Consider the following 144,179-nt stretch of genomic DNA (forward strand, 5'->3'; position numbering starts at 1 on the left):
TTTAGGTACATTAGGGGCTCTCCAAAGGCAACATGACACCCGCAGACCATTCCATCAAAGTCTGCATTCCAAAACGTCACTACTTCCCTTCCGAGCCCTGACGTGTGCCCATACAGTAGTTTTCTCCCACATATGGGGTAGCAGCGTACTCAGGACAAATTGGAAAACAACTTTTGGGGTCCAATTTCTCCTGGTACCCTTGGGAAAATAAAAAAAATGGTGACTAAAAGATCATGTTTGTGGAAAAAATACGAATTTTTTATTTTCACGCCCGGGCGTTGTAAACTTCTGTGAAGCACTGGGGGGGTCAAAGTGCTCACCACACATCTAGATAAGTTCCTTGGGGGGTCTAGTTTACAAAATGGTGTCATTTGTGGGGGGTTTCCACTGTTTAGGTACATTAGGGGCTCTCCAAAGGCAACATGACACCCGCAGACCATTCCATCAAAGTCTGCATTCCAAAACGTCACTACTTCCCTTCCGAGCCCTGACGTGTGCCCATACAGTAGTTTTCTCCCACATATGGGGTAGCAGCGTACTCAGGACAAATTGGAAAACAACTTTTGGGGTCCAATTTCTCCTGGTACCCTTGGGAAAATAAAAAAATGGTGACTAAAAGATCATGTTTGTGGAAAAAATACGAATTTTTTATTTTCACGCCCGGGCGTTGTAAACTTCTGTGAAGCACTGGGGGGGTCAAAGTGCTCACCACACATCTAGATAAGTTCCTTGGGGGGTCTAGTTTACAAAATGGTGTCATTTGTGGGGGGTTTCCACTGTTTAGGTACATTAGGGGCTCTCCAAAGGCAATATCACACCCGCAGACCATTCCATCAAAGTCTGCATTCCAAAACGTCACTACTTCCCTTCCGAGCCCCGACGTGTGCCCATACAGTAGTTTTCTCCCACATATGGGGTATCAGCATACTCAGGACAAATTGGACAACAACTTTTGGGGTCCAATTTCTCCTGGTACCCTTGGGAAAATAAAAAAATGGTGACTAAAAGATCATGTTTGTGGAAAAAATACGAATTTTTTATTTTCACGCCCGGGCGTTGTAAACTTCTGTGAAGCACTGGGGGGGTCAAAGTGCTCACCACACATCTAGATAAGTTCCATGGGGGGTCTAGTTTCCAAAATGGTGTCATTTGTGGGGGGTTCCACTGTTTTGGTACATCAGGAGTTTTCCAAACGCGACATGGTGTCCGATCTCAATTCCAGCCAAAAACGTCAAATGGCGCTGCTTCCCTTCCGAGCTCTGCCATGCCCCCAAATAGTGGTTTACCCCCACATGTGGGGTATCAGCGTACTCAGGACAAATTGCACAATAACTTTTAGGGTCCTGTTACCCTTGGAAAAATAAGAATTGAGGGTGAAAAGATCATTTTTGTGGAAAAAATATGATTTTTTAATTGTATGGCTTTATGTTATAAACTTCTGTGAAGCCCATGGGGGTTCAAAGTTCTCACCACACATCTAGATAAGTTCCTTAGGGTGTCTAGTTTCCAAAATGGTGTCATTTGTGGGGGTTTCCACTGTTTTGGTACATCAGGGGTTTTCCAAACGCGACATGGTGTCCGATCTCAATTCCAGCCAAAAACGTCAAATGGCGCTGCTTCCCTTCCGAGCTCTGCCATGCGCCCAAATAGTGGTTTACCCCCACATGTGGGGTATCAGCGTACTCAGGACAAATTGCACAATAACTTTTAGGGTCCTGTTACCCTTGGAAAAATAAGAATTGAGGGTGAAAAGATCATTTTTGTTTAAAAAATATGATTTTTTAATTGTATGGCTTTATGTTATAAACTTCTGTGAAGCCCATGGGGGTTCAAAGTTCTCACCACACATCTAGATAAGTTCCTTAGGGGGTCTAGTTTCCAAAATGGTGTCATTTGTGGGGGGTTTCCACTGTTTTGGTACATCAGGGGTTTTCCAAACGCGACATGGTGTCCGATCTCAATTCCAGCCAAAAACGTCAAATGGCGCTGCTTCCCTTCCGAGCTCTGCCATGCGCCCAAATAGTGGTTTACCCCCACATGTGGGGTATCAGCGTACTCAGGACAAATTGCACAATAACTTTTAGGGTCCTGTTACCCTTGGGAAAATAAAAATTGGGGTGAAAAGATCATTTTTGTGGAAAAAATATGATTTTTTAATTGTACCGCTGTACGTTATAAACTTCTGTAAAGCCCTTGTGGGTTCAAAGTTCTCACCACATATCTAGATAAGTTCCTTGGGGGGTCTAGTTTCCAAAATGGGGTCACTTGTAGGGGGTTTCCACTGTTTAGGTACATCAGGGACTCTCCAAACGTGACATGGCGTCCAATCTGAATTCCAGCCAATTTTGCATTGAAAAAGTCAAACGGCGCTCCTTCCATTCTGAGCTCTGCCATGCGCCGAAACAGTCGTTCCCCCCCACATATCAGGTATCTGCGTACTCAGGACAAATTGCACAATAACTTTTGCAGTTCAATTTCTCCTGTTACCCTTGGTAAAATAAAAAAAATTGAACCTGAAGTATTTTTTTTATGAAAAAAAGTTAGATGTTCATTTTTTTTTAAATATTCAAAAAAATTCCTGTGACGCACCTAAAGGGTTAATAAACTTCTTGAATGTGGTTTTGAGCACCTTAAGGGGTGCAGTTTTTAGAATGGTGTCACTTTTGTGTATTTTCTATCATATAGACCCCTCAAAGTGGCTTCAAATGTGATGTGGTCCTAAAAATAAAATGGTGTTGTAAAAATGAGAAATCGCTGGTCAACTTTTAACCCTTATAACTTCCTAACAAAAAAAAATTTTGGTTCCAAAATTGTGCTGATGTAAAGTAAACATGTGGGAAATGTTAGTTATCAAGTTTTTTGTGTGCCTTATCTCTGTGATTTAAGGGCATAAAAATTCAAAGTTGGAAAATTGCGAAATTTTCAAAATTTTCGCCAAATTTCCGTTTTTCTCACAAATAAACGCAAGTTATTTGAATGAAATTTTACCACTAACATGAAGTACAATATGTCACGAGAAAACAATGTCAGAATCACCGGGATCCATGGAAGCGTTCGAGAGTTATGACCTCATAAAGGTACAGTGGTCAGAATTGTAAAAATTGGCCCGGTCATGAACGTGCAAACCACCCTTGGGGGTGAAGGGGTTAATATAAAACAATGTTAATATTGATCAGAATTACTATCAGCCTATTGGTTTGGCCCTGCACAACAGTCACAGTCTCTCATGTGGCTCCTCGAGAAAATGAATTGCCCACACCTGGTCTAGAAGATCCAGTGACATTTTCCATAGGCAAAGCATGAACTGGATAATTAGGTATTTTACCTGTCTAATCCTATTGTTTTGCCCATATATATGTGGTGCCAGAAGTCATACAGACACATTTTTCTCTTCACTATTGAAAAAATAACTGAAATGCACATGTGAATGGGGGTAAGTCAGGAATGCTATGAAATCTATGGGCCATTTGCATATGACTACTATCATTTCTATGTTATCATAGCCCCAATTTTCCTATAAAACTGCTTTGCCACAAGTAAATGCACCAAGCTCAGAATATCATAAACCCCTTTCACAGATACAACAAAGTACAGAAAGGGAAGTGTTAAGACAAGGAATTTAGCCGACTCGGGAAGTACTTGAGAGTTTCTATTGTACTCGCTTCCCCAAGCTGCAGACATTAAAGTCTGTTTAACTTTCCTGGTTTTGTGATGCGAGTTATGTGACTGCTAATGATAGAGCTGCCGTGTTGCGTGACTGCGACTCTTTGCAGTATGTCATCATTGGAATCTATTGAGTGTTACGAAGGTCTTAGAAAACTTAGGGGAGCACATAAAGAAAACCTAACATACCAGGCTCAAATAATACTGTCATACTGGCCTCCAGAACCCAAATATTGTAACCGCTGATATTTTTTGAGCATCTTTAGCTTTCGGAATCATGAACTAGAAGTGTAAATTCAGTAAAAATATTGTAGATGAGATTTTACGATTTCTTACCCACTAGCTGCAGAAAAAAATTGCAGCATTGATTGACACCATGTGATTACATTCTGCAACATGTCAATTTATGCTACAGATTTCTTTTATATATGGTGCACTTACTTATCCTGCCCATTATATTCCACTAAATAAGTCAATATAAGTCTGCAGTCATGGAACCTGAGCTGTGATCTACTACATTATAAACGTAATGAGAGGAGCTGTGCAATCATCATCAGTAACTTTAATAGCAGCTCCTGTCTTCTTCCCTGTGGAAAAGTTAAGTAAACCAATCCATGCAATTTCATTATATATGAAGTTCTGGTGACTGAGATGGAAATCCCTTTCAGAGAACATAAAGTCGTGCAATTTACAGGGGAAGTCGGGGGTATGGACAGATCCTGTGAAGTGAAGGAAGCAATTATGTAGACACTAAACTGGAAAGGGAATGGAGGTGGTCACAGAGGGTACCCACCAGAGAAGATTCACTGCAACAACATTATGAAGACTTGGAGCTGGTGCACTAATTGACACAATAGGAGCAAAAAACCAAAAAGGGTCTTCAAAAGTCATGGAACCTGAGCTGTGGTCTCCTACATTACAATTGTGTGACAGGAGCTATGCAGTCATCATCTAAAACTGCGATAGCAGCTCCTGTCTGCTTCCTTGTGGAAAAGTTAAGTAAAATAGTTAACTCAGTTTCATCATACAGGAAGTTCTGGTGACTTGAGACGGTAACCCCATTCAGAGAACGTAAAGCTGTGTAATTTACAAGGTGGGTCACCATAAGACATAACTGAAGAGAAGTATATCATGAATTTATTAAAAGGAAGGAACAACTACATAAAGTAACAGTAGCTGAACGATAAAATATATATATATATATATATATATATATAAAATCGGGGGACTAGTGACCGGTTTAATGATAAAAAAACAACACGAAAAACACCCAGAATGCTACTTTAAATGTAATTTTATGCAATTTTTATATTTAACAAAAAAAAAAAAAAAAGAAAAAAAAGAGGTGAGAGAAAACATTCTCTAGAGATCATACAGAATCACTGTGATCACGTTCTACCGAGCTCTGGCCATTTTGTGTGTCGGCGTATGGTGCGTTATGCTGTGTTACCTTCATAATACAGCCCATAGACATCCTTAAAGTGGTTGCCCCTTTCAGGAAAAGTATGTCAATTTATCACAGGAGGAGAATTAAATTGCTCACCTCCAACAATGATGGGATTTATTGTAGAAGTTATAAGTGAAACTGGTGAAACATTGAATTCTAGTAAAGTGAAATCCTCTGGCCGGGCATGTAATGAGGTGTCCATCATGAATCAGAGCCTTGGAGACATACAGTCTGTTCAATACAGTCAGCAAGCATTACCTAAGCTGGTTGAGGTCATGTCTTGTCAGCTCAGGTGTAACAATGAAGTGTCCTATCACATAAATCACATAAATGTGCTTACTTGTTTGAAGTAATGTGACCAGTCATGGGTTGGGCAAGTGGATATTCCAGCACATAGAGAGCTGACACAAGGGAGCGTTCTTCTGAAAATAAACAGAGAACATATTCTGTGCCGATATCTTTCCACTAGGAAGTTTCCCAAATTGCTCATGGAGTAATGACATCAGTAATAAGGAAAGCTTCCAAGCAAATTTCATTTTTACTCATTTTCTACAGCTATTGACAACCAAAGCTGAACCTAAGGTTTCTGATGCATTAACTTTTGGAGATTAGCCTAAAACTTGAGGGATGAACCCTAGGTAACCAGAAGAGCTACAAATATGGATGTTTTAGAAGGGGTTCCACACTTGGACCCCAACCATGAGAGCAGATTTGGGAGGACTGCCCCATACATGCACTGCGGCCATGATCCGGAAGCACTAGAAGTGCAGAGCTTTGATTTCCAGATGCAAAAGGAGGTAGGACCAAAAGTTAGTTAATAGATGAGCTACTCCAGGAAAGGGTGGCCTAGAAATTGTGTGTGTAGATAGTAGGTATGGACAGATTCATGTGAAGTGAAGGAAGCAGTCAAGAAGGCAAATGGAGACGGCCAGTGGTGGTACCCACCAGAGAACATTCACTGCAACAAACACCATGAAAGCTGGGAATGGGTACATTCTTCAACACCATAGGAGCAAAGAACTGAAAATGGCCTTCATAGTCATGGAACCTGTGCTGTGATCTCCTACTTTATTATTGTGTGACAGGAGCTGTGCAGACATCATCAGTAACAGTGATAGCAGCTCGTTTTCTTCCCTGTTAAATAGAACAGTCCATGCAATTTAATGATACAGGAAGCTCTGGTGACAGAGAGTAAACCATGCAAGTCACAATTAACTGAAGTATAACTATGAATTTATAAATAGAAACTAAATAAGGTAATACTATAAGAATTTTATATATTGGGGGACAGGTGACCAGATGAGTAAAAAAAAAACAACACAGAAGTACTACTTTGAATACAAAGGGAGAGAGGATGGGAAGTGTTTTGAGGACATTTGGTGTACCGAAAGCATGATGGACATTATCTGTAGACACGACATCATCAGCCAAGATTACCTTCCAATGTGGAAGTGAGAGACAAACTTTTCAGAATGTGGCCCCATTCCTGCCAATCATCTGATTTTGCCAAGGGCAGCTGTAGGGAAGCAGACATTTCCCCTGAAGCGGCTGAAGATGAAGTACCATCCATGTAAAGGTGTGAGTCGGCCAAAACAACAGCCGCTTTCACACAAGTTCTCCTTTTCGGCTCATAGAGAGGGTTCTTCTGCAGTTGGACCATCTTTGACATCTATATAAACTAGGATACATGGACAGAGGTTGATATTATTACAATCCTTATTATTCCAATCTCCTACACATGAGGACGGGAATACTCTGGACCTGGTTTTCTCCCGTCCCGGCTCACTGCACGACTTTACTAACTCGCCTCTCCCGCTCTCGGACCACAACCTTCTTTCCTTCTCAGTCAAGAATTGTCTCCTCACCCGGGACACCCCCACTTACCACACTTATCGGAATACACGTACCATTAATACCCAACAGCTTATGGACAATCTCCACACATCTTTAGCCCCCATCTCCACCCTCTCCTGTCCAGACATAGCATTGTCACACTTCAATAATACACTGAAGAATGCCCTAGATGAAGCAGCACCTTCTATACGCAGAAAGCCCCGACACAGACAACGGCAGCCCTGGTACACAACGCAAACACGCTTTCTTCAGTGCTGCTCAAGGTGTGCAGAGCAGCAGTGGAGAAAATCTCTCTTAGCAGAAGACTTCACCCACTATAAGTTCATGCTCAAAACCTATAACTCTGCCCTTCATCTGGCCAAACAATCCTACTTCACCACCCTCATCACCTCACTATCCAACAACCCAAGACGACTTTTTGAAACCTTAAACTCCCTCCTGAAACCTAAAGTACAGGCCCCCATCACCAACCTCAGCGGTGAGGATCTGGCCACTTATTTCCTAGAAAAAAATCAACCACATCCATCAGGATATCTCAGCCCAATCTCCTCAGTACCTGGATCCCCTTCCCGGCCGCACCTCAAGCTCACTAGACATCTTTGAGCCGGTTTCAGAAGAAGAAGTTTCCAAGCTCCTCGCTTCTGCTCGGCCTACAACCTGCAACAGTGACCCCATTCCTTCACAGCTCCTGCAGTCTCTCTCACCAGTGGTCACCACTCACCTGACTAAAATATTTAACCTCTTTCTTCAGGTATATTTCCCTCCTCATTTAAACATGCCATCATAACCCCTTCTTAAAAAGCCATCCCTGGACCAGAACTGCACTGCTAACTACAGACCTGTCTCTAACCTTTCCTTCATCTCTAAACTCCTGGAACGCTTGGTCCTCTCCCGTCTAATCCGCTATCTCTCGGATAACTCTCTTCTCGACCCCTTACAATCTGGTTTCCGCTCTTTACACTCTACTGAAACTGCCCTCACTAAAGTCTCTAATGATCTAATAACAGCTAAATCGAAAGGTCATTGCTCCCTGCTGATTCTCCTGGATCTCTCTGCCGCATTTGACACTGTGGATCACCAGCTCCTCCTCACTATGCTCCGCTCTATAGGCCTCAAGGACACAGCCCTCTCCTGGTTCTCCTCCCTCTCTGACCGCTCCTTCACTGTATCTTTTTCCGGCTCCTCTTCCTCTCCTCGTCCCCTTACTATTGGGGTCCCGCAGGGCTCAGTCCTAGGCCCCCTCCTCTTCTCTTTATACACTGCCCCTATTGGACAAACAATCAGCAGATTTGGGTTCCAGTATCATCTCTATGCCGATGACACCCAATTATACACTTCTTCCCCTGACATCACCCCTACCCTAATTCAAAATACCAAGGATTGTCTGTCTGCTGTCTCTAGCATCATGTCCTCCCTCTATCTGAAACTAAATCTCTCCAAAACTGAACTTCTTGTGTTTCTCCCCTCTACTAACCTCACTCTAACATCGAAATAACCCTGGAGGGTTCAACCATAACTCCCAAGCAGCATGCCCGCTGTCTTGGGGTCATATTCGACACTGAACTTTCCTTTACTCCCTAAATCAGATCACTCAGTCGCTCTAGTCACCTGCATCTTAAAAACATCTCCAGAATCCGACCTTTTCTCACCTTTGAAACTGCCAAGACTCTTACTGTCACTCTTATTCATTCTCGTCTGGACTACTGCAACTCTCTTCTGATCGGTCTCCCTCTTACCAAACTTTCTCCTCTCCAATCCATCTTGAACGTGGCAGCCAGGGTCATATTTCTGTCCAGCCGCTTCACCGATGCCTCCATCTTGTGCCAGTCATTACACTGGCTACCTATTCGCTACAGGGTCCAGTATAAACTCATCTCTCTCACCCACAAAGCTCTCCACTGTTCTGCACCACCTTATATCTCCTCTCTCATCGCTATCGCCCTACACGTGCCCTCCGTTCTACAAATGACCTAAGACTAACATCCCCCGTAATCCGAACCTCGCACCTCCGTCTCCAAGACTTCTCTCGTGCTGCTCCAGCTCTCTGGAATACACTTCCCCAGACGATCAGACTGATACCTAGCCCTGACCTATTCAAGCGCGCTTTGAAAACCCATCTCTTCAAACAAGCCTACCACATCAACTACTGAGCAAACTAACTTTGCCCTGTTCCCTCCTTCCAAATATTATTCTGAATCTGCACCCTACTATTCATCTGTCTCCACACCCTCCATGCACACGATAACTGCACTTGATACTTGTCTATTGCACTTAAACACACGGGCTGATGACCGGATCATGCAGCTTTATATGACAATCCCTATTTATTATAATTGCCAGACCTGAATTAACAAGCACTTCTTACCTACTGTGTCCCCCCATTTCCTTGTAGATTGTAAGCTTGCGAGCAGGGACCTCACTCCTAATGTCACTGTTTGAATTGTCTTAACTTGTATTTAACTTGTATTGAATTTATTGTCTGTACATGTCCCCGCTTAATTGTAAAGTGCTGCGGAATATGTTGGCGCTATATAAATAAAAATTATTAATTATTATTATTATTATAATCCTTTGATTTTAAGGGGTCAGTATTGACTTTTAGGATTGCCACATCCAATAGGTAGCGCACATGTCCTAATTATATTCCCAGAGGAGCACTACATGGCCTAGGATTCTCCTTGGCGAACTCCACAACGTTCCTCCTTAGAATCATTCTTATGAAGTATCCAAGATACAGCCGTAACATAACGGAGTAATGAATCCGCATTTAGAAAGTTAGTATTTCCGGAAATTCCATGACAAACCCCGTCTAAATCGGTCGCCCCGAAAGGGTGGGGTTGTGAAACTTACCGACAGTTGTCAGACAAGTGGTCATAGTTGGCAAAATGCCCCCCTCACCATGTAAGGAATATCCTCATTAATTTCCTTATCACTTACACAAACATCAGTTCTCCTCTCCTATTGTATACAGAGCACAAACCAGTTTTACTCACCCTCCCTGGGTCCAGCACTGAGTCTATATTGATTGGCTGCAGCGGTGAAATCATGTCGACATCTCTGCTGCCAAACACTGAGCTCTACAACTTGTGCCGTTCACTGAGCTCAGCTTTTAGCTGCAGAGATGTGGACATGGCAACAGACTGAGTGATGAACCCGGGGAGGGTAAGGCTTTTTTTTTTTTTTTTTTTTTTAACAGTGCATATAGGGAACAGTTTAGTTAAAGAGGATGCCTCATAATTAACATTTCACCAATCCAAAGAATAGGTGATAAATGTTTGTTTTCAGGGTGTCCGACAGCAGGGACTAGTTCCTGCTAACATGAGAAAAGACCTGTTTGAATAGAGGTAGTGAGCATGTGCGAAAACATGTCATATAGGAGTGGTGGTCACACATGCTCAGTAGGGTTACATTCACAAAGGAGACTTTGGGCCCACATTCTTGGGTTTGGAATAAATTTCAGAAGTTGCCCCCTTAAGTGATTATACATTTATTAGCTATCCAGTGGACGTTGTTTAATGGACAACCCTTTTAAATCAGGCATTCCCATCTTATAAAGAGTCAATATTAAAATATGGGGTGGAAGTGATAATTCGGCACCGTTGTCCTTTTACCGTGGCGCACCGACGCTTCCTGCACCATCACCTAGTGCAAGGATATCACCTAGTCCTACTTGCACAACTGATGCTCTGTTACAATGTATCAGTCCAGGCAATCCTTACTAATCACGGATACATTTAGCAGAACTGCTGCTGTGGTAGCAGGACTAGGTCATCATGGGTTTCTATTCACTTCCAGCTAATGGAATAAATGTATTCGAATTATCTGATTTTTGTGCTACAATGTATCCTCTGCTTGTGCGATAAAAGGAGCAGCTGCAGTGATGCCTTATGTAAAGAATTCTCAACAATGATTATTTTTTTTCAGTGTTTTGGTGTAAGAAACAAACGCCTTTTTTATTTTTTATTACAGACAGCGCCATTGTGTTTCCCTGTCTGTAAGGTGCATACATAACAGATTTGGGTCTTGTTCTACAAAATATATACAGCGCAAAATGAGGAAATATTGGCCGGCTGAGAATCATAGAAGAAGTAGGTCAGCAACAGCTGGATCCTCGTCCTCTGCTCGGCCCGAGGCGCAGATGCTGCCGTCATTCTTCCTGCCCTGTATTTTCATTCTCTAAATGAGAGTGAACATATCATTGCTGCCCATTAACCCTTTCCGAAAAAGCCAACCCCATGCCCGTGTATTCAGTAATGCTTCCTGCCTGGTGCTGTCACTCAGGACCAGTGATGACAATGACTTTAGCAGTTCGTTATTCCTTGCAGTCATAGTTCATCCTGGGCTCACAGGACACAGTGTTACAGGCAGGGACATTCTTAGGACGGTTTTAATATCCCGGCAGTCTTCATGCATGCTTAGAATATAGGTTTCACTGTTAGTAAAGAGAGACAAAATCCAGCCAGAAAGGGGAAGGGTTTATGCTGGGGGGTTATGGTGGTACTAGATGACCCCAAAGTGCTTTATGAGCACCCTGTCCTAACTATGTGGGTGTTAGCATAGCGATTGGTGAAAAAGATGCAAATGGCGGTGGTCTGAGTACACAAAAAAAGGGGCTTAAAGGGACTACTCTGGAAATGCCTGAACCATGGTAGCAAGAATCAGGCACCGGCTGCATTACTAAATCTGCATCTGTGTAAGGCGGCAAAAAATACTTAGAAAAGTTGTTTGTGAAACTTAGGATTAGTACAATTCAGGACCCCCTTGGCTTGTGTATATAAGGGAAAACCTATCAGTATACGGGAGCGTGTCGGGGACAAGCTGCCAAGCTCTGCTCATCTGAAACACATACGCTCGACGGCTTTTCAAAGCGTTTTTCTCTCGGAACCGTTGCAGTTTCTTGCTACCCGAAACATGACTTCCATATTTTTTTGCACTACACAATCATTTAGATACTTCTTTAAAGGGAACACAGCTGATAAGAGTCCCTTTAAAGGGATGGGGGGACCTGACCTCTGAAAATCTGAGAATATTTTTTTTTTCTCTGCATAGGGGTATTTCCACCTGGATGGGTCCCCAGTAAGAGGTTTCACACACACATACAGTGCCCCAATTCATGAAAGCTCTACAGTAAAAGCCTTGAAAATATGCAATTTTTTTTGCACAACGTGAGGTTGCGAAAAATATTTTGCCGCTTTTAGGCTGTGTGCACACGTAGCGATTTTTAAGCGTTTTTGCAGCGATTTTCGGCGCGAAAACGCTTAAAAATCGTGTACAGAACGCACCCCATGCATTCCTATGGCATTTCGCACATGCTGTGCTAATGCTGCACTTTTTTTGCGGCGGAATCGCATCGCGGAAAAAATCGCAGCATGCTCATTCTTTGTGCGGAATCGCAAAGAATTGCCGCGATTCCGCACCCATAGGAATGCATGAGAATCGCTTACTTCCCGCATGTGGCTATGCCCACCATGCGGGAAGTTAAGCGTCTCATGTGCGGTTGGTACCCACGGTGTGGAGAAGAGGAGACTGTCCTCCAGGCCCTGGGTACCATCCCCCTGTAAAAAAAGAATAAAAAATAAAAAAATCGGGGTATATTTACCTTCCGGCGTCCCGCGATGCATTCCCGGGCCACAGCGTTCCCAGTAATGCCTTGCGGCAAGGTCCTGTGATGACGTGGTCTCGCGAGATCGCTATAGCAACGCGAGACTACCTCATCACAGGTCTCGCAAGGCATTACTGGGAACGCTGTGGCCCGGGAATGCAGCGCGGGACGCCGGAAGGTAAATATACCCCGATTTTTTATTTTTTTTTAGCATTTCAACATTCTATCTTTTACTATTGATGCCGCATAGGCGGCCTCAATAGTAAAAACCTCGTCACACTTGTCAAACACTATGTTTGACAAGTGTGACCAACCTGTCAATCACTTTCCAAGCGATGCTTCAAATCGCTTGGAAAGTGCTTGAATATCGCACGCGAAAATCGCGGCAAAATCGCGATCATAATCGCGGTGAAATCGCGCGGAAAAAAACGCGCGATTTCTGGGAAGGAGTCCGGTTTTTAGTAAGCGTTTGTTTTTCGCACCCATTTCGATCACTACACCACAAATCTTACTTTAGCAGGGACAGGAGTAAGATTTGAGGAAGGGTGAAGATCACTTTGTGCCTTGCCTAAGCCTGAAGCTAGCGGACATCTAGCCAGACTCCCAGGAACAAGATTAATCAGGATGTGTGAGGATGGGGATCTGACTGCCGAGAACCCCACTGATCATGAGAACAGGGTCTCACTGTAAAAGGAAGGATTGTGCACATGTAAGGCCGCAGCTCCCATAGACCTGATCATATACGGACACTTCTACTCCATTTACAGGGCACTCCACTCTTTGGGGGTCCTGGCGATCAGACAAGATCATATATCACCAATCCGGTTTGTTCTTCTAATATCCCATTTAAGGGAATTGCAGGAGATGCATACGGCCCCCCTCCCTCTATCCCCGTAGCCAAAACCCAGTCTTCTTGATATTCCTGAGGCCGGCACATTGTGTGTTCCATTAGGAATCTGTGAAGAATTCAATGTTTTTCATCAGCCGAGAAAATGTTCCAGCATTTAAGTGCCTGCATTTAGGGGGACATATTTGAGCAATCTCAAAAGCTTGTGCGCACGCCAAGGAATGAAATCACTGGCACGGGTGCAATGTCAAGAAGACAAAAGGTGTCATTCAGTCCTGTAATTGAGGGTCAGTCCCGGTAATGGCTACAATCACTTCCATATTCATAATGACCACAATTATTTTTGGATTGGTCTGTTATATTTATTTATCAATAAGAACAATCAGCATTAGAAAAAAAAAAAAAAAAGTGACATCAAATTCTACAAATCAATGGCGCCACCAAATGGTAACAGAGTGCAATGATGTGGCCCTGACAGCAAATAAAGGTGCTTGCTTACATGTAAACTAAAAAAAAAAAATGATGACCACTCCCGTATTGTGGAAGATGAATCTCAGCCCTCAGAGAATTGCTGATACAGCGCTTTTAGATCCGGATCCTTGAAATTTGGCACAAAATTGATTTTGAGAATTTCACTGAAACCTTCGGTCAGAGAGGGAGCCACAAATTTACTTCTGCACGGACATTAAAGAAAAACAAAAAAAGAAACGTAGTAAATAAAAAGTACAATTTTTACATGGCTTATTTAACGTGCGCGTCCATTGAAAACGGAAAGTGAAAGTCAACGTTTAAAGTAGTTGTTCGGTGCAACAAGTTATCACATACTTTGCTGATCAGTAGGGATCCGACTGCTGGGTAGATAGGGGCACTTTTATCCACCGCTGCTCGCGGTGTCTGTGGTGCGGACCATGATTGAGCTCTGCGACTCTGCCGTAAACTGCTGAGCTCACTGATTGGCTGCAGTGATTTCAGTGTGACATCAACACTGCAGACAATAACAGACACCGGCACAGCGGCGGAGACTCCACTTTGGACCTGGGGGTGATGAGTAAGGCACAGCTGTTGTGCTTTTTGTTTTACTACTACAACTTTTCTGATAAGGGACAACCCTTTGTTTTCTCATGCATTTATTGCATATTCCTAGGATATAAAATAAATATATAACATATGTGGGATCTGATTCTGTCTCCCACCACCTCTCCAGTAAAAACAGCATCACTTACAATGCTGTACGTTTAAGGGAAATACAATGGATATGCCATAAATACATGAGACGGGAATACCCCACAAAGTATGAGCCCCATGACGATATCATAAAATAAGGAAATTATTGCCTCAGTTACTAGTGCTATTAACTTACTTGTAGCTATTCATGACCATGTCGTTTACTGACACGTGTCCTTTACTGGTCATCTCCCGAAACTGTCAAGAAGTGAAAGAATTGTTATGTCGAGCCTTAAAAACAACTTATCGCCAGGTCAAAAGTGGACAGTTTTTTTGCTTTTATTTTATTCCCACTGTTCCTCTGAGTAATCCACTATTTTCTTTTTTAAAATCCATCATATGGTTCCTGAGATATGGCTTTTATTTAGCGCTACCAGGGGGCGGTACTCACCAGCAGGTACTGAATAAAAGGCTCATATCTCTGGAACTGTATGACGGATTTCATAAAAGCAAAAAATGGAATAATCAGGGGAGCAGTGGAAATAAAATAGCATTAAATACTTGTCACTTAAGACCAGGTGACAGGTCCTCTTTAGAGATATCTGCTAGACTAAGTACTCACACCTACCCGATTGTTGTGCTTAGCCAACTCGATAGGTGCTACGAAAAAGAAGCAACGGACCGGAACACCTGCTTTCTTTGCACAGTCAATGTACCTGAGGGATTATAGGGGTAGATCACATTACCAATCGGCATGCAGGCAATTTAATCTTGAATGCTTGTAACTTAAAAAAAAAAAAAAAATCACAGCTTTTATTCTTATGGTAAAACAATGCTGAAGCATCTCTTCTCCTGGAAATATAAGCATAATGTTGAAGCATCTCTTCTCCTGGAAATATAAGCATATAATCCCTTATCAATATGAAGTGTCCACACGAGGTCTGACAGTGTCGGCAAGGATTGTACAGTATGGGTACCGTTACACCTAGCGACTCACCAGCGATCCCGACTAGCGATATGACGCGGTCAGGATCGCTGGTGCATCGCTAGGTGGTCGCTAGTGAGCTGCCACTCAGGCAGATCTCACCAGCGACATCGCAGGGGACGGGGGTCGTTACTTACCTGTCAGACGCGGCGATCCTGCGTCCTCCCGCACGCGTCCACGCATCGCTCGTCGTCACAGCAGGAAGCCCAGCAGGAAATGACCGACAAGGAATAGTCCAGGAGCTTCTAGCGCGATCAGCGATAACCAGCGGGGGAGCCGGTCGGAGGTAAGGATCAGATGCAGCGATATCGCTAGTAATATCGCTGCAACGTCACAAAATCGGTGACTTTACAGCGATATTGCTAGTGATATCGCAGTGTGTAACGGGGGCTTATCTGAGCGTGCCTCGTCAACAAGGGTTGTCCCTCATTTCCAGTAGGAATAACAGAGGGATAACGTAATGCAAAGTTTATGAGGATGAGGAATAAATGTATTTATTAAAACTGTGGAAATGCATTACTAACCGGCCACGAGATTCCACGTCAGGGTTGGTATTATCTATTACTATACTCTTTTTGTTTTTCAGAGCTTCTTCACAGGCCGCGACACATTTCTGCCACGTTCCTAGGGTGTCCTAAAACAGAGAAAAGCGTCAGGAAAACCCGTAAATACATTTCTACTCTCTCCTACAACAAAGCATGGGATAATACTCATTACTATGCAATTTCCCATCTACTCACCCTGTTGGCATAGACATAACCTTTGGGCACAAGGTTTTCTTTAATAAAAGTTGATTTTCCAGCTAGGAATAAAATAAAAAAAAAGTTTCTTGACTTGTCTTGTTCATCCAAACAGTATTGAAGCAAACCTTAATCTAAGTCATTTTCGGGATCCAAAATTCTGTGTTGATGATGCACCACGAAAATAGGACAACTCCTACACTACATGGATAATCAGGAGCCCAATATATTTTAGCCCCTTAACACCTTCATCATCTTGGGATTTTCAGTTTGTTGCTTCTCTCATCAAGATAGCCACGTGAACTTGTTTCTTGTGGAATGAGTTGTACTTTTGAACGACACCATTGGTTTTCCATATCAAAATTCCAAGAGCAAGAAAAAAAAAGTGCTATTCTACTTATTTTTTTTTTTACTACATTCACTAAACATTAAAAGTGACCTGCCATTATGATTCTCCAGGTCATTACGAATTCAGACACCAAACATGTCTAGGTTCTTTTTTATTAAGTGGTGAAAAAGAAATCCAAAGCGTGCATTAAAAAAAAAAACAAAACAAAAAAACAAACACCATTTTCTGAGATCTCCATTTTTCGGGACCTGGAGCCATGTGAGCGCTTTTTGCGCGGCAAGATGACGTTTTAATTGATACCATTTTGGGGTGTATTTGATTTTTTGATTGTCTCTTATTGAATTTTATTTCAATGTTGCGGTAACCAAAGAAAAAGGCAATTCTGGCGTTTTGATTTTTTTTTTTTTTTTTTTAGTTACGGCGGTTTATCAGATTCTTTTTATATTTTGATAGATCGGGCAATATAAAAGGAGTATTTTGGAATTTTTTTTTCTTGTTTTATTTTGAATGGAGCAACCCATTGGTGTCCCACGCTCATGTGACAGGGGCACCAATGGGTATGGTTAGGGATGCACTTTGGCATGTTAAAGTGTTGCTGTCATAGATTGATTGCGATTACACCAGTGGCTGTTAGGGGCACATGTCAGCTGATCAGATCAGCTATCACATGCCTGAAAACATGCGGGCTCAAAGTCAGAGCCCGCATCAAATGCCAGGACACAACCTATGACGTACCTATATGTCGTAAAGGGGTTGTCCAGTTTTTTGGTTTTTTTTTAACTTAAATACATGTGTTTGTAGCTACAAATCGCTTTTGCAATTGGGTTTCATTAGATATTTTGCAGAGTTTTTGCTCTTACAATCTCTTTGTTTTGCTGCAGATTCAACTTTAATGTGGTCTGTGGTCATAAATTAGCTGTGAGGCACTTAGAAAAAGAATTACAAACACTACCATGGAACTGTCAGATTGAGTTCACAGATGGATCCTCAGTTAACTCATTACGCAGCCAGCAATATACAGGGTATGCAACATTTTAAACTTAGTCCAATTACAAAAAATGATTTTTAGTGAAAATACACAATACTTTAAAAAAAAAAAAAAAAAAAAAAGTCCCCAAAAGGTGGACAGCTCCTCCAATAACCGCTCCTGAAAAGGTCTCAATGGCAGGTGTGGGTTTTTTTTTTTTTTTTATAGTTTTTGCCTCTTCACTTTTCAGTGCCCATAACTTTTTAAATCTTTCACTGCTGTAGCTGTATAAGAATTTGCTTTATGCAGGAGAAATTTTTCTCATTGCTTTTTCAGTCCAGAAATTTTTCAAGTTTTAAATACTTTTTGAAGCTGCAGATAAACCATGTATAGAAAGGCTCAGATAGCCAGAAAAAAAATCATTTAAAGGGGTGGTCCAGCACTTAGAAAATACTTTCTAACTATCTAGAAACATGGATTTTTGTGATTAACTCACCGTAAAATCCTTTTCTCTGAGACACTCATTGGGGGACACAGGTACTGTGGGGTGTATGGTACTGCCGCCTGGAGGCTGACATTAAGTGAAAAAAGAGGATAGCTCCTCCGCCGTATACACCCTCGCCCCGATTGGGGGCGGAAACCAGTTTGGTGCAAAAGCAGTAGGAGAACAAAAATAAAACAAAATCAACCTTAATGCAGGTAACATGTCTAGAAAAAACACCACCCTATTATCAAAAAGAAAATGCATATTAATTAAACAAACAAGAGCCAATTGGCCACCAGAGTGGGTGCTGTGTCCCCCAATGAGCGTCTCGGAGAAAAGGATTTTACGGTGCGTTTATCACAAAAATCCATGTTTCTCCTTCGCCTCATTGGGGGACACAGGTACTGTGGGACGTTCTAAAGCAGTCCTTGGGTGGGAAGTTGACTCACCGATCCAAGCTACATGCACCTCCTGTCTAAAAGGTGCGCCACTGCTGCTTGGAGAATCCTTCTACCCAGGCTCGCATCCGCTGAAGCTTGAGTATGGATATTGTAATGTTTGGCAAATGTGTGCAGGCTGGACCAGGTTGCTGCCTTGCAAACCTGTTCTGCCGATGCCTGGTGCCAAAGAGCCCAAGAGGCGCCCACCGTCCGAGTAGAGTGTGCTCTGATCCCTGCTGGAACTGGGGCGCCTCTGATGCGGTAAGACTCTTAAAAAGTCAACCGAATCCACCTGGCTATGGTCGATTTTGAGGCAGCGAGTCCCTTCCTGAGACCTTCAGGGAGCACGAACAGCACGTCTGACTGACGAAAAGGTGCCGTCCGTGACACGTACCTCCTGAGTGCTCTCACCAGATCCAACCTATGAAGGGCCTTTTCCACACGGTGTACCGGTGCTGGACAAAAAGAGGGCAAGACAATATCCTCGCTAATGTGAAACGAGGAAACGACCTTTGGCAGAAAAGGAGGAGCTGGTCTGAGAACCACCTTATCCTTGCGGAAAGTGAGAAACGCGGCTCGACAAGATAGGGCTGCCAGCTCCGAGACCCGCCTGAAAGAAGTTATAGCTACGAGGAATGCCAACTTCCAGGAAAGGTACGACAGAGACATCCTGTAGCGGTTCAAATGGAGCTTCCTGCAGAACGCCTAAGACCAGGTTAAGGTCCCAGGCGTCCATAGGCGCCCTATAGGGAGGTACCAAGTGGGATACTACCTGGATGAAAGTTTTTACCTGAAAATTGGTAGCAATCCTGCGCTGGAAAAGGACGGATAAGGCCGATATCTGTCTCCTGAGGGAACTTGGGCCAAGCCTGAGTCTAAGCCAGACTGGAGAAAGGCCAAGATGTTAGGGATATTGAACCTCAGTGAAGAACAACCGCGGCCTCGACACCATGAGAAGAAAACCTTCCAGGTGTGATGGTAAATTCGTGCCGAGGTAGGCTTCCGGGCGCTAACCATTGTAGCAACCACTTCGCTCCCAAACCCCGCCTGGGTCAGAATCCAAGATTCAACGGCCAAGCCGTCAAACGCTGGGCCCCCGAGTTTGGATGGCAGATCGGGCCCTGGGAAAGTAAATCTGGGTGCTCTGGCAGTCGCCAGGGAAAGTCGGTGAGCAGTTGCACTAGCTCTGTGTACCATGCCCGACGGAGCCAGTCTGGGGCCAGCAGAATAGCTGGAATCCCTTCTGCCTTGATCTTCTTGATGACTCTCGGAAGCAGTGGCAGGGGGAGAAATAGGTATGGGAGGTGAAACTGGTTCCATGGCAGAACAAATGTATCCACGGCGATTGCCTGGGGGTCCCGGGACAGAGCGACAAATGTGGGCACCTTGTTTTTCATCCTGGAGGCCATGAGGTCCACATCCGGTGTTCCCAACCGTTGGCAAATCTGCTGGAAGACCTCGGGGTGTAATGACCATTCCCCGGACACAAGATCCTGCTGGCTGAGGAAGTCTGCCGCCCAGTTCTCTACGCCCGGGATGTGGACCGCCGATATCACCGAATGATTCCTGTCGGCCCAGAGAAGAACATGCCCTACCTCGCGCATGGTTGCTCTGCTCCGGGTGCCCCCTTGATGATTTATGTAAGCCACCGCCGTGGCGTTGTCCGATTGAATCCGGATGGGGCGGCCTGCTAGAAGGTGATGAAAATGTTGCAGAGCCAGCCGGATCGCTCGTATCTCCAACATGTTGATCGGGAAGCGTGCCTCCTGCGGCAACTACCGTCCCTGGGTCGTGTGGTGGTGACAAACCGCTCCCCAGCCGAGGAGGCTGGTGTCGGTTGTGACCACCAACCAATGGTCTGGGGGAAAAGGGAAGACCTGATTGTCCACCACTCGAGTGACTGTCTGACCTGCGAGGACAACCGGCACCGGTGATCGAGCGTGAAAGGGTTCTTGTCCCAGGATGACAAGAGGGCGAGTTGCAGGGGGCAAAGATGGAACTGGGCGAACGGGATCGCTTCCATTGCTGCCACAATCTTCCCTAGAATCCTCATCCCGAACCGGATGGTGTGAGAGACTGGTTGGCTAAGTGTCCGGACTCCCTGACGGACAGCTAGTGCCTTGTCTCGACGGAGAATTAGCAACCCTCGTAAGGTGTCGAAGATCATCCCTAAAAAGGAAATTTCCGAGTGGCTTTTTTCCCCATGCAAAAAATGTGGTCCGTGCAAAAAAATTGGGCACGAAAAAACAAATGGCAATTACCAATAAATGCATTGAGTTTAATATCACAAACTTTATTACCTGTGATACCAAAGGAGTCATTTATGGGATCACATGTCCATGTGGGAAAATGTACATTGTTAGAACTATATGTCCAATGTGCATAAGGATTGCTGAACACCTGCGAAACATTACCAAGAAGTTTACTGGCCATCCTTTGTCTAATCATCATTTCTCTACACATCATGGAGGCTCTATTAGAGACATTAAGGTAACTGGAATTAAAATAGCTAAAAAAAAAAAGCTGGAGAAAGGGGAATTACATTAATCAGATGTCGAAAGAAGAAAGTGAATGGATATTTAAAATGAACTAAATAGCGAAACAGAATTATTTGCTTTTAATATTTAATTTTCCTCTGAATGTGGGTCAGGTATTTAAGCGCTATCTTCGTAACAAGGACCATCCCTGATGAAGGAAGCAGCAGTCTTCCGAAACGCGTAGGAAATTGGGTCCTTCTAGCGCTCCTTAGCCGATCACGTGACTTATCACGTGATTGTGACGTCACGCAAGGTCCTGCACCTTGCCGGCTTTCAGCTTCTACACGGCGTGCCCGCCGCTCTGCCGTGGTGGGAGCACGCCAACCAGCAGGACGATTGTCACTGGCCGGACATGGTCCTTTACCTGTCACCACATCAGGGGAGCATCATCTCCTAACCTTTAATACTAATTCTGGTTACTTCCACTTTTGTTTGGATTGAGATTGGACACATTTCCAGTACAAGGACCATTGGCATCTAGTGAATACTGCGGGAGCAGTCACCCTGTGAACTCAGCTCTGAATTGGGACTAGAGAATATCGTCTGAACACGGCTTTAGCTGCTAAAAGGTATTTGTTTGGTTGATATGGATTTAGTAGGTTCAAATTTTAGAATCATCATTAGTTTGTTTTATCAGGCATAACATTGTTTCGTATCTCAGAGTGCTTATTCATTTTTTATTGGCAGCGTCACATGGTTTTTAGGGTCTTCTACAAAAAAAAAAAAAAATTATACAAAATTTCCTTTTTTTTGGACAACAGGACATATTTTTAGCGCAAATATTTATATATTTATAATTATTATTTTACGGTTTGGACAAATAGGTGGTATTGTCTTTTTATTTGTTGCTTTTGTGTCCTGCACGCAGCGCCCCAAGCTGCTGATTATTATTCTAAAAAGGAAATCCTCTGAGCTGGCACAAGGGATGATTTTTTCACACTGACCAACCACCCTAAGCGGGAAAGAGTATCTAGCGTGATGCTGACATTTTCCTCGCATGCCCAAACTGAAGGGCCCTTGACCAAGAGGTCGTCTAAGTAAGTCAAGACGATTATGCCCCGGGAGTGCAGGATGGTCATGACAACTGCCATGACCTTTGTGAACACTCTGGGGGCGGTGGCTAGCCCGAAGGAAATGTACACCGTTAATGGCGAAGCGTAGAAATCTTTGATGCGGAGGGAAAATGGGGATATGTAGGTAGGCGTCCTGGATATCGATAGAGGCCAAATATTCTCCCTGGCCCATATGACTGAATGGAGAGGCTCCATCCGGAAAAGTCTGATCCTGATAAAGTTCCTGAACAAATTTAGGTCCAAAACGGCCCTGACAATCCCATCCTTTTTGGGGACTGCAAACAGGTTGGAATAGAAGCCTTGAGCCTTCTCGTTTTCCGGTACAGGAAGAATGACTCCGTTGAGCTGAAGCAATTCGATGGCCCCTAGTTAAGCTTTTGCCCGAGCATCCACCCTGAGAACACGTGAAAGAAAAAAAACAAAAAACGCCTTGGGGGTACCTGACAAATTCTATCTTGTACCTTGAGGACACCAGCTCTCTTACCGATGTGTGTGACGGTGAGCCAGACGTGGCGAAACCAGAGTAGGCGGCCGCCTACCTTGCTGGTGTCGCCTGGAAAATGCCTCGAGTCATTTGGCTGAAGATCTTTGGGACCTGGATCCACTTGACCTGGGCTGGTGATTACGCATCCTCCCCAACGGGTTGGCCCTCTATGAGACCCGTCGGTCCCTATCCTGTTTGAGGCGACCTGAAGTGGCGGTATTGGCCGCCGTAGTCCACCCGGGGTTGCGAAAGGCCCGAAACCATGCCTGAAACTGGTGACGAAACGGTGGTTTGACCCTTTGTTGAGGGAGAAAAGCGCTCTTCCCTCCTGTGGAGTCAGAGATGAGCTGATCTAACCTCTCTCCGAATAGGCAGCCGCATTGATATGGTAGGGAAGTCAAGGACTTCTTCGACGCTGAATCGGCCCGCCATGTCCCTTACCACAGAGCTCTCCTAATGGAAATTGCATTTGCGGCAGCGAGTGCCGCGCAGTTGGCTGCATCTAAAGATGCATTAATTAAGTAGTCCCCAGCCACAGCAATCTGATTTGCCATCTCTGACACTTCTGCTGGTAGGTCAATATCTTGCAAGGCTCTGTTCAATGATTCTGACCAAGAAACCATGGCCTTGGCTACCCACGTTGCCGCGAACGAGGGACAGAGAGTGCTGATTCTGACGCCTCAAACACAGAGAGCCAAGCTCTCTATTAAACGATCAGTGGGATCCTTAATAGAAGACCCACTAGGTATGGATAGCAGGGTTTTATAAGCCAAGCGTGACACAGGTGGATCCACCGTTGGGGATTCCGTCCATTTTTTACGGAGATCCGGGGCAAACGGATATCTCGCCTCAAGTGCCTTCTGGCCCGAGAAGCACCTGTCCGGCCGTTCCTTGTGTCGTTGTACTATGTCCTCAAACTCTGGGTGAGTGCAAAATACTCTATGGGGACACTTGACTCGCTTAAATAACACCTTGTGACCTGAGGCCAAGGTGGAATCATCCTCAATCCCCAGTCTGGTTGACAGCTTCAATGAGGCTGTCAACTGTTTCCAGACACCCCAGTTTATCTAGGTCAAGGGGTTCGTCCGAGTCGTAGTCTGAGCCTTGCTCCCTATTGACTGCTGGTGAAGGAGAGCTAGAAGCAGAACTCATGGATGCCGAGGCACTGGATGGACCGGGAGACGCCGTGTGGGTTTGTTTCCCCCGCGTCTGCCTGGAGTGAGAGCGGCCCCTGCAGGCCGGAGGCTCCTGTGGGACTGTTGGGGGCGGACCCGCCAGCCCACGGAGGCCAAGGCCGGGGAAAAGGTGACAGACGCCGGGACGTGCTTATTTCGTAGCGGACGCTGTCGCTCTGACCCCCAGAAAGAGGATTAGGGCTCCTGCCCTGTGGAACGTCGCTGCAGGAGCCCTCCCAGGCAACCCTCCTCCGTGATGCTTCAGCTCCAGCTCAGGTAGAGGTGAGGGGGCACATAAAGGACGGTTCAGGCACCCTAGCTCATTCTTACCCTTCAAGGGGTGAGGAGAGGGACCGTCTTCCGCCTTGCAGCACCACAGTCTAGCATTGGTGGAGCAGTGGGGGCCGCACAGACTACACTTGGCCTCTGTACAGCCTAGGTTTTTAATACCTTAGGGTGATCAGGGCTAAGTCCGGCATCATGTCCCACGTCGCGGAAGAGGATACGTGGAGGCGACACTCGCACGTGCTCGCCCGTTGGTTTGGGGAGATCGGACCCTTTCAATAAGGTCCGTTGCCCCGTCTCATCTTCATAGAGGGAAAAAAAAAAAGAAAGTCTGGAAACGTGTGCTTCCAACAGACAATAAGCTAAAAATTGTTTTCCGCCCGCAATCGGGGAGAGGGTTTATACGGCGGAGGAGGAGCTAACCTCTTTTTTTCACTTAGTGTCAGCTTCTAGGCGGCAGTAGCATACACCCCACAGTACCTGTGTCCCCCAATGAGGCGAAGGAGAAAGTATTTTCTAAGTGCTGGACCACCCCTTTAAATTAGGTCCTGCTTTCACTCATCCCTGCTTCCATCACCTGCTCTGATGACATCTTCTTTAACAGAAGTAGAGTGCTGGCGCTGCACTCACCTCTCAAATGGCATCCACAACCCAGCACCCAGGATGTCTTTAGAGGGGATTTTAGAGGTGAATAACTGCTTTGCTGCAACCGGCAATGTCATTTTCCAGGCAAAGGATGCTGCGGAGAGTGACTGCAGCCCCAGCCTCCTGTGACGTCAGGTTTGAGAAATGTCACAGAAAGAACAGTAAAAAATTTTTTTTTGAAATTAGATAGATATGGAAAAGTGTAGGGTGTTATGAAATAAAAGAAATGACAAAAGTGGTTAAGGACAGTTGATAGTTCATTTTAGATGCTGGATCATCCCTTTAACTCTGTCTTCGCAGGGAATTTGGAGCACTGTCTGCTGAAAAGATATCATTCCTGTTCCAAGATCCCCGCTAGTTGCTTCTTAGCCAGACCCCAGCAGATGACCCTTGTCCTGCCCTGTCATACAGCTGTATTAGTGTACGCACTACTACTTGCACCCTACAGTCTTGTGAAAATATAGAAAATGAATAAATCACATATTGCAGAAAGTAATATTGTGCTGCCAGATGGAATTTCATCATTACCACTTCAATTAAAGCTGCCAGTATTTTTTGAAGTCTAATTTGCTCATACTATACCTCATCGCTGGCCAGTGGCCAAGAACATGTCTCCATGTTTAAAATGGAATTACTTCACAGGTCAGTCCTGCGGGATCATGGCCCCTGATGTCCCATTATCTCATTACTTACACACACATGATAGCCACTATTAGCCAACTCTACACACCCCTACCAGTCCTCCAAAAGAATAGTGTGCTCAAAAGTTTACATACCCCAGCAGAATTTTTGCTTTTTTGCTTTCTTGGCCTTTTTTCAGACAATATGAATGATAACATCAAAAATTTTTCTCCACTCATGGTTAGTGGTTGGGTGAAGCCATTTATTGTCAATGATCGGGGGGTCATCGGCATGACAACCAGAGGTCTTGTGGAGCCCTCTATGGTTTTCAGTGCCGGATTGCTATGAGCGCCACCCAGTGGTCGTCGCTCATATGAAGTGTGTAATTCAGCTATAGAGGCGATCTGCCTCTATGTAGCTGAGCTGATTGAGTTGTGTCAGCTTCTAGTCTCCTATGGAGACTATTGAAGCATGGCAAAAGTTAAAGAAAGAGGTTTTTACAAATATAAAATAAAAAAAATGTAAAAGTTCAAATCACCTCCCTCCCAATAAAGAAAAACAGAAAAACAAACACACACATATTTGGTATTGCCGCGTTCAGAATCGCCCGATCAAAAAAAGGATTAACCTGATCGCTAAATGGCGTAGCAATAAAATGTCAAATCGCCAGAATTACGTTTTTTTGGTTGCCACGACATTGCATTAAAATGCAATAACGGGCGAGCAAAAGATAGTATCTGCACCAAAATGGTATCATTAAAAATGTCAGTGTGCAAAAAATGAGCCCTCATCCAACCCAAGATCACGAAAAATGGAGACGCTACGGGTATCGGAAAATGGTGCAATTTATTTTATTTTAGCAAAGTTTGAATTTTTTTTTTCACCACATAAAAAAGAACCTAGACATGTTTGGTCTCCATGAACTCGTAATGACCTGCAGATTCATAATGGTAGGTCAGTTTTAGCATTTAGTGAACCTAGTAAAAAAGCAAAACAAAAAACAAATGTGGGATTGCACTTTTTTGCAATTTCACGGCACTTAGAATTTTTTTCCCCGTTTTCTAGTACATGACACGATAAAACCTATGCTGTCGTTTAAAAGTACAAGTTGTCCTGCAAAAAAACAGGATTTTTGGTTGCTTACCGTAAAGTCTGCTTCTCGGAGCCTTCATTGGGGGACACAGGAACCATGGGTGTATGCTGCAGCCACTAGGAGGCTGACACTATGCACAGAAAAAGGTTAGCTCCTCCTCCGCAGTATACACCCCACCGACTGGCACTAATCTCTTCAGTTAGTGAGAAAGCAGTAGGAGAAGTAACAAAATAGAGTGAAACAGAACAGACAACTCAACTGTAACCAACTCACAAAACAAGAACAGGAGTTGCAGAACATGGGAGGGTACTGTGTCCCCCAATGAAGGCTCCGAGAAACAGATTTTACGGTAAGCAACCAAAAATCCTGTTTTCTCTATCGCCTCATTGGGGGACACAGGAACCATGGGACATCCCAAAGCAGTCCCTGGGGAGGGAGAAGCAAACTTCCATTAGGTCTGAGAACTCACCACCGCAACCTGCAAGATCCTTCTGCCTAGGCTGGCATCTGCCGAAGCGTAGGTGTGAACCTTGTAAAATTTGGCAAACGAGTGGATCGAAGACCAGGTTGCAGCTTTGCAAAGCTGCAGCGCGGAAGCTCTGTGGCGCACCGCCCAGGAGGCACCCACTGCCCGGGTAGAGTGAGCTCTAATTCCAGGAGGGGGCACTCCTTGCTTGACCCGGTAGGCTTCCAAAATTGCCGATCTGATCCAGCGAGCAATAGTAGCCTTGGAGGCCGGCTGACCTTTCCGCGCACCATCTGGAACGACAAGTGAGTCTGTCTTCCGCAAGGGAGCCGTCCTAGCCAGGTAGACCTTCATCGCCCTGACCAGGTCTAGCTTGTTTAAGGAGCGCTCAAGAGGGTGGATTGGACCTGGACGGAAGAACAATGTCCTCATTTAGGTGGAAAGTGGACACCACCTTAGGAAGGAAGGAAGGCGGGGGCCGCAGGACCACCTTATCCTGGTGGAGCACCAAGAAAGGAGGGCGACAAGGGCCGCCAATTCAGATACGCGCCGAATGGAGGTGATGGCCACTTGAAAGGCTACTTTCCAGGAGAGAAGGGATAGGGAAACTTCCCTGAGAGGTTCAACGGGCGAACCTTGTAGAGCCTCCAGGACCAGATTGAGATCCCATGGATCCACGGGAGCGCGATACGGAGGTGCTGCATTAGCCACCCCCTGAAGAAAAGTCTTGACCTGCAGTCGGGAGGATAACGTCTTCTGGAAAAGAATGGAAAGTGCCGAGACTTGACCCTTTAGAGAGCTGAGGACAAGGCCCGCGTCTAGGCCTGCCTGGAGGAACACCAGGATAGAAGGAAGTGAAAAGGACATGGGCGGAATGACTCGAAATAGGCCTTCCACGTACGATAATAAATTCTGGAAGACGATGGCTTTCTAGCCCGGATCAGGGTGTGAATAACCCGATCCGAAAAACCTGACCGTTTCAGAACCGCGAGACCCTCGCGGCTGAGAAAGTCGGCGGCCCAGTTGTCCACGCCGGGAATGTGCACAGCGGGAGAATACTGGACACTTCGGCTAGTGCCGAGGGACTCAGTGTCCCCCCTTGGTGGTTGACGTATGCCACCGCTGTGGCATTGTCCGTCTGAATCCGGATCGGCAGACCCCTGAGAAGCCTTTCTCAGTGAATAAGACAGATAAATCGCCCGTATCTCGAGGACGTTGATCGGCAGAGATGTCTCGTGTCGACCACCGACCCTGAACAGTTCGATCGCGAAACACCGCACCCCAGCTGAGAAGGCTGGCGTCCGTTATCACAATCTGCCAGAGAATTGGAAGGAATGACCGGCCTAGGGAAATGAGAGGTTACGTCAGCCACCAATTGAGGGACTGTTTGACCCGGGACGAGAGGCGAATTGGACAATCCAGGTAAAAGACAGACCTGTTCCACCGAGACAGGATGGCCTGTTGAAGCGGTCTCAAGTGGAATTGAACAAAGAGAATCGCTTCGGCCGTCGCCACCATCTTTCCTAAGACTCTCATGGCTGACCGGAAAGATGGAAGCTGGGGGCTCTGCAGCGATCGTACATCCCGTCATAGAGAGGTCATCTTCTCTTCGTGGAGAAAGAACCTCGATCGACGGGTGTCGAACAATAAGCCTAGAAACACAAGACGTTGTGTCGGAACAAGGCAGGACTTCCTTTTGTTGACGAGCCACCCGAATCTGGACAGTGTGTCGAGAATGATGGTCAGACTTTCGAGAGCCTGGGGAAAAGACGGAGCTTTGATTAGAATGTCGTCGAGGAACGGAAAGAGGATGAGACCTCTGATCCTCAAAAGGGCCATCAACGCCGCCATGATCTTTGTAAATACTCTGGGCGCGGTGGCGAGACCGAACAGCAGGGCGACAAACTGGAAGTGGTCCTGATGAATTGCGAAACGCAGGAACTTCTGATGCCAAAGAAAGATGGGGACATGCAGATAGGCGTCTTGAATGTCTATTGAGCACATGAATTCCTGCGCCTCCATGGAAGCGTTTATTGAACGAAGGGACTCCATCCTGAAAAGTCGCAGGCGGACCCTTTTGTTCAGTAATTTGAGATCCAGAATGGGCCGAACCGCGCCGTCTTTTTTCGGCACTACAAACAGGTTTGAGTAAAACCCTGTGAACCGTTCTGTTACGGGAACGGGCACAATCACCCTTGAACTGAGAAGAGAGGCGATGGATGCAAAGAAAGCCGGAACTAAGGCGGGGTCTTTTGGAGGACGGGACTCGAAGAAGTGATCCCAGGGCCGAGAAGCGAACGCTATCTTGTATCCTGAGGATACAACTTCCCTGACCCAAGCGTCTTCCAACGAGCCAAGCCAGACATCTCTGAAGAAAAGGAGTCGGCCGCCCAGTTGGGAAGGCGCCTTAGGACTTTGTTGATAGTCATGCCTATGTGGACCGTCCACGTCTGGACCTGGAGGATCTGCCTTGGGAGGAGTGAGATCGCCAGGAGGGAGTGGGCCTAAAGGAAACCTTCTTCCTATCTTGGCGGGCTTGCGGCCTTTGTTGGTTGGAAAAAGGTTCTGTCGTTGCGACTGAAATATCGAAAGGACCGAAACTGACGGCTTGGAGGGGGTCTGCGAGGTTTGGACTGAGGGAGAAGAGAGCTTGTGCCCCCAGTAGTTTCTTTAATAATCTGGTCCAGCTAGGATCTGAAGAGACGCGCTCCCTGAAAATGCAGACTGGTAAGGGACTTTTTTGATGACAAATCCGCCTGCCAAGCCTTAAGCCAAATTGTACGCCGGATTGCAACTACGTTGCTGGACGCTTGAGCTGCACAAGACGCGGCATCTAAGGAGGCAGAGACCAAATATTCACCTGCATGGGAGATCTGGTTGGCTAGCTCAACCAGCCGCTCTGGCTGGGCTCTATCCAGAATGCCTTGGCGGAGATCCTCCGCCCAAGTAGCTATGGCCTTTGCTACCCAAGTGGAAGCAAAAACCGGACTTGGCACCGTCGCAGCCGCTTCGAATGCTGACTTTGCTAAAGATTCTATGATCCTGTCGTTAGAATCCTTCAGAGATGCCACACCTGAGATCGGAAGGACCGTGTTGTTAGACAGCCTGGAAACAGGAGCGTCCACAGAGGGGGAAGCCGACCAGTTGTGGGTGAGCTCTTGAGAAAATGGATACAGCACGCCGAAAAGCTTCCCTCTTTGAAAGCGCCCGATCGGATTTTCTCTTTCCCTGGTAAGGAGCTTCTCAAACTCAGAGTGAGAAGCGAAGACTTTGGAAGGTGCTCCTGCCCGTCTGAACGAAACCTCCTGATCTGAGGGTTTCGCAGGGGAGTCTGTGATCTCGAAAGTGTAGTTGATCGCTGCAATGAGATTCTGTACTGTAACCTTCATGTCCGCGATCTGGTCCGAATCCAGCTCTAAAATCCCATCGGATGGCGCATCAGAGAACGCTTCACCTGACTCGGGGGAGGAGGCACGGGAAGGAGACTGCTTGGAAGGACTATGTGGTGAGATGGGGTGAGGAGAGGATTCTGGCTGGAGATCCTGCCTGGGCCTTTTGCGGCTAATGTTGGCTGGCTCAGATGGAGCCTCTTGTGACCTGCTAGATCCTGCAGAAGTGTCCAGGGGCAACTTATCAAGTCCGGCCACTAGGGACTGAGACACCCTGGTGAGATCCGCCACTGATTGTGATAGAGAAGAAGCCCACCCAGGAATGGGGGATTCACTCTCACGTGGAGCAATAGGGGGCTCATGGGCGGCGGGCTCAATGGGATTGCTGCAGTCGAGGCAGAAGGGAGTGGACTGACCTGAGGGAAGTTTGCGTTTGCAAGATGAACATGCAAAGTACTTGACTAAAGTGCAAGTGGAGGAAGCAGGAGGACGAGCACGATCAGGCTTAGAGTTAGACATGATGAAGGAAAGTCACTGAAGCAGTGCTCGAAGGTTGGGGGAACAGGAAGCAGAGGAGGGTGTCAGTCTGCAGTGCAGAGCTACTCACGGATCAGGTGTCCTGTAGATACTTCCAGCAAGAGATGCTGCACAGCTCGTCTGGACCAGCAGGGCCGCAAGCAGAGGAAACGGAGTCCGGCTGACAGGCTGAGAAAATGGAGGCAGCCTGAGAGGAGCAGGATAGAAAAGCGCACGCTTTCCTGATGAGGCTGAGGAGGGATGGGCGGAGCTAACCGCACTGTCAAGGCCGAAGATGGCGCTGCCCGCAGACAATAGGCAGGTTAGGAGTGGGCGGCCCGAGCGCCGCCTCAGGGGCGCATAATATGGAGAGAACGGTGGGCGGGCCCAAAACGGGCGGGAGGGAAGCCCGCCTAAGGATGAAGGCGGGGGGCGTGGCCGCGACGCAGAACAAGGCCCAATTGAAGCCGAGGCCTTGAGTAAATGCGGCGGCCGCTGGGAAACGCGGGGCGGCGCGGAGACATCGCTGCACTGCCGCGGCGACCGCTCCCGACTGGATCCCTGCATGAAGCCCGGCTGCAGAAGGCAGGGAGAGAAAAGAGGCTGTCACGGAGCTACATGCTGAAAGGAGCCGTGATGCCTAGCCATGCCACTCAGGGGCCCCATACTTACCCTCTCTCTGTTCCGCCTTCTGAGAGGAAAACCTGGGGAAATAAGAGGTACCTTCATCGTCTAGATGGCGTCCATGAATCTTGTAGAAGGATGTCCGCGCCTCTTCCAAACAGACAGGCTCTGGTGGGTGAGTGGGTGGGAGACGGGGGACCAGGACCAGTCTGGATCGCCTGACACTCATCCGTGTTAGGGGGCTCTTGGTCCTGCTGTGGAGAGCTATGAGGATACGGGGTGGCAGTACACGCCGTGCTCAGTCTCTTTGTGGGACTACAGATGTGACCATTCACTCTGTATCCCTCCGGAAACCTGAAAAGAAATGCCGCACACTGAGTTAGATATGGGTCTAATGAAAGACCCGTGTCCACCTCCTACTGACACTAAGTTAAACTGACGAGATTAGTGCCGGTTGGTGGGTGTATACTGCGGAGGAGGCGCTAACCTTTTTCTGTGCATAGTGTCAGCCTCCTAGTGGCAGCAGCATACACCCATGGTTCCTGGGTCCCCCAACGTGGCGATAGAGAAATAAGCCCTCACATGGCCATATTGACAGAAAAAAAAAAAAAAGTTATGGCTCTGGGAAGAAGGGGATCTAAAAACTTAAACATAAAACCGATAAAAGCTCCGGTCATGAAGGGGTTAAAGGGTCGACATTAACTTTTAGGATTTTTACTTCCAATAGGAGAGTAAAAGTCCTCTTCTTCTCTGAAGAGGCAATTTGCATTTTTAATTTCCCAACGGAGCATTGTATGGCCTACAAGTCTCCTCTCACAGGCATGGCGGAGTAGTGCTGGGGTGACCGAGAATGGCTGTGTGATCTTATTCCACTAAAACATCACTAAAAACTAACAGTCCTACAAACTTCATGTAGCCATGACATAATTACCTGCAGGAAAGCCAACCGATACTACAACTTCTACAGAGGACGACACCAGCGAGGAAGACGCAGGCTCGTAGGGCGGACCATTAGGATCCAGAGCTTTCTGAATGCAAAACAGGAGACGATTAACATATGTCGTACATAATCCCGGCTGTGCTGTCCATACAGTCTCATCACCATATATATCCAGCTCGTTTTCAAGGAAGGTATAGAGGGGAGGGAGCACATTTCCATTAAAAACTTGGAGCCATCTCATTTTTGAATGTGTAACGCTCCCTTACGGATTGGATTGATCAACTGGCGACTTTACCTTCTCTTAATGGGACATCTATATCTTGTCGAGTGGCTGATCACTAATCAAAATCCTGACATTTTATCAGGCCATACATTTTTAATTCATCTGGAAATATAGAATGTTTCCTGCTGTCAATCCAAATGAATACCTGACCCTGCAAATCATGGATGGTCTAGGTCTGCCAGACAGAAATGTTTTACTTACTGTATTTTTATGGACTATAAGACGCACCTTACCATAAGACACACCCCAGGTTTACACAGCAGAAAACAGGAAAAACATTTTTTTTTTCCCCTTTTCATTAAAACTTCCCTGGCGGTGCAAAGGGCATTATCACTCATTTTAATGTACTGTGTAGAATAGGGAGGTAATAAATCTATTATTAGTGTCTCTCTGCAGTGTTATACACACACATAGCTCTGCTACATGCCCATATAGACATACACAGCTCTGCTACATACACATACATTCAAACATAGCTCTGCTACATATGCACATATACATACAAAGCTCTGCTACATGCACATAGACACATAGATCTGGTATATGCACACACAACACATGCCTATATAGACAAAGCTCTGATACATATGCACAGATACATGCAACTCTGCACATAGACATGCACAGCTCTGCTACCTGCACATATAGACACACACAGCTTTGTTACATGCACATACAGAGTTCTCTTTGATTGGGAAGGATGCAATGTCTGCGTTCTCCTCCATCACAGGACACTGCCTCCGAACTATAAGATGCACACTTTTTATCAAGCGTTTTTCTTGTTGTCTAAACAATACAGTATGTCTCTTCGACTATAGGGGGCTCCTTACCAGCCATATGCCCCAATAAGGAACATGTACAGAGGTTGGATCCTGCTAAAAAGTATGATGTATGATCACTAGTAAACTGACCCAGTGATTTCCTAGGCCAGATGAGGTGAAATTGCTGAGGATTTGCAGTACGGATTATGCATGACAAATCCTCTGCTATTCACAGTACATTATAAGTAGATAAGGCTTGCAAAGCAATGTCTATACCCATTGAAAAAAAAACAAAACAAAAAAACAAAACAGAGGCATGTTGGCTATTTTGACCACAGATTTCAGTCTTGGCAGTGCGAAGGGTGAAATCCACATATAGTTTTAGATGGGCACTTACGAAGATTTGCAGTGAACTCAGGGGCGGACAATGACACTACATGTAGACTTGCCCTCATTTCCCTACAAACTACCTCTACAGATCATAAACGCATATCTTCTGACTTCTCCTGGATCACAGCAAGAAATAATACGTCTACATGACATATGAACGCGCCAGGTGCATGATGTCTCCTCATAGGTATCACGCTACAATGTGGTTCCAGCTGGTGCACTGAAATGAAAACTGAATTATATATATTTTCTCCTCCCACTTACAGGATCAAAGGTCGGTAGTTGAAATGCAGCTTTTTTCCAACCAAGGAAAAATTCTTCTGGAGTGTAGAAGTTTATGCCGATGTTCACTGCGAACTATAAAAAAACACAACACGTCAGCTTACATGTGATATTTATGTCATTAATCGCTAGGTATTGAAACGCAGATCTATTAGACAACATTAAAAGGGGATATCCGGTGCCGATGACGTTACGCCCCCACACACCTACCGAGATACGTTAAGCATCAAGCACGCATGTATCATCCTATCCTTATGAACAGGACACAAACAAGCATCTCGGTCAATGTGTTTGGTCGCAACGCCATCAGCCCCGCTCAGCAGTAATGAGGAAGTGAGCAGCACTAGATACGAAGAATTTTGGTACTCACAGTGACCTTCATCGGAGGACACAAAAACCAAGGGTTAATATGCTGAAACCTAGAGGCCGATACGGACACTGCAACCTTGAGATTGCACAAAACCAAGCCCCCCCCCAAAAAACGAGGAAGGCTGCTGTATCCCCCAATAAAGGGATAGATTTTACGGCGAGTACCAAAAATCTTTATTTCTCGGTTGCTGCATTGGAGGCCACAGAAACTATGAAACGTCCTAAAGCTGTCTCTGGGGTGTGAAAACTAAGAAGGGAGAATAGCCATCACTCTGAGAAGAGAGAAGGTTCGCGACTAACTAAGGCTATGACAAGTCTGAGACTCAGACCTATTTCTGCCTCCGAATTACACCAATCTAAATGGAATAACCAGGTGTAGTCTGGTGGAGAACAGTCAGCTTTTTTTTCTAAGATGCATTTTTAGTGGCAGCATATTAATCTCTCTGGTTTCTATGTCTCCTGATAAAGCAACTGAGAAAAATAGATAACTAGTACTAGATGTGGTTGTCCTGAGGAAGGAGCCAGATGGACTCTGAAACATGTTGACATTAAACCACTTTTTCCTGAGATCGTTTGGAACGTGTTTAAATCAGCAGCGCATATCAAAAATCCACCCTACCCTGGAATAATTATTACTGACACACCCATGGACTACTCACTCTGGGTACCTTAAAAAAAAAAAAAAAAAAAAAAATGGAGTATTCGCTGGTCATCGTCCCTTACCAATCCAGCCCTACCACTTTGGTGTTCAGTGTTTAATGGAGGCAGATGTCTGGCTGCTGCGGTCATGTAAGAAGAGTGTTAGGCCTCTTTCACACATCAGGTTTTCGCCGTCAGGCGCGATCCGGCGCTTTTGACAGAAACCGGATCCGGCGAAGTGCAATGCCGGATCCGGTTTCCCCCCCATTGACTTGCATTAGAGCCGGATCAAGCCGGATGGCCATGCGTTTCATCCGATTTTCGCCGTATCCGGCAATGTGACGCGATCCGGCGTCTGGAAAAAACGGCTACTGTAACGTTTTTTGTCTCCGGCGAAAAAGCCGGACACGCCGGATCCGGCGTGTCCGGCTTTTTCATACAATGAAAGCCTATGAGCGCCGCAATGCGCCTGATCCGGCGATAGCCGGATCCGGTGGCCGGATCCGGTTTTTTGGTCTGAGCATGCTCAGTAGCTCTGCCCACAAGACATATATAAAAGCAAGACAGTGGGACCCTCAGCCACACCCAACATGCCACCCAAGCCAAGAACCAGGAGCAGGAGAAGGCAGGAGACATCTGCAGCACCATCAGCACCACCACCACCCCAAATGGAGCAGCAAATGGAACATGCTGAGGAGGGGAGTCCAGCAGCAGATGAGAGACGGTAATTATCCAATCCCCCATTCCTCCAAACTAGGGCTATGGAATATCAAGATATTCATTGGCCCTTTGTTTCTCTTTATTAAACAGCCGCCCAATAAATGCAGCAGCAGCAGCAATGGCAGCAGCAGGAACACCACCCACAGCCATGGAGTCTGGCCATCAGGAAGACAGCACATCTTCTTCTGGGAGCCCTCCCTCGCATCGTCAGCGTTTGACGGTAAGTTTTTATTTCCAAAATCCATCATCTCTGTAATATATGTCTATTCATTGCCTTTTATTTCAAAACAGGAATCACAAGATGAAGAGGAGCTCCCAGAAGAAGAAGGAAGGGGTGGACAGACACTTGGAGTGGGCTCACAATTGGTAAGTTTTTTGCATCAAACGCAGAAACACAACATCACACTACACATAACACATAGAAAACAATGTTCTGCAGACCACACACAGCAAACAAATGCCTACATCCAAAGACATAACATTTTTTGTTTTCTTCTCTAGTCTTCCCAATCTGGTGCTCGGCCAAGAGGTCCTCGCAGTGCCTCCCAGGGTCGTCGGCGACAGCAACGCGGCGGTCACCAGCGTGTAAGTATAAATATTTTTGCTTTGTTTTTTTGCACTTTTTATTTCATTTCTTTTGTGGAGGCTAATTATGTTATTTTTGTCTTTTTCTTTAACAGACTTCACAGCGTGCTCCCGACTCTGACGGTGAGGATGGAGGAATCGATGTGGACCACCTCATCGATCTCGTCAGAGAAAGGGAGCCGCTCTGGAATATGGCTGACCGCCGCCACGCTGACCTTATCGTTACCCGACGACTCTGGGAGGAAATCTGTTCGCTCCTTGTGGGCCGCTGGGAGGACCTCGAAGCTCGGGCCCAGATTAAAGAGCGTAAGTATATACAGTACCGGTTGCTTGATTTAAACCAGTGTTTCCCGAACTCCAGTCCTCGTGGTCCCCACGGATCATGTGTTCAGGATTTCTATTTACTTTGGAAATCCTGAAAACATGACCCCTGGGGACCATGAGGACTGGAGTTTGGGAAACACTGATGTTGTATACTAACCACTTTGTCCTTTCTCGTTTCAGGGGAGAGAATTGTGAAGCGGTGGCGGTCTGTGAGGGATCGTTTCAAGAAGGAGTTCAATAAAGAGATGCGGGCCCCGAGTGGATCTGGAGGACGCAGGAGCAAGTACAAGTACGCACGAGCCCTGTCGTTCCTCCGGGAAACAATGCTCACCAGAAGGTAAATATTACACACCACATGTGACAAAAAAATGTTTAGATGTAACTTTTTTTTTTCAGCCAGGGCCATACCATGTCACTATTTTAATTGTTTTTTTTTCTCTTTATTCTACAGCACGGTGAGCAGCACTCGGGAGCCTGCACGATTGGACCCTTCTGAGGCGATCCCTGAGGAGACCGGCACCGAGGGACACTTCGACCGCCCCGGTACATCTGCACCTTCCCAGCCTTCCCACACATTCGACCCATCTGTCCCATCCACCAGCACAGGAGCATCGTGGCCGCCTACATTACATGAAGCTGCTGGTGAGGAGATCGCTTTCCCTTTACCCCACCCTTCTGCCCCTGCCACCTCTAGTACACCTGCGGGTACTGGGCGGCAGCGGCAGAGGGGTCAGGAAAAGACTTATGCGCCAGAGTTCTTGCATCTGAATGCATCTTTCCAGAACTGTCTAAAAGTCTTGTCAGAGCAAATCTCCGCAGGCTTTCAGCAGATCAACTCCAGCATTCTGTAGGTGAAGACACTTCTGCAAACCATGCATTCAGAAGCAAGATCTTCGCCAAACCACACCTTTTTCAGGTCTGTTGTGGAGCGCATGGAAACGCTATCTCCTACCCAGCAGATGCATGTAATGCATTCGTGCCACGGTGCTCTACAGCAGGTTACCTCCCAACCTCCACCTCCCACCACTGTAGTTCCTCCACCTGCACCCCCTCCAGCCACTTTCCATCCTCCCCCTCCTATTACATACCAGCAACCTCCCCAGTACCAGACATCTCCCCACTTCCAGCAACCTGCCCCGTACCAAACTCCTTCCCCGTACCAAACTCCTTCCCCGTACCAAACTCCTTCCCCATACAACTTTCCATCAACATCATCTGCTCCTACAGTCTCTGCCCAACCCTCCACTCCACCGCCCACCACCTCTTCTGCCTCTCACATGTCCACCCATTCTGTAGCTTTTTCCACACCATCACCTCTAACTGTTCCTTCCCCACCACGATCCCAGTCCTCTCTCCACACTCCCATTGTCGAAGTATCCCGCAGCCCCTCCAGCAGTATTTCCACCCCACACTACACAGATTTATGATGTGTTTTGTAATAAAAATGCCCAGTTGGTTTCAAACCTTTATTAAAAAAGTTTTTTTAACTTTAAAAACAGTTTACAAAAAAAAAATATTTTAACCCCTTACCTACAATTGACGTAATATTCCGTCCATGTGACCATGGACCTAATTACCATGGACGGAATATTACGTCATCGCGATCAGCGGCGCCCACGTGGTGAGCACCGCTGATCGTGGCCGAGTGTCAGCTAATTATCATAGCTGACACCCGGCACAATGTGTCAGGGGCGGTCACGGACCGCCCCCGACACGTTAACCCCTTGCACACCGCGATCAAACGCGATCGCGGTGTACCGGGGGTTAAAGGGAAGCATCGGCAGGGAGGGGGCTCCCTCCGTGCTTCCCTGAGCCCCCCACGGCAGCGCAATGTGCAGCGCTGCTGCGGGGGGCTCTTTCCCTACAGGCCCCCGGATCCAAGATGGCGACGGGGGCCTGCAGGGAGCTGACTTCCTCACTGCCTGCAAAGCGCAGGCATGAGGAAGTCTGCAGCAGTGCCTGTGACAGATCGCTGATCTGTCACAGTGATCTGTGATGTGACAGATCAGCGATCTGTCACAGGACAGTGATGTCCCACCTGGGACAAGGTAATAAAGTAAAAAAAAAAAAAAAAAAAAGGGTTAAAAATAATTTAAAAAAAATCGCTAAATAAATCAGTAAAAAAAAAAAAAATATTCCCCAATAAATCCATTTTTTCAAAATAAAAAAAACCAAAAACAATAAAAGTACACATATTTGGTATCGCCGCGTCCGTAATGACCTGCCCTATAAAACTGTCCCATTAGTTAACCCCTTTAGCGAACCCCTTAAAAAATAAAAATAAAAAACGAAGCAAAAAATAATGATTTATTTTCATACCACCGAACAAAAAGTGCAATAACGCGCGATCAAAAAGACGCATATAAATATGCATGGTACCGCTGAAAACGTCATCTTGTCCCGCAAAAAACGATCCACCATACAGCATCATCCGCAAAAAAATAAAAAAGTTATAGCTCGCAGAATAAAGCGATACAAAAATAATTTTTTTATATAAAATAGTTTTCATTGCAAAAAACCGACAAAACATAAAAAAACGACCTAAATGAGGTATCGCTGTAACCGTACTGACCCGAAGAATAAAACCGCTTTATCAATTTTACCGCACGCGGAACGGTGTAAACGCACCCCCCCAAAAGAAATTCATGAAACGCTGGTTTTTGTTCATTCTGCGTCCCAAAAATCGGAATAAAAAGCGATCAAAAAATGTCACGTGCCCGAAAATGGTACCAATAAAAACGTCAACTTGTCCCGCAAAAAATAAGACCTCACATGACTCGGTGGGTCAAAATACGGAAAAATTATAGCTCACAATATGTGGTGATGCAAAAACTATTTTTACAATAAAAAGCGTCTTTTAGCGTGCGACAGCCGCCAAACATAAAAACCGCCATAAATCGTAAATCAAACCCCCCGTTATCACCCCCTTAGTTAGGGAAAAATAATAAAACTAAAAGAAAATGTATTTATTTCCATTTTCCCGCTAGGGTTAGGGTTAGGGTAGGGGTAGGGTTAGGGCTAGGGTTAGGGTTAGGGCTAGGGTTAGGGCTAGGGCTCAGATTAGGGTTAGGGGTGTGTTGAGGTTCGGGTTGGAGTTATAATTGGGGGTTTCCACTGTTTGGGCACATCAGGTGCTCTCCAAAGGCAACATGGCGTCTGATCTCAATTCCAGCCAATTCTGCGTTGAAAAAGTCAAATGGTGCTCCTTCCCTTCCAAGCTCTGCCATGTGCCCAAACAGTGTTTTACCCCCACATGTAGGGTATCAGCCTACTCAGGACAAATTACAAAACAACTTTTGGGGTCCAATTTCTCCTGTTACCCTTAGGAAAATAAAAAATTGGGGGCAAAAATATAATTTTGCGGAAAAAAATGTTTTTTTTATTTTCACGCCCAGGCGTTATAAACTTCTGTGAAGCACTTGGGGGTTCAAAGTGCTCTCCACACATCTAGATAAGCTCGGTGGGGGGTCTAGTTTCCAAAATGGGGTCACTTGTGGGGAGTTTCAATAGTTTAGGTACATTAGGGGCTCTCCAAACGCATATGACACCCGCATACCAATCCATCAAAGTCTGCATTCCAAAACGTCACTACTTCCCTTCCGAGCCCCGACGTGTGCCCATACAGTAGTTTTCTCCCACATATGAGGTATCAGCGTACTCAGGACAAATTGGACAACAACTTTTGGGGTCCAATTTCTCCTGTTACCCTTGGGAAAATAAAAAAATGGGGACTAAAAGATGATGTTTGTTGAAAAAATACGATATTTTTATTTTCACGCCCGGTCGTTATAAACTTCTGTGAAGCACTGGGGGGTTCAAAGTGCTCACCACACATCTAGATAAGTTCATTAGGGGGTCTAGGTTCCAAAATGGGGTCACTTGTGGGGGGTTTCCACTATTTAGGTACATCAGGGGCTCTCCAAACGCAACATGACACCCGCAGACCATTCCATCAAAGTCTGCATTCCAAAACGTCACTACTTCCCTTCCGAGCCCCGACGTGTGCCCATACAGTAGTTTTCTCCCACATATGAGGTATCAGCGTACTCAGGACAAATTGGACAACAACTTTTGGGGTCCAATTTCTCCTGTTACCCTTGGGAAAATAAAAAAATGGGGACTAAAAGATCATGTTTGTGGAAAAAATACGATTTTTTTATTTTCACGCCCGGACGTTATAAACTTCAGTGAAGCACTGGGGGGTTCAAAGTGCTCACCACACATCTAGATAAGTTCCTTGGGGGGTCTAGTTTCCAAAATGGTGTCATTTGTGGGGGGTTTCTACTGTTTTGGTACATCAGGGGCTTTCCTAACGCGACATGGTGTCCGATCTCAATTCCAGCCAAAAACGTCAAATGGCGCTGCTTCCCTTCCGAGCTCTGCCATACGCCCAAATAGTGGTTTACCCCCACATGTGGGGTATCAGCGTACTCAGGATAAATTGCACAATATCTTTTAGGGTCCTGTTACTTTTGGAAAAATAAGAATTGAGGGTGAAAAGATCATTTTTGTGGAAAAAATATGATTTTTTAATTGTACTGCTGTACGTTATAAACTTCTGTGAAGCCCTTGGGGGTTCAAAGTTCTCACCACACATCTAGATAAGTTCCTTGGGGGGTCTAGATTCCAAAATGGTGTCATTTGTGGGGGGTTTCCACTGTTTTGGTACATCAGGGGTTTTCCAATCGCGACATGGTGTCCGATCTCAATTCTAGCCAAAAACGTCAAATGGCGCTGCTTCCCTTCCGAGCTCTGCTATGCGCCCAAATAGTCATTTACACCCACATATGGGGTATCAGCGTACTCAGGACAAATTGCACAATAACTTTTAGGGTCCTGTTACCCTTGGAAAATTAAAAATTGGGGGTGAAAAGATCATTTTTGTGGAAAAAATATGATTTTTTAATTGTACCGCTGTACGTTATAAACTTCTGTGAAGCCCTTGTGGGTTCAAAGTTCTCACCACATATCTAGATAAGTTCCTTGGGGGGTCTAGTTTCCAAAATGGGGTCACTTGGGGGGGTTTCCACTGTTTAGGTACATCAGGGGCTCGCCAAACGTGACATGGCGTCCGATCTGAATTCCAGCCAATTTTGCATTGAAAAAGTCAAACGGCGCTCCTTCCATTCTGAGCTCTGCCATGCGCCGAAACAGTGGTTCCCCCCCACATATCAGGTATCAGCGTACTCAGGACAAATTGCACAATAAGTCTTGCAGTCCAATTTCTCCTGTTACCCTTGGTAAAATAAAGAAAATTGAACCTGAAGTATTTTTTTTGTGAAAAAAAGTTAAATGTTCATTTTTTTTTTAATATTCAAAAAATTCCTGTGACGCACCTAAAGGGTTAATAAACTTCTTGAATGTGGTTTTAAGCACCTTAAGGGGTGCAGTTTTTAGAATGGTGTCACTTTTGGGTATTTTCTATCATATAGACCCCTCAAAGTGGCTTCAAATGTGAAGTGGTCCCTAAAAATAAAATGGTGTTGCAAAAATGAGAAATCGCTGGTCAATTTTTAACCCTTATAACTTCCTAACAAAAAAAAATTTTGGTTCCAAAACTGTGCTGATGTAAAGTAAACATGTGGGAAATGTTATGTATTAAGTTTTTTGTGTGCCGTATCGCTGTGATTTAAGGGCATAAAAATTCAAATTTGGAAAATTGCGAAATTTTCAAAATTTTCGCCAAATTTCCGTTTTTTTCACAAATAAACGCAAGTTATTTGAATGCAATTTTACCACTAACATGAAGTACAATATGTCACGAGAAAACAATGTCAGAATAACCGGGATCCATAGAAGCGTTCCAGAGTTATGACCTCATAAAGGTACAGTGGTCAGAATTGTAAAAATTGGCCCGGTAGTTAACGTGCAAACCACCCTTGGTAGTGAAGGGGTTAAATAAAAGTTAAATTATTGTTTACACTGGTTGTCTGTCATTTCTTTCTGCGGCGAAATATGTTTAAAAAAAAGGTTAAATACAGGGTATTTAAAAGGTAAAAAGGTATTCAAAACCAGGTATATAACTGTGGGTAAATTTTAGCTTTTTGCCACAGTTGTGTTCCTGGTTGTGTTTGAAGCAAAGTATTTCACCTAAAAAAGGAGATTTTTGTGTACTCACCGTAAAATCTCTCTTAGCCTTTAATTGGGGGACACAGAACCGTAGGGTGTTATGCTGCTGTCCACTAGGAGGCGACACTATGCATAATCTGAAAAAGATTAACTATGGCTCCTCCTCTGCAGTATACACCCCTGGACGGCGTCAGCCTTCTCCAGTTTTGTGCCAAAGCATAAGGAGGAACGTAACCAAATAACATAACCATGCCTGTAAGAAGGCTACTATGTACGAGCTCAAAGAACAATATGAGAACTCAACAGTAAACAACAGCCCGTAAGGGCAACAGGGTGGGAGCTGTGTCCCCCAATTAAAGGCTAAGAGAAAGAGATTTTATGGTGAGTACACAAAAATCTCCTTTACTCTGTCGCCTAATTGGGGGACACAGAACCGTGGGACGTCCCAAAGCAGTCCCTGGGTGGGAAGCAGTGGACGAATATTGTTTTGACAGTTCCCTAGACTTGGGGTACTGCCGCCTGCAGAACCAGTCTACCCAGGCTCGCATTCGCTGAGGACTGGGTATGAACACTGTAGTGTTTCGGAAACGTGTGTAGGCTAGTCCAAGTGGCCGCCTTACACACTTGTTGTGCCGAAGCCTGATGCCGAATGGCCCAGGAGGCCCCTACTGCCCGTGTAGAGTGTGCCGTGATACCGGCCGGAAGAGGGGAACTGTTAAGTCGGTAGGCCTCATGTATGGTGGACTTGATCCACCTGGCAAGGGTAGCCTTGGAAGCCGGCAACCCCTTGTGACTACCTTCCGGAAGAATGAAGAGGGAATCAGATTTCCGGAAAGGTGCAGTCCTGGACACGTAAATCCGCAATGCTCTGACGAGGTCAAGCGTATGCAGAGCCTTCTCCACTCTATGAACCGGAACCGGGCAAAGGGAAGGCAGTGAAATCTCCTCATTGAGGTGAAAGTTGGACACAACCTTCGGAAGGAAGGATGGTACCGTGCGGAGAACCACCTTGTCCTGGTGAAAGGCTAGGAAAGGCCGTCTGCAGGAAAGTGCTGACAATTCCGACACTCTGCGTAACGAGGTGATCGCCACTAGAAAAAACACTTTCTGAGACAGAATGGAGAGTGGAACTCCTCTAAGAGGTTCGAAGGGTGAAGCTTGCAATGCTGTCAGGACCAGATTGAGGTCCCACGTATCCAGCGGACGTTTGTAGGGAGGAACCAATCGGGAAACTCCCTGGATGAAAGTCCTTACTTGCGGTTTAATAGCAATGCGCTTTTGAAAAAGGACTGAAAGCACCGACACCTGACTCTTAAGCGAACTTAAGGATAGCTTGGCATCTAGGCCCGATTGAAGAAAACCTAGTACCTTCGGGAGGGAATAAGGAAGTGGGACTTGTCCATGAGATTCGCACCAAGAAAAGAAAGCTCTCCAGGTGCGATAATAGAGCTTGGCGGAGGCAGGCTTCCTTGCCCTGATCATAGTTGCAATGACTGCCGGTGAAAAACCTGCCTGGGTTAGAATCCAGGTTTCAAGGGCCATGCCGTCAAATTGAGAGCCCCTGAATTCTGGTGGAAGAACGGACCTTGAGACAGAAGGTCGTGACGGTCGGGTAGACGCCAGGGGGCGTCTGCTGTAAGTTGGACGATGTCGGCGTACCATGTACGTCTGGGCCAGTCTGGCGCAATGAGGATGGTCAGAACTCCCTCTTGCTTGATCTTCCTCACGACCCTGGCGATTAGGGGGAGGGGTGGAAAAATGTAGAGGAGTCGGAACTGGGACCAGTCCTGGACCAGGGCATCCGCTCCGAGCGACCGCGGGTCGTGTGTCCTGGCCATGAAATTGGGGACCTTGGTATTGAGATGGGATGCCATTAGGTCCACCTCCGGGGTTCCCCAGCGTTGACAGATCTGGTAAAAAATCTCGGGAAGGAGAGACCACTCCCCCGAGTCCATTCCTTGCCTGCTGAGGAAGTCGGCTTCCGAGTTTTCTACACCCGGAATGTGTACCGCAGAAAGTACCGACCTCGTGTCTTCCGCCCAGCGGAGGATATGAGCCACTTCTCTCATCGCCTGGGCGCTGCGGGTCCCGCCTTGGTGGTTCACGTATGCCACAGCCGTGGCATTGTCCGACTGTATCCGTATGTGCGAGGCTGCAAGCAAGTGATTAAAGGCTCTCAGTGCCAAGAGGATGGCCCTGATTTCCAGAGCATTGATGGGTAATGTCACTTCCCTCGGTGACCACTTGCCCTGTGCCCTGTGATGTAGGTGCACCGCCCCCCAGCCTGTCAGGCTTGCATCGGTAGTCAGGATCTTCCATTGTCCTGAGAGGAATGGCTTCCCTCGTGTAAGCGAGGTTGGTTTGAGCCACCAATGCAGGGACCTCCTGGTTGATGACGTCAACCTGAACTCCCTGTCGAGGGAGAAGGGGTTCCTGTCTCAAGACCTGAGTATGGCTAGTTGAAGGACCCTGAGGTGAAACTGGGCAAATGGCACTGCCTCTATTGCTGCTGCCATCCGGCCTAGGACTCTCATGGCAAACCGGAGAGATCGAGGAGGACTGCAAAGGAGTGTGCGAACTCCCAGACGGATGGCCAGTGTCTTGTCCTTGGGAAGGAGTACCAGGCCCCTGGCGGTGTCGAATACCATTCCCAGGAATGTTAGAGTCCGAGTTGGGACAGTCGATGATTTCTGTAGGTTGACTAGCCATCCCAGGCGACTCAGAGTGTCTAGTGTGATTGAGACACTGACCTCGCAGTCCTTGAAAGTGGGAGACTTGATGAGGAGGTCGTCCAGGTACGGGACGACTAGAATGCCTCTTGAGTGCAGTGAGTGGCTGCCATGACTTTGGTGAACGTTCTTGGAGCCGTGGCAAGCCCGAACGGAAGGGCGACAAACTGGTAGTGATTTTGGTTGACCGCGAACCTGAGAAACCTTTGGTGGGCGGAAGCAATTGGTATGTGGAGGTACGCATCCTGTATGTCTATGGAGGCGAGGTATTCTCCCTGGTCCATGGATGCAATGATGGACCGGAGGGACTCCATGCGGAAATGACGGACCCGTACGTAATTGTTGAGCTGTTTTAGGTCCAGAATGGGTCGGACGCCGCCTCCTTTCTTGGGGACTACGAACAAATTTGAGTAGAATCCTCGGAATCTCTCGTTCACGGGAACCGGCACCACAACTCCTGATTGAAGGAGAGAGGAAACCGCTTGGTGGAAAGCACGAGCCTTTTCTGGTGGTGTTGGAGGAATAGAAAGAAAGAACCGGTTTGGTGGAACGGAAGTGAACTCTATCTTGTATCCGGAAGACACTATTTCCCTGACCCACCTGTCTTCTGTAATAGGTAGCCAGACTTGCTGAAAGAGTAAAAGTCGGCCGCCTACTGGTGGGGTGTCTTCCGGAGGTCGCGAGTCATGATGAAGCGAAGTTCTGAGGTTTTCCTCCCTTGGGTTTCGCTTGGCCTGCTTTCGACTGCCAAGCCCTGTCCGGTCGCTGCTGCGTCCGTGGGTTGTCCCTGCGTGGAGAACGGTTACGGTTTTGCACTGGGCACGAAACGGACCAGCCCGAGGAATTCCGAAAGGATCGGAATCGCGTCTGGTTTCTTCGTTTAAACGTGCGTTTCGGTTTTAGTTGAGGGAGAGAGGTACTCTTACCCCCAGTGGCATTGGCAATCATGGTGTCCAACTTTTCGCAGAAAAGTCTCCCAGTAAAATACAGAAGTCGCGTGAGGGACTTCTTTGAGGCCGCATCCGCTTTCCATTCTCGCAGCCAGAGGATGCGTCGGATCGTGATGGCGTTTGATGCTATTCCCGCTACACCTCTGGCGGAATCCAGGGCTGCATGAATCATGTAGTCTGCTACCACTGCTATCTGGACCGCTTGGTCCGAGAGCTCAGGATTTGAAGCCTGAAGACCCTCCTGTAGTTTTTTGGCCCAAGCCAGGATGGCCTTGGCTGCCCAAACTGAAGCAAACGCAGGGCCCAGAGAGGCGCCTGCCGCTTCGAAAATAGAACGAGCCATGCGTTCTACTTGCCGGTCTGCTGCGTCCCTGAGGGTTGAGCTATCCGGCAGAGAGAGTAAAGTCTGCGCTGCTAGCCTAGAAACCGGAGGGTCCACTTCAGGTGGATCTGTCCATTGTTTGGTGTCTTTCTGTGGGAAGGGGTACTTCGCTTCCAAATATTTGCGATTAGCGAATTTTTTGTCAGGCTGCGCAAACTGTTTGGTAAGTATTTTCTCAAACTCATCGTGATTAGGGAAGACCTTAGGTGGTTTCTGAACACTTTCGAAGCAAATCCTATGTTCTGGGACTTCCGGGGCCGACTCTGGAATTTTTAGCACCCGATGAATGGCAGAAATTATGTCCTCAACTAGCGCTGTATTGCTAGGGGGAGAAGGTACCACGGACCTGACCGTTTCGTTATCTGAGTCGGAGTCACAGATGCCCTCCGAATCCTGTGCCTCGCTAAGGAGATCCCTGGAGGGCGACCTGGGGCGGGGGTCTTCTGTGGTGGGGGATCCCTGTGGTAAATTGCGCTGTCTGTCTGTGGCAGGGGACTGCCCATTGGACCTGGAATGACGCTGTCTCTCCCTGGAGGGGGACGACCTTGTGCTATAGTGCGACTCAGATGATCGAGACCTGTGGGTCCGCTTACGTCTGTGAGAGTCGGAAGCAGCATGTTCCTGAGACAAGCTGTCCGTTTGCTGTGTACCGTCCATAGCCGGGGCCCGACTCTGCAGAGCTTGCAGCAATGTGGCAGTTAGGTTGTCTATGGACTGTGACATAGACTGAGACATCTGAGTTGCCCATTCCGGCGTGGCCTGTGACACTGAAGCGTCAGTAGGGACTCCCTGGGGTTCTGACCCAGAGTTCTGGATGCAGTCCCGGCAGTGCGGATACGTGCTGCCACTAGGGAGCGTGGCTTTGCAGGCTGTGCAGAATGCATAGAAACATTCCTGCCTGGTTCTCTTCCTTGAGCCCGGCATAGTGCACAGAGGCTGGCTATAAGGGATCGTACAGGGGTGGCTACGCAGAGGGAACCCACAGAGAGCCTTATAGGAAGTATAGATTCACAGCTGAGTATGAGAACCCAGATGTGAGCTTACCCCACCGGTGTGCCCCTAGGTCCAGCGCCGACAGATCCCAGTTCTGTGCCCCCCGGAGACCGCTGTGATGCTCCTCTCCTGGATCTCATCCATAAAAAATGGCCACCGGGACTCTGAGGAGAGGGAGGAGGGGGCGGAGAGCTGAAAAGGGCGCGCTGGGCTGTGTAAAAACGCCCCCTTTCTGCCTCAATCCGCCCCTTCTATGACACTCCAGTGTGTCATTTTGGTCATCTGGGGGGCGGGCCGGGGGCGGGGAAAAGGCGGCGGCTTCGGCTAGGCTGAAGCCGCGGTCTAAATTAGAGGCCTGATGCCCAGGAGGGCTCCAGAGCGGCGCGGTAGTCCGGGGGGGGGGGGGCGGATTTGTACCGGACCCCCCCAGAATGGTCGACTGGATAGCGGTGGGGGTAGCAGGGGTAGCGGTTTCTATATGGGGGGCCCCTGAAGCGCTATGGAGCCGCTGCTGTTGCAGAGACAGGGATGCAGAAAAACCCTGTCTCTGCTGTGCCATCCAGTCCGCACCCTCCCCCGGCCCCAACAGGATCCCTCAGCCGGCCTGGGGTCCCTGGAAGCTGCGGAATGCTGCCTGATCTCCGACCCTACCTGAGACGTCTCAACCTAATGCCCCCTGCGGGGGATTAGGGAGGGTGCGTCTGTCACCGTTAGGGGGTCTTCATCCTCGCCTCAACCTCAACCCAGACCCCTTAAAGGGGTTGGGGAAGGAGGGGGGTCTCGACCTCGAACCAGGACCCGAGGGACTGGGGAGGGAGCGACATGGGGAATAGCCACCTCGACCTCAACCGGGTACCCCTGATAGGGGACCGAGGAGGGAGCCATGCCGGGAGTCTCGCTGGAGACCCACTTTTCTTCATCTGTATTTCCGGACGAAAGAAGGAAAAAACGGAAGAAAAAAAGGTGTGCCTCCTTGCGACACTAAGCAAAAACTGGAGAAGGCTGACGCCGTCCAGGGGTGTATACTGCAGAGGAGGAGCCAAAGTTAATCTTTTTCAGATTATGCATAGTGTCGCCTCCTAGTGGACAGCAGCATAACACCCTACGGTTCTGTGTCCCCCAATTAGGCGACAGAGTAAGTTGTGTTTATTGTTGGTGATTTCCTAACAATGTACACAACTTTTGTTAAAAGGTGAAATACTTTGCATAAAACACAACCAGGTACACACCTGTGGCCTAAAGCTAAAAATAGAGACCATGACAAGATAGCCAACTTTGGTTGGCAAAGGTATATACTGTTGGTACAGAAGGTACACAAGTTTGGTTAGGGCACAAATCTTTCACACTCTGTCATCCTGCCAGTGTACTCTGCCTTGAGGTGACAAAGTATAGTGCAAAATTGTCCCTCATTACTGAAACCGTCACAGAACTTCTAGTGGTAATGTCATGGTAATCTTGCAAGGTGGTTTCTTCAGAGGTGTCCTCAATGGAAATGGGTTCCTTGCAGATAACAAAATTGTGGAGTACCACGCAAGCTTTGATCACCTCGTCAACAGTTTCTGTCTTGAGGTTGATCGCAGTCAATAGGACCCGCCATTTGGCTGTCAGAATACCAAAGGTACATTCAACCATTCTTCTTGCTCTTGTGAGGCGGTAATTAAAAATGCGTTTTGTTCTTGTCAATCCTCTGCTAGAGTACGGTTTCAAAAGGTGTTCTGACAGCTGGAAGGCTTCATCCCCTACACAGACAAATGGCATAGGTGGACCAGATGTTTGCGGCAGCGGTCTAGGTGGTGGGAAATGGAAGGTGTTTCCATACAGTTTACGCCCCATGGCAGACAGTTTGAAAACTTGAGAGTCATTGGAGCGGCCATAGGCCCCAATATCAACAGCAATAAATTTGTATTCCGCGTCAGCGATGGCCATGAGGACAATTGAAAAATATTTCTTGTAATTGAAATATTCCGATCCCGATCCGGCTGGCTTTACAATGCGGATATGTTTCCCGTCCACAGCGCCCAAGCAGTTGGGAAACTGACATATCTGTTGAAACTTTTCTGAAATTTCAATCCACCTCTCTGTTGTGGGCTCTGGTAAAAACTCTTCAGCTAAGGAGTCCCACAGTGCACGGCATGTGTACTTCACTATTCCAGATATGGTGGAAATCCTGAGTCTGTACTGGAAATGCAGTGACGAAAGGGATTCTCCAGTTGCAAGAAATCTGTGGGGAATTAAAAAACAACAAATTAGTTTTAAATCACAGCATTACATACCAAAACTCAGCTATAACACTTGGAGATACAAACTACCACCAACAAGATTGCAGTGAAAGTGTGCTCTGATGCGATCACATCCAATAAATGTGGCTTACCTTAAAGTCACCATCAGACGCTCTGCGGGTGAAACAGAGAAGCGGCAATAGGTGTCCGCTTTTCTTATGAGGTGTGCAATGCGCTCCACCAAGTAATCAAAATTCTCCACTTTCATCCGAACATATCCAAAAAATGTATCCGGGTTTCGTCGAAGGTCCATGCAGAGTGTAGAATAGACCCCACGCGTCATTCTCTTGGCTGTGATGGGGTGGATCCACAAACGTCGTCTACGATGCCTGATGCGCTGCTGTCTCGCTCTCTCCTTCTCCAGAACAATCACCCTCAAACGATTCGCCTCCGCTATAAAATCCGCCAAATTCTTCAAAATATTTCCAATGACAACATCCATCTTCGCCAGTAACTTGCTCTTCTCTCCAATCTGCACTTTCTCCTCTACAACCTGTCAAAGAAGGGCTGTAGGAACACGCTATATATAGTTTTCCAGTAGCCAATCCCGTTCGGAAGGCCACAAGGGTCAATTTTAAAAACCGGATCCGGCGTAATCCGTCGAAAAACGGATAGAAAAACGGATGAACCGGATGAGACGGATCCGGTTTTGTCTGTCAAGAACAAGACGGATCCGGCAGAAAACCGGATCCGGCACATCAGGTTTTACAAAACATTTGCCGGATCCGGCGTTCCGGCACGACGCCGGATCGCGCCTGACGCCGAAAACCTGATGTGTGAAAGTAGCCTTATTGCTGAGCCATACTGACGAGACGACCAGAGTCAGAGCTGATGGAACTGCAGGTTAATTAAAGAGTGCCCATGTTCTTTTTATTGCTTTTTTCAAATTGCATTTATTTTTTGTCAGAAATTATAGAAAAATATAGTCAAATGCCGGTTGGATAAAAAAAAAAAAAAAAACACCACAAGATTTTGGGTACTCACCGTAAAATCTATTTCTCGAAGCCTTCATTGGGGGACACAGGAAACCATGGGTGTATGTTGCTGCTACTAGGAGGCTGACACTATGCAAAAAAGAGTTAGCTCCTCTCCAGCAGTATATACACCCAACTGGCAGAAGGCTACTCAGTTATTGAGAAAACAGTAGGAGAAGCAGAGAACATAACACGAATTTAACAGAAAACAAGGGCGGGTGCTGTGTCCCCCAATGAAGGCTCCGAGAAACAGATTGTACGGTGAGTACCCAAAATCTTGTTTTCTCTCTCGCTTCATTGGGGGACACAGGAAACCATAGGAGGTCTCAAAGCAGTATCATATCCTCAAGGCCAATCTCAGGTCACTGTGGGTTGCAGTACCATTCTACCAAGGATCGCGTCTAATGAAGCATGAGTGTGAACATTGTAGAACTTGGTAAATGAATGAGTGGAATCCCATGTAGCAGCTTTGCAGAGCTGCAAGGCCTATGCCTGATGGCGAACTGCCCAAGAGGCCCTCACCAAACACGTGGAGTGTGCCGTGATCCCCCGTGGGTGTGCTTAACATCTGAGACGGTAAGCTCCCAGAACAGTGGAAAGGATTCATCAACTAATGGTAGAACTGGACACAGGGAGACCTTCCCTTAGACCCTCTGATCATGAACAGAGAGTCTGACTGACGGAAAGGCTCAGTCCTGAACAGGTAAGTACGTAGGGCTCACAAGGTAAAATTTGTTAGCGACTGCTCTCGGTGAGAGTGAGACGGACAAAAGGATGCAAGTACGATGTCCCTGAAAACGGGAAACCACCTTAGGAAGGAAAAATGGAATCGGATGTAGGACACCCTTGTCCTGGTGAAAAAGGAGAGCCACAGGAAAGCGCTGCTAGTTACGGAACCAGACTATTGAGGTAAAACAGAGACCAAGAAGACGAACTTTCAGGAGAGTAACATGAAAAGCTCACACGGAGACGCTTGTAGGACCTCGAGCACTAGATTAATATTCCAGGAGGGTCGGTAGGGGGGAAATGGAGTGAGCAACTCCTTGGTGAAAGTCTTAAGCTGTCGGCGAACAGCCAGATTCACTTGAAAAAGAATAGAAAGGGCAGAAACTTGTCTCCTAATAGAAGCAAGGGACAGGACGAAATTCAGACCCGACTGTAGAAAAGGACAAAATGGATGTGAAGTGAAAAAAAAACAAAAACCATCGGAGCCACCTGATGAGTCTCACACCAGCAAAAAAAAAAAAAATGCTTTCTATGTATGGTACTATGGTACATGTGAAAGGATGAAGGCTTCCTTGCTTTGATCATGGTCTGCGGTTCAATAGCCATGCCCATTAAATTGAGCAACAGAGAAAACTGGTGAAGTAGGGGTCCCTGCATCAGAAGGTTCGGGAGATCCGGAAGTCTCCACTAGAAGGTTGATCAACTTTGTGCACCAGGGACTTCGTGGTCGATCTGTAGCGTTGAGTATGACGGATAATCCTTCCGCCTTTATCCTTATGATTACTTTGGGAATCATCGATAGGGGTGGAAACAGTTATGGAAAGGAGAGCCGTGTCCAGGGTATTGCTAGTGCATCGGATCCGAACGCTAGAAGGTCGCGAGACTGGGAAGAAACTGAGGAACCTTGTGGTTGAATCTGGACACCATGATGTCGCCATCCGTGGTGCCCCATCTGAGACAGATCCTGTGAAAAACTGAAGGATTCAGTGACCATTCGGCTGCGGTGAGACCCCCACGGCTGAGAAGTCTGCCACTCAATTTTCGACTCCTAGGATGTGCATCGCGGAAATTGCTGGGACATTCTGTCCAGCCCAAGACAGGATACAAGCGACTTCTGACATCACTGCCTGACTGAAAGTTTCCCCTTGATGATAGCCATAGGCCACAACAGTGGCATTGTCGAACTGTACACGAGTCGGATATCCGTGGAAAAGTGCCAGGATTTCTCCTGAGCCGACCATCGACCCTGGACCGTCCAATTTTGGAACACTGCTCCCCAGCCGAGAAGATTGGCGTCCATCGTTACTATCTTCCAACTAATGGGCAGAAAGGTATGATTGTGTGCAGACCTCAGGGCCACTGGACATCACCGGTAGCCGTGGGGTATGATTCCGTCTTCTTTCCCTGAGCGACCGGCTATGGAGGGCGGGCGTCGTAGGGGGGTAGTGGCAAGGACCAGTCTGCATCTTCGGTGTTAGGAGGCATGGGGTCCTGCCTGCCTGACACGAGAGGGTACAGTGGTGACGCATTCCCACACTGTGCTCCTGGTCTCTAAGGGGGAGATTGCAGTGACCACTTACACTCCGTCACCCAAATCACAAGCTGAATCTGAAAACGAGAGATCATTAATAAAAAAACAACAAAACCTAAAAGGTAGATACGTGGCTGAGAGCATCCTGCGTCCATCTTCTACTGACACTAAGCTAAATCTGAATAGCTTTCTGCCAGTAGGTGGGTATATACTGCTGGGGAGGAGATAACCCTTTTTTTTTGCATAGTGTCAACCTCCTAGTGGCAGCAGCATACACCCATGGTTTCCTGTGTCCCCCAATGAAGCGAGATAGAAAAGGCAAATTGACCTCAGATGACTTACCAGGCGGTCGCTGCAGGAGAAATCTTTCTTCTTGCGATCTGGAGCCCAGTTTGCAGGTCTTCCAGCAGCATCTGTGCAGAAGTTATAAAGTGATTAATAAAAACAGGATTAACGGTCTCTTAATTGTGGGGACAACTCAGTATGGGCTTAATTTATCTCCATGAACTCACTAATACACTGGTATAAAAGAATATGTTCCCAGTCCTGACATCCAGTATTGCCGCATATTTACCAAAATAATTGCAATTATTAAAATGATTAATAATTTGCAAGCATAATTAAAAAAATAGTTGTAATTAACATTTTTACATTGGTTACATTTGCAACCAACCATGAGTCTCATTACAAAACAGCTACCCAAGAAAAGTTCTCTCTCTCCTCAGCCCTTGCTTCTATATAACTTTAGTGAATGTTTGAGATCTTGCCGTTATTTGAGTAAAATAGCGCTGATCATTACCTCCGACGTAGACACAATCTTCTTTCTTAACTTCAATGCCATCATTACCCTATTATAAAGAAAAAAAAAAAAAGCATTCAAACAAGTCGACATTATAAAACACATAAGTATTTTTTGCAACCCCCTCTATGGACTGGATATAAACCACATAGACCTGTCTCACCTTTTCACAGAGGTAATCCCACATTCCTGTAGCAGGTTTGCGGTAGATGCCCATACCGGTCGCCACAAAAATCTGCAATAAAATACAATACAATACAAGAGCCTTTATAATTAGGAAGGAGGGTTAAGAAAGACTTAAGGAAGACTAGTAAACCTGCTGCCAGGTAGTCCAGCCACATCTCCCACCACTGATTGACAGTTTATGTACAGTATATGCAGAAAGTAGCCAATCAGTGAAGTAGGCTGGGTTATACATGGCTTGGCATTTAGAGTATAGCTAGATCTGCAGCAGATAAAACAGGGATTTTATTAAAACTGCAACAAGCAGCCTGGTAAGTGACACATCGCTGGAATCAGGGTCACTACCTCTACAATATGCTGCTCTGCACAGCGAGCTTGGAATTAACAGCAGACCTTAGCTGTTTGAAGACAGATGAGTGATATAGTGCTGCTCTATTGATGCATATGACAAAGGATTGTCCTCGTCGACTGCAGATAGAGTCACACATCCTAGAAGAAAAACTTGCTGTTCCTGGATCTAGCAGATTTGCCTGCATTGGTGCAAGGAAGGAGTTGGCGTAAAAGTTTATTTTCTTGAGGGGCAAGTGCACTGTTTAGGCATGTTGAAGAGAACTGAATTGGTGCATCCTGTGTTTTGTGGAAGGACCTTTTAGGTTTGACTTTTAGGAAGCAACTTGCTTTTGCCACCGATGGCTCCGGAAATAATTTGTTCGGATTTACTCCCAAAATTGAGATTTTTTTGGAGGTTATGTCCATGTTCTAAATTTTAAGCCAAAAGGACTCTGTAGATTGGGACAATATTCCTTGAGGTCTGAGCAATACGTGGCCTCAAATGATGAAGAACAAGGATATTTATCCACATGTGTGATCTGATGAGCGAGGCGTGCACCTCTTAATTAATCAGGACTATCATGCTTCCTCATCAAGACCGGCTTGAACAAACTAAATGTTTTGTCCCTTTGCATAAGCTTATTAGGGTACATGGATATTATAGAGAGAAGGCCCCTATAGACTTCCCCGTATGCGCCAGAGCAGCTCTTCCTTTTGAGGTTCGATCTGCTCTCTAGATCATAGCTCAGTAAACACTTGCTGTTCAACTTCCCCAGCTAATCCTCAGAGAACCAGAACTGGCCAAAGCAGACAATACCTTTAAAGCACTAACCTGAACTGGTATTCCCAACTCATCCAATATGGCTTCCGCTTTGGCTTTGAACACTTCAGGCCTGAGTTTGCCACGGCTAATTCCCATCTGATTTGTGAAGAAGATGATCTGACCAAAGAAAAAACAAAATTACAAAAAAAAAAACCAAAAAAAAAACCTCCCACCTTCACATTAATACACGCTGCTGAAAATTATCCGTTTTCATTTTTATTCTTCACCATGTTCACCTTTTCTGTTAACTCCATATCCAACCCATATAGGTATCAATGCTAACCGAGGGTCTTTGGTGTGCTCAAAAAAATAGGGATTTTTGTGTACTCACCGTAAGATCCTTTTCTCCGAGCCAAACATTGGGGGGACACAAACTGTGGGTGTTAATCTGCTTGCCACTAGGTGGACACTAAGTGAACACAGAAAAAAGTTAACTCCTCCCCTGCAGTATACACCCTCTCGCTGGCTGGGAATTCCCCAGTTCGGTGAAAAAGCAGTAGGAGCATGAGGGGTCCCATGTAACTTACCCGGTGGCTTGTTTATCCTCAGAAACCAGGTGATATCATGCTAGGGAAAGGGGTCTGCTAATATATTTTTTGATTTTTGTGTGTTGGCAACATTATGAGTACTTAGTTTCTATTTATGGTATATTTAGTATCTCTATGTAACCAAAGTAGTTATTTATAATATGGCAGTTTAGTACTTTGATCTAAGGTCATGATTGTCATTACAATTGGTTTGATAGACCCCAGGCTATGAGAACCAGCAGATATCCGGCATTTGATTGAATGGTTAGCCTTGGGACCCATAGTATTTAACTATTTATTAATATGACCCATTGCCTTTGTTTTGCTATCAGTGTCTGTTTGTTTAAAAACAATTAAAAAGTCTGAACAAAGTGTTTGTCTGTTGTGTCCATAAATAAAATTGATATTTTTTTGACTACCTCATTTTTGTGGTGATCCCTATTTGTGTGCATATACTTTCTTCTCTTCATGTGTTTCCATGTCAATTTATTTATATGCACAAGGTGATCCCACCTAAATTGACATTGAGGATGGTGCCCGTTTATTTCTTTCTTTGTCAGGAGCATGAAACAAATAACAATAACCATAATTGTCAAAACCTAAGAATGCTACAGTGAGTAAATAGGCTAAACAGGGTGGGTGCTGTGTCCCTCAATGATTGGCTCGGAGAAAAGTATTTTACGGTGAGTACACAAAAATCCCTATTTCTCCTACGCCTCACACGGACACAAACCGTGGGACGTCCTAAAGCAGTCCCTGGGTGGGGAGCATACAACTGATAATACCCCATGTACCACTGACTCAACACTGTGGTACTGACGATTGCAGCATGCGTCTGCCAAGATCTGCATCTGCAGAGGCCTGAGAATGAATTTGGTAATGTTTTGTAAAGGTATGCAGACTGGACCAAGTCGCAGCCTTGCAGACCTGCTCTGCCGACGCCTGGTGCCGAATGGTCCAAGAGGCGCCCACTGAGTAGGTAGAATGCGCCTTAATCCCTGCTGGGACAGGTGTGTCCCTGACACGGTAGGATTCCTGAATAACTAAGTGAATCCACCTGGCTAGCGTGGCTTTGAAGCGGCTAGACCCTTCCTATGCCCCTCTGGAAGTACGAACAGGGCATCTGACTTGCGGAAGGGAGCCGTCCGCGAGATATACCGTCTCAGAGCCCTAACCACATCCAGGGTGTGGTGGGCCTTCTCAATGTGATGGACTGGTGCTGGACAGAAGGAAAGCAAAACAATTTGCTCATTAAGATGAAAGGAAGACATGACTTTGGGCAGGAAAGATGGGGACATCCTGAGATGGCCTTGGCGACTGAGAAAATCCACTGCCCAATTGTCTACCCCTGGGAAGTGGATTGCTGAGATGGGCGAATGGTTGGTCTCGGCCCATTGGAGGATGTGACTCACTTCGTGCATGGCCATCCTGCTCCGAGTACTCCCCTGACGGTTGATATACGCCATAGCTGTGGTGTTGTCGGATTGGATCCTGATGGGGTGACCTGCGAGGAGATGGTGGAAACGCAGTAGGGCTAATCTGATCACTCGTATCTCCAAGATGTTGATGGGGAAACGTGACTCTCGAATTGTCCAACGACCCTGTGCCGTGTGGTGACGAAAAAAAACGCACCCCAGCCCAGAAGACTGGCGTCGATGGTCACCACCGACCATCGTACTGGGAAAAAGGACTTCCCTTGATTCAGGGAGGATTTCAGTGTCCACCACTTGAGGCTTGTGTGACCCGCAGGGACAGAAGGAACCGACGGTCCAGGGAGAACGGGTTCTTGTCCCAAGTTAACAGCAACGCATGTTGTAAAGGACGGAAATGGAACTGTGCGAATGGGACCCCTTCCATCGCTGCCACCATCTGTCCGAGAAATCTCATGCTGAAACGTATGGAGCGAGAAACCGGTCGGGAAAGGCTCGGGCCTTTTCTAGAGGGAGAATGACCAACCCGTGGGAAGTGTCCAAGATCATTTCTAAAAAGGAAATCTGCTGGGCCGGTGTTGGGGAAGACTTTTCGAAGTTTATCTTCCAACCCAGGCGAGAAGGTGTATTTACTGTGATATCCACGTATTCCTCGCAGGCTGGAAGGGACGGACCCTTGGTCAGCAGGTCGTCCAGATACGGCAATATCACCACTCCCCGAGCGTGAAGAATGGCCATGACTGCCGCCATGACCTTGGTAAAGACCCTGGGGGCGGTGACAAGTCCGAAGGGCAAGGCAACGAGCTGAAAGTGTTCCTATCGAATTGCAAAACGCAGGAACTGCTGGTGGGACGGGCAAATTGAGATGTGAAGGTAAGCATCTTTGATATCGATGGATGCTAGGAACTCTCCTTTCATGGAGGCGACAACTGATTGGAGGGATTCCATTCGGAATCGCCGTACCTTGACAAACTTATTTAACAGCTTGAGGTCCAGTATGGGCTGCATTGTTCCATCCTTCTTTGGAATCACAAAAAGGTTTGAATAAAAACCACTGAACCATTCGTCTTGAGGGACCGGAATGATGACTCCGTAGCTTTGCGGCGCATGAACGGCCCGAAGGAAGGCTGTGACTGAATGAAAGCAGATGGCCTCCTAATTTGTCGGTGTCCGCTGGATACCGCAACAAGTCATTGCGTAGAGGATCTATGGGATCGGGCTCCCCTAGATTCAGATGCTCTTGGCCTGGGTTTCAGAAATGAGATGGTCCAGTTTCTCTCCAAATAGGCGACCAGTTTGATAGGGCAGAGAAGTCATCGATCTTTTGGAGGTGGAATCTGCCCGCCAGTGGCGTAGCCATAGGGCTCTTCTAATGGAGACTGCATTAGCGGCTGCCTGAGCAGCGCAATTAGTGGCATCTAAAGAGGCGTCCACTACAAAATCCCCTGCGTGAATTATCTGCCTGGCGACACTGGTTGCCTCCTGAGGAAGATTGCTACCCTGGAAGGCAGTATTTAAGACTTCTGCCCAAGCGGCCATTGCCTTAGCCACCCAAGTTGCTGCGAAAGATGAGAAAAGTGCTGCTCCTGAAGTTCCAAAAACTGAGCGAGCGAGGTAGTCAATTTGACGATCGGAGGAGTTTCTGACTGAAGAGCCCTCAGAAACAGATAGAAACAAGACGCGATACAGGAAGATCCACCGAGGAGGACTGTAACCAATCCTTCATTAGATCTGGACCAAAGGGGTATTTAGCCTCGATAGGCTTTTGCCCTGTGAACCGTTTATGTGGCCGGTCCCTATGTTTCTGGACAATGTCCTTAAACTCCGGATGGCTGGCAAATACCCTGCGTACACGTTTAGTCTTTTTAAAGGGGACAACATGTTCCGGGAATATTTTCCTCGTCCAACGTCAGAAACTTGTTGACTGACTATAAGAGAATCAAGCGACTCTTGGTCATTTGGGGGATTCTGAGGGATTGACGTGTCAGACTCGAATTCAGAGTCATGTTCGCTGCGAACATTGGGAGAGGGAGAGCGAGAGACAGAACTCACCGATGCTGAAGCGCGAGCGTGACTAGGGGACGCGTCATGGGTCTGCTTTCTAGAGACCTGAGGATCCCTTGAACGAGTACAGCCCCTGCTGGTGGGCGGTTCCCAGCCGTCGCCATAGCTCTCCTCGGGCGGTAAAGACGCGTTCTGACTTAAAGAGGATTCCCGGAGGGAGTCTATAGCCATGGTCAGTGACTCCACAGACCGTGACAGGGACGTAGCCCACTCAGGGGGACTAAACGCAGGGAGCACCGTTGCAGCGGCGGATGGCGTTTGAGCACAAGCTGGGTCGCAATCCGTGCATAACGGATTAGTATGGGCACTGGGCAAGGCAGTCTTGCAAGTGGTACAAGCGGTAAAGAACGCAGTGTGCTTCTTAGTAGTCCCCTTTTTTGCTTCCTTAGATTGACACATAGTGCCCCTGAAAGGGTTACAAGCAGAACCTGGGCTGCAGCTGCAGGAAATGTGCAGAGAAGAGGTTAAGCTTTGCTCTGAGAGCAGATGCAGCTTACCCACGGTCCTGATACTGTGTCCCCGGGAGGAATAGCGGTGGCCCTGTAGCGTCACCAGGTGCTGTCCATCAGTGACCGCGCCCTCGCAGCCTTCACATGGCCCCCGAGACTAGCAGGGCACTTCTCGTACAGAGCGAGAAGCGCAAAAGACGTGGACGGTCCTATGTAAAAGCCGGGGACTAAAGAACGGGGGGCCGCTGAGACTAGGTCAGCACTTCTCCCAGGGACCAGGACCCGACCCCATACCTTCAATCCGGTGCTTGCGCCGGCTGCGCTGTCCAGGAGCCTGCAGATGTCATCCTCCCGGGTGATATAGCAGAGCTGGAGGAGTTCTTAAAGGGGTATACCTCAATCGATCCTCCCTATGGGCAGAGGGATGGAGAGGCCATGGGGCTGATTCAGGGCATCCGAAAGCGCTCCTAAAGTCTTCTCCCTACACGCCGTGTGCTCCTTGCGCTTGCCCTCGCATCCATGTGGGGAGACCGGGACCGTAAAGGAACCGTCACCCTGAAGAATCAGGTATGCCCCAGTCATCGCAGGAAAGGGTACTCGGAGATATACTTCGTGTTCTCGCCTGTTGTTGGTTAGGGGGATAGCGGGCCCTTGAAAGGAACCGTCGCCCCCATTCACTCCGTTAATTAAAAAATAAAAAATTTACATCAAATTAAAAAATGAAAATAAAAACGGTGGGGACTGAAGCCAGACCCAAGTGCCTCCTACAGACACTAAGCAAGAACTGGGGAATTCCCAGCCAGCTTGAGGTTGTATACTGCAGGGGAGGAGTTAACTTTTTTCTGTGTTCACTTAGTGTCCTCCTAGTGGCACGCAGCATAACACCCACAGTTTGTGTCCCCCGATGAGGCGTAGGAGAATATATTTTAGAGTCCTTGTACCTGCATGTCTCGTGGTTGTTCAACAGCTGCAACATATGCAGGGATAAGAAACAGGCAATCCCTGCATGTGTTGCTGCTGTCGAACAGCCACGAGACATGCAGCCTCGGGGACTCCAAACATATTGTAGCACGCCGAAGATACTCGGTTAGTACCTGAGCATACTCAGATAACACCATGCACGTTCGCTCATCACTGTTATCAACACCATTTTGCAGGAAGTCAGCAGCGTAAACTGTGATTCACCCACTGGTCAGCGTAAGACTAACAGCTTAACTTACCTTATATCCATCTGACAAAAGCGCTTTCAATTTTTTTGGTATTTCAGGATATAATATTCTGCAGGAGAGAAGGGGGGGGGAATTTTTAGGCAAGAAAAGTATAATTTCTTTGGTAATATAAATATGTATAAAGCGCACTGAGAAGTTTAAACCGATCTCAATAATTCACTTTATTATAGAATTGTATTTTTCGCTTTATAAGACGCACCTGATTATAAGACACACCTAGATTTTAGAGAGGAAAATAAGGAAAAAAATATTTTGAGCCAAATAGTGTGCAAATACCTCTAATAAAATAAAAAACATGGATTTTTGTGATAACTCACCGTAAAATCCTTTTCTCCGAGACGCTCATTGGGGGACAGAGATACGGTGGGGTGTATGCTTCTGCCGCTAGGAGGCTGACACTAAATGAAAAAAATAGGTTAGCTCCTCCTCCGTCGTATACACCCTCGCCCCTATTGCGGGCGGAACTCAGTTTGGTGCCAAAGCAGTAGGAGGACAACAAAATCAGCCTTAATACAGGTACAACATGTCCAGAAAAGGACCACCCTTATATCACATAAATAAATGCGTATTAACTAAACAAAAACAGAGCCAACTGGCTAATAGGGTGGGTGCTGTGTCCCCCAATGAGCGTCTCGGAGAAAAGGGTTTTATGGTGAATTATCACAAAAATCCATGTTTCTCCTTCGCCTCATTGGGGGACACAGATACTGTGGGACGTCCTAAAGCAGTCCCAGGGTGAGAGAATTGACTCACCGATCCAAGCTACATGCACCTCTTGTTTAAAAGGTGCGCCACCGCTGCTTGGAGAATCCTTCTACCCATGCTCGCATCCACCGAAAGCGGAGCATGGATATTATAATGTTTGGCAAATGTGTGCAGGCTGGACCAGGTTGCTGCCTTGCAAACCTGTTCTGTCGAAGCCTGGTGCCGAAGCGTCCAAGAGGCGCCCACTGCTCGGGTAGAGTGCGCTCTGATCCCTGCTGGAATCGGCGTGCCTCTAATGCGGTAGGACTCCTGAATAGTCAAACAAATCCATCTGGCTATGGTCGATTTTGAGGCAGTGAGTCCCTTCCTGCGCCCTTCGGGGAGCACGAACAGCGTGTCCGTCTGACAAAAGGGTGCCGTCCGCGACACATACCTCCGGAGGGCTCTTACCAGGTCTAACGTGTGAAGGGCCTTTTCCACACGGTGCACCGGTGCTGGACAAAATGCAGGCAAAGCAACATCTTCATTAATGTGAAAAGAGGACACGACTTTCGGCAGAAAAGGAGGGGCTGGTCTGAGGACCACCTTATCCTTATGGAAAGTGAGGAACGGAGCTCGGCAGGATAGGGCCGCCAGCTCTGAAGCCCGCCTGATGGAAGTGATGGCCACTAGGAACTCCACTTTCATGGAAAGGTACTTCAAAGAGATATCCTGAAGCGGTTCAAATGGAGCTTTCTGCAGAACACTTAGGACCATGTTAAGGTCCCAGGCGTCCATAGGCGCCTTATAGAGAGGTACCAAGTGGGAGACTCTCTGAATGAAAAGTCTTCACCTGCAAATGGGTAGCAATTCTGCGCTGGAACAGGATGGATAAGGCCGATATTTGTCTCCTGAGGGAACTTGGGGCAAAGCCCGAGTGTAATGCTCTACCGACTGAGCTATCCGGGCTCTCTAAGCCCGACTGGAGAAAAGCCAAGATGTTGGGGATCGAGAATCTCAGCGGAGAAACACCGCGGCCTCGATACCAAGCAAACATCTTCCAGGTGTTGTGGTAAATTCGTGCTGAAGCAGGCTTCCGGGCGCTAATCATTGTAGCGACCACCTCGCTCCCGAACCCTGCCTGGGTTAGAATCCAAGATTCAACGGCCATGCCATCAAATACAGGGACCCCGAGTTCGGGTGGCAAATCGGCCCTTGAGACAGTAGATCTGGGCGCTCTGGCAGGCGCCAAGGAACATCGGTGAGCAGCTGCATTATATCTGCATCCCACGCTTGACGGGGCCAGTCTGGGGGGCCAGCAGAATCGCCGGCACCCCATCCGTCTTGATCTTTTTGATGACTCTCGGAAGTAGTGGCAGTGGGGGTAATAGATATGGGAGGCGAAACTGGTTCCGTGGCAGAACCAACGCGTCCACCGCAAATGCCTGTGGGTCCCTGGCCTGAGCGACATATGTGGGCACCTTGGCATTCACACTGGTCCACATTCGGAGCTCCCCACAGTTGACAAATCTGCTGAAAAACTTCGGGATGTAGAGACCACTCTCCGGATGCAAGACCCTGCCGGCTGAGAAAGTCTGCCGCCCAATTTTCCACGCCCCGGAATGTGGACAGCCAAAATCACCGAGTGGTTTGCTTCGGCCCACTGAAGAACGAGCCCCACCTCGCACATGGTTGCTCTGCTGCGGGTGCCCCCTTGATGATTTATGTAAGCCACTGCCGTGGCGTTGTCCGATTGAATCCGGATGGGGCGGCCTGCTAGAAAGTGATGAAACTTCTGCAGAGCCAGCCGAATTGCTTGTATCTCCAATAAGTTGATCGGGAGGCGTGCCTCCTGTGGCGACCACCGTTCCTGGGTTGTGTGGTGGCGAAACACCGCTCCCCCACCGAGTAGACTGGCGTCGGTTGTCATTACCAGCCAATGACCTGGGGGGAAAGGTTTCCCCTGGGCCAGAGAGGAACTGGTTATCCAACATCCGAGCGACTGCCTGACTTGAGAGGACAGTCGGCACCGCCGATGGAGCGTGAAAGGATTCTTGTCCCAGGCTGACAAGAGGGCGTGCTACAGGGGGTGAAGGTGGAACTGGGCGACAGGTATCGCTTCCATTGCTTCAACCATTTTCCCTAGAATCCTCATCCCGGATCGGATGGTATGAGGGACTGGTTGGCGAAGTGTCCGGACACCCTGCCGGAGAGCTAGCGCCCTTTCCTGAGGGAGAATTACCAACCCTCGGCAAGTGTCGAAGATCATTCCTAGGAAGGAGATCCTCTGACTGGCACAAGGCATGACTTTTTGCATTGCCAACCATCCTAAGCGGGCAAGAGTATCTAGCGTGATGTTGACCTTTTCCTCGCATGCCCGTATGACGGGCCCTTGACCAAGAGGTCGTCCAGATAAGGCAAGACGACTAAGCCTCGAGAATGCAGTGTAGCCATGACAACTGCCATAATCTTTGTGAACACTCTGGGAGCCGTGGCTAGCCCGAAGGGTAGCGCTACGAACTGAAAATGTTGATCGCCGATGGTGAAGCGTAGAAACCTCTGATGAGGAGGAAAAATGGGAATATGCAGATATGCGTCCTGGCTGTCTATTGAGGCCAAGTATTCTCACTGCTCCATAGCCAATATGACTGAACGGGGAGACTCCATCCAGAAATATCTGATCCTGATGAATTTGTTCAGAAGCTTCAGGTCCAAAACAGGCCTGACAGACCCATCCTTTTTGGGAACTGCAAAAAGGTTGGAATAGAACCCCTGAGCTCTTTCGTGTTCCGGCACTGGAACAATGACTCCGTTGTGCTGGAGCGAATTGATGGCTCCCAATAGAGCCCTTGCCTGGGTATCCACCCTGGGAAGCCGGGAAATAAAAAACCGTCTTGGAGGATATCTGACAAATTCTATTTTGTAACCTGAGGCCACCAATTCCTTTCCCCATGCGTCGTGAGCGACATTGACCCAGACGTGGTGAAACCAGAGTAGGCGGCCGCCCACCTTGCCGGTGTCGTCTGGTAAAGGCTTCGAGTCATTTGGCCGACGATCTTTGGGATCTGGATCCCCTCGATCTGGGCTGCTGAGTATGCATTCTCCCCAATGGGTTGGCTCTATATGAGACCCGCCGCTCCCTATCCTGGTTGGGGCGGCCTGAGGCGGTGGAATTGGCCGCTGTAGTCCACTCGGGGTTGTGAAAGGCCTGAAAACGGGTGACAAAAAAGCGTTTTGACCTTTTGTTGAGGGAGAAACCCGCTCTTTCCTCCTGTGGAGTTGGAGATAAGTTGATCCAACTTCTCGCCAAATAGGTAGCCGCACTGATAAGGCAGGGAAGTCAAGGACTTCTTAGAAGTAGAATCGGCTCGCCATGTCCTTAACCATAGGGCTCTTCTGATAGAAATTGTATTAGCGGCAGCAAGTGCCGAGCAATTGTCCACATCCAAAGACGCATTGATTACATAGTTTCCAGCCATCGCCATCTGACCTGCGACCTCCGAAATCTCTGCAGGTAGATCCTGCTCCTGCACGACCTTGTTTAATGTTTCTGACCATGATATCATAGCCTTGGCTACCCAAGTTGCTGCAAATGAGAGAGCGAGCGCTGACCCTGACACCTCATATACTGAGCGAGCTAAGCTCTCTATAAGGCGATCCGTGGGATCCTTAATTGAGGAAACACTAGGGGCGGATAGCAGGGTCTTAGTGGCTCGGTGCGAAACCGGAGGATCCATCATCGGGGATTCCATCCATTCCGGAGCAAACGGATACCTTGTTTCGAGTGCCTTTTGACCCGAGAAACGCCTGTCTGGACGTTCTCTGTGCCGCTGCACTATGTCCTCAAACACCGGGTGAGAGGAAAAAATTCTGTGCGGGTGCTTCACTTGCTTACATGCCACTTCATGCCCCGTAGCCGCTGCGGGATCATCCTCAATCCCCAAGGTCTGATTGACGGCTTCTATGAGGCTGTCCACTGTTTCACGTGACGCTGAGTCGAATTCTGAGGTCTGCTCGCTATCAACCACTGGTGACGGGGAGCGAGAAGCAGAACTTATGGATGCCAAGGCACCAGATGGACTGGGTGACACCGTGTGGATTCGTTTCCCTCGGGTCTGTCTGGAGTGAGAGCGGCCCCTGCAGGCGAGAGGCTCTTGTGAGGTGGAGGTCCCCTCTAAGGCCGGCGAGCCACTGTCCCTGCCCCCATCTGAGGCCTGAAGGGACTCAATTGCAAGAACTGTGACAGTGATAGGGCCCACTCAGGGGGGCTTGGCACATTGGTCGCGGTCGCAGGGGAGGACGGACACTGAGGTTCTGTTAGGCGTCAGGTTCCGGACGCTGCACAGCAGGAATCCCGAGCCTTGTCCTCTGTGGTCTGCCCACACCAGCATTGTGGGTTCGGTCACAGGGGAGGGCTCCTGGGCACGTTTGGAGTCGCCAGCTTTGAATAATCGCTTGCTCTGCGCCCGCGGAAACGCAGCCCGACAAGAGATGCATGCTGCTTCTTCGGACATGCTGTATCTGTCCGCTGCTGGGGATAGGGGGAAGGAGGTAGCACTTCGTTTTCCCTGTGGTCTCCACGACAGCACTTACCCCAGTCCTGTGCAAACCCCCACCCCCCGGCTCCTGGACGTCTCCGCACAAAAATCGCGCGCCACCAGCTGAGGGGAGGACCGCCAGCATATAAACCGGTCCAGGGGCGGTACTTCCGGGTCTGCGCCTAGCCGCGCTCCGAAGCCAGGGGACTAAACTTATCCCCCGCTGCCCAGGCCTGGGGGGCGGGCCGCCGGAAGTGACGCGCGGCCCGTAGGCGGAACTTCCGGTCGCGGCCTAGCTTCGGCTAAAGCCGCGGTCTCAATTTATCCCCTGCCCACGATGGGGGGGCGACTCCATGGCGGCACAAAAAAAATGGCGCTACTTACTGGCTCAGGCTTCTCCGCACCGCTGTGCAGCCACTGGCCGGTGGCATCTGACAGCTAAGGGGTTCAGCCCCGGATCTTCGCCGTAGGAGCCCTCCCAGGCCCTCTCCTCACTGACGATCCTCTTCAGCTTCCCAGCTCAGGTATGTGAGGGGGCCTTGACAAAATAGGACGATGCAGCCACCCTAGCTCCATCTAACCCTTTAGGGGGTGAGGAGAGGGCCGTCCGCCGCCTTGCAGCACCGCAGTCTAAGCATTGGTGGAGCAGTGGCGGCCGCATGAACTAGTCTTGTGCCTATGTACAGCCCATGGTTTCAATACCTAGGAGTGGTCAGTGCTAAGTCCGGCATTGTGTCCCACGTCGCGGGAGAGGATACGTGGAGGGACACTTGCACGTGCTCGCCTGTTGATGGTTTGGGGAAATCGGACCCTTTCAATAGGATCCGTTGCCCCTGTCTCATCTTCATAGATGGTAAAATTAAAATAAAAAAAGGCCCAGATATGTCCCACAGTGCGGGAGAGGATACGTGGAGACGATACTCAACACGTGCTCGCCCGTTGATGGTTTGGGGAGATCGGACCCTTTCAATAGGGTCCGTCGCCCCCGTCTCATCTTCATGGGAAAAGAAAAAAAGAAAAAAAAAAGTCTGGAGCAAAACCAGACGTGTGTGCGTCCATGGACACTAAGCAAAAAACTGAGTTCCGCCCGCAATAGGGGCGAAAGTGTATACGACGGAGGAGGAGCTAACCTCTTTTTTTCACTTAGTGTCAGCCTCCTAGCGGCAGAAGCATACACCCCACAGTATCTGTGTCCCCCAATGAGACGAAGGAGAATATTATCTGTGGATAACGCTCTGTTATGGGGATCTGCGAATTACAGTATAGTGCCTTCAGTACCGTATATTGTGACTACCACCCCCCCTCATCCTCAGGAATACACTCACTTACTGTATACATGGATGTACTCTGAAAGATGAGGGAGGTGGTAGTTATATTTGCAATGAACACTTTGGACACTACATTACAATGTATATTTACACTAAATATGGCTAGAACCCCCATCATTCTTCAGAATATACCCATTAATACAGTATATTCTGAAGGATGATGGGGGCTGTTTGCTCACCTTTCCTAAAAGGATCTCGTACTTGTGAGTACCGTAGTTCCAACATTAAATAATGTGCAGGGACAGATATGTGATTGATGGAGGGAACTGTTGCTGAGCTGCCTCCACCAATCACGATAAATCCCTACAGAGGAGGAGGAGAATCGCTCTTCTCTCCCTCCTCAGCTTTAGTCCTCTTTCACACATCCATGTCTCCGGTACGTGTGGTGACCCTGTTCACATGTACCGGAGACACTAACGCACGTAGACCCATTCAAATGAATGAATCTGTGCACATTTCAGTGTTTCCAAGGACCATGTGTCCGCTTTTTATCATCAGCATAAACGTTGCGCACACGGAGAACACACATTGATGTCAGCCATGTGACATGCATCGGCGCCGGGGATAAAGCGCTACAGTAAGCGCTGTTCCCCGGCGCCGGGTGCTAAAGACAGCTCTCAATCTCCCCTGCTCTACTGGCGATCGCGCGAGCAGAGGAGAACGATGAGAGTAAGGCCGGGATCACACATGCGAGAAACACGGCCGAGTCTCGCATGTCAATACCGGCACTGCCGCTGGTACTCGGGAGCGGAGCGTGCCGCTCCATGTATAGCTATGCGGCCACACACTCCGATCCGAGTGCCAGATATTAACATGCGAGACTTGTCCATGTTTTTTCACATGTATGATCCCGGCCTTACAGTCATATGTTAAAGTTTGGGCACCCCTATTAATGTTAAGAATTGTTATAAAGAAAAAAGGTTGTTTTTGCAACAGCTATTTCAGTTTCATATATCTAATAACTGATGGACTCAGTTATATTTCTGGATTCAAATGAGGTTTATTGTACTAACAGAAAATGTGCAATCTGCATTTTAACAAAATTTGACCAGTGCAAAAGTATGGGCACTGCAACATAAAAGTGACATTAATATTTCGTAGATCCTCCTTTTGCAAAAATAACAGCCTCTAGTCGCTTCCTGTAGCTATTAATGAGTTCCTGGATGAAGGTATTTGTGACCATTCCTGTTTACAAAACAATTCCAGTTCAGTTAAGTTTGATGGTCGCCTAGCATGGACAGCCCGCTTCAAATCAACCCACAGATGTTCAATGATATTCAGGTCTGGGGACTGGGATGGCCATTCCAGAACATTGTAATTGTTCCTCTGCATGAATGCCTGAGTAGATTTGGAGCGGTGTTTTGGATCATTGTCTTGCTGAAATATCCATCCCCTGCGTAACTTCAACTTCGTCACTGATTCTTGCACATTATTGTCAAGAATCTGCTGATACTGTTTTGAATCCATGCGACCCTCAACTTTAACAAGATTCCCGGTGGCGGCATTGGCCACACAGCCCCAAAGCATGATGGAACCTCCACCAAATTTTACTGTGGGTAGCAAGTGTTTTTCTTGGAATGCTGTGTTTTTTAGCCTCCATGCATAACGTTTTTTTGTATGACCAAACAACTCAATCTTTGTTTCATCAATCCACAGGACCTTCTTCCAAAATGTAACTGGCTTGTCCAAATGTGCTTTTGCATCCCTCAGGCGACTCTGTTTGTGGCGTGCTTGCAGAAACGGCTTCTTTTGCATCACTCTCCCATACAGCTTCTCCTTGTGTAAAGTGCGCTGTATTGTTGACCGATGCACAGTGACACCAACTGCAGCAAGATGATGCTGCAGGTCTTTGGAGGTGGTCTGTGGATTGTCCTTGACTGTTCTCACCATTCTTCTTCTCTGCCTTTCTGATATTTTTCTGGGCCTGCCACTTCTGGGCTTAACAAGAACTGTACCTGTGTTCTTCCATTTCCTTACTATGTTCCTCACAGTGGAAACTGACAGGTTAAATCTCTGAGACAACTTTTTGTATCCTTCCCCTGAAAAGCTATGTTGAATAATCTTTGTTTTCAGATCATTTAAGAGTTGTTTTGAGGAGCCCATGATGCCACTCTTCATAGGAGAATCAAATAGGAGAACTACTTGCAAGTGGCCACCTTAAATACCTTTTCTCATGATTTGATACACCTGGCTATGAAGTTCAAAGCTCAATGAGGTTACAAAACCAATTTAGTGCTTCAGGAAGTCAGTAAAAAGTAGTTAGGAGTGTTCAAATCAAGAAAATGATAAGGGTGCCCATACTTTTGCACCGGTCAAATTTTGTTAAAATGCAGATTGCACATTTTCTGTTAGTACAATAAACCTCATTTGAATCCAGAAATATAACTGAGGCTGGTTTCACATTTGCGTTTTTTAGCGCTGGAAAAAAACGCATACCTGCGCATGCATTTTTTCCCCTATATTTAACATGGGTGCGCATACCTGCGCGCTGGTAAGCGCATGTATGCGATTTTCATGCGCTGCGTTTTTTTGGGGTGTGCGTTTGGATTTTCCAGACGCAGCATGTTGCATTTTTTGGCCCTGCAAAAAAGCGCATGCGCACATATGCGCACGTTTTGCGCTAAAAATGGCCATTATAGCCTATGGATGCGCATACATGCGCACTGGCATGCTCATGTATGCGTTTTTTTGCACATGCGATTTTTTTTTTAAACATGGAATTTAGGGGTTTGGGTTAGAGTTAGGGTTAGTTAAGGGGGTTTAGGGTTAGGGTCAGGGTTAGGGTTAAGTATGGTTTGGTTAAGGGTCAGGGTCAGGGTTAGGGTTAGGGTTAAGTATGGTTTGGTTAAGGGTTAGGGTCAGGGTTAGTTAGGGTTTAGGGTTTGGGTTAGGGTTAAGTATGGTTTGGTTAAGGGTTAGGGTCAGGGTTAAGTATGGTTTGGTTAAGGGTTAGGGTCAGGGTTAGGGTTTAGGGTTAAGTATGGTTTGGTTAAGGGTTAGGGTCAGGGTTAGGGTTAAGTATGGTTTGGTTAAGGGTTAGGGTTAGTTAGGGTTTAGGATTTGGGTTAGGGTTAAGTATGGTTTGGTTAAGGGTTAGGGTCAGGGTTAGGGTTAAGTATGGTTTGGTTAAGGGTTAGGGTCAGGGTTAGGGTCAGGGTTAGGGTCAGTTAGGGTTTAGGGTTAAGTATGGCTTGGTTAAGGGTTAGGGTCAGGGTTAGGGTTAAGTATGGTTTGGTTAAGGGTTAGGGTTAGGGTCAGGGTTAGGGTTAGTTAGGGTTTAGGGTTTGGGTTAAGTATGGTTTGGTTAAGGGTTAGGGTCAGGGTTAGGGTTAGTAAAGTCAAGGTTTGGGTTAGTGTGAGGGGCCACCTAATGTTGGAAAAAAACGCAAACGCGGTAAAAACGCACTAAAAACGCTGCGTTTTTTTCATGCATGCTCATAAAAATGCTTGAAAAAAACGCAGCAGTTGTATGCTTTTGTATGCGTTTTTTCAATGCGTTTTTTTGCGGGAAAAACGCGCTGCAAAAAAAAGCAAGTGTGAAACTAGCCTGAGTCCATCAGTTATTAGATACATGAAACTGAAATAGCTGTTGCAAAAACCAAAATTGTTATAAAGAAAAAAGGTTAACATTAATAGGGCTGCCCAAACTTTAACATATTCTTAATGCAAGGCACGTCACTCCGAGTGTGAAGACGGGGTGCACAGAAAAAGGGTACCAATCCCAATATAATATATAAAAAAAATATGAAATCTGGCACTCCCAATTGCAGAGAAAAGAATTTTCGTTTTATTCACAGCTTTAGTTTTCCACAAGACATTTATTGTGTAACGTTTCGGTCCTTAAAATGGACCTTCTTCAGACCTGGGAATAATCTTGTCAATGCTCACAAAAGACCTCGTGGGCCAGAGTAGCAGGGAGCAAATGTGAAAGAGCCGATCAAGTGGAGCTGTGAAGAGACATCAAATGAAAGTCGGCGCTATCCGGTGTATGTCATATCAAAAGGAAAAGGAGCGCTCCAGAAAAGGCATGTCTATTAGATGCTCCAAATCTGGCTCTTTGATCGGCTCTTCCCACTTGACCTGTAGCAGGGCAAGTGGGGTTCATATTTGTGGGGTTGATGTCACCTTTGTATTGTCAGCTGACATCAAGCCCACGGCTTAGTAATGGAATGGCATCTATAAGACACATATCCATTATTAATCCTATAGTTGAATTATAAATAAAGACACAGCCAGAATAAAGTCCTTTAATTGAAAAAAAATGACAGACTCGTTTAATAATCTCAATTAAACCATACTTACGGCATCGCCTATTTCCACCAAAGCCCTCGATGTCCTGTAAAAAAAAGTAAAATAAAAAAACAACAATATACCATACCTGTCTGTCGTGGTGTCACACACCGTAATCCATGTCTGGGGGAGAAACAGTTTTCAAGTTTTCAGCCTGGATAGTGCCAAGATGCGACCGTCCAGGCTGAAAACCACTAGTGAATGAGCTGCTGTGAGTGCAGCATCATTCACCAATGGTGACATCATTGAGGCCGGGCTGAGAGCTCCATTTGCGACCTGCGCCGCATCAACGGCCATTTTCCTGGAAAAATCGCGTAGAGGCAGGCGCGGATGGAGATCTTAGCTTTCCTCCATTTGCACCGACTGAGAAGCTGGATGAAGAATGGCGGCCGCCATATATCACCACCACAGGGCCACCGCTCACTGCCGTACCACCACCACCGCAACACCCCCAGCGCCGGATCCCCAACATCGGTAAGAACAGTGTTCGATTTATAAGACGCACCCCCATTTTCCCCCTAATTTTGGGGATCATAAAAGTGCATCTTATCTGAAAAACAGAGTATAGTCTTAAAAATATATTATATAATATATATATAAAAAAAATAAATAAATTTATAGGGAAATGAATGCTATATGGCTACATAATATAGCAGACTTCGGAGAATTTATAGGACGGGGTTTAACTTGCTGATCGTTGGGATCCCCATTGCTCTAGATTGGGGCTTTGCAGGAGTTAGAGGGGGCACATGCTTGGCTTCAGCTCCATTCACTGTCGAAGGGACTGCCAGAAAAAAATGAGAGCGCTGTTCTCTACATTATACTTATTTGGACATCCCTCCCTTCAGAGTGCAGGGACACTGACTTTTTGGTGGTATTACATATCAGCCATTAAAATAAATGCTTCATTGATGGATATCATTGGATAGGGCTTGTAAAAACAAACAATTTTGCAATTTACCGCTTATTAAAATTTTCAGTATGGCACTCCAGAGACCGGTTGCTATGGTGACATTGCCTCCCTCTAAGTGGTGATGTCATGCCTGGAGGCGGGGTCCCCATGCCAGGTAACACAGTGTACATGTCAATTCCTACTCCAGGCCAGAAAGGGGAGCTTCCTTATAAATTCTGGTCAGCAGGTGGGGTTAGTGAGTCAGAAAGTCAGCTGAGAGAGTAAACAGGAGAGTTGTAATAGAAACGGGAGCCAGCTGGAGCTCGTGACAGGACAGTGAGAGAGGAGAGTTGGCAGTTGGTCTGTGGAGAGGGAAGGGACAGGAGCCGAGACAAGGGCTCTGGGGAACTAAAATTGCGTATAGCTGACCCCAGAGTGGAGCGCTGATAAAAAGGGACACCAGAGTCTTTGGCTGGGCGGGTGCTGTCTGCCCTGACAGCCGAATCCTGAGGGCATGGGACTGCAAGCTCCCTGGACAAACTGAACACCTGAAGGCTCGGCAGCAGACCAAGAGCCCAGAGCTGACAGTGAAAAGGAAAGGCCCGTGATATAGGCTTACGCTGTCTGCCATACAGGTTAGAAACCATAACACAGGAGAGGGCCGCAGCTTAGCTACAAGCAGCAGGGTCCCGAAAAGAGAGCACAGAAGGAAGGTCCCCAACCCCATCTGGCAGGGTGGATCCCCTGAATGCCTCCAGGCAAGCCGAAATCAATCCACCATCTGTAATTGGTACCAAAGATTGCATCTACTTTCAAGTAAAAGGTAAAGAAAACTGCACCTCTCTGTGCCATTCACTTATTCTCTGCACCCCAAGGTTCACCACCATCTGAACAATCAAATATACTAGCCCTGGGGCCCCGCTCTACCCGTGGGGAGCTGAACAATCACCATCAACGGTCACCATCCGCTCCAGTGGACCAAAACTGCAGCATTGGCCACCCATTGCCGAACACCACGGGTGGCGTCACGATTAAACACCACTTGACTATCCTCTATTTTATGACACGGCCAGGGCCATGGAAACGGATCACTGCCCCTTGACCTCCCCCATAGAACTGTCCGTTCCGATTCCGGGTACCCCACGGCCCTGGTGGGCGCATCAGCAGCTGTTCTTGAGATATTAACACTTTCTTTGGTTTACAGTTTGTTACCTAGGAGAAAGACCACCTTTCTTGCCTAGCTTGTAAACCGGGGATTAGGAGGTAACATCGATCCTGGCCAGGTTTAAAACAGTGTTTACTGGCCTAAAACAAAACAAGAGCTTGTAAGCACTGCATATGTCCTGCTTATAATTATTGGCTGCGGTGGTCGGTCTCCAGGGCAACGAGATAAACAGAAGAAAAAAAAAAAAGCGATAATATCTCAGGAATGGCTGAAAATTTTAAGAATCAGTAAGCTACAAAATTTCAAGCATTTACAAGCACTATCTGATGATACACATTTGTGAAGATGGAAATAACCCCTCTTTAAGATACAGAGGATATGCCTTAGCATAAAAATAAAAAGCAGTAAAAGCACTTTACATAAAAGACATAATGTGCCCCTTACCTCCAGTCATCTGCGCTGGTCGGGAAGACCTTCCCTGACTTAGTGGTGATAATTGTACCATCAATGTCAAACCCGATGACCTGCAATCAATATGATATTGGTGACAGTTTCATAGCCCATAAGCAAGGCCATGCAATCAAGACTGGCGACATATAAAAAAAAAAAAAAAAAAAAAAAAAGACAGTCATTATAGGAATATATTACAGAGGGCAATATTGCTAGCGATGATCGCAGGTGTTTAACCCCTCTGATGCCACAGTTAACAGTGACATCGACTGGCGTTGCAGAGGGAGGGAGCCCCCACTGGCACAAGGCGATTGTGCCGATGGTCTTCATGGTGACCCTGCACCGAAAGATGGCCATGGGGTCACCTAGGTACAGTGGCCTGCAAGTTCCGTCTCCCTGTGTGCGATGCACTAAGGTAATGCCCTACAATGCCAAAGCATTGCAGAGTATTAGAGCAGCGACCAGGGCAGGGAAAGGTGATGTTTGATCCTTGGAAAAGGAAGGAAAAAATAAATTTCTATAAAACCATTTTTATTCTGTAAAAGCGACAAAACAAACAAAATAAATGAGGTATCGCTGTAATCGCACCGACCCCAAGAATAAAGTCGCCTAATCACTTACACAGCATGAGGAACGGCGTAAAAAAATAATAAAGAAAACCAATTCTTCACCTGCTGTTGATTTTTTTCCATTCTGCCTCCCAAAGATGGCATAAGGCGGCTCTGAGCGTTTGCATCGGGGTTTCCGTGTAAATCTCTGAAATACGTGATTCAGACAGAACCTCTGGCGGATGACTCCCTATAATGAGGCAGATGGAGGCACCGTGGACACCATGGCACCTGTGATCCGGCAGTCTTTGCCTTTTTAGGATTGCATAAAAGTGCCGTCGGCCCCAGGTTTGTGTAATTCTCAAAGAAGTACACCGCTGAACAGAGGCCAGAGTAACTGCTGCCTCATTATAGTGAATGGATTCCTCAGGGGTTTCATCTGTCACGTTACTCGGAGATTTTGATGGAAACCCCAAAGTGCTCAAAGGAGAGCGCTGATAATATGTCAATGAAAAAATAAACTCAGAATCAGTGGGATCAGTTGAAGCGTTCCAGAGTTATTACCACATAAAAATGACACTGGTCAGAATTTTGTCTGGGGGGGGGGGGGTCAAGGGGTTAGTAGCTAAGCCAGCCCCCTTTTATTCTGACAACCAATGAGGGAGGTTGGCTTAGCGATTGATATAAACAGCCAATCAGGTATTTTTACAGACAGGTCTGGTCACAGGCTGGCACAGAAAACGCTGTCATGTTTGGGACGAAAACAAGAAAGTAGTGGTGTACTTTTTGATGAAAGCTTATGAGTCCAACTGCCAGTGACAAGGCAACCTCTAAACCTAAGAGACCCCTCTCTGCGCCTAGACATCACATAGGTGAGACTAGGATAAAGTTATACCACGCTCTAATTACAGTCTAGGAAAGATGGGTGGATAGGATGCACGAAACTTGGAGGTAGCCACGTCTGCCTTGTTACTGGCAGATGGACTCACACACTTTGATGAAAAGAAGCGTGAAGAACCTCAGCTCCTTTAATGGATGTGCCTAGGTGTAATAACCCTTCGATGTCATGATGCTGCCTACGCGTGCCTGCAGAGGTGAATTTATCCATTGCTGTACCTTAGAAGACGACTGCACTCCCTTCTTGTTAAACACCAGAAGCTTGCCATGTTCTTCCCAGCTGTCTCTGCTGCAGGCAGCGCCTCTCTGGGAATCCTGAGAGTCATTGGATGCTTTGGTACTTATTTTACTCCTTTGGGCTGCCATTTCCTGTAATGCGCTAAGTTTACGGGACGTATCGTCCTCCTCTGAATCCTCGCTGCTTTCTGCAGGTTTGGGTGCAGATGCTTGAAGCTTTGTCCTCTTGCTGTTCGGTTCAGATTTGCCATCTTCTTCTCGTTTGATCCTCTTGTTGCTTTCTGATGTTGATGCACTAAAAAAGTCAGTAATAGTTTTCTTTGGGGAGGCAGGAGACCCAGGCTTTCTGTTCACCCGTCTTGTGGCTTTGGGATTTCCAGTGTTTCTTGGACTTTCATTACTGAACACGACAGTGTAAGGATGTAAGGAATTCACCAAGTGTAGAGTCTGATTCTCATTCATCAATGTGCTCTCTCCCTGCTTTAGCTTCACCTCGCCAACTGATGTGGGATTAGAACCCAGCTAAAAAAAAATAAATACAAGGAAATTAATGCAAATGATCAAATATACATTATTACACAATTTCCCCCCCCCCAAAAAAAAACAAAAAAAAAACAAAAAAAACACCCAAGAGGAGTGATGAGACATCACCTAGAATATTAATGACTTCTGTCTGCAAAGGAAGAACTGTATCCCAATGACGACAGCTGAGCAAAAAGATTTGCTGACATCCAGTCCGGTCCTCTGTGGCATCCGGACAGTGTAGTCAAATGCCGGCATCCTCTGCGCCTCTGGCCGGGTAAACACAAGAGGCGCCCAGGATGCAGGAATGGCGTACGCCATGGAGGACCAGACTAGTGCAAATCATTAGTGGAGGTCTCATCCACTGCAGGCTTGGACACCAAGTAAATGGGAGTAGCAACGCACAGTGTACGGGGCTGTGGTCTCCCGGCTTCATACACGCAGGAGCCGAAACAGCTGATTGTGGAAATGTTAGGTCCCCACTAGGGATGAGCTAACCTGCTGGGACAAGGTGTTATCTGAGCATGCTTGGATGCTAACCGAGTGATTTTGGCATGCTCGAAAAATAGGGATTTTTGTGTACTCACCGTAAAATTCTTTTCTCCGAGCCAATCATTTGGGGACACAGAGACAGTGGGTGTTATGCTGCTGTCACTAGGAGAACACTAAGTAAACCAGAAAAAAGTTAGCTTCTCCCCTGCAGTATACACCCTCTCGCTGGCTGGGACTTCTCCAGTTCGGTGAAAATAGCAGTAGGAGCATAAACAGTCAACAATAACCATAACTAAGTCAAAGCCTAAGAATGCTACATTGAGCCAATAGGCTAAACAGGGTGGGTGCTGTGTCCCCCAATGATTTGCTCGGAGAAAAGGATTTTACGGTGAGTACACAAAAATCCCTATTTCTCCTACGCCTCATTGGGGGACAGACTGTGGGACGTCCTAAAGCAGTCCCTGGGTGGGGAGCATACATCTGCTATTACCTCATGTACCATTGAGGTACTGCCGATTGCGTCTGCCGAGAGCTGCATCCGCAGAGGCCTGAGCATGAATTAAACAATGTTTGTAAAGGTATGCAGGCTGGACCAAGTCGCAGTCTTGTGGTCAGGCCAGAGAATGAATTTGGTAATGCTTTGTAAATGTATGCAGACTGGACCAAGTCGCAGTCTTGCAGGCCTGTTCTGTCAAGGCCTGGTGCCGAATGGCCGAAGAGGCGCCCACTCACCGGGTTGAGTGCGCCTTAATCCCCACTGGGACAGGCGGGTTCTTGACACAGTACGAATCATGAATCGCCAAGGGAATCCACTTGGCTAGCGTGGTTTTGATGCGACTAGACCCTTCCTATGCCCCTCTGGAAGCATGAACAGGGCATCTGACTTATGGAAGGGAGCTGTCCGTGAGATATACCGTCTCATCGCCCTAACCACATCCAGGGTGTGGAGGGCTTTTTGAAGGTGATGGACTGGCGCCGGACAAAAAGGAAGGCAAGACAATTTCCTCGTCGAGATGGAAAGAGGAGATGACCTTGGGCAGGAACGACGGGGACATCCTGAGAACTACCTTTTCCTGATGAAAATTCAGGAACGGCAGGACAGGGCTGCCAATTCTGAAACTCGTCTGACGTAATTGCCAGAAGACCACCTTCCAAGAGGACAGACAGTGACACGTTCTGCAGCAGTTCAGGAGAAGCCTCCTGTAAGGCCCCCCAAGAACCAGGTTAAGGTCCCATGATTCCAATGACCTTCTATAAGGAGGCGCCACATGGGAGACTCCCTGAATGAACGTCTTGACCTGAAGTTTGGTGGCAATTATGCGTTGGAAAAGTACTGACAAGGCCAAACTTTGGCCCTTGAGCGAGCTAAGCGCGAGGCTTGATTTGAATTCAGATTGAAGGAATTCCAATATGGCCGGAATGAAAAAACACCAGAGGTGATCAACCATGATCCTTGCACCGCGAAAAGAAGGTTTTGCCAGTGCGGTGATAGATGCGCATGGACACAGGCTTCCTAGCACTAATCATGGTGGAAATCACGTCGTGAGAGAACTGAGCCTGTGGTAAAAACCAGGATTCAATGGCCACGCCATCAAGGACAGGACCTCGGAGTTCTGGTGGAAACTCGGGCCCTGCGAAAGTAGATCCATGCGATCTGGAAGTCGCTAGAAGACGTCGGCGACCAGTTGTATTAGTTCTGCATACCATGCTCGGCGAATCTGGCGCGACTAGGATCACTGGTACTCCCTTCGCTCTGATCTTCTTGATGACCCTCGGAAGCAATGAAAGAGGGAGGAAGATGTACGGGAACCGGAGCCATGGCAGAACTAGGGCGTCCGCTCCGATGGCGCATGGATCGCGCAACGAACCGAGGAACCTTGTTGTTTAGTCTTGAGGCCATGAGATCCACATCCGGAGTCCCCCAACAATGACAAATCTGCTGAAAGACTTCCGGATGAAGGGACCACTCTCCCGAGGCGATGCCTTGGCGACTGAGAAAATCTGCCATCCAATTTTCTACTCGGCCCAATGGAGGATGTGACTCACTTCTTGCATGGCCATCCCGCTACGGATACCTCCCTGGCGGTTGATATACGCTACAGCTGTTGCGTTGTTGGATTGGATCCTGATTGGGTGATCTGCGAGGAGATGTGTAAACTCCGTAGAGCTAACCTGATTGCTCGTATTTCCAAAACGTTGACGTGGAGACGTGACTCTCGGGTCGACCAGCGACCCTTGTGCCATGTGGTAACAAAAGACCGCACCCCAGTGGAGAAGATTTGCGTCGGTGGTTACTACCAACCATTTTACTGGGAGAAAAGACTTCCCCTGGTTCAGGGAGGACCTCAGTGTCCACCACCTGAGGGCTTGCCTGACCCACAGGCACAGAAGGATCCAATGATCCAGGGAGAACGGGTTCTTGTTCCAAGCTAACATCAACGCATGTTGTAAGGAACGGAGGTGGAACTGGGCCAATGGAACTACTTCCATCGCTGCCACCATCTTTCCGAGAACTCCCATGCTGAAATGAACAGAGCACGAAACCTGTGGTTAAAGAGTCCGCGCTGCCTGTAGTAAGGCTTGGGCCCTTTCTGGAGGGAGAATGACCAACTCGCAGGAAGTGTCCAAGATCATTCCTAAAAAGGACATCTGCTGAGCCGGTTTTGGGAAAGACTTTTTGAAAATTATGTTCCAGCCCAGGCGAGAAAGTGTATCACTCTTATGTCCACGGATTCCTCGCAGGCTGGAAGGGATGGGCCCCTGATGAGCAGGTCGTCCAGATACGGTAACACCGCCACTCCCCGCGAGTGGAGAATGGCCGTGACAGCCGCCATGACCTTAGTAAAGATCCTGGGGGCGTTGGCGAGTCTGATGGGCCAGGCAAGGAACTGGAAGTGTTGCTCGTGAATTGCAAAAAAACGCAGGAACTGCTGGTTAGACGGGCAGATCCGGAACGTGAAAGTAAGCATCCTTGACGTCGATAGATGCTAGGAACTTTTCCTTTTTCCATGGAAGTGACAACTGACCGGAGGGTTTCCATTCGGAGTCTCCTAACCTTTGACAAAATGATTTAACAGTGTGGGATCCAGAAAGGACGGGACGATCCGACTCATTTTGGGAACCACAAAAAAAAAAAAGGTTTGAATAAAAACCCATGAACCTCTCGTGATGAGGGCCCAAAATGATGTCTCCGTCCCTTATCAGAGCCTGAACAGCCCGAAGGAAGGCTCTTGTCTTTTCCTTGGGGGATAGGAAAGGAAAAACCGAGTTGGAGGGGAGAAACTTCTATCTTGTATCCGGAGGACACCAACTACCTGACCCACTTGTCGTGGGCAACTGTGAGGCAAGTGTGGCTGAAGGAAAGTAGGCGGCCGCCAACTTTGTCGGTGCCTGCTGGAAACCGCAACAAAGCATTGGGTAGATTTATGAGATCTGGCTCCCCTAGATCCAGAAGCCCTAGACCTGGGTTTTCAAGAGCGGATAGGTCTGTATGAGACCTGGGAGCCACTGTCTCCTCGCGGGGACCGACCTGATCTGGAAGAGAAAGTAGAGGAGGACCAACCGGAATGGTTGCGAGAAGATCGAAGACGCGTCGGCTGTTGGTTGCGAAACGGCCGAACAGCCCTTGTGTTGAGGAAGGAATTTACTTTTCCCTCCAGTAGCATCAGAAAAGAGCTAGTCCAGTTTCTCCCCAAAAGGACGACCCGTTTGAAAGGGGAGAGAAGACAATGCTCTTTTAGATGTTGCATTCACCCGCTAGCCGCGGAGCCATAGGGCTCTTGTAATGGAGGTCGCATTAGCGGCAGTTTGAGCCGCGCAGTTGGCGGCATCACCAGAAGCGTCTACTACAAAGTCCACTGCGTGAATTATCTGCCTGGCGACAGTGGTTGCCTCCGGAGGAAGAATGGTGCCCTGGAGGGAAGTAATTAAGGCTTCTGCCCAAGCGGCCATTGCCTTAGAGACCAAAATGCAGCGGAAGAAGGCAAGATAGTCAATGTGACGATCGGAGGAGTTTATGACTGAGGAACCCTCAGAAAAACAGATAGGAGCGTTTTAGAAGCAAGACGCGATACAGGAGGGTCCACCGGAGGGGACTGTAACCAATCCTTCGTTAGGTGTGTATCAATAGGGTATTTAGCCTGAGTAGATTGTTGCCCTGAGAACCATTTATGTGGCCGGTCCCTATGTTTCTGGAAGGCTGGTAAACAACCTACGCACACGCTTGGTTTTCTTAATGAGATATAGCGTGTGCTGGAGCGGGAATATTTTCCTCATCCAACTTCAGAATCCTGTTGACTGATTCTATAAGAGAATCAAGCGACTCCTGACCAGATCGGGGATTCTGAGGGGCCGACGAGTCAGATTCGAATTCAGAGTCGTGCTCGCTGTGAACCTCAGAAAAAGGCGAGCGAGAGACAGGAGGCGCCGATGCTGAGGCGTGAACGTGACTAGGGGACGCGTCATAGGTCAGCTTTCCAGAGCCCTGACCATCCCTTGAACGAGGATGGCCCCTGCTGGTGGTTCTGACTTAAAGAGTCCTCCCGGAGGGAGAATATATCCTGGGTCAGAGACTTCAACGACCATAAGAGGGACGCGGCCCCCTCAGGTGTACTAAGCGCAGGAGGCCCGTCAGCAGCACGGCGAGGGGCGATGGAGCGCAGGTCGGGTCACAGTCCGTATATAACGGATTAGTCTGTCCACTGGGTAATGCAGACTTGCAAATGGTGCACACGGTATAAAAACGCAGTGTGCTTATTAACCGCCTGTTTAGCCTCCTTAGATTGAGGCATAGCGCTAAGGGTTAACGGCAGAGTCTGTCTGCAGCTGCAGAGAATGTGCCGGGAAGGAGTTAAGCTTTAATCTGAGGGCAGATGCAGCTTACCCATGGTTCTGTGCTGTGTCCCCGGGGAGTAATAGCGGTGGTCCTGTGGTGTCACCCAGCATCTGGCTGTCCAGAGCAGGCCTAGCGCTCCTGAAGGGGTTAACGGCCGCTGAGGGAAAAGGACATGGCCCCCGAGATTAGAATTGCGCGTCTCGTAAGAGGCGCCAAGGAGGGGACGGCGACATTAGCGCCGACGGCGCTAGTTAAATTGCGGCCTAGTAGGCCGGAAAATCCGGGGACTAAATTTTTGGCCTAACTGTGGTAGGCGTCGGGGACGAGGAGGGGGCGGCGCCGCTGACGCCAAGTCAGCGCTTCTCCCGGGGGTAAGGACCCGACCCCATACCTCCACTCCTGAGCTCAGGCAGGTCGCGCTCCGCGTTCTTCCAGCTGCCTGGTCTTCATCCTCCGGGCGATGCAGCAGAGCTGGAGGATGTCTTAAAGGGGTACTGCTCAATCGATCCACCCTGTGGTAGGGGGATGGAGAGCTGTGGGGCTGATTCAGGGCATCGGAAAGCGCTGCTCAAGTCCTTCTCCACGCACTCCTGTGCTTCGTTCCTTTTGCGCTAGCCCTCGTATCCGTGGAGTATCGACCATAAGAATCATAGAATTATAGAATCGTAGAGTTGGAAGGGACCTCCTGGGCCATCTGGTCCAACCCCCTGCTCAAAGCAGGATTCGCTAAATCATCCCAGTCAGATGTCTGTCCAGCCTCTGTTTGAACATAAGGATGAGTGACCTCATGGAGATCAACATCCAACACTGCGGAGACACCATCACATGTTTCTCAACGCAGTGATCTAGAGCAATGCCCCCATCCCTTATGGGAAATATGCAAAAGCATGTAAATCAACAGCCGCGGAGACACCATCACATGTTTCTCAACGCAAGCAATGACTAGCCAGGTCTTTCCCTGGGAAGGAACAACCACGGGAAGGGCAGTCTCCAATGAAGGAAACCACCTATGCCAAAACATGGTATCCATCCACAGACAGCTGTTTCGGGGTATTGCCCCTCATCAGTGTGGAGTAGGAAACTGGCTAGTAGGAGCAATGCCTAGTGAAAGGCTATGAACATAAGGATGAGAAACATGTGATGGTGTCTCCGCGGCTGTTGATTTACATGCTTTTGCATATTTCCCATAAGGGATGGGGGCATTGCTCTAGATCACTGCGTTGAGAAACATGTGATGGTGTCTCCGCAGTGTTGGATGTTGATCTCCATGAGGTCACTCATCCTTATGTTCATAGCCTTTCACTAGGCATTGCTCCTACTAGCCAGTTTCCTACTCCACACTGATGAGGGGCAATACCCCGAAACAGCTGTCTGTGGATGGATACCATGTTTTGGCATAGGTGGTTTCCTTCATTGGAGACTGCCCTTCCCGTGGTTGTTCCTTCCCGGGGAAAGACCTGGCTAGTCATTGCTTGCGTTGAGAAACATGTGATGGTGTCTCCGCGGCTGTTGATTTACATGCTTTTGCATATTTCCCATAAGGGATGGGGGCATTGCTCTAGATCACTGCGTTGAGAAACATGTGATGGTGTCTCCGCAGTGTTGGATGTTGATCTCCATGAGGTCACTCATCCTTATGTTCATAGCCTTTCACTAGGCATTGCTCCTACTAGCCAGTTTCCTACTCCACACTGATGAGGGGCAATACCCCGAAACAGCTGTCTGTGGATGGATACCATGTTTTGGCATAGGTGGTTTCCTTCATTGGAGACTGCCCTTCCCGTGGTTGTTCCTTCCCGGGGAAAGACCTGGCTAGTCATTGCTTGCGTTCAGCCTCTGTTTGAAGACTTCCATTGAAGGAGAAATCACCACTTCTCGTGGCAGCCTGTTCCACTCATTGATCACTCTGTCAAAAAGTTTTTTCTAATATCTAATCTGTGTCTCTTCCCATTCAGTTTCATCCCATTGCTTCTAGTCTTTCCTTGTGCAAATGAGAATAAAGTTGATCCTTCTACAATGTGACAGCCCTTTAGATATTTGTAGACAGCTATTAAGTCTCCTCTCAGTCTTCTCTTTTGCAAACTAAACATTCCCAAATCCTGCAACCTTTCCTCATAAGACAGGGTTTGCAGACCGGTCACCATTCTGGTCGCTCTTTTCTGAACTTGCTCCAGTTTGTTGATGTCTTTTTTAAAATGTGGTGCCCAAAACTGGACACAATATTCCAGATGAGGTCTGACCAAAGAGGAGTAGAGGGAAATAATGACTTCACGTGATCTAGACTGTATGCTTCTGTTAATACATCCTAGAATTGCATTTGCCTTTTTTGCTGCTGCATCACACTGTTGACTCATATTCAGTCTGTGATCTATTAGTATACCCAAGTCTTTTTCACATGTGCTGTCACTTAGCCCTATTCCTCCCATTCTATATATGCTTTTTTCATTTTTATTGCCCAGATGTAGTACTTTGCATTTCTCCCTGTTAAAAACCATTCTGTTAGTTGCTGCCCACTTCTCCAGTTTATTTAAATCCTCTCTCTCTCTTCTCTAGTATTAGCTATCCCTCCTAGCTTTGTGTCATCAGCAAATTTAATCAGTTTACCCTCAATTCCTTCATCTAAATCGTTGATAAAGATGTTGAACAATACAGGGCCCAGGACAGAGCCCTGTGGTACCCCACTTGAGACATTCTTCCAACTGGATGTGCAGCCATTTACGACCACTCTTTGGGTCCGATCACTAAGCCAGTTATGAATCCACCTAACAGTTGCCTTGTCCATTCCATACTTAGTCATTTTTTCAATAAGGATTGTATGAGAGACTTTGTCAAATGCTTTGCTGAAGTCAAGATATACTATATCTACAGCATTTCCTTGATCCACCCAATCAGTGATACCGTCATAGAAGGAAATTAAGTTAGTCTGACATGACTTATTAGTTAGAAACCCATGCTGACTCTGTTTAATCACTTCATTCTTATCCAGGTATTGACATACATGTTGTTTAATAATTTGTTCAAAGATCTTTCCTGGTATAGAAGTCAGACTCACCGGCCTATAGTTGCCTGGGTCCACCTTCTTCCCCTTTTTGAAGATAGGAACAACATTTGCTCTTCTCCAGTCTTCTGGCACTTCTCCTGTTCTCCAAGAATTTTCAAAGATTATGGAGAGGGGTTCAAAAATTTCTTCTGCTATCTCCTTCAGTACTCTGGGGTGTAATTCATCTGGACCTGGAGACTTGAATTCATTTAGGTTAGCTAAGTGTTTCCTCACTATCTTTCTGTTTATAGATATCCTGGATTCTTCTATTCCCTTAATAGGACAGTGAATAACAGTTGATGTTGCATTTCCTTTCTGAGAGAAAACAGATGCAAAATAGGAATTTAAAAGTTCAGCCTTCTCAACATCCTGTCTTACCATTTCATCATTTTCATCCTGTAAAAATCCTATAGCATCTTTGACTTTTCTTTTACTTTTGACATATCCCCAAAATCCTTTATTATTGCTTTTGACATCTCTTGCAAGCCTCAGTTCATTTTCAGCTTTAGCTAATCTGATTTGTGCCCTGCAGGTTCTGCAGACAGCATTATATTCTTCTTTAGATATGCCTCCCTCTTTCCATTTTATAAACATTTTTTTCTTCCTTTTTAGCATGTGCTTAAGTTCTGTGTTCATCCATCCTGGTTTCCTTAAATGCTTCCTATTCTTCCCTCTTTTCGGAATTGTTAACAACTGTGCTTTGAGAATTTCATTTTTCAAGATTTCCCATCCTTCCTGGACATTTTTGTCTTTAAGGATATCCAGCCATTGGATCCCTCCAATTCTCTTTCTGAATCCCTTAAAATCTGCCTTTCTGAAATCTAACCTTGACGTCTGAGTCTTCACAGTTCTTCCACCTCTAGTAATCCAAAATTCTAAAATAGCATGGTCGCTACCTCCTAGGGTCCCAGCCACTTTTACCTCCTCAACCATTTCCTCCCTGTTTATAAGGATTAGATCCAAGGTAGCATAAGAGAATCAACGTCAGAGGAATCAGCCCCATTCGTCGTAGGAAAGTGTACGGGGAGATATACTCCGCGTGCTTGCCTGTTGTTGGTTCGGGGGAGAGCGGGCCGTAGAAAGTAACCGTCGCCCCCTTCACTCCGTTAATTAAAAAATAAAAATTTACAGAAAATTCAAAAATAAAATAAAAACGGTGGGGTCTGAAACCAGACCCAAGTGCCTCCTACAGACACTAAGCAAAGAACTGGAGAAATCCCAGCCAGCAAGAGGGTGTATACTGCAGGGGAGGAGCTAACTTTTTTCTGGCTTACTTAGTGTCCTCCTAGTGGCAGCAGCATAACACCCACTGTCTGTGTCCCCCAATGAGGTGTAGGAGAAATATGTTCGAGCACGCCGAAGACACTCTGTTAGCATCCAAGCATGCTCAGATATCACATTCGCTCATCACTAGTCCCGACCAATCTGATGACCAATCGTAAGGAATGCTCATCAGGATCTAAGTCGTGGACAACCCCTTCAACTGGTAGATTACTAATAGCCTTTCAGAATAATTATCTCTGGAGCAATTACGAATATATCAACCAGTTCTTGGTGGATCGGACATCCTGCCAATTTTGTTCTTGTGATCGCACAGGTGATATGTTCCTTACCTGAGTGACACGTACGACTTTCTTCTCGACGTTGGCCACAAGCTCGACTGCAAGACAAGGAGCTCACATTAGCATAAATAATGGATTTTATTGGCCATTATAGAGATGGTAATCTGCACGGCCAGAAATTATATGGCTTATTTCAGCCCCATGCCCACATGTGACGTGCATCACACACCGGGTTCAGGTGTATAGAGCCCGTACCAAACGTGACAGATGCGGGCTGTATCATGTAGAAAGCATCTGCATGTCAGAACAGTTATTAACCCCTTAAATATCTGACAGCATCATTCATGAAGAGCAGTCCCACAACATGACCAAGGTGCTGATGTATGCTGGTTCCTGCCCCTTAGCTGACATGTTAGTACTCCTATGAAATCAAGTCATAGTTTGGTCTTCATAGGAGACTGATAAACGAAACAAATGATCAGACGATTGAAGGTTCAAGTTTCTTAAAAACACACACAGAAAAGTTTTCTTAACTATTAAAAAAAAAAAAAAAAATAGAATTGAATCCCCTTATTTTCATGCATTAAAAATGAAGACATGAAAGAGAAAAAAAATAATAATGATTTGGTAACAACTTGAAAGTCTGGTCTCTGAAAATCTTAAATTACCGTATTTAACCGATATGGTACACACCGTAAAAAAAATAAAATGACAGAATTACTAGTTTTCAGTCGCCGCACCTCACCAAAAATAAGTAATGAAAAGCGATCTAAACATTGTACCACAAAATGGTATTGATAAAAAACACACCATGACATGAAAATACAAAAAAGTCACACAAAAAACAAGCCCTCACATTAATAATAAAAAAAATTGTTATGGCTCTAGGCCATAAATGAAAGATGTGTGGTTCCTCAAGAGGCTAATGGCTACCTATGTCCATAAGGCTGGGTTCACACTGCGTTAGGGGGCAATGCGCTGACGGATCCGTTACATAGCGGCACTAATGGAACCGTTAACGCTGCCATTGCCCGCAATGAATGTAGCGCATCCTAACGCATGCCAAAATCGGCATGCGTTAGCAAGTATGCGTTAATTCATGACGCACCCTCGAACACTGCATGCGGCGTTTTTGGGTGTGTTGGCAGTAACGCACAGCGAACGGACACGTTCGCTGTGCATAGAACTGTATGGGCCAACGCTAGGTAGCGCATGGTACCTGAGCGCTACCTAGTGTTAATGCATACCGTTAGCACTAGGTCACAAAAGATGTCAAAAATGACATCAGAGTTAGCGCATCCGTTAAACAGATGCCCTAACGCAATGTGAACCTAGCCTAACACTTTAACATAAGTGATGCATTGCCCCCAAGGTGAGGATAGAAAACAGAGGACACGGACCTTGCTGCTTGGAACATTTTCGGTCTATTATCCTGGTCTCTGGTCCTCTTCCCAGGAAGACTCCTTCTCCATCTGGAAGCTCAATCGGGCTGTGTTTGCCGCCTGTGCTGTGAATGTGGCACTTCATTCCTGTGAAATCATGAAAGAGATAAAAAGCCGAGTTGTAATTACACTATTATAACAAATCTGCGCTTTCCACATCTCCTTTAAAGGGGTTGTCCAAGCTTGTGATATCAATGACCTGTCCTAAGAGTAGATCATTAGTCTCAAATTGGTAGAAGTCTGATAACAGACACCTCCACGACGACGTAACTGCGCAGCGCCGTTCATTGTGTAGCAGCCGCTGCTGAGTGCTGCAGATCAGCTTCAATTTTCTTGACTAGTAGCTGATCTGCAGTACTTGGCAGTGGATGCTACACATTGAATAGAATTGTGCAGCATCATCAGAGTCAGTAACAGATTATCGGTGGGGTTGTGTGGTGTCAAACATCAGCAGTCATCTCACCTAGCTTACTGACTTCAGCATTCAGGTGATTAGGAGGATGGCATTTCATCACTTCTGGCCCCAGTGGACACGATTAGTAGTTTGGAGAGGTAAAAACATTTCTCTTGCATTCCTTCCCACGGCCACGTTAACACCCACTTTTCAAAAGTGGAGCAAATTTGCATTTATTTTTCTTTGCACAAAACTTGAGTCAAAATTTGTGACTTTTTAATGCAGAAAAACTGGTTAAAAAAAAACAAACACTTTGATTAATCCCCCCTATGTGTACAGTCACACTAAGGACGGGGTCAGACTTCTCCCACGTCAATACCCGGCACTCGGGACCGGAGCGCTCAGCTGCATAGAAATACGGTCCGAGTGCCGGGTATTGATGTGCGAGATTCTCGCAAGTTTGACCCCGGCCTAAGGGGAATTATTTGCATTTTTTCCCCCCAAAGACATACGGATAGGGAATCTAGATTGTGAGGCCCAATGGGGACAGTGATGATAATGTCTGTGAAGTGCAATGTAAAATAAACCACGCGACACACCAAAGTGGGTCTCTCTTCACTCAGAGGGTCTACACCGGACGTGGCGTGCGTCGCTGACACGTGCTTCTACGGCTTATAGACAAGCAGCTGATAAACGTCTACACAGGATCCAGAGAAAGATGGATGAATAAACCACAACCAACTTAATGAAATAACCAATGGGACTAATTGGCGTTTTACTGCAACAGATTTTTTTTTTTAATAAGTATTGACATTTTCTTTTGAGCATTGTAAGAAATGCTGACTAAATATACACTATATGTAACAGGACATATCTGCAAAAAAAAAAAAAAAAAAAAATGGAACCCCCCCAACTTTAACGCAAAAAAAAAAAAAAAATGCATTATGAGGAAATCTTACACTATGGAGGATGATGGGGGTTATGAAGCCAATCTGCCATAGAGCAGCCTCCCACCGTTTCCGCCTTGCGGTGATTCCCCAGCAGCAGAACATGTCAGGACTTACTACTTTCAGGTTCGGCAACTTTCTAAATCCATCGCTGTGAACTACATTTCCCAGTATACACCGCGGTCTGACAAACAACAGCGCTTTTTACGGCAGTCTATGAGCAGATATCGCACAGACCGAGCCCGACCGAGCTCACCCGATACCAACCTGAGCGACGCCGACCTCTGTAACCAAGCGCTTCTCTTCAGTGCCGCGTCTGGCCGCTGTGTGGCGCATAGGGTTCAGCAGAGTAAACATTCCGCCAGAACTGGGACAACGCGCGATGGTTCCTGGGTGGAATTAGCGCACTGGTCTATTATCTTCTCCACCATTGTTATTTTATAGTAATGCGACTTCCTGTCGTATTTTCTCCATAGTAATTACTGGTCACCGTATTTTTTGAGCAGTTTTTATCTATATTTCTAAAGGTGGCTGACAACCAACATGGCGGCTGTCGTGGTTGTTACCCAGCTTTCCAAGAAGTCTGAGTGACAATTATGCCTGCTTCTGTGCCTTTTGTGAGGGAAAAATGATCCGGTGTCATTTTTTTTTTTTTGCTGTTTAGAAATATAGGAAAGCTGAACACTAAAAATGTAAGGAAAAGGCGGGCATTTTCATCAGTTCCTTGCAGGATATTATGACAGGAAAGAGTTGCTCATAGCGGGCTGCCACAGCGGACCCATACTTCTAACCCCACTCACATAGTGAGCCCCTTAAGCCGTGTTCACACTGCGTCTGTGTCCCCTGCAGTAATTGTGAAATATCAACATAAAAAAAGCCTAAAAACAATGTTCCTATTCCTTTTAATGGCAAAATGACTCGCTGGCCATCTTTTTTTCCGCTAGGAAGATGCTCTGTAGTCTACAATACAAGACAATCAGAAGGGTAAATCCTGGGCGTCTTACCCAGTATTTTGTCAGGGTTTTGGCTTAGGCATCTTTCACACATCAGGTTTTCGCCGTCAGGCGCGATCCGGCGCTTTTGACAAAAACCGGATCCGGCGAAATGCAATGCCGGATCCGGTTTCCCCCCCATTGACTTGCATTAGAGCCGGATCGCGCCGGATGGCCATGCGTTTCATCCGGTTTTCGCCGGATCCGGCAATGTGTCGCGATCTGGCGTCTGGAAAAAACGGCTACTGTAACGTTTTTTGTCTCCGGCGAAAAAGCCGGACACGCCGGATCCGGCGTGTCCGGCTTTTTCACACAATGAAAGCCTATGAGCGCCGCAATGCGCCTGATCCGGCGACGGCCGGATCCGTTTTTTTTGGTCTGAGCATGCTCAGTAGCTCTGCCCACAAGACATATATAAAAGCAAGACAGTGGGACCCTCAGCCACACCCAACATGCCACCCAAGCCAAGAACCAGGAGCAGGAGAAGGCAGGAGACATCTGCAGCAGCAGCACCATCAGCACCACCACCACCACCCCAAATGGAGCAGCATGCTGAACAACAGGAGGGGAGTCCAGCAGCAGATGAGAGACGGTAATTATCAAATCCCCCATTCCTCCAAACTAGGGCCATGGAATATAAAGATATTCATTGGCCCTTTGTTTCTGTTTATTCAACAGCCGCCCAAGAGATGCAGCAGCAGCAGCAGCAGCAATGGCAGCACTGGCAGCAGCAACAGCAGCAGCACCACCCACAGCCATGGAGTCTGGCCAGCAGGAAGACAGCACATCTTCTTCTGGGAGCCCTCCCTCGCATCGTCAGCGTTTGACGGTAAGTTTTTATTTCCAAAATCCATCATCTCTGTAATATATGTCTATTCATTGCCTTTTATTTCAAAACAGGAATCACAAGATGAAGAGGAGCTCCCAGAAGAAGAAGGAAGGGGTGGACAGACACCTGGAGTGGGCTCACAATTGGTAAGATTTTTGCATCAAACGCAGAAACACAACATCACACTGCACACAACACATAGAAAACAATGTTCTGCAGACCACACACAGCAAACAAATGCCTACATCCAAAGACATAACATTTTTTGTTTTCTTCTCTAGTCTTCCCAATCTGGTGCTCGGCCAAGAGGTCCTCGCAGTGCCTCCCAGAGTCGTCGGCGACAGCAACGCGGCGGTCACCAGCGTGTAAGTATAAATATTTTTGCTTTGTTTTTTTGCACTTTTTATTTCATTTTTTTTTGTGGAGGCTAATTATGTTATTTTTGTCTTTTTCTTTAACAGCCTTCACAGCGTGCTCCCGACTCTGACGGTGAGGATGGAGGGATTGATGTGGACCACCTCATCGATCTCGTCAGAGAAAGGGAGCCGCTATGGAATATGGCTGACCGCCGCCATGCTGACCTTATCGTTACCCGACGACTCTGGGAGGAAATCTGTTCGCTCCTTGTGGACCGCTGGGAGGACCTCAAAGCTCGGGCCCAGATTAAAGAGCGTAAGTATATACAGTACCGGTTGCTTGATTTAAACCAGTGTTTCCCGAACTCCAGTCCTCGTGGTCCCCACGGATCATGTGTTCAGGATTTCTATTTACTTTGGAAATCCTGAAAACATGACCCCTGGGGACCATGAGGACTGGAGTTTGGGAAACACTGATGTTGTATACTAACCACTTTGTCCTTTCTCGTTTCAGGGGAGAGAATTGTGAAGCGGTGGCGGTCTGTGAGGGATCGTTTCAAGAAGGAGTTCAATAAAGAGATGCGGGCCCCGAGTGGATCTGGAGGACGCAGGAGCAAGTACAAGTACTCACGAGCCCTGTCGTTCCTCCGGATACAATGGTCACCAGAAGGTAAATATTACTCACCACATGTGACGAAAAAATGTTTAGATGTAACTTTTTTTTTTTCAGCCAGGGCCATACCATGTCACTATTTTAATTGTTTTTTTTTCTCTTTATTCCACAGCACGGTGAGCAGCACTCGGGAGCCTGCACGATTGGACCCTTCTGAGGCGATCCCTGAGGAGACCGGCACCGAGGGACACTTCGACCGCCCCGGTACATCTGCACCTTCCCAGCCTTCCCACACATTCGACCCATCTGTCCCATCCACCAGCACAGGAGCATCGTGGCCGCCTACATTACATGAAGCTGCTGGTGAGGAGATCGCTTTCCCTTTACCCCACCCTTCTGCCCCTGCCACCTCTAGTACACCTGCGGGTACTGGGCGGCAGCGGCAGAGGGGTCAGGAAAAGACTTATGCGCCAGAGTTCTTGCATCTGAATGCATCTTTCCAGAACTGTCTAAAAGTCTTGTCAGAGCAAATCTCCGCAGGCTTTCAGCAGATCAACTCCAGCATTCTGGAGGTGAAGACACTTCTGCAAACCATGCATTCAGAAGCAAGATCTTCGCCAAACCACACCTTTTTCAGGTCTGTTGTGGAGCACATGGAAACGCTCTCTCCTACCCAGCAGATGCATGTAATGCATTCATGCCACGGTGCTCTCCAGCACGTTACCTCCCAACCTCCTCCTCCCACCACAGTAGTTCCTCCACCTGCACCCCCTCCAGCCACTTTCCATCCTCCCCCTCCTATTACATACCATCCACCTCCCCAGCACCAGCCACCTCCCCAGTACCAGCAACCTCCCCAGTACCAGCAACCTCCCCAGTACCAGACATCTCCCCACTTCCAGCAACCTGCCCCGTACCAAACTCCTTCCCCCTACCAAACTCCTTCCCCATACAACTTGCCATCAACATCATCTGCTCCCACAGTCCCTGCCCAACCCTCCACTCCACCGCCCACCACCTCTTCTGCCTCCCACATGTCCACCCATTCTGTAGCTTTTTCCACTCCTTCCCCACCACGATCCCAGTCCTCTCTCCACACTCCCAGTGTCGAAGTGTCCCGCAGCCCCTCCAGCAGTATTTCCACCCCACACTACACAGATTTATAATATGTGTGTATTTTAATAAAAATGACCAGTTTTATGGTTTCAAAGCTTTATTAAAAAAGTTTATTAAAATTTAAAAACAGTTTACAAAAAAAAACATTTTTCAATAAAAGTTAAATTATTTTACACTGGTTGTCTGTCATTTCTTTCTGCGGCCAAAAAGGTTAAATACAGGGTATTTAAAAGGTAAAATGGTATTCAAAACTAGGTATATAACTGTGGGTAAATTTTAGCTTTTTGCCACAGTTATGTTCCTGGTTGTGTTTGAAGCAAAGTATTTCACCTAAAAAGTTGTGTTTATTGTTGGTGATTTCCTAACAATGTACACAACTTTTGTTAAAAGGTGAAATACTTTGCATAAAACACAACCAGGTACACACCTGTGGCCTAAAGGTAAAAATAGTAAGACCATGACAAGATAGCCAACTTTGGTTGGCAAAGGTATATACTGTTGGTACACAAGTTTGGTTAAGGGCACAAATCTTTCACACTCTGTCATCCTGCCAGTGTACTCTGCCTTGAGGTGACATAAAGTATAGTGCAAAATTGTCCCTCATTACTGAAACAGTCACAGAACTTCTAGTGGTAATGTCATGGTAATCTTGCAAGGTGGTTTCTTCAGAGGTGTCCTCAATGGAAATCGGTTCCTTGCAGATAACAAAATTGTGGAGTACCACGCAAGCTTTGATCACCTCGTCCACAGTTTCTGTCTTGAGGTTGATTGCAGTCAATAGGACCCGCCATTTGGCTGTCAGAATACCAAAGGTACATTCAACCATTCTTCTTGCTCTTGTGAGGCGGTAATTAAAAATGCGTTTTGTTCTTGACAATCCTCTGCTAGAGTACGGTTTCAAAAGGTGTTCTGACAGCTGGAAGGCTTCATCCCCTACACAGACAAATGGCATAGGTGGACCAGATGTTTGCGGCAGCGGTCTAGGTGGTGGGAACTGGAAGGTGTTTCCATGCAGTTTACGCCACATGGCAGACAGTTTGAAAACTTGAGAGTCATTGGAGCGGCCATAGGCCCCAATATCAACAGCAATAAATTTGTATTCCGCGTCAGCGATGGCCATGAGGACAATGGAAAAATATTTCTTGTAATTGAAATATTCCGATCCCGATCCGGCTGGCTTTACAATGCGGATATGTTTCCCGTCCACAGCGCCCAAGCAGTTGGGAAACTGACATATCTGTTGAAACTTTTCTGAAATTTCAATCCACCTCTCTGTTGTGGGCTCTGGTAAAAACTCTTCAGCTAAGGAGTCCCACAGAGCACGGCATGTGTACTTCACTATTCCAGATATGGTGGAAATCCCGAGTCTGTACTGGAAATGCAGTGACGAAAGGGATTCTCCAGTTGCAAGAAATCTGTGGGGAATTAAAAAACAATCAATTAGTTTAAAATCACAGCATTACATACCAAAACTCACCTGGAGATACAAACTACCACCAACAAGATTGCAGTGAAAGTGTGCTCTGATGCGAGCACATCCAATAAATGTGGCTTACCTTAAAGTCACCATCAGACGCTCTGCGGGTAAAACGGAGAAGCGGCAATAGGTGTCCGCTTTTCTTATGAGGTGTGCAATGCGCTCCACCAAGTAATCAAAATTATCGATTTTCATCCTAACATATCCCAAAAATTTCTCCGGGTTTCGTCTAAGGTCCATGCAGAGTGTAGAATAGACCCCACGGGTCATTCTCTTGGCTGTGATGGGGTGGATCCACAAACGTCGTCTACGATGCCTGATGCGCTGCTGTCTCGCTCTCTCCTTCTCCAGAACAATCACCCTCAAACGATTCGCCTCCGCTGTAAAATCCACCAAATTCTTCAAAATATTTCCAATCACAACATCCATCTTCGCCAGTAACTTGCTCTTCTCTCCAACCTGCACTTTCTCCTCTCCAACCTGTCAAAGAAGGGCTGTAGGAACACGCTATATATAGTTTTTCAGTAGCCAATCCCGTTCGGAAGGCCACAAGGGGCGATTTTAAAAACCGGATCCGGCGTAATCCGTCGAAAAACGGAACAAAAACCGGATGAACCGGATGAGACGGATCCGGTTTTGTCTGTGAAGAACAAGACGGATGCGGCAGAAAAACGGATCCGTTACATCCGGTTTTACGAAATATTTGCCGGATCCGGCGCTCCGGCACGACGCCGGATCGCGCCTGACGACGAAAACCTGATGTGTGAAAGTAGCCTTAAAGGAAAAAATAATGACAAAAAGCATCTGAAAACCACCCAAAAAACACCAAAAAATTATCAAAAAAAGACCAATAAAAAAATGCTTTAGCAAACATTACAAAATCTCTTCAGGCCACATTCACATGTAGCGTAAATGCCACGTGTTTTTTGTGTGCAAAAACCTGCATTTTAATGGTACAACCGTACAAGTTATATGGATATGGTCTCCTAAAAATGCACTGTGCGTCTAAAGAAGGTTTTGAACTGTTCGATTGTTAATGTGTTATGTTTTTTTTTCCTTTATGCTTCTCTGAGGAGTGTGGAAAAAAAATGCATATGAAAAAAAATGTTGGAATTTTTAATGTTTTTGTACCGAAATCACTATTTCAAATCTGCACCCAAATAAAGGGGAAAACGCAGCAATAATCAGTTAAGTTATATATAAAAGGTCACCGCGCTATTGGGTCGCCCTCCCAGGGCTGTGGGGTACTCGGTAGCGGGCCGGTATCAGTGGGATGTGTCACAGTGGCGGTGACCCGGACCGTGGCCCTGGGCACCCAAGTAATAATAGGAAGATGTGGATGTTAAATGAATAGTTCGTGACGCCACCTGTGGTGTTCGGCAAGGGAGGTGTTAAGCCGCCGCTGCATGCAGATCCTCCGGGACAGATGGTGTGGTGCAGCAATGGTGGTATAGCCCTCCACAGGGCTGCTGTCCCAGGGCAGTGTAGATGGGGAGACACTTAGGTGATGTAGTGTCTGGCGCAGGGGATGTAGCAGTATCAGGCGGACGGACGCAGGAAGGAATGGAGGTCACCAGAGCATGTCGTTCCAAAGCTTTACTCACAGTCTGTAGTGCCCGCTTCTGTGCCGTGTCCTCCGGGTCAGGGACTCAGTCAACCTTCAGGCAAGATGGAAAGCTCCCTTCCACACTCCGCCAACTTATGTGCCTTTCCTGAACGTCTCCTCTATAGCGCGTTTAAGTGTGAAGATCTCCAGTACCGTGGTACACTGGAGTTCCTCCTGACAGATGTTCCCAAGTACTCTACTTGCACGGCAGACAGCTGTAGCCTGCTTTGGGGACTCTCTACTCCTAAGTCCCGGCTCTCTATCCGTATTGCTGTTGTGCCCTCAAGTCTTAGATGGGAGTAGTGCATTTACAGCCCAATACTCCACCAGTGTCTGCTGCAGAACCATTAGTGTTCATACAACCTTGGGGACCGGGCCCCGGCCTTTAGAACTTCTAGGCAGGGTTCTTCCTCTAACCCACGTCCTCTGTGTTCCCTTTACTCCTACGTTCCGTACTTGTCCTTTCCCTTCTATGGAAGCTCAGGCTTCAGGTCAACGTCCTTCTCCTTCTTTACTTTCCTTTCCCGTGCCAGCTGGCTCAAGTCACTGAGGCCGCTGCAGCACTCCTACCTCCATCCCTTCTTCCAGGGATCCCCACTCCTCCCAAGTGGCTTCCTTCCTCACTGACCTCCTGTCAGACTAACCTCTCATCTTAAACCATCCCGCTCATATATATATTCTGAACTCCACCCACCTCCCAGCACGTCTAGCGTTCCAAGCAGGGAACCACCAAAGGTGCTCTGCTTCTCTCTAAGCAAAGAGCCGCAATGTGGTTATGCTGAACTACTCTGTTGTGTGGGGTGCAAGTGTTGGAGCGTGGTCAGGAGCCCCCAACTTACCAGGATGGTGGGGCACCACACCTTAGGAGAAGGTGCAGTACCTCTGTGGCGACCGAGCCTCAGGGGCACCACATAATGCTGAGGTTGAAAAAATGTGAATTGTTCACAATTAGCACCAAAAATTATTATTATTATCTTGATACAAGAAATCTTTGTACCGTGTTAGCCAGTAGAAAAATATTCAGAATTGAGAGTCATGTCACATAAAAAAATTAACATTTAACTTTTTTCACAAAAAAATTATTTCAGATCCGATTTTTTTATTTTACCAAGTGTAAGAGGAGAAATTGAACTACAAAAGTTATTGTGCAGTTTGTCCTGAGTACGCTGATACCTGATATGTGGGGGGGAACCACTGTTTCGGCGCATGGCAGACCTCAGAAGGGAAGAAGCGCCGTTTGACTTTTTCAATGCAAAATCGGCTGGAATTCAGATCGGATGCCATGTTACGTTTGGAGAGCCCCTGATGTGCCTAAACAGTGGAAACCCCCTACAAGTGACCCTATTTTGGAAACTAGACCCCCCACGGAACTTATCTAGATATGTGGTGAGAACTTTGATCCCCCATGGGCTTCACAGAAGTTTATAACGTACAGCCGTACAATTAAAGACATCATATTTTTTTCCACAAAAATTATCTTTTCACCCCCAATTTTTATTTTCCCAAGGGAAATAGGACCCCAAAAGTTATTGTGCAATTTGTCCTGAGTACGCTGATACCCCATATGTGGGGGTATAATGAACACTGTTGCAGACTTTAAACATAAGTCTGCACACATGTTCCAGGGAATCCAGAAGGTCCTAAAGTGTGTGGGGAGAGAGGCAGTGAAGGACCTAAAGCACATGACCACTGGGGGAGTGGCTGGGGCCAGATGCCGAGTAGCGACGGTGACTAGCGAAGCCAGAGCGAAGTCAGGACGTGCCAAAGTCAAGCCAGGAGGTCAGAATAGTGCCAAAGGGTGAGACACAAAGAGTTGTCAGGACGTAGCCAGAAGTCAGGAAACCAAAGATATCAGAGAAGTACCAATGGGTCAGACAGGAGGAAGGTCAGAATATAAAGCCTGGGTCAGAACCAGAAACAGACAATCAGCACAGAATCACAAGGCAATACCCAGAACAGGAGGACGGATCGGGTCAAACACTTGAAGGCAGAAACAGACAAAGCAGTATGCAAGCACACCAGGGGTCAGCTACTCAGCCAGGAATGAATGTGTCACTGACAAGGAACCCCTGGGATGGGCAGTTTCTTATAACCCTCCCGGAATCAAAGGGAGGCCACACGAAATTAACCCTGCGAGGACGGAAAAAGAGATCCCGTCCACAATCATGACAGGGGTAAACCACTGTTTGGGCGCATGGGAGAGCTCGGAAGGGAATGAGCGCCGTTTGACTTTTTCAACGCAGAATTGGCTTGACGCCATATCGCATTTGGAGAGCCTCTGATGTGGCCAAACAGTGGAAACCCCCCACAAATGACACCATTTTGGAAACTAGGGCTTCACAGAAGTTTATAACGTACAGACGTAAAATTAAAAAATCATATTTTTTCCACAAAAATGATCTTTTCACCCCCGACTTTTATTTTCCCAAGGTTTAACAGGACCACAAAAGTTGTTGTGACATTTGTCCTGAGTACTCTGATACCCCATATGTGGGGGTAAACCACTATTTGGGTGCATGGCAGAGCTTGGAAGGGGAGCAGCGCCATTTGACTTTTTTGGCTGGAATTGAGATCGGACGCCATGCCAAGTTTGGAAATCTCCTGCTGTGCCTAAACAGTGGAAATCCCCCCAAAATGACACCATTTTGGAAACTAGACCCCCCAAGGAACTTATCTAGATGTGTGGTGAGCACTTTGAACCCCCAAGGGCTTCACAAAAGTTTATAACGCCCAGGTGTGAAAATAAAAAAAATCATATTTTTTCCACAAACATGATCTTTTAGTCCCCAATTTTTTTATTTTCCTAAGGGTAACAGGAGAAATTAGACCTCAAAAGTTGTTGTCCAATTTGTCCTGAGTACGCTGATATCCCATATGTGGGAGAAAACTACTGTATGGGCACACGTCGGGGCTCGGAAGGGAAGTAGTGATGTTTTGGAATGTAGACTTTGATGGAATGGTCTGCGGCTGTCATGTTGCCTTTGGAGAGCCCCTGATGTGCCTAAACTGTGGAAACCCCCCACAAGTGACCCCATTTTGGAAACTAGACCCCAAGGAACTTATCTAGATGTGTGGTGAGCACTTTGAACCCCCAAGTGCTTCACAGAAGTTTATAATGCCCTGGTGTGAAAATAAAAAAATCATATTTTTTCCACAAACATGATCTTTTAGTCCCCAATTTTATTTATTTTCCTAAGGGTAACAGGAGAAATTAGTCCTCAAAAGTTGTTGTCCAATTTGTCCTGAGTACGCTGATATCCCATATGTGGGAGAAAACTACTGTATGGGCACACATCGGGGCTCGGAAGGGAAGTAGTGATGTTTTGGAATGTAGACTTTGATGGAATGGTCTGCGGGTGTCATGTTGCCTTTGGAGAGCCCCTGATGTGCCTAAACTGTGGAAACCCCCCACAAGTGATCCCATTTTGGAAACTAGACCCCCAAGGAACTTATCTAGATGTGTGGTGAGAACTTTGAACCCCCAAGTGCTTCACAGAAGTTTATAATGCCCTGGTGTGAAAATAAAAAAATCATATTTTTTCCACAAACATGATCTTTTAGTCCCCAATTTTTTTATTTTCCCAAGGGTAAAACGAGAAATTGGACCCCAAAAGTTGTTGTCCAATTTGTCCTGCGTACGTTGATATCCCATATGTGGGAGAAAACTACTGTATGGGCACATGTTGGGGCTTGGAAGGGAAGTAGTGACTGTTGTGAATTCTCTCTCTGGCTTCCCTCTGGTGATTACTGAAGGTAGTGGAGCTGGTCAGATTGACAGAGGGGTTGCGAGTTCTCTTTCTGGACGCCCTCTGGTGGTTACTGGAGGTAGTGGAGCTAATCTGATTGACAGAGGCTTGCCACCTGATAATGAGGAAGACGATTGGAGATCTGGGGTTTCTGATTGGGATTTAAGACATCTGTCTCCCTCTAACCCTGCTGGTGATTTTCTTCCTGTGCCTTCTAGGTCTGATGTCTCCTGCTCTTTCCCTGCATGGTTCAGCTAAGTGGTTCATTTGTTATTCTGTTTGCATTTGATCTGGTTTTGTTTATCTCTGCTTTGTGCGGGTCAGCCAGCTTCAGCTGGGGCTGTGCTGAATCACCGCCCATATGTTACTGCATTTGCCAGTTTGTTTTGTCCCCTGTTATATTGGTCTCTTTTTGCTTTGCTTTCAGAATATACCAGAGTGCTGATATAGTGGGGGCGAAGTCGTGCGACTTCAGTGTTTTTTGTGCATCAGACATGTTGGACTTTTTGCAGGGTTTTTTGCATGATTGCAGACAGTGTCTTTCCTTTCCTGTCCTGTCTAGTCAGTGTGGGCCCCCATCATTTGCTCAGTCTATTTTCCTGCCTGCATTTGTGTTTTTATCTTGTCTCACTGACAATATATGTTTGGGGGCTATCTATTCCTTTGGGGTCTGCTCCGGGGCAGTTTAGATTTCCTCTTTCTTGCTTTAGGCGTGCCCTGAAAACGCATTCATTCAGACTGGCCTATCACCTCAACATATTAACCTAATCTATCCCTGTGTGGCAGAGCCAAAAGTTTTACCATAACCAGGTTCCCCGCATCATGTACCCACATGCTTTATGCATCCATTAGCCCTCTGTGTCTGTACTGATTCACACTTAACATTATGGCTGGTCCATACAATCAGGCAACTGTTACCACCCACCTTTCATGTCTCCCTTTTTTTTCCTCATAGATTGTAAGCTAGCGAGCAGGGCCCTCATTCCTCTTGGTATTTGTTATAATCTATGTGATTATTGTTATGCTGTAATGTCTATTGTCTGTACAAATCCCCTCCGAAATGTAAAGTGCTGCGGAATATGTCGGCGCTATAGAAATAAAATTTATTATTTTTATTATTATTATTTAGGCTTAGTTAGCTCTCCGGCTGTGCCGAGGCATCTAGGATCATCGTAGGCACGCTCCACAGCTACTGCTAGTTGTGTGGACATGATCAGGGGTCTGCATCCGCTTAGTTACCAACCTCTCTGGTTTTCTGTGGCTTAGCTTGGGCCTGCTATCCTCCTCGGTGACCATTCATAACAAGTGATGTTTTGGAATGCAGACTTTGATGGAATGGTCTGCGGGTGTCATGTTGCCTTTGGAGAGCCCCTGATGTGCCTAAACTGTAGAAACCCCCCACAAGTGACCCTATTTTGGAAACTAGACCACCCAAGGAACTTATCTAGATGTGTGGTGAGCACTTTGAACCCCCAAATGCTTCACAGACGTTTATAGCGTAGAGACATAAAAAAATCATATTTTTTTCCACAAAAATGATATTTTTGCCCCCAATTTTTTATTTTTCCAAGGGTAACAGGAGAAATTGGACCCCAAAAGTTGTTGTGCAATTTGTCCTGAGTAGGCTGATACTCCATATGTGGGGGTAAACCACTGTTTGGGCGCATGGCAGAGCTTGGAAGGGAAGAAGCACAGTTTGACTTTTTCAGCGCAGAATTGGCTGGAATTGAGATCAGACGTCATGTTGCGTTTGGAGAGCCTCTGATGGGCCTAAACAGTGGAAACCCCCCAATTATAACTCCAACCCTAACCCCAACCAGGGTCGGACTGGGGTGTGTAGGGCCCACCAAGGGAATGAATTTTAGGGGCCCACCTACAGTAATGTACAACTCAACATTTAGGCTTTGAGACCGCAGAATTACACCATGGGTTCTTTTGCCGTATATCCCACGCCAAATCTGCATCATTTCAGCATCCTAATTCTACTAAAAGCTGCACCGTTGTTCATATGCTGCAGATCTTTCCGCACTACGATTCATTTAATCCTTAAGGGCCGCAGGCCTGTTTTCACCTTAATGCCCAGGCCATTTTTTTTAAATCTGACCTGTGTTACTTTGAAGTTAAAAAGTGACCCCATTTTGGAATCTACACCCCCAAGGATTGACGTAGGGAGTATAGTGATCACTTTGTCCCAGCAAGCGTTCCATGGTAGATGCTACACAGCCCAGCCAATCGAAGCGTTCGGATCTGCAGAGGGGGCTAAAATTCGCCCGGACCAGCCAGGCAGCGTTGCTGCCTGCTGGTCTTAGCGGCGAAAGCCTCCCGGTACTCGTGCGATTAGCTGCGGGGACCGACGGAACCCCTCGCCGTACATTAATACAATAGTGGACATTTTAATTTAGAGACTTGGAGAAAAGATGTCTGAACACAAGGATGTCAGCGCCATCACCGCACATACAAGAACCAAACAGAAGAATCCAGAAGAGGGATCATTAATGGCAATGGCAGGCCTGGCATAGCATACAGTACACCACATATCCCTACGTACAGTATTATGGGCACCGCATAGTCCTTCATACAGAATTATGGGCACCGCATAGTCCTCCATACAGAATTATGGGCACCGCATAGTCCTCCATACAGAATTATGGGGCACCACGTATCTCTCCAAACAAAATTATGGGCACCACATAGTCCTCCATACAGAATTATTGGACACCATGTAGTCCTCCATACAGAATTATGGGCACCACATAGGCCTCCATACAGAATTATGGGACACCACGTATCTCTCCATACAAAATTATGGGCACCACATAGTCCTCCATACAGATTTATGAGACACCATGTAGTCCTCCATACAGAATTATGGGCACCACATAGGCTTCAATACAAAAATATGGACACCACATAGTCCTCCATACAGTATTATGGGCACTACATAGTCCTCCATGCAGTATTACGGGCACCACATAGTCCTCCATACAGAATTATGGGCACCACATAGTCCTCCATACAGAATTATGGGCACCACATAGTCCTCCATACAGAATTATGGGCACCACATAGTCCTCCATACAGAATTATGGGCACCACATAGTCCTCCATACAGTATTATGGGCACCGCATAGTCCTCCATACAGTATTATGGGCACCGCATAGTCCTCTATACAGTATTATAGGCACCACATAGGCCTCCATACAGAATTATAACATTTCATTACTGATCCTGAGCTACCTGCTGTATTACTTTCCAGAGCTGTAGTTCACATCCATCTCTCCCTTGTGGGATGATAGAATGTACAGCTGCAGGAGCGGCGCTCCCCGTGACATAGGAGTATTACAGCTCCAGGCTGTGTAACCTGTGCATTCACCCTCCCACCCCCTGTAATTACTCAGCGCTCCCTCCTGTGCTCCTCCGGTTGGTGCACGGCTTGTAGGAATGATTGTATAATCCTGGGACCTTATAAGATGAGAATTTCACAACCCGACTAGCGCTCAGAAAACGCCCAGCGGAGATTCAGGCAGCGAAACCTTCATGCAGGATTATCCAGCCAACCAGACATGGATTTGCAGTCAGTTCACCAGCCTCATCAGGTCCGCTAATGCAGGCAGATTGGAATGTGAATTCTGCAGATAGATTTCCTTGAAGTTTTACTGACACTGACGACCATTTCTTGTGTACAGCGCAAAACATATTGTGGCCTGTACAAAACTCAGGTGCATGCAGAGCGTAGCGGCACAGAGAAGAGAGCGTTGGCACAGGCAGAGAAAGAGAAGAGAGCGTTGGCACAGGCAGAGGAAGGGTATGCGCGCATGTTGCAGATTTGGCTGCGAATCCGCAGCAGTTTTCCATGTTGTGTACAGTACCATGTTATCCCATGGAAAACCAAATCCGCTGTGCACATGCTGCGGAAAATTCTACGCAGATTTGTTGCGGTTTATTTTCTGCAGCATGTCACTTCTTTGTACGGAATCCGCAGCGTTTTTACACCCATTCCATTATAGGAATACGCTGGTGTAAAAACGCAGGCGAAATCCGCACAAAATCTGCACTATATCTGCAGGTAAAGCACAGGTCATTTTACCTGCGGATTCAGCCAAATCCGCAGCACAATCCACAATGTGTGCACATACCCAAAGAGAAGAGAGCGGCGGCATGGAAAGGGCAGAGCGTAGCTGAGGGGACAGGGCAGAGCGCAGCTGAGGGGACAGGGCAGAGCGCAGGGACAGGGCAGAGCGCAGCTGAGGGGACAGGGCAGAGCGCAGGGACAGGGCAGAGCGCAGCTGAGGGGACAGGGCAGAGCGCAGTGACAGGGTAGATCGCAGCTGAGGGGACAGGGCAGAGCACAGGGACAGGGCAGAGCGCAGCTGAGGGGACAGGGCAGAGCGCGGGGACAGGGCAGAGCGCAGTGACAGGGCAGAGTGCAGCTGAGGGTACAGGGCAGAGCGCAGGGACAGGGCAGAGCGCAGGGACAGGGCAGAGTGCAGCTGAGTGGACAGGGCAGAGCGCAGGGACAGGACAGGGTAGAGCACAGGAACAGGACAGGGCAGCGCGCAGGGACAGGACTAGGTGATGCCATATTATGTAGGATATGTAAATTGAAACAGGCGGGGGATTAGTTATAAAAGGAGGGTGAAGCTAGGGTAAGAGGGCATGGATCCATATTGAATATTTGCCCATGGCAGCATAAATTGTGCTCAGCTTTCTCAGCTTTAGGTATTCTGAAAATGCGTATGTCTAATAAATGAGATGTGATGTGACAATAGGCGCTTATGTGGTGTACAGGAGTCTGTTATTCTGCAGCGTGTAAGTTGCAGGCACTGACAGAAAAGTTAGGTGGTGCTCACGTCTGTCCAGACCTTCCACATATCTGTACTGTTTTTGGAACAGACAAATGGGGTACCGTAAGTGATCATCAGTCATGCAAATGGAAACAGAGGGGACAGAGGCACTCACCACCTCTTCTAGCATGTCTCTTGCAGCCCCAGTCCAGTGCTTATTCCATCTTCAATCTCACCGCTGTTCTACTTCCTGCTTTCAGCGTCCACGTGGTTCAGCTGAGCCGCTCATTACATATGCGCATATGTAATCAGCCGCTCATTACTTATGCACATAGGTAATGAGCGGCCGCTGAATACAGGAAGATAGAACATCGCTGAGATTGAAGATGGAATAAGCACAGGGGGCTGCAAGAGACATGCTAGGAGAGGTGACTGTGATTCACAGGTACCAGCAGCTGGGCCGCGAGCTGGCTTGTTCAGTGACATTCATGGTCGGGCGGGGGCGGGGCCCACCGAGGGATCCAACGGTACCTCGGTGGGCCAGTCCGAGCCTGACCCCAACACATCCCTAACCCTAATCTCAGCCCTAGCCCTAACCCTAACCCTAGCTGTTGTGATTGGGTCACCGAGGAGGAAAGAAAGACCAAGCTAAGCCACAGAAAACCAGAGAGGTTGGTAACTAAGGGGATTGCAGACCCCTGATCCTATCCACACAACTAGCAGTAGCCATGGAGCGTACCTACGATGATTCTAGACGCCTCGACACAGCCAGAGAACTAAATAAGCCTAAAGCAAGAAAGGAGAAATCTAAACTGCCCCAGAGCAGACGCCAAAGGAATAGATAGCCCCCAAACATATATTGTCAGTGAGACAAGATGAAAATACAAACGCAGGTAGGAAAATAGGCTGAGCAAACGATGGGGCCCACACTAACTAGACAGGACAGGAAAGGAAAGACACTCTGCAATCACGAAAAGAACCCTGCAAAAAATGTCCAACACGTTTGATAGAAAAATACTGAAGTCACTTGACATCGCCCACTATATCAGCACTCTGGCATATTCTGAAAGCAGAGCAAAAAGAGGCCAATCTAATTAGGGACAGAAACAAACTGGCACAAGCAGTAACATAAGGATGGAAATTCAGCACAGCCCCAGCCGGGGCTGGCTGACCACATAAAACTGAATAGACAAAACCAAATCAAATGTGAACAATAGCAAAAGAACACTTAGCATTCAGGGACTGAGCTGGAAACTAAGACCTCAGGAGGCAGGAAAAATCACCAGCAGGGATAGAGGGAGTCGGCTGTCTTAAATCCAATCAGAAACTCCAGATGTCCAATCGTCCTCCTCATTATCAGGTGGCAGACCTCTGTTAATTAGATCAGCTCCATTTCCTCCTGTAACCACCAGAGGGAGCCCGGAAAGAGAACTTGCGACCCCTCTGTCAATATAACCAGCTCCACTACCTTCACTAGTAACCAGAGGTAGGCCAGAAAGTGAATTCACAACAGTACCCCCCCATAAGGAGGGGTCACCGAACCCTACTCCACGCCACCAGGCCAATCAGGATGGGCCCGGTGAAAAGCATAAACCAATCTATCGGCATGAATGTCAGAAGCAAAGACCAAAGAATTATCCTCCTGGCCATAACCCTTCCATTTGACCAAGTACTGGAGCCTCCGTCTAGTCAAACGAGAATCCAATATTTTCTCTACCTCATATTCCACATTGCCTTTAACCAATACAGGGTCAGAAGGTGCCGCCATAGGAACTACTGGCTCCACAAACCTCTTCAACAGAGATTTATGAAACACGTTATGGATCTTAAACGTAACTGGAAGAGCCAATCGAAAAGAAACAGGATTAAAAATCTCCAAAATCTTATAAGGTCTAATGAATCTTGGCTTGAACTTTGGAGACGCAATCTTGATAGGAATATTCTTTGACGACAACCAAACCATATCACCCACTTTAAACCGGGGACCAATTGTCCTATGCCGGTTGGAAAACCGTTGGGCTTTTTCCTGAGAGAGGGACAACTTATCCACTACTTGGTCCCAAATCTGCTGCATTCTCTCTACCACAGTGTCCACACTTGGGCAGGTCGAAGATTCCACTTGCCCTGAAGAAAATCGAGGATGAAACCCAAAGTTACAGAAAAAGGGCGACATCAAAGTGGCAGAACTAGCTCTATTGTTTAGCGCGAATTCGGCCAAGGGCAAAAATGAGACCCAGTCATCCTGATCAGCAGATATAAAACATCTCAAATAGGACACCAAAGTCTGGTTTGTTCTCTAATCTGCCCATTGGTCTGAGGATGAAAGGAAGAGGACAAAAATAACTGAATTACCAGATTGGAACAAAAGGTTCTCCAAAATCTGGAAACAAACTGGACTCTTCTGTCTGACACAATGTTCTCCGGAATCCCATGCAACCGAACCACCTGTTGGAAAAATGTGGCGCCCCTGAGGGTTCAGTCGCCACAGAGGTACTGCACCTCCTCCTGAGGTGTGGTGCCCCACTATCCAGGTAAGGTGGAGACACCTGACCACACTCTAACACCTGCATTCCACACAACATAGTAGTGTAGCAAATCACCCTTTGGTGGCTCCCTGCTTGGAACACGAAGCGTGCTGGGAGGCGGGTGGAATTTAGTTTGCACTAAAAGAGCGGGAAGAGGATAGGATTTAGCTAGTTAGTCACAGGAGTCTGATGAGGTCAGTCTGTGAAAGGAGATCCCCTGAGTGGGATGGATGAAGGAAGTGCTTCAGCCGACCTCAGTGATCTGGGTCCGCTGGCACAAGAAAGGAACATTGATAGAAAGCCTGACTCTCCATAAGAAGGGAAGAATTAGTATGGAACGTGAGGAGAAGAAGAGAACCAAAGATCAGGGTTAGAGGAGAACCCGCCCCAAGTTCTAAACGCAAGGCCGGGGTCCGGTCCCCGAGGTTGTATGGATACTAATGGTCCTGAGAAGCAAAGAAATGGCGGCACCATCGAAAAAATAATTAACGGGATCCAACCTAGACCTAAATAGTACATACGTTTAACAAAAAAGAGAGAAAGAAATAGGCCATAAGCAGGGGATCACCCTAAATAGGACATAGCATATGTGATACAAATTTTATTAAACACAGCAAACAGCAAAAATTCTTAAAAACATTAATAATGGTCACAAATGTGACACATACACAGATAATACAATGCTCTTAATAGAGCAACCCACCTGCTACCAACTATCACCCTCACCGAGAATGATGCCTATATCCCTAGGTCCATGTAAACAGGATTCTCAATAGGAGAATTAGTAAGCCCACACATAGGTAATATAGAGCATATGAGTCAGAAGCACCAATAATATACAAATACAATGAAAAAAATGATGCAATTCCAACCCAATAATTACAGAAAACAGTACAAGGCATAATATGAACCCAAGAAGATGCGGATCACTATGAGGTGTACAAAAAAAGATAGAAATGCACACTAAATAGACGTCGTATATGCGTAGAGGTACCCCAGCCCAAAATCAAGCATAGGGAACATCAAGGACCAGATCAGCCAGACCACTAGGGGCTAGAGAGGGTCTAAGTGGACAAAAAAAATCTCCATAGCCACCCCAAATGATAACCACACATGCAAATCATCACAATACAAAACCCATGAGAAGTGAAGTGCGGCAGGTAGAGCCAGAGACCCGATGCGTGTCGCCACTCTAGGTGGCTTCGTCAGGGGTACAGATTGCCAGTCAGCTGTGTCAATATATATGTTTGCATAATTAGTAGACTGGAAGCAGCTGCGCCGCTGCTGACCTTAATAGGGTTAACATCCAATATACCTGAGAGTCAGCGGTTAGTCACTGATCCATAGCTATGGCTGCCAGCTCACAGCAGCGGTGTGTGACGTCACAGAATGCCAACTGCACAAGCGTCGGCGTCCAGGGGACAAGGCACGCATCCTGAATACAGGAAGTGTGAGAGAGCTCAATATTGCTCTGGCGCAGGCGTCAGCATGTAGTAGTCAGAGCGCGCGTCACGAATAAATGAGAAGGACCAATCAAGGAGGCGCTTGCGGTCATGTGACCGATTAACCCTCAAAGATAAACAGCTCACTTGCTGTGATAATTATCTGCGCAAGCGTCGGCGTATAATAAACAGAGCGCGCGTCACAAATGGGTGAAGAGAAACAATTAAGGGGACATTCTAAAGATATGCAGCACATTCACTGTAGTGATTATCTGAGTAGGCGAGGACCTATTATGGTCAGCAGCGGCGCAGCTGCTCCCAATCTACTAATTATGCAACCATATATATTGTTACAGCTGACTGGCAATCTGTACCCCTGACTGTCATGATTTGTAGTTTTGCCCTGTCCTGTATTTTGTATAATATGTCATTTAACTTTTCTCTGGTTGTATTTGCTGTAAATTAACCATGTCTCCTTTCCCCAATACTTTGCAATGTCTTGTGATGTACCTGGACCATAATCTAATTTAGGCTTGTGTCAACAGCTAGTGGAACTTTGGCTATTGTTTTCCTAAGCAGAAGATAACCTACAACACACATCCTGTAGACTAAGTGGAGCCCTCACATTTCTAGAATCTTCTGATGGACCAAACCATTGAATAGTAGGTGTGACCCCTACCCCCCTTCAGATGGGCTGATCCCAGGAGCCCTGACAATACATTCTTGTTTTAAGATCAGTTGTGATTTGAGTGCGGACGTGGAAGGAGTCACGAACTGAGTTGAGGCCAGCTCGTGACGTCCGTGGGGTTGTGTGGAATCCTGTGGACTATTGCAAGGATTATTGTTATCGTATCTGGCACAAGGACTATCGTGAGGTGCCCGGATTTGTTTCCATTGTGTGGGCTTATTGTGGACTTCTCATGGACTCCAAGGACATTATGGATATTTGATGTTGTATGCTCCCTGCCTTAATAAATCTCGTTGGATCGTCCCTCGGCCTGTTGTCCCTTCTTGCTCTGTCATATACCCCGTCACACTGACGAAGTCACCTAGAGTGGCGACACGCGTCGGGTCTCTGGCTCTACCTGCCCCACTTCACTTCTCATGGGTTTTGTATTGTGCTGATTTGTGTCATGATCTGAGTTTGATCTGACAGATTTAATGTATATAGTGAACTTTTTTTCTTTTAGCTTGGTGCCAAAGTGGGTCGATTGCCCCCGGTGGCCATTAGGGTCATTACACGTGGTGTCGTTTGGTCTAAGTTACCCTGTTGGTGGTTAGTGGTATTACACTTTAGTTAAAGTGTACATTTATCATGCAGGTGTGATTGCTGGCTCTGCTATAAAAGAGTCACAGGTGTTGCAATCAAAGTTGGTGATAGTTGTTCATTTGCAACCAACCTTGGTGGAGGAAGGAGCTGGAGAGAGCTCCTTGCAGCACGTTCTGAGCCCTGGTGTTTAAGGAGTCAGAGGGGATTTCCTTGCAGCTTTGACAGACCTTGGTGGCAGCATTTCAGGAGGAGAGCTGCATTCTGGTGGTGGACTCTGTGCTGGAGCATTAGCACAGAGAGAGCTAAGTGTTTCTTTATCCCTGTTTGTGACTTTCCTTATGTGTGTTCTAGTACAGTGGTGGGATTAGTTTCCGCACCGACCAATTCCCTAGTGAGGGACTAGGTGTAGGGTGAGTCAGGGTTTCTAGGTTCCCGATCGGCGCCCGGTGCGGAACCAGCATAGGGACTGTTGAGGAGTGCAGGGTCACTGGCTCAGGGGAGTGCAGGAGGTCTCCACGTCCCCATTCCCTAGTGCAGGGCCCACCAGTGTAATTGTTCTCTGTTGTTTACCCTTATTATTTAAATTCGCCAGCTGGAGGCGGGGTATCCAGGTTTACGTGTACTTCTTAAATTCGCCAGGTGGAGGCGGTGTATCCGGCTGCATGTTCCATTATTATTTAAATTCGCCTAGCTGGAGGCGGTGTATCCAGGGTCACGTGTGCCATAAATTCGCCCTGCTGGAGGCGCTGTGTCCAGTCACACGTTGATCGTTTCAATTTGCATGTTTGGTTATCATTTGGGGTGGCTATGGAGATTTTCTCTGTCCACTTAGACCCTCTCTAGCCCCTAATGGTCTGGCTGATCTGGTCCTTGATGTTCCCTATGCCTGATTTTGGGCTGGGGTACCTCTACGCATATACGAGGTCTATTTAGTGTGCATTTCTATCTTTTTTTGTACACCTCATAGTGATCCGCATCTTCTTGGGTTTATATTATCTCTTGTACTGTTTTCTGTAATTATTGGGTTGGAATTGCATCATTTTTTTCATTGTATTTGTATATTATTGGTGTTTCTGACTCATATGCTCTATATTACCTATGTGTGGGCTTACTAATTCTCCTATTGAGAATTCTGTTTACATGGACCTAGGGATATAGGCATCATTCTCGGTGAGGGTGATAGTTGGTAGCAGGTGGGTTGCTCTATTATGAGCATGATACTAATGGTTCTGCAGCAAACACTGGAGGAATAGAAGTAGTCACCACTTTATTCCCACACAAGACTTGGGGGCACAACAGCAACGTGTGTGAGCCGGGACTAGGTAGAAGGAGTCCCCGAAGCAGGCTACAGCTGTCTGCCGTACAAGTAGAATTCTTAGGAACATCTGACAGGAAGAACTCCAGTGTAACTCAGTACTATGAGTAATTCACTAAAAGGCGCTAAGAGGGAGACGTTCAGAAAAGGCTCATATGTTGGCGGAGTGTTGGAAAGGAGTACTTCATCTTGCCTTGAAGTTGGCTGAGCTCCTGACCTGGAGGACACGGCACGGATGCGGGCACCTGTACCACAACAGACTGTGAGTAAAGCTTTGGAACTACATGCCCTGGTGTCCTCCACTTATTCCTGCGTCAACCTGCCCGACACTGCTACATCCCTCCTGTGCCCGACACTACACCATCTAAGTGTCACTTCACCTACTCTGCCTTGAGACTACAGCCCTGCCTGTGGAGGGCTATAACATCATTGTTGCACCACACCATCTGTCCCAGAGGAGCTGTTTGCAGCGTCGGCTTAACATCTTCCTTGCCGAACACCACAGGTGGCGTCACGAATCACTTATAAACTTTCACCACCATAAGCACACTGAAACGACCCCTTTTGCAATGGAACCCAAGGGCCACGGACCGGGTCACTGCTGCCGTGACAACTCCCATTGAGAAGATCAACCGGCCCGGTACCGAGTACCCCACGACCCTGGCGTGAGAGGGCGCTCCAACTTGGCGTCACGAACAGGATGACGAGACCCGGTGCCACTGGGTTCTGTGTGCCTACGATTTATTGGACTTAACAGCTTGTGAAAATGTGCAGAATAACCAATTTGATAGACTGTAAAATGGACGCTAAAAATGGCCGCCGGCGCGGAGAAGAGGGGCGTGACAAATTGGGTGGTCCTAAGAAAAGACCGCGAACTGTCCTGGGCCTCCTCTGTCTGAACTTCTGTGCGACAGCAACATGGCCGTATACTGGCATGGTATGGAGGAGTAGTAAGAAGATGCCGCCCCCAGAAGGAGAAGCTGGAGTCGGTGGCGGGAAAAGAGTTGAGACAGGAAGAGGAAGGAGAGAACGCCATGATGAAAGGAGAGAGGAGGCCCGAAGAGCGCGATGGGGAAAAACCACTTGCTCCCAGGCAGCCCCTGCGGGGCATACGACTGCCGCGATACCAGCTACAGCGACCACCCCCACCTCCAAACCGATGCCACCACTGGATGCGGCCTGCTTGGAGGAGGTACATGAGAGTCTCGGAGCAAGCGGTGGAGTCGGGGTTATGGCCCTATCCGGACCTGGCGCGGCCGCGCATGTCCACCCCGGAGTCCTTGGCAGGAGCCAACCCTGCACCAGTACGGACCCAGCTGTCGTCCGTTTACCAGGCAGCCTCGGGGGTTATGGCTGCCATCGTTCGCCACCCTGTACCCGTGCAGGAACCAGAGCCTCATCGAGAAGCACCAGGTACGGTCACTGCCCCGACCATGATCCTGGTGCTAGGCACGGCGCCCGTAGACAGAAATGGTCCTGCGTTTGCGCAGGCATCAAGTGACAGCATCCAAATGGCGCTATACCAGCAGCAACAGATATTAGTGCCGCTAACAGCAGTACTGCCTGAAATGACAGAACAGCATCCCTTGGTACCAGCTGCAACTCCTACAGAGTCACAGGCAACTGAGATACCACCAGCAGCAGTTGACATGTTACCCTCACAGGCCGCAGTTACTTCCGCTGCCATCCCATTAACACCCACAGATGACAAACTCACTCCAGGAGAAAAGGAGTACCTGCAGTTTGTAAGCAGTCGGCAGGAAGAGGATTCCCTGAAGTTCTCCCCTGGAAGCAGCAAAAGAGACCAGCTTCCACCACCCCAGGAGGAGACCACTACTAAAGAACATTCCCCAAATAACTAACTTCTGTTACCCAGGAGGGTATTCGCACCATTGTGCCTATTCTTCTGGTTTTTTTTTTTTTGTTCATCATGTTTTTCTCGTTTAACTGTTTCCAGTTTTGTTGCCCAGTCTAGTTGGCAGCCTTTACACTTGAACTGTGGAGATCATGGACGCTAAGTGATTCAGAACTGTCATGTAAATAGTTTGCACCTCTTTAGGTGCTCTCTCTTGGTTTTACATAGGACTTTCCTGGAATAAGGACTACCTCATTTCCTTGTTGAATAGGGACATTTCAAGACATGTTGCCTGGACCAGTGTCTACTCTTTATAGAATTGCACCGCTTAGTATTTTTGTAATAAAGAAGTAAATAGTGATAGTGTTTACAGATTTTACAGAGAATGTTTTATAATGTTTAAGAAAAAGAGAGTACATATTGAAGTCTGAATAAAGATTTAAAATTGTAGGTGACGAACCAGGTAGCCACGGTTGTCACTTAGGCTTTTAGAAAGTAGTAAATGTGAAGGAAAAGAGAAAGTGAAGAAGTGTGTTAATGATGATACTTGAAGTGGTAGTGAGTTATTGCCAAAAGCACTTTTGAATTAGGTACTATAGTAAAGTATAGATATTTAGTTAAGTTGTTTGTAACGTTCAAGAATGAGTGCCTCTCACTTTGGGACGTTTAGATAAGAACTGTTTATTAGCATTATAATATTTTGTATTTTCCTGTATTTTTCAACCTTTGTTTTCTTGCAGCTCGCGGACATGATGTGTTTAATGGGGGGGTATGTGGCGCCCCTGAGGGTTCAGTTGCCACAGAGGTACTGTACCTCCTCCTGAGGTGTGGTGCCCCACTATCCAGGTAAGGTGGAGACACCTGACCACACTCCAACACCTGCATCCCACACAACATAGTAGTGTAGCAAAGCACCCTTTAGTGACTCCCTGCTTGGAACACGAAGCGTGCTGGGAGGCGGGTGGAGTTTAGTTTGCACTAAAAGAGCAGGAAGAGGATAGGATTTAGTCAGTTAGTCACAGGAGTCTGACGAGGTCAGTCTGTGAAAGGAGATCCCCTGAGTGGGATGGATGAAGGAAGTGCAGCAGCCAACCTCAGTGATCTGGGTCCGCTGGCACAAGAAAGGAACATTGATAGAAAGCCCGACACTCCATAAGAAGGGAAGAATTAGTACGGAACGTGAGGAGAAGAAGAGAACCAAGGAACAGGGTTAGAGGAGAACCCTTCCCAAGTTCTAAGCGCCAGGCCGGGGTCCGGTCCCCGAGGTTTTATGGATACTAATGGTCCTGCAGCAGACACCGGAGGAATAGAAGTAGTCACCACTTTATTCCTACACAAGACTTGGGGGCACAACAGCAACGTGTGTGAGCCGGGACTAGGTAGAAGGAGTCCCCGAAGCAGGCTACAGCTGTCTGCCGTACAAGTAGAATTCTTAGGAACATCTGACAGGAAGAACTCCAGTGTAACTCAGTACTATGAGTACTTCACTAAAAGGCGCTGAGAGGGAGACGTTCAGAAAAGGCACATATGTTGGCGGAGTGTTGGAAAGGAGTACTTCATCTTGCCTGGAAGTTGGCTGAGCTCCTGACCCGGAGGACACGGCACGGATGCGGGCACCTGTACCACAACAGACTGTGAGTAAAGCTTTGGAACTACATGCCCTGTGTCCTCCACTTATTCCTGCGTCAACCTGCCCGACACTTCACCTACTCTGCCCTGGGACTACAGCCCTGCCTGTGGAGGGCTATAATATCATTGCTGCACCACACCATCTGTCCCAGAGGAGCTGTTTCATCACCATAAGCACACTGAAACGACCCCTTTTGCAATGGAGCCCCAGGGCCATGGACCGGGTCACTGCTGCTGTGACAACTCCCGTTGAGAAGATCAACCGGCCTGGGACCGAGTACCCCACGGCCCTGGCGTGAGAGGGTGCTCCAACTACACGGGCACCAACATCACAAATCACCCAGATAACAGTCATTCTCTGAGAGACAGGTAGATCAGAAACAAAATCCATTGAGATATGGGTCCATGGCCTCTTGGGCACCGGCAGGGGCATCAACAACCCACTAGAACGAGAACAGGGTTTAGACCGAGAACAAGTCCCACAGGACTGCACAAAATTCCTGACATCACGAGATAAGGCAGGCCACCAAAAAGACCGACTCAGCAAATCTCTGGTACCAAAAATACCTGGTTGACCAGCCAATGCGGAGCAATGAATTTCAGACATCACTCTCTTCCTCCACTTGTCAGGAACATACAATTTTCCCATAGGGCAACACTCAGGTTTGTCCTCCTGAAATTCCTCCAGGGCACGTCTCAAATCGGGCGAGATGGCAGAAAGAACTACCCCCTTACCTAGAATGGCAGTAGGCTTGGTCACAATAAGAGAATCCGCAAAGAAACTCCTAGAAAGGGCATCCGCCTTAACATTCTTAGTGCCCGGAAGAAAAGAGACCACAAAATTAAAATGCGTGAAAAACAAGGCCCACCTAGCCTGTCTAGGATCCAAGCATTTGGCTGATTCAAGATAAATCAAATTCTTGTGGTCGGTGAGGACCACAACTTGATGTCTAGCTCCCTCCAACCAATGTCTCCACTCTTCAAATGCCCATTTCATGGCCAACAATTCCCGATTTCCCACGTCATAGTTACGTTCAGATGGGAAGAATTTTCGAGAAAAGAAGGCACAGGGATTCATTTTAGAAGTCACCGGATCTTTTTGGGACAAAACTGCTCCTGCACCAATCTCAGAAGCATCTACCTCCACCTGAAATGGAAGTGAGACATCAGGTTGCCGTAGAACCGGAGCAGAAGTAAATCTCCGCTTAAGCTCCTGAAATGCCAAGACTGCCTCTGGAGACCAATTCACCACATCAGCGCCCTTTTTGGTCAGATCAGTCAGTGGTTTGACAATACCAGAAAAATTACCTATAAATTTACGATAGAAATTAGCAAAACCCAAAAACTTCTGGAGAGCCTTCAAAGAAGTGGGCTGAACCCATTCATAAATGGCCTGTACCTTGGCCGGGTCCATTTCAATAGCCGACGGAGACAAAATAAATCCCAAAAATGAAATCCTCTGTACATCAAAGAAGCATTTCGATCCCTTAACATACAGGGAATTTTCCCTCAAAATACAGAACACAGTCCGGACCTGTTCCACATGGGAATCCCAATCACTGGAAAACATCAAAATATCATCCAGATAAATGATCAAAAACTTATCCACAAAGTCCCGGAAAATATTGTTCATAAAGGATTGGAAGACAGAAGGGGCATTAGTGAGCCCAAAAGGCATCACCAGGTGCTCAAAATGTCCCTCCGGAGTATTAAACGCCATCTTCCATTCATCCCCGTGCTTGATACGAATAAGATTATACGCCCCCCTGAGGTCAAGCTTTGTAAACCAGCAGGCACTTTTAACTCTGGAAAATAAATCAGAAATCAGGGGTAACGGATACTGATATTTAACAGTGATTTTGTTAAGGGAACAATAGTCAATACAAGGCCTTAATGAACCATCTTTCTTGGCCACAAAAACCCCAGCACCTAAGGGTGAAGAGGATGGTCTAATATGACCCTTCTCCAACGACACCTTGATATAAGGTCGCATAGCATCATGTTCGGGTACCGATAAGTTGAAAAGCCGACCCTTGGGAAATTTACACCCGGGCATTAACTCAATTGCACAGTCATAACTCCTATGAGGAGGCAAAGACGCAGACTTACTCTCACTAAATACATCAGAAAAATCAGCCAAATAATCAGGAATATCATGAGACTGGGGAGAGGTGGAGAAAACAGGAGTGTCACTAAGAACACACTCACAACCCCAACTCACCACAGACACAGATTTCCAATCCAAAACAGGATTATGAGTTTGCAACCAGGGAAAACCCAGAACAATAGTATCATGCAAATTGTGCAGCACCAAAAATCTACAATTTTCTTGGTGGTTCGGGGCGACCCGCATTATCACCTGGGTCCAAAACTGGGGTTTATTTTCCGCCAAAGGAGTAGCATCAATACCCCTCAAAGAGATAGGAGTCCGCAGGGGTATCATGGGAAAACCAGAAGGTTTAGCAAAGTCCAAATCCATCAGATTCAAAGCTGCTCCTGAATCTACAAAAGCCTTAACGGAAAATGTAGATAAGGAGCAGATCAGAGTAATTGCCAAAAGGAAATTAGGTTGTACACTGCCCACAGCAAATGTGTGCGCAAAACGTTTCTCTCGTTTAGGGCAGATAGTAATAGTATGAGAGGCGTCTCCACAGAAAAAACACAGCTTATTACACCTTCTAAACTCCTGACGTTGCGCCCTAGAAAAAACCCTATCACATTGCATGGGTTCAGACGTTTGTTCAAAAGGCGGCAACGCCTCTCGTGTAGTTTTACGTTCACGTAAACGCCGATCAACTTGAATGGCTAATGACATAGAATCATCAAGACCAGAGGGAACAGGAAATCCCACCATAACATCTTTTACTGTTTCTGCCAAACCCTTCCGAAAGAGAGCTGCTAAGGCACCGTCATTCCATGTAGTAAGGACCGCCCACTTTCGGGATTTTTGACAGTATAACTCTGCAGAATCCTGACCCTGGTTCAATGCCAATAGGGTTTTCTCAGCTTGATCAATAGCATTAGGTTCATCATACAACAACCCCAAGGCTTGAAAAAATGCATCCACATTAGTCAGAATAGGATTTTCAGGTGTCAGAGCAAAAGCCCAATCCTGGGGATCGCCGCGCAGCAAGGAGATGACAATTTTAACCTGCTGCACAGAGCTCCCCGATGAGTTAGGCTTCAAGGCAAGAAATAGTTTACAATTATTCTTAACATTCAAAAATTTAGACCGATCCCCAGAAAACACATCAGGAGTAGGGATTTTTGGTTCAACAGCAGGTGATTGAGCGAGATAGGCAGAAATTCCCCGCACTTCAGCAACGAGCTGCTCAACAAGATCAGACAATTGCTTAATCTCCATTAAAGAAAAAAAAATCCTCCTACGGCCCCAGAGAAAAAGAGGAAAAAAAAAAAAATATATATATATATATATAAAATTCTGACACTTTTTTTTCTTTTACAATTCTCTCCTGCTTTTGAGTACCCTAGAATCTGCGGTTTAGGCTGGTGATTCTGTTATGATTGGGTCACCGAGGAGGAAAGCAAGACCAACCAGAGAGGTTGGTAACTAAGCGGATTGCAGACCCCTGATCCTATCCACACAACTAGCAGTAGCCGTGGAGCGTACCTACGATGATTCTAGATGCCTCGACACAGCCGGAGAACTAAATAAACCTAAAGCAAGAAAGGGGAAATCTAAACTGCCCCAGAGCAGACCCCAAAGGAATAGATAGCTCCCAAACATATATTGTCGGTGAGACAAGATGAAAACACAAACGCAGGTAGGAAAATAGGCTGAGCAAACGATGGGGCCCACACTAACTAGACAGGACAGGAAAGGAAAGACACTGTCTGCAATCACACAAAAAACCCTGCAAAAAATGTCCAACACGTCTGATAGAAAAATACTGAAGTCACTCGACTTCGCCCACTATATCAGCACTCTGGCATATTCTGAAAGCAGAGCAAAAAGAGGCCAATCTAATAAGGGACAAAAACAAACTGGCACAAGCAGTAACATAAGGATGGAAATTCAGCACAGCCCCAGCCGGGCCTGGCTGAGCACACAAAACTGAGATAGACAAAACCAAATCAAATGTGAACAATAGCAAAAGAACACTTAGCTTGAGCATGCAGGGACTGAGCTGGAAACTAAAGGCCTTGTCACACTAAGTGATCTCGCTAGCGAGATCGCTGTGTGTGACGGGGATCAGCGACCGGCCCCCCTGCCGGTTATCGCTGATCGTGTTCGAGCGGCCTGGGCCATTTTTCGATCGCTGGTCTCCCGCTGCCCAGCGCGCATCGCTGCGTGTGGCAGCGAGAGACCAGCGATCAGCGACACTGGACGCTAGTTGCTAATGTAAACGTCAGGTATCCAGGAGCCGCGCGGCTCCTAGATACCCGATGTTTACCTTGGAAACCAGCGTGTACGCTGGTTTCCAAGGTAAACAGTGGGTATCTAGGAGTCGCGCGGCTCCTGGATACCCGACATTTACATAGAAACCAGCGTCCAGCGTCGCTGGTCCTGAACGCTGGGGCTGTCTAACGATGTCCCAGCGATCCCATCATGTCGGATCGTTGGTGGGATCGCTGGGACATCGTTTAGTGTGACGGGGCCTTAAGACCTCAGGAGGCAGGAAAAAATCACCAGCAGGGATAGAGGTAGTCGGCTGTCTTAAATCCAATCAGTAACTCCAGATGTCCAGTTGTCGTCCTCATTATCAGGTAGCAGACCTCTGTTAATTATATCAGCTCCATTACCTCCTGTAACCACCAGAGAGAGTCCGGAAAGAGAACTCGCGACCCCTCTGTCAATATAACCAGCTCCACTACCTTCACTAGTAACCAGAGGTAGGCCAGAAAGTGAATTCACAACACCTAGCCCTAACACTAACCCTAGCCCTAAATGGAAAATGGAAATAAATCAATTTTTTTTATTTTCATTATTTTTCCCTAACTAAGGGGGTGATAAAGGGGATTTGATTTACTATTTTTAGCGGGTTTTTATGTTTGGCAGCTGTCACACGCTAAACGGCGCTTTTTATTGTAAAAATAGGTTTTGCATCACCACATTTTGAGAGCTATAATTTTTCCATATTTTGACCCACAGTCATGTGAGGTCTTATTTTTTGCGGGACGAGTTGATGTTTTTATTGGTACCATTTTCGGGCACATGACATTTTTTGATCACTTTTTATTCCGATTTTTGGGACGCAAAATGAACAAAAACCAGCATTTCATGAATTTCTTTTGAGGGGTGTGTTTACACAATTCTGCGTGTGGTAATATTAATAAAGCAGTTTTATTCTTCGGGTCAGTAGGATTACAGCGATACCTCATTTATGTCTTTTTTATGTCATGTTTATTTATATACTTTTTTTGATCGTGCGTTATTGCACTTTTTGTTCGGCAGTGTGATTATAAACCATTGTTTTTTGCTTTGTTTTTTTATTTTTATTTTTTAAGGGGTTCACTAAAGGGGTTAACTAGTGGGACAGTTTTATAGGGCGGATCGTTACGGACGCGGCGATACTAAATATGTGTTCTTTTATTGTTTTGTTTTTTTTATTTCCAAAAAATTAATTAATTTGGGAATATTTTTTTTTTAAATTTATTTAGGTCTTTTTTATAAATTATTTTTACAGGTTTTTTTTAACTTTATTATTTTGTCTCAGTGTGACACAGGCACTGCAGCAGGCTTTATCGGCGCCGCCTCCCTGCAGGCCCCCGTGGCCATCTTGGATCCGGGGGCCTGCATGGAAGGAGAACCTCCGAGCAGCGCAGCACATCGCGCTGCTCGGGGGGTCTCAGGGAAGCGCGCAGGGAGCCCCCTCCCTGCGCGATTCTTCCCTAATCCCCTGGTACACTGCGATCATGTTTGATCGCAGTGTGCCAGGGCTTAATGTGTTGGGGGAGGTCCGACACCGCCCCTGACACATAGTGCTGGGTGTCAGCTGTGCCAGGGGGCGCCGCTGATCGTTTAGACATACTATCCTGTCCCCGGTCATACGGGCCCGGGTACCGTGGACGGGATAGTAAGTCTGATGTCAGAAAGGGGTAAAAAGGTATCAAACACTGAGGACTCTCAATTCTGAATATTTTTCTAGTGTTGCTGTTGTTATATGCTTGTAAGACCAACGGGTATAGGATGTTATCATTGGCTGTTAAATGATGCTGATAAAATAATAATAATAGACGTGTAAGATCAGTGCACTAATTTAGGGTGGCCTGCATGTATGCAAATGCCAGAGTCGCTAGTTGATCATTGATCTTACACGTGTAATATTATTATTTTATCATCAGCATCACTTAACAGCCGATGATAACATCCTATACCCGTTGGTCTTACAAGCATATGACAACAGCAACACTAGCATAAGTAAGTACAAGATAATAATAATAATAATAATAATAATTTTTGGTGCTAATTGTGAACAATTCACATTTTTTCAACCTCAGCATAGCACGGTGACCTTTTATATATAATTTATTAGCAGATGCCTACTAACAGGAACCTACACAGAACCTGCTTTGCCACCAGCTGCATCTGAGGTCCCCGTCTTATCCTTCCTAGGTGGGTAACGCCAGTGTAAATTATTTGCTTCAATAATCAGATAAGATTGTTATGGCGTAGTTTGACGCAGACATTTTCAGAAAAAAAACATGCATCCTTCAAGTTATGTGTGAAAATGGCCTAAGAGTAAAAAAAAAAGTGGTTTCTGTTTCCGGCGCAGCAGGCGCCAGATAGTGATATCATCGCGCCTCCTGCGCTGAGCCTCAGACAGCACAGGTAAATGATGGAGAGAGGAGCTGATGGCTCCCGACTCCACCAATAGATTTAACTTTATCTGCATTCTAGTCGTTGACTGCTGGACAGTTTCTCAAATCTGTGACTGTCTCGCTGGATCTGGGACTGTCCCGCTGGATCCAAGACATTTGGGAGGTATTTGGTATGTTTACATGTGTAGGGTCATATGTTCCAACTTTCCTGTAGTGTCTGGTAGCCTCTGGGACTCCCAGAACAGTTGACATGTCTCCAGGGGGCACACTGAGGTCTCTCAATAAACCCCCCAGTTCTTTTGTATATGATGCTTGGATGCTGCATCTAATAATGAAGCCCAAAGGCACATCAGAAACATGGAAAAAGTAATGGACGGGCCATTAAAGGGGTCTGGAGATGTATGTGAGACTACTGCTCCATTCATTTCCTGAGGGGCTGCAGTGCACTGCGCTCAGATTTTTCCAGCAGACCCATAGAGAATAAATTGAGCGGAGGTAATTTAGTAATGGGGTTAAGACCACGTTCACACAGGGTCGGACTGGGGTGTCTGGGACCCACCAGGGGAATGGACTCTAGGGGCCCACCCTACAGTTATATGCAAATATCTGTCAGTCGTTATCCCCATTATAGTGGAGCATCGACTGTAAAACACAGGCAGCTCCTGCGCATCTACTGTGTGCCCCCATAACTGGGATGTATAATTACAGTAGCTTACATTATTGGGGTTCTTTGGTTAAAACAAGTTATCACCGATCCATGGGTTCCACAGGATAGGTGATCAAATAGGTCCGACCATTAGAAACTGCACCGATTGGAAGAATGAGGAAGTTTTATCCCTGATAGGATACTTATCCCCATTATAAAATGGAGCGGCAGGTGGGATGTCTGACCGCTGCTCCATTCATTCTCTTTGGGGTTTCTATAAAAAAAAAAAGGGGAGCCACTGAGGGAATGAATGGATCAGTGATCAAGTCTGACATGCCACTCCAGTCTAATGGGGATAAAGCTCCACATTCTGCCGATTGGGTCCACATAGTCCGCCATACAATATTATGGGCAACCACATAGTCCGCCATACAATATTATGGGCAACCACATAGTCCGCCATACAGTATTATGGGCAACCACATAGTCCGCCATACAGTATTATGGGCAACCACATTGTCCACCATACAGTATTATGGGCAACCACATAGTCCTCCATACAGTATTATGAGCACCCACATAGTCCGCCATACAGTATTATGAGAAACCGCATAGTCCGCCATACAGTATTATGGGAAACCACATAGTCCGCCATACAATATTATGAGCACCCACATAGCCCGTCATACAGTATTATGGGCACCTCATAGTCCACCATACAGTATTATGGGCACCACATAGTCTGCCATACAGTATTATGGGCAACCACATAGTCTGCCATACAGTATTATGGGCAACCACATAGTCCGCTATACAGTATTATGAGCACCCACATAGTCCACCATACAGTATTATGGGAAACCACATAGTCCACAACACAGTATTTTGAGCACTCACATAGTCCGCCATACAGTATTATGAGCATCCACATAGTCCACCATACAGTATTATGGGCAATCACATAGTCCTCCATACAGTATTATGAGCACCCACATTGTCCGCCATACAGTATTATGGGCAACCACATAGTCCACCATACAGTATTAAGGGCAACCACATAGTCCGCTATACAGTATTATGAGCACCCACATAGTCCATTATACAGTATTATGGGCAACCACATAGTCCGCCATACAGTATTATGGGCAACCATATTGTCCACCATACAGTATTATGGGCAACCACATAGTCCGCCATACAGTATTATGGGCACCTCATAGTTCGCCATAGAGTATTATGGGCACCATATAATGCTCCTCCATACAGTATTATGGGGCACTAGCTCCTTCATACAGTATTATGGGCCCTATGCTCCTCCTTGCAGCACATTATGACCCCCCTGCTCCTCATTGCAGCACATTATGGTCCCTCTGCTCTTCCATGCAGCACATTATGGCCTCCCCTGCTCCTCCATGCAGTACCTTATGGCCCCGCTGCTTCTCCATGCAGCACATTATGAGACCCCGGCCCCCCCCGCTCCTCCATGCAGCATACTATGGCCCCCCTGCTCCTCCATGCAGCATATTATGGCCTCCCCTGCTCCTCCATGCAGCACATTATGGCCTCCCCTGCTCCTCCATGCACCACATTATTGCCTCCCCTGCTCCTCCATGCAGCAAACCATGGCCCCCCCTGCTCCTCCATGCAACATACTATGGCCTCCCCTGCTCCTCCATGCAACAACATTATGGTCGCCTCAGCTCCTCCATGCAGCACATTATGGCCTCCCCTTCTCCTCCATGCAGCATACTATGGCCTCCCCTGCTCCTCCATGCAGCACATTATGGGCCCCCAGCCCCCCTTGCTCCTCCATGCAGCATACTATGGCCCCCCTGCCCCTCCATGCAGCATATTATGGCCCCGCTGCTCCTCCTTGCAGCACATTATGGCCTCCCCTGCTCCTCCATGCAGCAAACCATGGCCTCCCTTGCTCCTCCATGCAGCACATTATGGCCTCCCCCGCTCCTCCATTTAACACATTATGGCCTCCCCTGCTCCTCCATGCAGCACATTATGGGCCCCCCTGCTCCTCCATGCAGCATACTATGGCCCCCTCCTGCAGCATACTATGGCCCCCCTGCTCCTCCATGCAGCATATTATGGCCTCCCCTGCTCCTCCATGCAGCACATTATGGCCTCCCCTGCTCCTCCATGCACCACATTATGGCCTCCCCTGCTCCTCCATGCACCACATTATAGGCCCCTGGGCCCCCCTGCTCCTCCATGCAGTATACTATGGCCTCCCCTGCTCCTCCATGCAACAACATTATGGTCAACTCTGCTCCTCCATGCAGCACATTATGGCCTCCCCTGCTCCTCCATGCAGCATATTATGGCCTCCCCTGCTCCTCCATGCAGCACATTATGGCCTCCCCTGCTCCTCCATGCACCACATTATGGCCTCCCCTGCTCCTCCATGCAGCACATTATAGGCCTCTGGCCCCCCCTGCTCCTCCATGCAGTATACTATGGCCTCCCCTGCTCCTCCATGCAACAACATTATGGTCAACTCTGCTCCTCCATGCAGCACATTATGGCCTCCCCTGCTCCTCCATGCAGCATACTATGGCCTCCCCTGCTCCTCCATGCAGCACATTATGGGCCCTCAGCCCCCCTTGCTTCTCCATGCAGCATACTATGGCCCCCCTGCTCCTCCATGCAGCACTTTATGGCCCCGCTGCTCCTCCTTGCAGCACATCATGGCCTCCCCTGCTCCTCCATGCAGCACATCATGGCCTCCCCTGCTCCTCCATGCAGCACATTATGGCCTCCTCTGCTCCTCCATTTAACACATTATGGCCTGCTCCTCCATGCAGCACATTATGGGCCCCCCTGCTCCTCCATGCAGCATACTATGGCTCCCCCCCTGCAGCATAATATGGCCCCCCTTGCAGCATACTATGGCTCCCTCCTGCAGCATACTATGGCCCCTCCTGCTCCTCTATGCAGCACATTATGGGCCCCCAGCCCCCCCTGCTCCTCCATGCAGCATACTATGGGCCCAGACCCCCCTGCTCCTCTATGCAGCATACTATGGCCCCCCTGCTCCTCTATGCAGCACATTATGGGCCCCCGGGCTCCCCTGCTCCTCCATGTAGCATACTATTGGCCCCCCCTGCAGCATACTATAGCATCCCCTGCTCATCCATGCAGCACATTATGGGCCCCCGGCCCCCCCTGCTCCTCCATGCAGCATATTATGGGCCCCCTGCAGCATACTATGCCCCCCTGCAGCATACTATGGCACCCTCTGTTCCTCCATGCAGCATACTACGGGCCCCCGCCCCCCCTGCTCCTCTATGCAGCATACTATGGCTCCTCTATGCAGCACATTATGGGCCCCCGGGCCCCCCTGCTCCTCTATGCAGCATACTATGCCCCCTTGCAGCATACTTTGGCCCCCCTGCTCCTCTATGCAGCACATTATGGGCCCCCATCCCCCCTGCTCATCCATGCTGCATACTATGGGCCCCCTGCTCCTCCCTGCAGCTCATTATTGGGCCCATGTAATGCTGCATACATGAAGAATTAAAAAAATCAAGTACTCACCTCTCCCGTTCCCACCGCAGGTCCTGTAAACTCAGTGTCTCTCCCAACTCTGCAGCGCTCAGGACAGAGAGGTTGAGCACGCAGTGATGACATCATAGCTCCCTCTGCCCTGAGACATCACAGAGTCACAGGGCACTGAAGACACTGCAGCTGCTGGAACGAGGAGAGGTGAGTATTACAGGGGGGCCCCGATGCCAGCTCTGCCTGGACCCCATGGTGTCTGTCCCACTCCCGTTCGCCTAGGACCCCCAGCGCCTACCTGGGTTCGTCAGGTGGTACCGCCGGCCCTGGTCCTAATGGTGGGTCGGGACAGCGTGCATGCGCCCGCGCGCGCCTCTGCCTCCTTCAGTTTTAAAGGGCCCGCGTCCTTAAATTTTTTGTCCTTCTTCCTCCTCTCTGGGGCCCATGGCCCGGGGACATTTCACCGGTATCCAGGTGGGCCAGTCCGCCCCTGTGTTCACACATTCAGTATTTGGTCAGTATTTTACATCAATGTTTGTAGTCAAAACCAGTAGTGGGTGATAAATACAGAAGTGATGATGTGTTTTTATTATACTTTTCCTCTGATTGTTCCACTCCTGGTTTTGGTTTACAAATACTGATAGTGTGACCATAGCCTTAGGGCAAGCACTCCTGTGCATGGGATAGCCACCAAGATAACTGCCTTTGGGTAAATTGTTCGGCCAACAGAAGATGTATGGGTGACTTAGTCAGCAGGCTTTGCTATGTAATCTGACAACATTGTGATGTAGGGACAGAGAACCTGATTCCAGTGCTGTGCCACTTAGTTTACTGGGTGCAGCAGTTGTGATAGAATCACAATTTTCTCCTCTGCAGCGCTATAATGCTGAGATCTGTATAACCACACCCACATCCATGATTGGCAGCTTTCTGTGTACCTTGTGCATGGGCAGAAAGCTGCTAATCAGTAGTGGGGGCGTGCATGGACCAAGAAGCATTAGACACCTAATCCTGTAGTGATAATCTATTGCTGTTACACCACTTTTGCCGTTTCAATCAGGGTTTTATCGCTGGAATTAGGGTTTCAGCCCCTACATCATGCTACTCTAAGATTACATAAAGGGAATCTGTCAGCAGGGTTTTTATTTTTTCAAAGTCATTATTCTTTACTTTCCAAACTTTTACAACCTATTATCAGTCCATAAAGCTGAGTCTTCCTGACCAGGCCATGCTTGCACCACAACGTGCGGATTTTTGGATGGTAGTGGACAGTTATTCTCAATCCCCATTCTGGGTTTGACTTACAAATACTGATGTAAAATACTGACCAAATACTGAACGTGTGAATGTGGCCTAAACGTGCCTTATCAAGGGTAAAAATTCTTTGTGCTGCCTATTGGTGCAGGTTGCAGCGGTCAGACCCCCAACGATAACTTGTTTTCACAAGACAACTCTTTCAAAATCCATACAGTTGCTTTAATCAGTGAGTGGCAAATCCATTTGGTTTTCAATGCCGAACCTGTATGAGAATTAGCCCTGTTTCACACATCCGTTTTTTGGCATCCGCATGCATCCGTCAAAGTGTGAAAAAACGGATCTGATTCCGTTTTGCCGCAAACGGATCCGTTTTCTTGACGGATCCGCGGTAGCCGCTAATGGAAGTCTATGGGACAAAAAAAGTTCCTCAAAAAAATGGCGGATCCGTTTTTTAACGGAAAGCGACGGATTTAGACCGATTTTAAAAAACGGAAGTGTGATCCAGGCCTTAGCAGTATAAGGGAAGAGTAAAACGAGGATCGCAACACAATGCTTGGACTGGCTGTTGGCCCTTTAAACCCGAGCATGCAGCATGTAACTCTTCTCAGCTGTCATGCTCAGGTTGGGAGAGCTGCCAGCCAGTCTGAGCATTGCATTGCGATCCTCGTCCGAGTTATACGGCCGCCTGACTCTTCCCTAACACTTATTCTTGTGTATTTTTTTAAGCAACTTGGGCAAAATATATGCTTAAAATTGTTCCACAGAGCATGAAACCTCCTTCAGATACAAAGATTGCAGATTTCTATTGAACATAGGCAGTAAATCTGGGATACAATCTACATGAAATCCTGAATTTATTGTAAGGGTATGAGTTTTTTTTCGAGGCAGTCAAAAACGAGGATTTTTCTAATGTAAAATCACTGCAGAAAATGCTCCTTTTTTGGGTTATATGCATATGACGGATTCCACCTTAAAAAAGCGCCTCAAAAAATGAACATGATGAAAAGGGGGGAAGAAAAAGAAGTGTGCAAAAGCAATTGGGATCACCAGAATATAATGCAATATAAATTTATTAGACAAAACTGATGAACAATGACAAGACATTTTTTAGAACATTTAAAAGAGAAAAGACTGCTACACTTTATATATTCCATACAAACACATGGGCCATGCACATACAGTGAACAGGTCGGTAAGACAATGTTCACACCACCAAGAAACTGGAACACAGAGAGACACAGTACAACAAATGTGAAAAAATACTCTGCTGTAAAAAATTTCCAACAATAAACAGCAAGTGCTAGTAAAAAGATGATAACAAAACAGGGTATTTAGTTGATACGTTTTTTGCAAAAAATATATACTAAGCCGCTCCACCAACGCCAAGGTGTACCCATCTCAGAGCAGTCCTATCCAATGTATTTAAAACCTGACCTTGCTTCTGCAAGTTTTTGGGAGGACTCCACCCCTCTCATGTGGGCCATGCACATATAAAGCCGTCTCACACAGCATGTCCACATCAGACATTACCTCTCTGAACCCTGCTCATATAGGTGCTGTTCACATAGTCAGATTTTAAATACATTGGTTAGGACTGCTCTGATGGGGTATACCTTGGCGTTGGTGGAGCGGCTTAGTATACATTTTTTGCAAAAAAAGTATCAACTAAATACCCTATTTTGCTATTATCTTTTTACTAGCGCTTGCTGTTTAATGTTGGAATTTTTTACAGCAGAGTATTTTGTTCATGTTTGTTGTACTGTGTCTCTCTGTGTTCCACTTAATATATTCCACCAGATGTGTCCACAATAATAGTAAGGCCGGGGTCACGCTTGCGAGTGCAATGAGAGAAAGTCGCATCAATACCCGGCACTAGAGTTGAGCGAAACGGGTCGAAAAATTTCAAAAGTCCCCGACTTTTGGCAAAGTCGGGTTTCATGAAACGAAACCCAACCCTAGGATGAGGTCGGCCACGAGGTAGGCGACTTACGCGCCAAAGTCGCGTTTCAAAAGTTTGTTTTGCGCTCTTTTTCAGCCAATCAGGATCCACGGACACTGTGGGCAACGTGATGACATAGGCACGGGTCACCACCATCTTTCAGAAGGGCATGCAAGTGATTGGCTTGCTTTGGTGGGCGTCACAGGGGGTATAAAAGGGCGTGCACGACGACCGCCATCTTACTTCTGCCGATCTTAGCATAGGGAGAGGTTGCTGCTGATTCTGTAGGGAGAGCGTTAGGCAGGGAAGAAGAAAAAAAAACTGCTTCTGCTGCTAGCGATTGTGCCTGTACAACACACCAGTCACTGTGTGTGCAGTGCAATGGGAGGCTATATTGTGGTGTATCAGTGGTGTTGGTTGTTGGGCTGCCTTCTAAGGCTTCCTGACAGCTGCATTGCTGTTTACCCACTGCTCTGCAAACTGTTTTTTTAAAAGCAATCCCAATTTTTTTTTTTTGTCCTGCTGAGGTACTGAGCTGCAAACTGCTTTTTTAAAAGCAATCCCAATTTTTTTTTTGTCCTGCTGAGGTACTGAGCGTGCATTTTTTCACACCATACAGCGGTGTACGCTCCTCACACAGTACCGTGTAACGGCTGTTATCACAGCCACAGTGAAGCTATCTGTGTCACTCTGTCAGAATAAGTCGAGGACATGTTCCGTTCTTACAGACCTGCACTCTAGGGAGATTCCTACTCTGCCCAATTCTACATACACCTTGTAGTTTGTGATACACTAGCCAATTTCTGCCTGTGACATAGCGCTGTGAGATTCAGTGGGGCTCACACAATCCAAAAGTGTCCAGTGTCCACAAGTGTCTGCAGAAATTCAAAATCTCCCTTATCCTCTAGTCACTTTGGTCACAGCTGTGCCATCGAGCCTGTGACATAGCGCTTAGATATTCAGTGGGCCTCACACAATCCAAAAGTGTCCAGTGTCTGCAGAAATTCAAAATCTCACTTATCCTCTAGTCACTTTGGTCACAGCTGTGCCATCGAGCCTGTGACATAGCGCTCAGATATTCAGTGGGCCTCACACAATCCAAAAGTGTCCAGTGTCCACAAGTGTCTGCAGAAATTCAAAATCTCACTTATCCTCTAGTCACTTTGGTCACAGCTGTGCCATCGAGCCTGTGACATAGCGCTCAGATATTCAGTGGGCCTCACACAATCCAAAAGTGTCCAGTGTCCACTAGTGTGAGCAGAAATTCAAAATCTCACTTATCCTCTAGTCACTTTGGTCACAGCTGTGCCATCGAGCCTGTGACATAGCGCTCAGATATTCAGTGGGCCTCACACAATCCAAAAGTGTCCAGTGTCCACAAGTGTCTGCAGAAATTCAAAATCTCACTTATCCTCTAGTCACTTTGGTCACAGCTGTGCCATCGAGCCTGTGACATAGCGCTCAGATATTCAGTGGGCCTCACACAATCCAAAAGTGTCCAGTGTCCACTAGTGTGAGCAGAAATTCAAAATCTCACTTATCCTCTAGTCACTTTGGTCACAGCTGTGCCATCGAGCCTGTGACATAGCGCTCAGATATTCAGTGGGCCTCACACAATCCAAAAGTGTCCAGTGTCCACAAGTGTCTGCAGAAATTCAAAATCTCACTTATCCTCTAGTCACTTTGGTCACAGCTGTGCCATCGAGCCTGTGACATAGCGCTCAGATATTCAGTGGGCCTCACACAATCCAAAAGTGTCCAGTGTCCACAAGTGTCTACAGAAATTCAAAATCTCACTTATCCTCTAGTCACTTTGGTCACAGCTGTGCCATCGAACCTGTGACATAGCGCTCAGATATTCAGTGGGCCTCACACAATCCAAAAGTGTCCAGTGTCCACAAGTGTCTGCAGAAATTCAAAATCTCACTTATCCTCTAGTCACTTTGGTCACAGCTGTGCCATCGAGCCTGTGACATAGCGCTCAGACATTCAGTGGGCCTCACACAATCCAAAAGTGTCCAGTGTCCACAAGTGTCTGCAGAAATTCAAAATCTCACTTATCCTCTAGTCACTTTGGTCACAGCTGTGCCATCGAGCCTGTGACATAGCGCTCAGATATTCAGTGGGCCTCACACAATCCAAAAGTGTCCAGTGTCCATAAGTGTCTGCAGAAATTCAAAATCTCACTTATCTTCTAGTCACTTTGGTCACAGCTGTGCCATCGAGCCTGTGACATAGCGCTCAGATATTCAGTGGGCCTCACACAATCCAAAAGTGTCCAGTGTCCACAAGTGTCTGCAGAAATTCAAAATCTCACTTATCCTCTAGTCACTTTGGTCACAGCTGTGCCATCGAGCCTGTGACATAGCGCTCAGATATTCAGTGGGCCTCACACAATCCAAAAGTGTCCAATGTCCACAAGTGTCTGCAGAAATTCAAAATCTCACTTATCCTCTAGTCACTTTGGTCACAGCTGTGCCATCGAGCCTGTGACATAGCGCTCAGATATTCAGTGGGCCTCACACAATCCAAAAGTGTCCAGTGTCCACTAGTGTGAGCAGAAATTCAAAATCTCACTTATCCTCTAGTCACTTTGGTCACAGCTGTGCCATCGAGCCTGTGACATAGCGCTCAGATATTCAGTGGGCCTCACACAATCCAAAAGTGTCCAGTGTCCACAAGTGTCTGCAGAAATTCAAAATCTCACTTATCCTCTAGTCACTTTGGTCACAGCTGTGCCATCCATCGAGCCTGTGACATAGCGCTCAGACATTCAGTGGGCCTCACACAATCCAAAAGTGTCCAGTGTCCACTAGTGTGAGCAGAAATTCAAAATCTCACTTATCCTCTAGTCACTTTGGTCACAGCTGTGCCATCGAGCCTGTGACATAGCGCTCAGATATTCAGTGGGCCTCACACAATCCAAAAGTGTCCAGTGTCCACAAGTGTCTGCAGAAATTCAAAATCTCACTTATCCTCTAGTCACTTTGGTCACAGCTGTGCCATCGAGCCTGTGACATAGCGCTCAGATATTCAGTGGGCCTCACACAATCCAAAAGTGTCCAGTGTCCACTAGTGTGAGCAGAAATTCAAAATCTCACTTATCCTCTAGTCACTTTGGTCACAGCTGTGCCATCGAGCCTGTGACATAGCGCTCAGATATTCAGTGGGCCTCACACAATCCAAAAGTGTCCAGTGTCCACAAGTGTCTGCAGAAATTCAAAATCTCACTTATCCTCTAGTCACTTTGGTCACAGCTGTGCCATCGAGCCTGTGACATAGCGCTCAGATATTCAGTGGGCCTCACACAATCCAAAAGTGTCCAGTGTCCACAAGTGTCTGCAGAAATTCAAAATCTCACTTATCCTCTAGTCACTTTGGTCACAGCTGTGCCATCGAGCCTGTGACATAGCGCTCAGACATTCAGTGGGCCTCACAAAATCCAAAAGTGTCCAGTGTCCACAAGTGTCTGCAGAAATTCAAAATCTCACTTATCCTCTAGTCACTTTGGTCACAGCTGTGCCATCGAGCCTGTGACATAGCGCTCAGATATTCAGTGGGCCTCACACAATCCAAAAGTGTCCAGTGTCCATAAGTGTCTGCAGAAATTCAAAATCTCACTTATCCTCTAGTCACTTTGGTCACAGCTGTGCCATCGAGCCTGTGACATAGCGCTCAGATATTCAGTGGGCCTCACACAATCCAAAAGTGTCCAGTGTCCACAAGTGTCTGCAGAAATTCAAAATCTCACTTATCCTCTAGTCACTTTGGTCACAGCTGTGCCATCGAGCCTGTGACATAGCGCTCAGATATTCAGTGGGCCTCACACAATCCAAAAGTGTCCAGTGTCCACAAGTGTCTGCAGAAATTCAAAATCTCACTTATCCTCTAGTCACTTTGGTCACAGCTGTGCCATCGAGCCTGTGACATAGCGCTCAGATATTCAGTGGGCCTCACACAATCCAAAAGTGTCCAGTGTCCACTAGTGTGAGCAGAAATTCAAAATCTCACTTATCCTCTAGTCACTTTGGTCACAGCTGTGCCATCGAGCCTGTGACATAGCGCTCAGATATTCAGTGGGCCTCACACAATCCAAAAGTGTCCAGTGTCCACAAGTGTCTGCAGAAATTCAAAATCTCACTTATCCTCTAGTCACTTTGGTCACAGCTGTGCCATCCATCGAGCCTGTGACATAGCGCTCAGACATTTAGTGGGCCTCACACAATCCAAAAGTGTCCAGTGTCCACTAGTGTGAGCAGAAATTCAAAATCTCACTTATCCTCTAGTCACTTTGGTCACAGCTGTGCCATCGAGCCTGTGACATAGTGCTCAGATATTCAGTGGGCCTCACACAATCCAAAAGTGTCCAGTGTCCACAAGTGTCTGCAGAAATTCAAAATCTCACTTATCCTCTAGTCACTTTGGTCACAGCTGTGCCATCGAGCCTGTGACATAGCGCTCAGATATTCAGTGGGCCTCACACAATCCAAAAGTGTCCAGTGTCCACTAGTGTGAGCAGAAATTCAAAATCTCACTTATCCTCTAGTCACTTTGGTCACAGCTGTGCCATCGAGCCTGTGACATAGCGCTCAGATATTCAGTGGGCCTCACACAATCCAAAAGTGTCCAGTGTCCACAAGTGTCTGCAGAAATTCAAAATCTCACTTATCCTCTAGTCACTTTGGTCACAGCTGTGCCATCGAGCCTGTGACATAGCGCTCAGATATTCAGTGGGCCTCACACAATCCAAAAGTGTCCAGTGTCCACAAGTGTCTGCAGAAATTCAAAATCTCACTTATCCTCTAGTCACTTTGGTCACAGCTGTGCCATCGAGCCTGTGACATAGTGCTCAGATATTCAGTGGGCCTCACACAATCCAAAAGTGTCCAGTGTCCACAAGTGTCTGCAGAAATTCAAAATCTCACTTATCCTCTAGTCACTTTGGTCACAGCTGTGCCATCGAGCCTGTGACATAGCGCTCAGATATTCAGTGGGCCTCACACAATCCAAAAGTGTCCAGTGTCCACTAGTGTGAGCAGAAATTCAAAATCTCACTTATCCTCTAGTCACTTTGGTCACAGCTGTGCCATCGAGCCTGTGACATAGCGCTCAGATATTCAGTGGGCCTCACACAATCCAAAAGTGTCCAGTGTCCACAAGTGTCTGCAGAAATTCAAAATCTCACTTATCCTCTAGTCACTTTGGTCACAGCTGTGCCATCGAGCCTGTGACATAGCGCTCAGATATTCAGTGGGCCTCACACAATCCAAAAGTGTCCAGTGTCCACTAGTGTGAGCAGAAATTCAAAATCTCACTTATCCTCTAGTCACTTTGGTCACAGCTGTGCCATCGAGCCTGTGACATAGCGCTCAGATATTCAGTGGGCCTCACACAATCCAAAAGTGTCCAGTGTCCACAAGTGTCTGCAGAAATTCAAAATCTCACTTATCCTCTAGTCACTTTGGTCACAGCTGTGCCATCGAGCCTGTGACATAGCGCTCAGATATTCAGTGGGCCTCACACAATCCAAAAGTGTCCAGTGTCCACTAGTGTGAGCAGAAATTCAAAATCTCCCCTGTCCTATAGACACCTTGTACCTTGTTTTACATTACTATATAGTTTGTTGGATTTTGTCTACATTTCTACCAAAAATGAGGAAGGCTGGTGGAAGAGGCCGTGGAATTGGGCGGGGGTTGGCAGCTGGTAATGATGGTGTTGGTGGTGGATCTGATGGTAGTGTTAAGAGCAAAATAGGACCGAATGCAGGAGGTGTTGAGCCTGCGTCATCGTCTGGCTCCATAAGGCTTCGAAGGCTTAGTTTTCTAGGAGTTGGCAAACCGCTTTTAAAGCCAGAGCATCAGGAAAAAGTTTTGTCTTACATTGCTGACTCAGCCTCCAGCTCTATTGCCTCCTCTTCTTCAGTTGTAAAAAGTAAAAGCACTGAGTCATCATTGGAGGCTCATGTTCATGAACCACACCTTTCCTTGTGTCCTTCACCCCAACCAAGATTGAAGGATGACGCAGGCCATACTACTGATTACTCCATGGAGCTGTTTTCACATACCATGCCTGGATTATCAAGTCAAATGGTGAATTACCCAGGCCAAGATGAATCTGACATGGAGTGCACTGATGCACAGCCGCTGATGGATGATTCTGCTGGTACATTCACTCAGAGCACTACATTGTCCTCGCAGTGTACAGAGCCAGATTCTGACCCTGATGAGACTCAGGTGCCCCTTCCCCCACACTATACCACCATACACGGTGACACAGAGGAAAGTGCACATGACATTGAAGAGGAGGTGATGGATGACCCAGTTGTTGACCCAGATTGGCATCCATTGGGGGAAGAGGGTGCTGCTTCCAATAGCTCAGATGAGGAGCATCCACAGCAGACATCGACATGGCAACAGCTGTTATCTGGCAGGCCCGGAGCACTCCAAAGACAGGTTCCAAAAATCAAAAGAGATGCTGGACAGCTTGTCCAGAGGGTCAAAAGATCACAGCGTGCTAGGCCGCAAAATGTCTGCCAAAGTAGGAAGAGTGCAGTGTGGCACTTTTTTGAACAAAATCCTCATGATCAGGCCAAGGTTATCTGTAAGAAGTGCGCAAAGACCTTTAGCCGAGGGAAAAATCTGAAAAATTTGAATACCAGTTGCATGCTTAGACATTTAAACACCATGCACTTGCAAGCGTGGACACAACACCAAACCTCAAGTGCCACATGTGCAACTGATCACAACGAAGGTAGTCAGCAACGCTACATTGTTTCCCCCACTGTAAGCCCACCGGTTAGCACAGCAGCAAATGTTGAGGTGTCGTTGCAAGGCCACAGCAGTCAGGGAATCCCACTGTTATATCAACGAAAGACTGATTCTAGGCCATCAGAAAGAACACCAACTCCATCACCATCATCAACCCTCTCTCAGTCCGCCCTGTCCACCGCTACTTCCGCCATATGCAGCTCTCAAGTCCAGCTCACCCTCCCAGACACTATGAGTAGGTCAAGAAAGTACTCAGTCTCTCATCCGCGTACACTGGGTTTGAACGCCCACATTGCCAAACTAATCTCGTTTGAGATGATGCCCTTTCGGTTGGTGGAAAGCGCAGCTTTCCGCGAACTCATGGCTTATGCAGTACCAGGTTATGACCTACCCAGTCGCCACTTCTTCTCTCGCAAAGCCATCCCAGCCCTCCACCATCATGTGAAAGACCGCATTGTCCATGCACTCAAGCAGTCAGTGAGCGGAAAGGTGCACCTCACAACTGATGCATGGTCCAGTCGGCATGGCCAGGGCCGTTACGTGTCCATCACTGCGCACTGGGTTAATGTGGTGGATGCAGGTCCACAGGGGACAGCGGTGGTGGGACAGTGCTGCCTAGCCCACGGTATAGGAAACAGTTGGCTGTAGGCGTTCGACCCTCCTCCTCCTCCTCCTCCAGAAGCGAAAGCTCGTCCACAGAGCGCAGTCGTATGAGCACTCCATCTGCAGCTGCCACTGTTGCACACGAGGTGTCCCCCTATCGAGCAGCTAGTGGAAAGCATCAGCAGGCTGTGTTGCAGATGATGTGTTTGGGCGACAGACACACCGCCGAGGTGCTGGCCGAGTACTTGAAGCGACAAACTGAGTCATGGCTGGGCAGTGTACATCTTGAGGCAGGCAAGGTAGTTAGTGATAACGGCCGTAATTTTGTGGCAGCCATAGCCCTTTCAAAACTCAGCCACATACCTTGCTTGGCTCACACCTTGAACCTGGTGGTGCAGTGCTTCCTCAAAAATTATCCGGAGTTAACAGCCCTGCTCCAGAAGGTGCGAAGACTGTGCGCGCACATCCGCCGGTCGCCTGTACACTCCGTTCGTATGCAGAAGCTGCAGCGATTGCTCCACCTTCCCAACCACCGCCTCATTATCGACATTGCAACAAGGTGGAACTCCACCCTGCACATGGTGGAGCGGCTGTGCGAGCAGAGGCAGGCCATAATGCATTTGTGGGAGGATACACGGCCAGGCACTTTGAGAGCAGACATGGAGTTGACAGGTGTGCAGTGGTCGAAGCTGAAAGACCTCTGTAAAGTCCTTCTGTGTTTTGAGGAATGCACACGGCTGGTAAGCGCAGACGACGCCATCCTAAGCATGAGCATCCCACTTATGCGTCTGCTCATGCAAACTTTGACGCACCTTAAGGAGCAGGCTTCTGCAGCCAATGTTGATGAGGAGGAAGAGGAGGAGGGAATCCTTGATGACATTCAGCCATTGTCTGCTCAGGGACCTCTCCTGGACGAGGTGGAGGAAGAAGAGGAGGAGGATGAGGATGATGGGGATGATTACTTAGGGGAGGAGGATGCATCTCGTGGGGCAAGTGAAAATGTTGGCGTGGCAAGGTCTGGTACAGGGTTTGTGCGTGACTGGAGGGATGTGGATTTGCCAGAAAGTGCTCCTCCAACCAGCACTCGCAGTGCATCATTGACACCGGGAACATTGGCCCACATGTCAGATTATGCCTTGCAGATCCTAAAAAGGGACCCACGCATTGCCAAAATGATGAACGATGACGACTACTGGTTGGCCAGCATCCTGGATCCACACTATAAAGGCAAATTACAAAACATCATGCCACAGGAGAACCTTGACCTAATATTGGCTAATAAACAAGCAACTCTGGTAAATCGGTTGCTTGAGGCATTCCCAGCACACAGCAGCGGTGATGGTTCTCACACGAGCCGTATGGGCCGGGGTCAGCTTGGCAGAGGTGTTCGTGGTGCACACAGCAGAAGTGGCGTTGGAGACAGGGGTTTCATGACAATGTTGTGGACTGATTTTTCAAGTACCGCTCACACAACTGGTAATACTGCATCGATGGAAAGTGACAGGAGACAGCAGTTGTCAACTATGGTTACAAACTACTTTTCCTCCCATATCGATGTTCTCCCACACAGGTCATTCCCCTTTGACTATTGGGCCGCTAAACTGGACACCTGGCCTGAATTGGCACAATATGCCTTACAGGAGCTTGCTTGCCCAGCTGCAAGTGTGCTATCGGAAAGAGTCTTCAGTGCAGCTGGATCAATCCTGACAGAAAAAAGGACCCGTCTGTCAACCCAAAATGTGGATGATCTAACCTTCATTAAAATGAACCATGCATGGGTTTCCAAGGATTTTGTCCCACCTTCCCCTGATGACACATAGGGTGACAGAAAAATGGCTTGCTTTGGTCCACCTCTTCCTGGGACTTGACCTATTTCACCTTTTGCAGCAGCTGAATGTCCAACATCAACATATGCCACTTTCTAAAACTCCCTAACTGTGCTGCCTCCCCCCCCATGGCCGGGGTCACCACCTAGCGCACGACACCGTGCGAGTGCCGTTGCCCTGGACAGGTGGGTAGGCCGACTCTTGGGCGCGGGCACTGGCACAGGGTCCCTCATAGTGCAATCAAGTGTCTCTGACGGTGGTGGTGCACACCCGCCGTCAGACACACCGCCGTACTATGAGGGGCCCAGTGCCAGTACCGACGCCCATGAGTGGGCCCCCCTTGCTTGGCAGGGCCCCAGCATTTGCAATCTTTACCTCTCCCTGCTCCTCTGATTGTTCCACTCCTGGTTTTGGTTTACAAATACTGATAGTGTGACCATAGCCTTAGGGCAAGCACTCCTGTGCATGGGATAGCCACCAAGATAACTGCCTTTGGGTAAATTGTTCGGCCAACAGAAGATGTATGGGTGACTTAGTCAGCAGGCTTTGCTATGTAATCTGACAACATTGTGATGTAGGGACAGAGAACCTGATTCCAGTGCTGTGCCACTTAGTTTACTGGGTGCAGCAGTTGTGATAGAATCACAATTTTCTCCTCTGCAGCGCTATAATGCTGAGATCTGTATAACCACACCCACATCCATGATTGGCAGCTTTCTGTGTACCTTGTGCATGGGCAGAAAGCTGCTAATCAGTAGTGGGGGCGTGCATGGACCAAGAAGCATTAGACACCTAATCCTGTAGTGATAATCTATTGCTGTTACACCACTTTTGCCGTTTCAATCAGGGTTTTATCGCTGGAATTAGGGTTTCAGCCCCTACATCATGCTACTCTAAGATTACATAAAGGGAATCTGTCAGCAGGGTTTTTATTTTTTCAAAGTCATTATTCTTTACTTTCCAAACTTTTACAACCTATTATCAGTCCATAAAGCTGAGTCTTCCTGACCAGGCCATGCTCGCACCACAACGTGCGGATTTTTGGATGGTAATGGACAGTTATTCTCAATCCCCATTCTGGGTTTGACTTACAAATACTGATGTAAAATACTGACCAAATACTGAACGTGTGAATGTGGCCTAAACGTGACTTATCAAGGGTAAAAATTCTTTGTGCTGCCTATTGGTGCAGGTTGCAGCGGTCAGACCCCCAACGATAACTTGTTTTCACAAGACAACTCTTTCAAAATCCATACAGTTGCTTTAATCAGTGAGTGGCAAATCCATTTGGTTTTCAATGCCGAACCTGTATGAGAATTAGCCCTGTTTCACACATCCGTTTTTTGGCATCCGCATGCATCCGTCAAAGTGTGAAAAAACGGATCTGATTCCGTTTTGCCGCAAACGGATCCGTTTTCTTGACGGATCCGCGGTAGCCGCTAATGGAAGTCTATGGGACAAAAAAAGTTCCTCAAAAAAATGGCGGATCCGTTTTTTAACGGAAAGCGACGGATTTAGACCGATTTTAAAAAACGGAAGTGTGATCCAGGCCTTAGCAGTATAAGGGAAGAGTAAAACGAGGATCGCAACACAATGCTTGGACTGGCTGTTGGCCCTTTAAACCCGAGCATGCAGCATGTAACTCTTCTCAGCTGTCATGCTCAGGTTGGGAGAGCTGCCAGCCAGTCTGAGCATTGCATTGCGATCCTCGTCTGAGTTATACGGCCGCCTGACTCTTCCCTAACACTTATTCTTGTGTATTTTTTTAAGCAACTTGGGCAAAATATATGCTTAAAATTGTTCCACAGAGCATGAAACCTCCTTTAGATACAAAGATTGCAGATTTCTATTGAACATAGGCAGTAAATCTGGGATACAATCTACATGAAATCCTGAATTTATTGTAAGGGTATGAGTTTTTTTCGAGGCAGTCAAAAACGAGGATTTTTCTAATGTAAAATCACTGCAGAAAATGCTCCTTTTTTGGGTTATATGCATATGACGGATTCCACCTTAAAAAAGCGCCTCAAAAAATGAACATGATGAAAAGGGGGGAAGAAAAAGAAGTGTGCAAAAGCAATTGGGATCACCAGAATATAATGCAATATAAATTTATTAGACAAAACTGATGAACAATGACAAGACATTTTTTAGAACATTTAAAAGAGAAAAGACTGCTACACTTTATATATTCCATACAAACACATGGGCCATGCACATACAGTGAACAGGTCGGTAAGACAATGTTCACACCACCAAGAAACTGGAACACAGAGAGACACAGTACAACAAATGTGAAAAAATACTCTGCTGTAAAAAATTTCCAACAATAAACAGCAAGTGCTAGTAAAAAGATGATAACAAAACAGGGTATTTAGTTGATACGTTTTTTGCAAAAAATATATACTAAGCCGCTCCACCAACGCCAAGGTGTACCCATCTCAGAGCAGTCCTATCCAATGTATTTAAAACCTGACCTTGCTTCTGCAAGTTTTTGGGAGGACTCCACCCCTCTCATGTGGGCCATGCACATATAAAGCCGTCTCACACAGCATGTCCACATCAGACATTACCTCTCTGAACCCTGCTCATATAGGTGCTGTTCACATAGTCAGATTTTAAATACATTGGTTAGGACTGCTCTGATGGGGTATACCTTGGCGTTGGTGGAGCGGCTTAGTATACATTTTTTGCAAAAAAAGTATCAACTAAATACCCTATTTTGCTATTATCTTTTTACTAGCGCTTGCTGTTTAATGTTGGAATTTTTTACAGCAGAGTATTTTGTTCATGTTTGTTGTACTGTGTCTCTCTGTGTTCCACTTAATATATTCCACCAGATGTGTCCACAATAATAGTAAGGCCGGGGTCACGCTTGCGAGTGCAATGAGAGAAAGTCGCATCAATACCCGGCACTAGAGTTGAGCGAAACGGGTCGAAAAATTTCAAAAGTCGCCGACTTTTGGCAAAGTCGGGTTTCATGAAACGAAACCCAACCCTAGGATGAGGTCGGCCACGAGGTCGGCGACTTACGCGCCAAAGTCGCGTTTCAAAAGTTTGTTTTGCGCTCTTTTTCAGCCAATCAGGATCCACGGACACTGTGGGCAACGTGATGACATAGGCACGGGTCACCACCATCTTTCAGAAGGGCATGCAAGTGATTGGCTTGCTTTGGTGGGCGTCACAGGGGGTATAAAAGGGCGTGCACGACGACCGCCATCTTACTTCTGCCGATCTTAGCATAGGGAGAGGTTGCTGCTGATTCTGTAGGGAGAGCGTTAGGCAGGGAAGAAGAAAAAAAAACTACTTCTGCTGCTAGCGATTGTGCCTGTACAACACACCAGTCACTGTGTGTGCAGTGCAATGGGAGGCTATATTGTGGTGTATCAGTGGTGTTGGTTGTTGGGCTGCCTTCTAAGGCTTCCTGACAGCTGCATTGCTGTTTACCCACTGCTCTGCAAACTGTTTTTTTAAAAGCAATCCCAATTTTTTTTTTTTGTCCTGCTGAGGTACTGAGCTGCAAACTGCTTTTTTAAAAGCAATCCCAATTTTTTTTTTGTCCTGCTGAGGTACTGAGCGTGCATTTTTTCACACCATACAGCGGTGTACGCTCCTCACACAGTACCGTGTAACGGCTGTTATCACAGCCACAGTGAAGCTATCTGTGTCACTCTGTCAGAATAAGTCGAGGACATGTTCCGTTCTTACAGACCTGCACTCTAGGGAGATTCCTACTCTGCCCAATTCTACATACACCTTGTAGTTTGTGATACACTAGCCAATTTCTGCCTGTGACATAGCGCTGTGAGATTCAGTGGGCCTCACACAATCCAAAAGTGTCCAGTGTCCACAAGTGTCTGCAGAAATTCAAAATCTCCCTTATCCTCTAGTCACTTTGGTCACAGCTGTGCCATCGAGCCTGTGACATAGCGCTCAGATATTCAGTGGGCCTCACACAATCCAAAAGTGTCCAGTGTCTGCAGAAATTCAAAATCTCACTTATCCTCTAGTCACTTTGGTCACAGCTGTGCCATCGAGCCTGTGACATAGCGCTCAGATATTCAGTGGGCTTCACACAATCCGAAAGTGTCCAGTGTCCACAAGTGTCTGCAGAAATTCAAAATCTCACTTATCCTCTAGTCACTTTGGTCACAGCTGTGCCATCGAGCCTGTGACATAGCGCTCAGATATTCAGTGGGCCTCACACAATCCAAAAGTGTCCAGTGTCCACTAGTGTGAGCAGAAATTCAAAATCTCACTTATCCTCTAGTCACTTTGGTCACAGCTGTGCCATCGAGCCTGTGACATAGCGCTCAGATATTCAGTGGGCCTCACACAATCCAAAAGTGTCCAGTGTCCACAAGTGTCTGCAGAAATTCAAAATCTCACTTATCCTCTAGTCACTTTGGTCACAGCTGTGCCATCGAGCCTGTGACATAGCGCTCAGCTATTCAGTGGGCCTCACACAATCCAAAAGTGTCCAGTGTCCACTAGTGTGAGCAGAAATTCAAAATCTCACTTATCCTCTAGTCACTTTGGTCACAGCTGTGCCATCGAGCCTGTGACATAGCGCTCAGATATTCAGTGGGCCTCACACAATCCAAAAGTGTCCAGTGTCCACAAGTGTCTGCAGAAATTCAAAATCTCACTTATCCTCTAGTCACTTTGGTCACAGCTGTGCCATCGAGCCTGTGACATAGCGCTCAGATATTCAGTGGGCCTCACACAATCCAAAAGTGTCCAGTGTCCACAAGTGTCTGCAGAAATTCAAAATCTCACTTATCCTCTAGTCACTTTGGTCACAGCTGTGCCATCGAGCCTGTGACATAGCGCTCAGATATTCAGTGGGCCTCACACAATCCAAAAGTGTCCAGTGTCCACAAGTGTCTGCAGAAATTCAAAATCTCACTTATCCTCTAGTCACTTTGGTCACAGCTGTGCCATCGAGCCTGTGACATAGCGCTCAGACATTCAGTGGGCCTCACACAATCCAAAAGTGTCCAGTGTCCACAAGTGTCTGCAGAAATTCAAAATCTCACTTATCCTCTAGTCACTTTGGTCACAGCTGTGCCATCGAGCCTGTGACATAGCGCTCAGATATTCAGTGGGCCTCACACAATCCAAAAGTGTCCAGTGTCCATAAGTGTCTGCAGAAATTCAAAATCTCACTTATCCTCTAGTCACTTTGGTCACAGCTGTACCATCGAGCCTGTGACATAGCGCTCAGATATTCAGTGGGCCTCACACAATCCAAAAGTGTCCAGTGTCCACAAGTGTCTGCAGAAATTCAAAATCTCACTTATCCTCTAGTCACTTTGGTCACAGCTGTGCCATCGAGCCTGTGACATAGCGCTCAGATATTCAGTGGGCCTCACACAATCCAAAAGTGTCCAGTGTCCACAAGTGTCTGCAGAAATTCAAAATCTCACTTATCCTCTAGTCACTTTGGTCACAGCTGTGCCATCGAGCCTGTGACATAGCGCTCAGATATTCAGTGGGCCTCACACAATCCAAAAGTGTCCAGTGTCCACTAGTGTGAGCAGAAATTCAAAATCTCACTTATCCTCTAGTCACTTTGGTCACAGCTGTGCCATCGAGCCTGTGACATAGCGCTCAGATATTCAGTGGGCCTCACACAATCCAAAAGTGTCCAGTGTCCACAAGTGTCTGCAGAAATTCAAAATCTCACTTATCCTCTAGTCACTTTGGTCACAGCTGTGCCATCCATCGAGCCTGTGACATAGCGCTCAGACATTCAGTGGGCCTCACACAATCCAAAAGTGTCCAGTGTCCACTAGTGTGAGCAGAAATTCAAAATCT

At 47.1% G+C, this 144,179-nt stretch overlaps 1 protein-coding gene across 3 annotated transcripts; it reads right to left on the minus strand.

Moving 5' to 3' along the window:
- Positions 1 to 13,761: 13,761 nt before the first annotated feature.
- On the minus strand, positions 13,762 to 89,894 carry PNKP (polynucleotide kinase 3'-phosphatase). Of its 3 annotated transcripts, none has more exons than XM_073570938.1 (17): positions 89,740 to 89,894; positions 88,090 to 88,218; positions 86,741 to 86,787; positions 76,222 to 76,761; positions 74,552 to 74,631; positions 61,202 to 61,259; positions 55,521 to 55,628; positions 54,339 to 54,410; positions 54,176 to 54,224; positions 53,719 to 53,789; positions 34,089 to 34,181; positions 32,382 to 32,478; positions 16,303 to 16,364; positions 16,087 to 16,196; positions 15,206 to 15,293; positions 14,774 to 14,835; positions 13,762 to 14,087 (listed from the first exon to the last, which is right to left on the minus strand). In XM_073570938.1, exons 2-17 carry the CDS (start codon positions 88,214 to 88,216, stop codon positions 13,967 to 13,969), a joined length of 1,785 nt encoding a protein of 594 aa, XP_073427039.1. In that variant the 5' UTR covers positions 88,217 to 88,218; positions 89,740 to 89,894; the 3' UTR covers positions 13,762 to 13,966. The 3 variants fall into 3 exon arrangements, with proteins under 3 accessions (XP_073427039.1, XP_073427040.1, XP_073427041.1); XM_073570939.1 differs by lacking the exon at positions 89,740 to 89,894 and adding an exon at positions 89,590 to 89,733; XM_073570940.1 differs by lacking the exon at positions 89,740 to 89,894 and adding an exon at positions 89,485 to 89,730.
- Positions 89,895 to 144,179: the final 54,285 nt, after the last annotated feature.

The sequence above is a fragment of the Dendrobates tinctorius genome, unplaced genomic scaffold, assembly GCF_039654945.1.
Source record: "Dendrobates tinctorius isolate UK_male_01 unplaced genomic scaffold, ASM3965494v1 ptg000028l, whole genome shotgun sequence".
Taxonomy (NCBI): domain Eukaryota; kingdom Metazoa; phylum Chordata; class Amphibia; order Anura; family Dendrobatidae; genus Dendrobates; species Dendrobates tinctorius.

Bases quoted from the DNA above. Each gene is read 5' to 3' on its own strand.
- PNKP (XM_073570938.1), bottom strand. From the start codon at position 88,216: ATGAAGTGCCACATTCACAGCACAGGCGGCAAACACAGCCCGATTGAG. The intron at 16,197-16,302 runs GTGAGTAGATGG...TCTCTGTTTTAG, and splicing joins GTTATGTCTATGCCAACAGG to GACACCCTAGGAACGTGGCA. The intron at 14,836-15,205 runs GTAGGTGTGAGT...ACTTCTTGACAG, and splicing joins TGGCTAAGCACAACAATCGG to TTTCGGGAGATGACCAGTAA.